This window comes from Selaginella moellendorffii, unplaced genomic scaffold, assembly GCF_000143415.4.
Source record: "Selaginella moellendorffii unplaced genomic scaffold, v1.0 SELMOscaffold_21, whole genome shotgun sequence".
In the NCBI taxonomy this organism is placed as follows: Eukaryota; Viridiplantae; Streptophyta; class Lycopodiopsida; order Selaginellales; family Selaginellaceae; genus Selaginella; species Selaginella moellendorffii.
This window is the reverse complement of record NW_003314282.1, coordinates 481,826-605,002: the sequence shown is the minus strand read 5'-3', so window position 1 is coordinate 605,002 and position 123,177 is coordinate 481,826. Positions and strand designations below refer to the sequence as shown.

The 123,177-nt window shown below is 45.7% G+C and overlaps 29 protein-coding genes across 33 annotated transcripts; 14 read left to right on the top strand and 15 right to left on the bottom strand.

Annotated features, from left to right (window-relative positions):
* Nucleotides 1-13,112: 13,112 nt before the first annotated feature.
* On the top strand, nt 13,113-15,144 carry LOC9637889 (aspartic proteinase-like protein 2). Its single transcript, XM_002973283.2, has 9 exons — nt 13,113-13,578; nt 13,633-13,762; nt 13,823-14,055; nt 14,107-14,322; nt 14,389-14,563; nt 14,619-14,689; nt 14,743-14,848; nt 14,894-14,951; nt 15,003-15,144. The coding sequence occupies exons 1-9, from the start codon at nt 13,337-13,339 to the stop codon at nt 15,083-15,085; spliced, it is 1,314 nt and encodes a 437-aa protein (XP_002973329.1). The 5' UTR covers nt 13,113-13,336; the 3' UTR covers nt 15,086-15,144.
* On the bottom strand, nt 15,144-16,242 carry LOC9641396 (probable xyloglucan endotransglucosylase/hydrolase protein 30). The gene is made up of 4 exons (XM_024678037.1): nt 16,059-16,242; nt 15,840-15,955; nt 15,576-15,784; nt 15,144-15,522 (listed from the first exon to the last, which is right to left on the bottom strand). Exons 1-4 carry the CDS (start codon nt 16,240-16,242, stop codon nt 15,144-15,146), a joined length of 888 nt encoding a protein of 295 aa, XP_024533805.1.
* A 183-nt stretch (nt 16,243-16,425) lies between these two features.
* On the bottom strand, nt 16,426-17,706 carry LOC112347330 (pentatricopeptide repeat-containing protein At4g02750-like). The gene has a single exon (XM_024678036.1). The coding sequence runs from the start codon at nt 17,704-17,706 to the stop codon at nt 16,426-16,428; it is 1,281 nt and encodes a 426-aa protein (XP_024533804.1).
* A 343-nt stretch (nt 17,707-18,049) lies between these two features.
* LOC9637888 (class V chitinase) lies at nt 18,050-19,591 on the top strand. Its single transcript, XM_002973281.2, has 2 exons — nt 18,050-19,420; nt 19,492-19,591. Exons 1-2 carry the CDS (start codon nt 18,097-18,099, stop codon nt 19,542-19,544), a joined length of 1,377 nt encoding a protein of 458 aa, XP_002973327.2. The 5' UTR covers nt 18,050-18,096; the 3' UTR covers nt 19,545-19,591.
* Nucleotides 19,416-22,033, bottom strand: LOC9637887 (pentatricopeptide repeat-containing protein At4g21300). 2 transcript variants are annotated; one of them, XM_024678150.1, is made up of 3 exons: nt 21,992-22,033; nt 21,835-21,946; nt 19,416-21,770 (listed from the first exon to the last, which is right to left on the bottom strand). In XM_024678150.1, exon 3 carries the CDS (start codon nt 21,653-21,655, stop codon nt 19,562-19,564), a length of 2,094 nt encoding a protein of 697 aa, XP_024533918.1. In that variant the 5' UTR covers nt 21,656-21,770; nt 21,835-21,946; nt 21,992-22,033; the 3' UTR covers nt 19,416-19,561. The 2 variants fall into 2 exon arrangements, with proteins under 2 accessions (XP_024533918.1, XP_024533917.1); XM_024678149.1 differs by lacking the exon at nt 21,992-22,033 and having other exon boundaries at nt 21,835-21,975.
* A 28-nt stretch (nt 22,034-22,061) lies between these two features.
* Nucleotides 22,062-24,282, bottom strand: LOC9637886 (monogalactosyldiacylglycerol synthase, chloroplastic). 2 transcript variants are annotated; one of them, XM_002973090.2, is made up of 8 exons: nt 23,627-24,282; nt 23,379-23,551; nt 23,168-23,329; nt 22,968-23,109; nt 22,689-22,913; nt 22,575-22,637; nt 22,432-22,506; nt 22,062-22,368 (listed from the first exon to the last, which is right to left on the bottom strand). In XM_002973090.2, exons 1-8 carry the CDS (start codon nt 24,218-24,220, stop codon nt 22,129-22,131), a joined length of 1,674 nt encoding a protein of 557 aa, XP_002973136.1. In that variant the 5' UTR covers nt 24,221-24,282; the 3' UTR covers nt 22,062-22,128. The 2 variants fall into 2 exon arrangements, with proteins under 2 accessions (XP_002973136.1, XP_024533920.1); XM_024678152.1 differs by having other exon boundaries at nt 22,064-22,368; nt 22,575-22,913.
* Nucleotides 24,283-24,286: 4 nt separating this feature from the next.
* Nucleotides 24,287-25,396, bottom strand: LOC9637885 (cyclin-U1-1). The gene is made up of 3 exons (XM_024678154.1): nt 25,286-25,396; nt 25,164-25,211; nt 24,287-24,627 (listed from the first exon to the last, which is right to left on the bottom strand). Exons 2-3 carry the CDS (start codon nt 25,190-25,192, stop codon nt 24,348-24,350), a joined length of 309 nt encoding a protein of 102 aa, XP_024533922.1. The 5' UTR covers nt 25,193-25,211; nt 25,286-25,396; the 3' UTR covers nt 24,287-24,347.
* A 432-nt stretch (nt 25,397-25,828) lies between these two features.
* LOC9641394 (calcium-transporting ATPase 8, plasma membrane-type) lies at nt 25,829-31,354 on the bottom strand. Its single transcript, XM_024678148.1, has 31 exons — nt 30,934-31,354; nt 30,365-30,610; nt 30,158-30,289; nt 30,010-30,099; nt 29,886-29,952; nt 29,768-29,838; nt 29,632-29,715; nt 29,494-29,571; nt 29,372-29,443; nt 29,221-29,304; nt 29,091-29,173; nt 28,944-29,034; nt 28,838-28,893; nt 28,733-28,775; nt 28,597-28,680; nt 28,415-28,549; nt 28,300-28,365; nt 28,148-28,243; nt 27,978-28,091; nt 27,694-27,921; nt 27,497-27,646; nt 27,324-27,440; nt 27,170-27,268; nt 26,983-27,120; nt 26,829-26,929; nt 26,726-26,771; nt 26,538-26,663; nt 26,377-26,484; nt 26,230-26,321; nt 26,068-26,165; nt 25,829-26,012 (listed from the first exon to the last, which is right to left on the bottom strand). Exons 1-31 carry the CDS (start codon nt 31,105-31,107, stop codon nt 25,942-25,944), a joined length of 3,240 nt encoding a protein of 1,079 aa, XP_024533916.1. The 5' UTR covers nt 31,108-31,354; the 3' UTR covers nt 25,829-25,941.
* Nucleotides 31,355-31,540: 186 nt separating this feature from the next.
* LOC9641393 (glutamyl-tRNA(Gln) amidotransferase subunit C, chloroplastic/mitochondrial) lies at nt 31,541-32,300 on the top strand. Its single transcript, XM_002973280.2, has 4 exons — nt 31,541-31,806; nt 31,886-31,926; nt 31,977-32,093; nt 32,153-32,300. The coding sequence occupies exons 1-4, from the start codon at nt 31,657-31,659 to the stop codon at nt 32,232-32,234; spliced, it is 390 nt and encodes a 129-aa protein (XP_002973326.2). The 5' UTR covers nt 31,541-31,656; the 3' UTR covers nt 32,235-32,300.
* A 94-nt stretch (nt 32,301-32,394) lies between these two features.
* On the bottom strand, nt 32,395-34,689 carry LOC112347329 (pentatricopeptide repeat-containing protein At3g09040, mitochondrial-like). Its single transcript, XM_024678035.1, has one exon. It carries the CDS (start codon nt 34,687-34,689, stop codon nt 32,395-32,397), a length of 2,295 nt encoding a protein of 764 aa, XP_024533803.1.
* Nucleotides 34,690-34,812: 123 nt separating this feature from the next.
* LOC9637809 (sedoheptulose-1,7-bisphosphatase, chloroplastic) lies at nt 34,813-36,612 on the top strand. Of its 2 annotated transcripts, none has more exons than XM_024678153.1 (8): nt 34,813-34,990; nt 35,067-35,204; nt 35,266-35,451; nt 35,517-35,598; nt 35,678-35,899; nt 35,963-36,063; nt 36,144-36,215; nt 36,295-36,612. In XM_024678153.1, exons 1-8 carry the CDS (start codon nt 34,874-34,876, stop codon nt 36,571-36,573), a joined length of 1,197 nt encoding a protein of 398 aa, XP_024533921.1. In that variant the 5' UTR covers nt 34,813-34,873; the 3' UTR covers nt 36,574-36,612. The 2 variants fall into 2 exon arrangements, with proteins under 2 accessions (XP_024533921.1, XP_002973325.2); XM_002973279.2 differs by having other exon boundaries at nt 34,878-34,994.
* On the bottom strand, nt 36,542-38,550 carry LOC9641392 (transcription factor GTE3, chloroplastic). The gene is made up of 2 exons (XM_024678151.1): nt 38,177-38,550; nt 36,542-38,125 (listed from the first exon to the last, which is right to left on the bottom strand). Exons 1-2 carry the CDS (start codon nt 38,475-38,477, stop codon nt 36,720-36,722), a joined length of 1,707 nt encoding a protein of 568 aa, XP_024533919.1. The 5' UTR covers nt 38,478-38,550; the 3' UTR covers nt 36,542-36,719.
* An 89-nt stretch (nt 38,551-38,639) lies between these two features.
* Nucleotides 38,640-39,155, top strand: LOC9637808 (acetyltransferase At1g77540). Its single transcript, XM_002973278.2, has 2 exons — nt 38,640-38,910; nt 38,973-39,155. The coding sequence occupies exons 1-2, from the start codon at nt 38,680-38,682 to the stop codon at nt 39,033-39,035; spliced, it is 294 nt and encodes a 97-aa protein (XP_002973324.2). The 5' UTR covers nt 38,640-38,679; the 3' UTR covers nt 39,036-39,155.
* A 289-nt stretch (nt 39,156-39,444) lies between these two features.
* On the bottom strand, nt 39,445-40,932 carry LOC9641391 (pentatricopeptide repeat-containing protein At1g11290, chloroplastic). Its single transcript, XM_002973086.2, has one exon. The coding sequence runs from the start codon at nt 40,930-40,932 to the stop codon at nt 39,445-39,447; it is 1,488 nt and encodes a 495-aa protein (XP_002973132.2).
* Nucleotides 40,933-41,618: 686 nt separating this feature from the next.
* On the top strand, nt 41,619-42,243 carry LOC9641390 (peptidyl-prolyl cis-trans isomerase Pin1). Its single transcript, XM_002973277.2, has 2 exons — nt 41,619-41,931; nt 41,989-42,243. Exons 1-2 carry the CDS (start codon nt 41,685-41,687, stop codon nt 42,111-42,113), a joined length of 372 nt encoding a protein of 123 aa, XP_002973323.1. The 5' UTR covers nt 41,619-41,684; the 3' UTR covers nt 42,114-42,243.
* A 6-nt stretch (nt 42,244-42,249) lies between these two features.
* Nucleotides 42,250-44,914, top strand: LOC9637807 (uncharacterized protein Cbei_0202). Of its 2 annotated transcripts, XM_024678076.1 has the most exons (13): nt 42,250-42,477; nt 42,587-42,646; nt 42,719-43,099; nt 43,154-43,225; nt 43,280-43,405; nt 43,450-43,653; nt 43,730-43,777; nt 43,836-43,967; nt 44,019-44,183; nt 44,233-44,326; nt 44,373-44,491; nt 44,565-44,609; nt 44,670-44,914. In XM_024678076.1, the coding sequence occupies exons 1-13, from the start codon at nt 42,274-42,276 to the stop codon at nt 44,853-44,855; spliced, it is 1,836 nt and encodes a 611-aa protein (XP_024533844.1). In that variant the 5' UTR covers nt 42,250-42,273; the 3' UTR covers nt 44,856-44,914. The 2 variants fall into 2 exon arrangements, with proteins under 2 accessions (XP_024533844.1, XP_024533845.1); XM_024678077.1 differs by lacking the exon at nt 42,587-42,646.
* A 355-nt stretch (nt 44,915-45,269) lies between these two features.
* Nucleotides 45,270-46,015, bottom strand: LOC9641389. The gene is made up of 2 exons (XM_024678078.1): nt 45,662-46,015; nt 45,270-45,585 (listed from the first exon to the last, which is right to left on the bottom strand). Exons 1-2 carry the CDS (start codon nt 45,836-45,838, stop codon nt 45,415-45,417), a joined length of 348 nt encoding a protein of 115 aa, XP_024533846.1. The 5' UTR covers nt 45,839-46,015; the 3' UTR covers nt 45,270-45,414.
* A 2,102-nt stretch (nt 46,016-48,117) lies between these two features.
* LOC112347328 (pentatricopeptide repeat-containing protein At4g02750-like) lies at nt 48,118-49,965 on the top strand. Its single transcript, XM_024678034.1, has one exon. It carries the CDS (start codon nt 48,118-48,120, stop codon nt 49,963-49,965), a length of 1,848 nt encoding a protein of 615 aa, XP_024533802.1.
* Nucleotides 49,966-53,701: 3,736 nt separating this feature from the next.
* Nucleotides 53,702-54,564, bottom strand: LOC9641386. The gene is made up of 2 exons (XM_002973084.2): nt 54,342-54,564; nt 53,702-54,289 (listed from the first exon to the last, which is right to left on the bottom strand). The coding sequence occupies exons 1-2, from the start codon at nt 54,562-54,564 to the stop codon at nt 53,757-53,759; spliced, it is 756 nt and encodes a 251-aa protein (XP_002973130.1). The 3' UTR covers nt 53,702-53,756.
* An 11,655-nt stretch (nt 54,565-66,219) lies between these two features.
* LOC9637803 lies at nt 66,220-66,871 on the bottom strand. The gene is made up of 2 exons (XM_002973082.2): nt 66,645-66,871; nt 66,220-66,496 (listed from the first exon to the last, which is right to left on the bottom strand). Exons 1-2 carry the CDS (start codon nt 66,825-66,827, stop codon nt 66,308-66,310), a joined length of 372 nt encoding a protein of 123 aa, XP_002973128.1. The 5' UTR covers nt 66,828-66,871; the 3' UTR covers nt 66,220-66,307.
* Nucleotides 66,872-73,170: 6,299 nt separating this feature from the next.
* LOC9637802 lies at nt 73,171-74,059 on the bottom strand. Its single transcript, XM_024678033.1, has 3 exons — nt 73,735-74,059; nt 73,412-73,682; nt 73,171-73,226 (listed from the first exon to the last, which is right to left on the bottom strand). Exons 1-3 carry the CDS (start codon nt 73,912-73,914, stop codon nt 73,171-73,173), a joined length of 507 nt encoding a protein of 168 aa, XP_024533801.1. The 5' UTR covers nt 73,915-74,059.
* Nucleotides 74,060-74,160: 101 nt separating this feature from the next.
* LOC112347326 (pentatricopeptide repeat-containing protein At4g02750-like) lies at nt 74,161-76,573 on the bottom strand. Its single transcript, XM_024678032.1, has 2 exons — nt 74,560-76,573; nt 74,161-74,408 (listed from the first exon to the last, which is right to left on the bottom strand). The coding sequence occupies exons 1-2, from the start codon at nt 76,571-76,573 to the stop codon at nt 74,161-74,163; spliced, it is 2,262 nt and encodes a 753-aa protein (XP_024533800.1).
* Nucleotides 76,574-76,660: 87 nt separating this feature from the next.
* On the top strand, nt 76,661-84,430 carry LOC9641384. Its single transcript, XM_024678031.1, has 20 exons — nt 76,661-77,344; nt 77,596-78,015; nt 78,083-78,472; nt 78,528-78,743; nt 78,798-79,511; nt 79,583-79,704; nt 79,755-79,900; nt 79,967-80,083; nt 80,138-80,320; nt 80,722-80,866; nt 80,972-81,895; nt 81,954-82,025; nt 82,085-82,174; nt 82,224-82,403; nt 82,457-82,547; nt 82,603-82,665; nt 82,721-82,787; nt 82,843-82,946; nt 83,007-83,133; nt 83,189-84,430. The coding sequence occupies exons 1-20, from the start codon at nt 77,126-77,128 to the stop codon at nt 84,403-84,405; spliced, it is 5,607 nt and encodes a 1,868-aa protein (XP_024533799.1). The 5' UTR covers nt 76,661-77,125; the 3' UTR covers nt 84,406-84,430.
* Nucleotides 84,414-86,160, top strand: LOC9641383 (guard cell S-type anion channel SLAC1). The gene is made up of 4 exons (XM_002973270.2): nt 84,414-84,813; nt 84,868-85,641; nt 85,731-85,762; nt 85,823-86,160. Exons 1-4 carry the CDS (start codon nt 84,514-84,516, stop codon nt 86,094-86,096), a joined length of 1,380 nt encoding a protein of 459 aa, XP_002973316.2. The 5' UTR covers nt 84,414-84,513; the 3' UTR covers nt 86,097-86,160.
* A 7-nt stretch (nt 86,161-86,167) lies between these two features.
* On the top strand, nt 86,168-87,316 carry LOC9641382 (cold-regulated 413 inner membrane protein 1, chloroplastic). Its single transcript, XM_002973269.2, has 6 exons — nt 86,168-86,329; nt 86,453-86,569; nt 86,623-86,718; nt 86,787-86,851; nt 86,913-86,982; nt 87,048-87,316. Exons 1-6 carry the CDS (start codon nt 86,187-86,189, stop codon nt 87,220-87,222), a joined length of 666 nt encoding a protein of 221 aa, XP_002973315.2. The 5' UTR covers nt 86,168-86,186; the 3' UTR covers nt 87,223-87,316.
* A 34-nt stretch (nt 87,317-87,350) lies between these two features.
* Nucleotides 87,351-88,179, top strand: LOC9641381. Its single transcript, XM_002973268.2, has 3 exons — nt 87,351-87,618; nt 87,672-87,845; nt 87,909-88,179. Exons 1-3 carry the CDS (start codon nt 87,379-87,381, stop codon nt 88,077-88,079), a joined length of 585 nt encoding a protein of 194 aa, XP_002973314.2. The 5' UTR covers nt 87,351-87,378; the 3' UTR covers nt 88,080-88,179.
* A 112-nt stretch (nt 88,180-88,291) lies between these two features.
* Nucleotides 88,292-89,910, top strand: LOC9637801 (ras-related protein RABA5c). The gene is made up of 2 exons (XM_002973267.2): nt 88,292-88,919; nt 89,492-89,910. Exons 1-2 carry the CDS (start codon nt 88,583-88,585, stop codon nt 89,818-89,820), a joined length of 666 nt encoding a protein of 221 aa, XP_002973313.1. The 5' UTR covers nt 88,292-88,582; the 3' UTR covers nt 89,821-89,910.
* A 341-nt stretch (nt 89,911-90,251) lies between these two features.
* Nucleotides 90,252-91,950, bottom strand: LOC9637800 (AAA-ATPase At5g17750). The gene has a single exon (XM_002973079.2). The coding sequence runs from the start codon at nt 91,944-91,946 to the stop codon at nt 90,252-90,254; it is 1,695 nt and encodes a 564-aa protein (XP_002973125.1). The 5' UTR covers nt 91,947-91,950.
* A 16,213-nt stretch (nt 91,951-108,163) lies between these two features.
* Nucleotides 108,164-108,707, top strand: LOC9637799. Its single transcript, XM_024678029.1, has 3 exons — nt 108,164-108,346; nt 108,407-108,517; nt 108,571-108,707. Exons 1-3 carry the CDS (start codon nt 108,164-108,166, stop codon nt 108,628-108,630), a joined length of 354 nt encoding a protein of 117 aa, XP_024533797.1. The 3' UTR covers nt 108,631-108,707.
* Nucleotides 108,708-123,177: the final 14,470 nt, after the last annotated feature.

The following is a 123,177-nucleotide window of genomic DNA, read 5'->3' as shown; positions in this document are numbered from 1 at the left end:
CTCCAAGACTAGGCAAACCATCCGTGAGTGGTCATCTCAGATCCACTCCTTAGCATCCTTAGGATGCCCACCGACAAGGGGAATAGCCTTCCCCAATATCCCTCTGTCAGTCCCCACTAAGTCCCTTTCTGCCCCTGGCCGTGTTTGCCAACACTGCCACTGGATCGAGGCCCACAGGCCTGACTACTAAGTCCCACTGTCCTCTGGGACTTCCTCACCACACGACTGTGTCCTTGGTCACTACCCCAGAGGACTACTCCTCTTCCTTTCCACAGTCTGGGCCTTTGGGACAACATTTCAGAACACCGTGGCCTTACGCGAGCCACCTGGGTACTCTCCCTGCCTTCCGCCCTTGGGTGCTCTAGCCATGGGCTTAGAGCGAGGTTCCGTTGAGCCACGCCTAGTATCCAAGTAGGTAGTGCCACCCACACTTGGACTGGGAGTATTGGCCAGTCGATCTCCCGGGGGAACTAGAGTCGGCTCTTGAACACTTCACCAAGCTACCCCGCTTGTCGGTCCGTGTTCACTCTAGTCTTGGACTTCCCAGTGGTCAGTTCATCACCCAACACTGGGTCTGGCCTTCCTGGGCCAAACTGGCCTTTCCTGGCCAAATTGGCTCCACTGGGCTCCAACCCCCACACTCTCCCTACTATACTTTTGGGACCCCCGGAAGCCTCCCCCCCCCCCCCCCCCCTAGGGGACGATCGCTTTGGGCTTTCACCCAACTGCCTGTATTAGTATTTGGACTCGAACTCGGACTCGGTCTCGGTCCCGGTTTCGGACTCGGACTCGGTCTCGGTCTCGGTCTCGACCTCAGTCTCGGCCTTGGTCTCGGTTCCATCTCGGACTCCATCTCGGGTCCATCTCAGACTCCATCTCAGACTCCATCTCGGGTCCATCTCGGACTCCATCTCAGGTCCATCTCGGACTCCATATCGGACTCCACTTCGGGTCCATCTCAGACTCCACCTCGGACTCCATATCGGACTCCACTTCGGGTCCATCTCGGACTCCATCTCGAACACTTCCACATGTCATGTGTTGGTCCTTTTTGGGTCCCTTTTTGGAGCCTTGCTTATTGGTTGCCTCGTGCTTGCTCCTCAAGCACTTTGTTTGGAGTTTCACTCCCACTCTCGACCTTCCAAGTTGGAGCTTTTAGTCCAAATTTGTTATGCTCTTTTGGCTTTCGCTTCGGCCACTACCACGTGGCACCCTTTCCGGCTCCACTTTGGGGCCTAGGGATTTTGTGTCTCACAATAAGTTCACCCCAACACAAATTCCCATGACCCAAAGTATGCTTAAGCATTGAACATCTTTGCCTATTTTTTTGATATCCAACACCGACATTCGCAAAAATGCACAATGAACATCCAATGCTTGATCACGAAGACCATATTATAAGTAACCAAAGAAAAAGATTTGAAAGACGATCTATAGAGTTCAAATATAAAAAGAAAAGGCCCATGAACAAAAGTGCACCCTTTTTTTAATCAGTTAAGGGTCTTAAGATATTTGGGGTTAAGTGTCCTTGGGTTTAAATAGTACTGAGCTGAGTGACCTTCTAGGAAGTCCAAAACTCAGGAGCTTACATTTGGTATCGAAGCAGTCTCAGGTCCGACTCTGTTGGTTAACTAGAGGAATTGCACCACATGTTGATTGACATCTGGAAGGTCCAGTTTGCTCTGATTAGGCTCAACCTGAGGGGTAGGGTGTCAAGAGAGCAGGGCTCTCGGAAGAGCTATGGCTCTCAATTTCCGTTTACGAAGGCATGAACTTACAGGGAAGTATGTGTAAGCCACAAATTTTTCCTTTCTAATTTGCCAGCTTACCTCGTCTATCCGTCCAACACTGCCTTGGCTTTTGCTAAGTTCCCTGGCCAAAGTTCTCGCCTATGGTACCAGCTCCTACTTGGTCCTACTTGGTTTCAGCTACTCACTGCACGAGCAACGGAGTGTTAGCCATCCATCCATAGATTCCCAAATCACTCCCAATCCCCCTCCCCGGGTTAGACTGGATTTAAGGTTCGGCTACACTCCCCGCAAGCACAAGTAGCCAAGCACACCAAGCTTCCAGGTTCCTAACATCCCTTGGTACCACAAGACTTGATCATGGGACCCTCTAAATCCCAAGTCTTGGGTGCAACACTTGCTTCGGGACGCCGGGGCGAAACATCGTGGCCTAGCGGCCTAGTATGGGTACCTCTACCCCCAAGGGAAGGTCCAAGCCCCTAGGAAGGGTGAGGACTAATGAGTTGCATGGTACTTAAGTGGGGCACCACTCCATATGAGCTGGGAGCATCGCAGTCGGTTTCCCTTTTGGGAGTGGGAGCTGCTCTTGAGCACTTCTTTGGATGGCCCCTCTGGCACCAACCGAGTCCATGCTCACTCCCACCCAAGGCCCCTCGGTCCCAATCTCAACCTCAAGTCAGTTTGGAAGCCCCACTGGAGAGTTCCTTCAAAACTAGTTCTTGGACCTTACTATCCCTACTATACTTTTGGAACCCCCTGCAGCCCCCCCCCCCGGGAGACACACGCTTTGGGCTTTCACCCTTTGACCCGTATTAGTATTAGTACTCGGACTCGGTCTCGAACTCAATCTCGGACTCGATCTCGGACCCGACTTCAGACTCGGTCTCGGACTCGATCTCGGACCCGATCTCGGACTCGACTTCGGACTCGACCTCAGACTCGGTCTCGGACCCGATTTGGATCCCGGACTCTGTCTCAAACTCTGTCTCGAACTCGGTCTCGAACTCAGTCTCCAATTCGGCCTCGGACTCAATCCCGGACTCTATCTCGAACTTGATCTTAGAGTCGGTCTTGGACTCGATCTTCGACTTGGTCCCATTCGATGAACTTTTTATCATTTTGGTCATACTTTCGGGGGTCCTTTAGCCTACGACACCTCAGCGAGTTGGTTCCTTACAGCATGGTGGATTGTAAGCAACCAAAGAGAATGATTTGAGAGATGATCTATGGGGTTCAAATATAAAGGGAAAGGGCTTATGAACAAGAGTGCACCCTCTTTTCCAATCGGTTAATGGTCTTGAGATACTTGAGGTTAAGCATCCTTAAGTTTGAATAGTATTGGATTGAGTGACCTTCTAGGAAGTCCAAAACTTAGGAGCTTACACATATCTTTGGATATCCATATTACATTAACACTCTTTTTCAACCACCTTCAAGATCCAATATAAAGCCAAAACACTAATAAAAAAAATAACATGGAAAATCAAGATTTAAGGAAAATTCCTCATCACTCGAACAACAATGCGACTTCCACTAACATAAGTGCTAGCGATATCAATGCCTTAACTACACACCTTCTCCATTCAACAATCTACTCCAAGTACTAACAGATTAACTAATGAGCTATAACAAATAAATGCTACAACCATTTTTCAACACTTTATATGAGGGTTGCAATTGATGAGATATAATAAATGCTACAACCCTTTTTCAAAACATTATATAAGCAAACCTTCAATGACACAAGTGTAAGCTCCTGAATTTGAACTTCTTGAGAGGTCACCCAACCTAGTATTATTCAAACCCAAATATGCTTAATTCCAAATATCCCAAGACCCTTAACCAATTGAAAAAAGGGGTGCACTCTTATTCATGGGCCCTTTCCCTTTATATTTGATCCCCATGGATCGTCTCTCAAGTTGTTCTTTTTGGTTGCTTACAACAAGATAGCAATTTAAACTTAGCATAATGGACCACCATTGAGAATCCAATCAAATCTACTACAATGTTACTTCGTACAAGTAGACTAACTTCACTATCAACCACTTTGGGGTTGATCATCGTTTACCCAAGCAACTTCATAAACACATTGTTCATTATCACATGGATATGATATAAAAATTACAATGTCTTGATCATCAATCAAGCAACACCACAAGCAATACCCATGTCATTATTTCAAAAGTTTATGTGAGTATCAAGTGTCAACTTGATTCAACAAAATGCAACATAAATGCCACACTCCACCAATAGAGATTTACAACACCTAACACCATTAACTTTTGTTCACAACACGGACAAACTCATGTTACTCTCTATCCGACCAAACTTAAAAATAATCCAACACCAAGCTACTCAAAGAGCAATAACAAGGTTCCTCGAAAAAAAAATTGAACATTGCAACCCAAGTCTTCAATAGCAAGCCTAGATAAAATGGTTTAGCGCTTCATCATTATCCATCCCATAACTCACCACTTGTAAAACCACCATAACCAACATGCATCAAGGTAAGGACTCCTGATTGCATACTGTAAACACGAGCAATGAGTCACATCTCATTGCAAATTATTTCTCTAAAAAGAGAAAATGATTTACATGTTTGATCCTTCGTCCTCGATGACTCTCTTTTCGGTCTCATCTTTGACTAAACTTCAAGCTTGTGTTTGCACTTTTTTTAGTCCAATCTAAAAAAAGTTTATGAGAAAGCACGGCAATGACTACTTGAACCAATAGCATAATCCCTATAGTCTTGATTGATTCACTTGTAATCATACCTAGGAAGGATCCACTAATGCCGTGCTAAATAGTTATGGACCAGCCTATTTGCCACTCATAGCAAACCCAAGGAAGGTTTACTTTCACCCACGGTACATGGAACAACTCATGGAACCATCGATAGGCTAACATTAATTCTGCCAACTCAAAGTGTAACCTCAAGTTGCTAATGTGCCTCACTCACGAGCCCAACTTCAAACTCGTGTAAAATAGTATACCTCAAATTCATCCTATAAGCCCAAGAGCAAGCTCACATCATAAAGTACAACAAGGTAACCAAATCCATACCCAAAGAACAATTGCAAAGTCTTCACACCCAAATGTATACCCACTTGGATCATCATTTTCATCTCTACGTATGCAATGAGACTAGTTGCCTAATCTCATTAAATAGTACTCGCTGATCCTTCATTTAGTGGCCCAAAGCCCTGAAACTCAAGTTCTGCACCACTGTCCATTAGACATATGGCATATGACACGTGGCACATGGAGGATTTAGGTTCCTATTATATGGTAAAATACCATAGGATAAAGGGTGAAAGCCACATGCGCTACATTTGGTATCAGAGGATACGTCATTGTAGCGCACCTGAATTTGGAGCTAAACTCCAAGCCCGTTGCGTTACGAAACGAGGGTCCGGTACAATCCCATGAGCACCAGCTCCCCGTATCCAGCACCTGCATGCAAAATGATGTCAGACAGAGTTTGGCACAATTTTAGCATACCAGTGGCCTAATGCGAGGAGGAGGGTACCCCACCGACTATAGCAGCATGGAGCTTGGGCTTAGACCCAAGCCGGACGTAGAACAAGGAGTGACACAACCTAGTAGGAGCCAAATTAATGTCTCGGGTGGTCGGACATGCATTCCAACTACTATCTCTACTATACATTTGGAACCCCCCATATCCCCCCAAACCCCCCTTTGAGGAACACACACTTTAGGCTTTCACCCCAAGCCTCCCTTAGTACCAGGAGTTAGTCTTTAGGACAAGCTCGAAACTTACTAAATATGAAATGTTTCCAGATTGCGAATTTGGACACGGAACGAACACTATTGTGTTCAAGACAATCTCTACATTCCATAGATATGCCAAATGAGTTAATCTAGACACTTTCCATAAATAGCATTTAGAACCGAAATAAGACTAACACAAACGACATGATAGTGAGGGCGTTTGGCAGACACGGTAAGCTATCATCCAGCGATATTGAGGGACTAATCTCAATACATGAGGGTTTTTGTCACTAGCAAGTGCAAGACAAAACGAGACGGGAACTCCTTACCGGGCTAAGTGTGTTTAGCTAATAGCACGTAGGAATTCCGTCCTTATGCTCGTTCGGTCTAAGTACACTCGAAATGCCCAGTTAACTCCACTAGCACAAGAAAGGCTACTAAAGGGATCCAACTGTACTGACCTTCTACTGTCATGGCAGTAAGGAAAAAGTGTCCGTAAAGACTGGCCGACAAGTATCTTTCGATACCCGAAGTCACATCCGCGATAGTCACGATGCCAAACTCCCAAGCATGGAGCTAAGGAGCATTGGCACTAGAGCACATAACGACTTTCGAGCATACAGCCCAGGAATGAAGGGACAGAAGCATAGAACGACTTGGAATAGTCCTAGAGTATCCAACATCCCAATGCCAGGACAGAGCCAAATAGAGTTTGGCACTATTTTAGCATACCGGCGACCTAACACAAGGATATAGGTACTCCACCAACTAGCATGGAATAGAACTTGGGCTTAGACCCAAGCCAAATGCAGAATAAGGACAGGCATGCAAATGAGAGCTAGACTATGCCTCAGGTTAGTTGGTCATGCCCGACCTACCCACTATCCTTACTATACATTTGGAGCCCTGTATAGCCCCTTTTGAGGAACACATGTTTTGGGCTTTCACCCCAAGCCTCCCTTAGTATCAAGAGTTAATCTTTAGAACAAACTCGAAACTTACTAAATCTGGAATGTCTCTAGATTGCGAATTTGGACACGGGACGAACACCATTGTGTTCAAGACAATCTCTACATTCCATAGATATGCCAAATGAGCTAATCTAGACACTTTCCATAAATAACATTTAGGACCGAAATGAGACTAACACAAACGGCATAATAGCGAGGGCGTTTGGCAGACACGGTAAGCTATCATCTAGCGATATTGAGGGATTAGTCTTAATACGCGAGGGTTCTTGTCACTAGCCAGTGCAAGACACAACAAGACAAGAACTCCTTACCAAGCTAAGTATACTTAGTTAATAACACGTAGGAACTTTGTCCTCATACTCGTCCAGTCAAAATACACTCAAAATGCCCAGTTAACTCCACTAGCACAAGAGGGACTGATAAAGGGTCCAGCAATACTAACCTCCTGCCGTCGTGACAATAAGGAAAGGGTGTCCATAAGGACTGGCCAATAAGTAACTTCAATACCCGAAGTCACATTCACAACAAGAACCACAAGAAAGTAGATTGGTTCTTCAATTATGAAATCCTGTAAAACTGGTTTTCAAAATGGATGGAGGGGATATTAAGATCACTCAGGATTTTATTTCTAAACTTTTCCATCTCCCTATAAAACTAAATCAATGGAATTGGATAGAAGGAATAGTCTTTCCTAATAAACTCAGACAAAGCTTTGGTCATTTAGAACAGAGGGAAAATACATGTCCTTTAGGAAAGATTCATCTTTATGCTAGATAAACCCTCATATATTTGAGTGTTTTATTTGATGGGGAAGTTCCAAAGAAAGAAATCAAAGGATACATTGGTTAGATGTTTCTTTCTTTGGAGCATGCCTTCTCTTAAAATTTTGCTAATATGGCCTACAAAAATTTTCTCTAGGCAATGCAAGATTTTGAGGAAAAGAAAAGAAAATGTGGATACTTTAAGAGTAATATCAACATTTTTCTTGCCCCATTCTATAAACTCTGCCAACAAATCACGAAGATTAATGAGTAAAGATTGCTAAGCCAACAAGGAAAACAATTTTTCACAATATATCTGCATACAAAGTTAAGAGGACAAAGCTTAGGGCTAACACAGTAAGGCAGGGTGACTTAGGTAATTTGGAGGTAGTTAAGGAGTTGTTTTTCTCTCTTGTTCTTTTCCTCTCACTCCATGCCTATGCCTTTGCTAAAATGTCTTGACACTCCAAGCTTAGCTCCAAAGCAATGTAGGGCAACTCAAACACCACCTAGGGCCGCACAAGAGCAAATGCCATCGCTGTTGCCTACTAGATCGAACACATCCTCAATTGGGCAGAGTGATTTTGTCCTCACGCCATCGCCACAAACTGTCGACTCCACTCTTGGAGTACCATTAACGCAAGATCTCTCTTAGACACCTCCATTAGCACTACAATATGTCTCCCGATTGCCTAAAGCCGAGTGTTTTGCCTATAAATCTTCATGGACAGCCAAAATGCCTAGGCAAGACAAGCATGTGAAGGAAATCTCATTCGACAATGAGGAACTTGATTATGGCCAAGTAAAGCTGTTTAGGGAGTTTGTGCTTTCTCTGCCTATGCGGAGCTGCTCGAGGGACAAATATTGATTGAGCAAGGAATTGAGCTCATGCAAAAGTGGTACCCAATGGAGCATGTTTTTCTTTTCCGCGGTCGAGTCCATTCCTTTGGACTCACCCTAGACAAAAAGGGTGAAATAATCATGATGAGCAAGAAGGATTGCATGCCTGATCAATATGTCCTCCCAAACTACACATCCAAACAAGAAGGCAACTTCAACTACTTGAAGCTTGACTATCATGCTAGGTTTAAGGTATTGTGTGCCATCATCAATGGGAGGACAATTGTGCAAAATACTAACATTAAAATAACTCAACTACTATTAAGACTGAATGGTAAATAAATATACCTCATTTTGCTTATAATGGATTTGTGGCCAAAATGAAAAATATTACCTTATAGGTGGGTAAAAGAAAGTAAGTGAAGATGGGAGTCTTCATCTTTTTGCAGCATATCTACGAGCATTACACTACTCAGAAGAATCCCTTGCCTCACCTTGCCATTGCGCCACCACCTCCAGTATCTCTTTTGAGAAAGATAGCAAGAGATATGGATATGGAGAAAAATCCTAATGACACATATTCAAGTGAGGAAAATTCTCCCTTAAATTAAAAACTCCATCTAAATCCAAAAATCCAAGCTACAAAACCTCTAGGGTTTGTTCTATAGAAATTCTACCGCAGAAAAGTTGGACACAGCAAGTACAGTGATAAAACACCATGCTTGGATCAAGAATAGAGTCGTGACTTATCTATGTTTATAGAGACAACTTTTATGCCTCTCTCCGAGCATTAGAGAAGTGATGAGTACACACATAAACAACACTAAGCAAACAATGGATGCTGAAGTTGTAGAAGAAAATCCAAAACTTAGGCCATAAAGTCCAACACACAATGTGGTTATAGATGTTGCAAAACCATTAGTTGTAGACACAATCAATAAGGTGAGTTTAGGCTAAGAAGATCACGGCCAAGAAGATCATAGCGAAGAAACTCAACAAGACAAAGAAGACAAGGCTACAAAAAAGGGTCTAAGTGAACCAGAAGAGTATGGGCTAAATTTTCTCCAATCCACTTACACATTTTACAGCAACATACCCTCAGCCAACAAGTCTAACGAGTTGAAGCAGCCATAGTAGTAGAAGATGCCGCAGCAACACTACAATATCAAGGCTAGCCACACCTTCGTACATAAGTCTGTAAGTCAGCCTAGCAAGCCAACAATCCAAAGTTTTATGGAGGAGCTCGCTTAATACATCAAGGGAGGAGGCAAGTAGCCAATTGACAAGCCGATGCAATCAGTAGAAGATGAAGAAACAACAAAATACCGCACACATGTCTTGAGCTACCTCAAGGCAATCACCAAGAAAGTGGATGGAGTTATGGGCGAGCAGAATTATCAGCGCCGCATAATCCAAGAGCTCAAGAGTGTAATCTTGGCTTCCACATTTACAAATGCAATGCGCATTAGCCACCACTACCAATGCATCACTATGCTCACAAGAGAATTAGATCATATGTCAAAAACTCGAGGATCTATACCAAAGTGTTGAGCTTGTCACTATAAAGACCAAGCTTAACAATCTAAAGCAGGATTTAGAAAATCTGACTGCTTGAGGATAAACCATAATTTTGTCGTGGGGAGTGATGAAGAGGTAAATGTTTTATTTTGTGTATCATCTCAAGCAAAACAAAAAAAGAAACCTTAGGTGAAATAGAGTTATGCCTAAGCTTAGTCATCCAAAAAAGAAAGACCTAACTTAGGTGAAAAGTAGTTAGAAACTATTATAAAATTATGTAGTATATAAGTAGCACTTAAACATGCTAAAAAATAACCCCCACTCACTATTATATGTATTTATATTAAATTAACTATCTTTTCTCCTGCTTATAATTATTTATGCAAAATAGAGTTAAGAGAGTGACATTACTCATGCCTTTAAAGTTTAAAGTTGAGTTATTTTTTATTCTCTTCTCATTCTTTTTATCTTCTTTTTTGTTTTGCAAGCAGAGGCAAAAATACAAGTATAGGCAGAAAATGCTTTACTCAGCAACCATCCCTCCTAAAATTACTGTCATAAATGCCATAAGACACTATAAATACCTTACCTTAGTTTTATATATCCAAACTTTGGGCATTCCTTGAATCAAATCTTAATTCAATCCACCTTCAAGGCCAAGATTATATGTTATGATGCATGTTGCTTTTGAGCTTATACAGAATGCAACTGTAAATCTTCTTTTTCATTCTCAATTATAACAGTAGAATCTTTTGGTTCCATACTACTTCTAATCATGGCAATATTAGTAAATGAATTATTCTATCATTAGGGTAGTCCCAAACCATACATTTACATTGTCAAGTGTTTAGCCCTGATTTTGCCACCATTTTACAAAGGGCCACCATGATAAACTCAAGCTTGGTGATAAGGCCTTTGACCTCTTCTTGCAATTATTCAACTACAACATCCTTCTGACCTATTGATTTTTATAATCTTGCTTGCTTTGGGAATCTTCAAGCTCAAGTTTGGCCACCTAAGTGACTTCTTAGGCATAAAACTCAAAAAACTTATTCTCATATATTCTCTAGATTGAATCCTTGATTTCTCCACAACTTCACATTTACCTCCTAAGGTAAATATCTTTTTCTGCAGCATTCCACACACTCCTTTTCTCAAATCCCACTTCTTGAGGCCCTCTGGCCTTATAGAAGGATGCATGGTAATCATAAAGCATGATGTGTTGGTGTGTTATAAGTGTTTAGTTTGGTTATTTCTTATATGTAGAATTTTAACGACTTTGCATGGTTGCTTGCTGCCCTTTTATCATTCTGTGTAGGTCTGGAGGCTTCAACCACTCTACCACAAACTCACTGTTAATGGCATTAGGTGAGACTGCATAATCCAAGTATAATCAACTCACTTAGTAGCTGAAAGACTAATCAATTGATCTGGGAGCCTTGATTCTGCACAGAAATAATCTTACACAAGAGAGGATGATGAAGTGCATTTGGAGGAGAAGGGACCACTTAAGGCCATTGTGTTTCCATTGGTCAGCTACAAGCCATCATAGGATGGAGGCTCCGAGGCACAATTGCCCTGAACTCCCCCACTATCACACACTTTTGCAAGAAAAAAACCAAAACACTCTTCTATTGATTAAATTTACTCAAAGGTTCTTAAGAACACTTTTAGATTCAAGATCACTATCTCATAATTATTGTGTTGCTCTGGGATGCTCTCAGAAGCTCAAAGGCACCATATTGCATGTGAATATTGTTAAACACTATTAAACACTTTAAATGTTTTAATAAGAAAGGCATAACCGTTCCCTAATTGTAAGCCTAAATTGGACTTGTAGTAGGAATATCCCAATTGATTCCCTCTCCTAAAATACACTTTTTTTTACTAATAAAGATTGGCATCCAACTAACTTATAAGTAATCTAAGACTTGAGTGTCTCTTTCTTGAGCTGGCTCATGGCTCATGGACGCAATCTCCAGCATGGTGCTGGCTTGGTTTCATCCATGCACAAGTGTTGGAGCACTGTGATCTGATCAAAACCATGCCTTTATTGATCCCAGCCGAACTCTGAACACATTTACAGGGATCTGGAAGTGAGCTGGGCCTGTAAACCTCGCCTGGTATGGTGAAAGCCGGCTGACAAGTGTGCCAGAAGCTTTTTATCCGATTGACTTGTACAAGTGCCAATCACAAGAATGACTTGGTACCTCAAGAGCTCCGGAGTACCTGGTGACTGATCGCACTTCTTCCACCTAAGTTAATATACACACTAAAAAACTTGAGAACTACATGCTTACGATGAATTCGAGCAAGTCTCCACTGTGAGAAATACTTCACATCTTCTAAAGTCACGGTTCTTGCGAGGGACTACCAGAGATAGCTCCTCGAGACCTCCTCGAAACCTCCTCGAGACCTCCTCGAATTGACTATAAAGCGTTGCCATTCCACTCTCACATAAGCAACTTTTCATGGAAGTCGCATTGTATACTCCCAATATACTGCACGAATCTGAAACTCAAAGTCGTGCCACAGCTGAAGAACCGCTCTGCTGCCGCACCATATCGTCCAACGAAAGAGATGGACTCTTCAATCTGAAGTGCCCTTGCCCAGAAGAGAGGCAGACCATGTACGTAGTCTCCGTCCCGTTTTCTTGCCAAGTTCGAACGGAAAATCGGACCTACACCGATACCTCCAAAGACGTCTAGATGTAACTCACCAACCCGTCCATCTTGAAGTGGAAAGAAGAATGCCGGAAACTGCGGGCTGGCCGACCGTGATCCGTCCACATTGCCGCTGGTGCTTTTCATATTTCAATGTTCTTTCGAAGTTCAAAAGTCAAAGAACGAACCTTGCTCTCGTAGGCCACACACTAATTAAAAGAACAAGGACTTTTGGTGGAAAGACGACTTGCTCAAGCAAAACGGACCTGTGTTTACTCTGAACAATGAAAAATCAAAAAGTCCGTTCTGCAAAAGAATTTTCTCGTTTTCAGCGAAAATATGCATCAAGAAAGAAGGGCGCATAAAGAAAGTTTTATCCAAAAACCTTTCCATTTTCTACAGCCCATGGACGTGAGACAATCATCGATCACAAACAGAACAGCACCTTACCTTCAGGCGAAATCGATGTCCGGAGGAGAATGCCCACGGCAGGAGCTCTAAGGCTTGTGGTGATGCGCAGCATTTAACTTGATGTCCAGATGCAGATGATGGTCTCACACACTGAAGGTCTGCAGTTCGAACCTTTAGAAGAAATCTTTGGTTCTTTTTCCATAGCAGGGCTCTATTGTCTCTTGCTCAAGGCTAAGATTCCATCAAATCTCTCCGAGTCAGGCTAGTCTAGTTACTGCTAGGACGTTTTCAAGGGCCCTTTTTTGTTTCACCAGATAAATTAACTATACAACAGCGCGTTTTAAGCCGGCTTGAAAAACTACTAAACTACAGGAATCTCTCCAAACTTTTCTTCTCCACGTTGAAGCCGGGCACTTTTTCGGGCGTCAGTACTGTGCTAGTGACTTAGTCAGTTGGACAAGTTCTTAATTCAGGCAGAAGCATGTCATCACATCAGCACAGCCTCAAATCTCTTCAGGCTTGGCCAATAATTACACATGTCTGCTTGCGCGTCCTGACAGGGAAGTGGAGGCTTGGTTGAAGCCTCTTCGTGAGCAGGTCGTCTCAGCGAGCCACTGTGGAAGCATGAGCTTGAAAAGCGATCACTTTCTGCAAAGTAGCCCTGCGAATTTTTGTTTGTGTTTTCTTTAGAGATGAACTCTTTCCTCAATTTGTGTTTCCTTCTCGCACTTCTGCTGGGTGCTGGAGAAGGAGCTGGAATCCTCAAGCTCCAGCACAGGTACTCTGGATTGGAAGGATCGAGCAAGCAGAATGAGAAGCTCGGCCTTGGCATGAGCAAGCACCACTTGCAACATCTTGTGGAGCACAATGACAGGCGTGGGAGATTTCTCCAAGGGATAAGCTTCCCTCTCAAAGGAAACTACTCTGATCTTGGGTAAGCTCCTCAAACTTAAATCCATTCATTCATATCTTCCTTCTCTACTGTCAGGCTCTACTACACTGAAATAGGACTTGGAAATCCAGTCCAGAAGCTTAAAGTCATTGTTGATACCGGGAGCGACATACTCTGGGTAAAGTGCTCGCCATGTCGCTCCTGTTTGTCAAAACAGGACATAATTGTAAGTTAGAAAAAGAAAGCTTTTGTTTATGCATTTTAATAATGCGTTTGAACTCATCAGCCTCCTTTGTCAATCTACAATCTCTCCGCGTCGTCAACTTCTTCCGTTTCATCGTGCTCAGATCCACTATGCACTGGGGAGCAAGCAGTCTGTTCCCGTAGTGGAAGCAACAGCGCTTGTGCCTACGGCATTTCATACCAGGACAAGTCAACTTCGATTGGTGCGTACGTGAAGGATGACATGCACTACGTCCTTCAAGGTGGAAATGCTACGACTTCACACATTTTCTTCGGGTTCGTTGCTTTTCTTTCCTTTCTCTCTTTAAGCACACAACATTTGTTCAGGTGTGCAATAAACATTACTGGAAGCTGGCCTGCGGATGGAATCATGGGATTTGGCCAGATTTCTAAGACTGTTCCCAACCAGATTGCGACCCAGAGGAACATGTCGAGAGTTTTCTCTCATTGCTTAGGGGGTGAGAAACACGGTGGTGGCATACTCGAGTTTGGCGAAGAACCAAATACAACAGAGATGGTTTTCACTCCCCTCTTAAACGTCACGTAAGATTGTATATGATCTTTTCCATCTTTGCTGATCATCTGATCCTTTCTCACTGACTCAATCAGGACTCACTACAATGTCGACTTGCTCAGCATCTCGGTCAACTCAAAAGTTCTTCCAATCGATTCAAAAGAGTTTTCGTATGTTAGTAACAGCACGAATGAGACTGGTGTTATCATTGACAGTGGCACGAGTTTTGCACTTCTCGCGACTAAAGCAAACCGAATTCTTTTCTCCGAGGTAAGTATACTAGAAGGCTATTTTATCAGAGTTTAATGAGACTTCTGCTGCGCAGATTAAGAACCTAACTACAGCAAAGCTGGGACCTAAGCTGGAAGGACTTCAATGCTTCTACCTTAAATCAGGGTAAAATGAGAATGGAAAGAACAATTAAACTCATTTGTTTCTCTCTTGTGTAGATTAACTGTGGAAACATCATTTCCAAATGTGACGCTTACTTTCAGCGGAGGATCAACAATGAAACTAAAACCAGACAATTATCTGGTGATGGTAGAGCTTAAAAAGGTTCGTTATTCTGCTAGTTAATGCCAGTTCTTAGTGATATTTTAGAAGCGCAATGGATACTGCTACGCATGGTCATCAGCTGATGGCCTGACAATATTTGGAGGTAAAGTTTTTCATATGAAACTTAATTCTGATTAGGATTGAAACTTTGCAGAGATCGTTTTAAAGGATAAGCTGGTGTTTTATGACGTTGAGAACCGAAGAATCGGCTGGAAAGGTCAAAACTGCTCGTCTTGAGAGTGGCCAATTTTATGAAATAATTTAATAAAAGTTTTACATCACATGATCTTAAAATCTATCCAGATCGACACTCGGGAAGAGCCTGTGGATACCTGGATTTATCTTCACAGTAGTCGTATATCATATAGTTAGCACGAATCCAGTGTAGCAAATGGTGTTGTGATTCACTGAGCAATGCTTGGGGAACCACGCTCGAAGCTCCAGATGGACACTCCTCAGCTAAAGTTGACGAGTGACAGTCACTGAGGATCAAGTTGGAGTACTCGGTGGCAAATGGAGCATATGAGTAGTCTACTGTAGATCTTCCACCATCTGTGGCCCATTGAGAAGCATCCCAGATTGTAGCGAAAACGTTCATTGGCTTCAGAGGATAGTCTTCTCCCAGTTCTTCCGACTTGAGAACTTCTCGAATGGGTATATCATCCACAAAGAACCTGTGAGTGATTATAAGAAAAATAACACATTTTCTTTCTCAATGAAGACTTACACGATGTGATAAGGAGTCCAAAAGATGCTGTAGTTGTGGAAGCCGGCAGTGGGATCAAACCATAGCTTGAACCTTTGCTCTCTTCCAGTGGACGTGCTGCCATTGCTGTAGATGTTTGTCTGGATGATGTATAGATCCCCAGATGCTGCTCCCAAAAATTCTAAGTCAATCTCATCGTGTGTAAAAGGGAAACTATCTTCATTCGAGACCTTTAAAGAAAGAATTTAAGCAAGCGAAAACATGAAAATTTTCTGAAAACAATACGTAGAAAGTTGATACAACTCCAGAGGAATAGTTTGCCGGAAGTTTGACGGCCGAGTTGAAGAAGCCAAACGTGTAATTGTTGTGAGACCTGATCCCGGAACCTGAGCCATGGATAAATCAGGAGAGAGAGAGAGAGAGAGAGAGAGAGAGAGAGAGAGAGAGAGAGAGGAACTTAATATGTACCTGATGTGCTGTCTAGTTTGAGTGTGACTTCCATACCGTTCTCCGAAACTTCGCTGTGATCAAATCCCCACACCACTGAAAAGTGTTGAGAGAAAGACGTGGTGTCAAACATGCTGGTAAGATTTTGATCCAAATGAAATCGCTTGGTTGGAAACTGCCGTGCATGGGAAAGGACAACACAGGAGAAGAAGAAGAAGTAGAAGAAAACCGCGATTGTCATGGTGTCTAACTTGAAGCTCCAAATGAGCTCCAAAGCTCCACTGATCGCTCCCTGCCCAAGCGATCAGTGCTAATCGATGGGTACATTTGGAGAGGAAGATAGGAAAAGAACGAGCCGTTATAAAGGAAACTGAACAACATAAAAGAAGAAAGCAAAACCTCTTCACATTCTTTGCTTTACCGGTCAAGGGGCCGCCAATGCAAAAGTTCTAGCAAGCATGGCATATGCAGCTCCACATTTTGGCTCTAGCTCCACAGCCTTATTTGCATACTCTGTGACGAAGGCAAACTTGGGATCTGGCAATCCTACCAAGCATGACCACTCCAAACCACTGGGCTCGAATGGCATATTTAACACAACATCCCATGCATCTTCCACAAATCCTCCCCTCGCCAAGAGATCAACCACGCAACAGTAATGCTGCTTTGTCGGTACCAAGCCAAAGTCGTGTTGCATGGAATGGAAACATAGCATTGCTGCCCCAATCTTTCCAGTGTGCTTCCATGCCAGAAGTCCAGAGGTAAAACAAGCCTCGTTGGGAGACAAGTAGAGCTTGAGTGTATCCAAAAGGAAAATTGCTTGTGTGGAATGCCCATATTGGGCATATGATGCCAGCATTGCATTCCAGGTCACTATATTTTTCTGAGGTATTTGGTCAAACACAACTCTTGCTTTGTCAACGTAGCTAGCTGTTCCATAGATGGCCAAGATTGTTGTCCACGAGACTAAGTCCTTGGTTAAGGCCTTTCTAAAAATGCTTATTGCTTCTTTAATGAGCCCTTCCTGGGCATATGCTGTAAGAAGAATATTTACAGAAGCTACGTCTTTTTCCATCATGTTTTGGTACACAGTGCTGACCATTTCTAAATTTCCTTGTTTTTGAAATGTCACTAGATATGCGTTATAAGCAGCTAGATCCCATACAGGCATGCTGTTAAACGTTTCTCTGGCTCTTTGAAAATACCCGAATTGGGTATACGCAGCGAGCATAGTTGTAAATGAGACCAAGGAGTGTTGTGGCATTTTATTGAAACAGAAAACCGCATCTTCAAGGCTATCCCCACATTTGACAAACGCATTTAGCATTGCATTCCAGGAAACCAAGTTGCGCTGTGGCATTTCCTGGAAGAGCTCTTGGCAGTCCAAGAGATGGCCGTGGCTGGAGTAAGCTTCAAGCATAACAGTCCACGAAATAACATTCCTCTCAGGCATTTGATCGAAGGTTTCCCTTGCGCTATCGAGATGCCCTCCCTGAGCATAGGCATATACCATGGCTGTCCAAGTCACAAGATTTGTCTGTGGGATTTTCTCAAACAGAGCTCTGGCTTGCTGGAGATGCCCTGATTGGGCATATGCGGATATGAGAGCAGTCCACAACACCAAGTTCTTTCTTGGTAAGATATCAAACAGCCTTTTAGTCTCTCTTAAGCTTTGGCGATTCTCATTTTTTGTGACGTCTAGCATGTTAGCTGTATTGTCTACCAAAGTTCTCATGGGATAAAGGAAGCAGTAAAGTAATCCATTAGACTCCTTGATAATTTGTCAACACCAAATCCAAGCTAACTCTCCAATCACTATCTCTATGGAGAAAAAAACAACACCCAAAACCAGTTGTGAGTCTTGAAGAACTGAAGACACGCTTCCGTGTTGATGATGGTGATTATCTTCGTTATGTCTTCTGGATTAAAAGCAGATTGTGTCGGATTTGCTGGCAGTCGCTCACCAATAAATCCTGGAGGAGTTTTTCAAAGCTGTTGCTTCCCTTACACATGCATCGCCCACTAGATTGAGTAGAAAAGTCTATTTGATAAATATAGTATTTAAGATCACCAAGGGCAAAGAGAAAATGAAAACATGGCAACAGTCATTCTAGTGTTGCTTCTAACATTGTCAGCAGGAAAATTCACAGTAGCTCAGGATTGTGGTGCCCAAGCATCATTTGCATCTTGTCCACCAGGCCGGTGCTGCAGCCAGTATGGCTACTGCGGCACAACGACAGCCTATTGTGGATCTGGCTGCCAGAGCCAGTGCAATCAAGAGATCTGTGGCATCCAGGCAAACTTTGCGCCTTGTTCTCCCTCTTCCTCTTGCTGCAGCCAATATGGCTTCTGCGGCACTGGATCTTCATACTGCGGCCAGGGTTGCCAGAGCGGAGCTTGCACTTCCACACCGATCACTCCGGTCAAACTTGGCTACTGGTACGTTGACTCCTCCCCGGCATCCCAAATCAACTCGTGCCTCTACACGCACTTGCTCTACGCATTCGTGGATCTAAACCCCACGACCTTCACGGTGGCTCCGTCGGCTTCCTTGGATCCCGGCAACTCCAAGATCTCGTCCTTTGCCTCCACCGTCAAGCTCAAGAATCCAAACGTCAAGACCCTCTTGTCGATCGGGGGTGGCAGCAGTGACAAGGAAGCGTTTGCTGCCATGGTGAGCTCGCCATCTTCGCGGGCCACGTTCATCAACAGCACGATTACGCTCGCCAAGACGTATGGCTTCGATGGCCTTGATCTGGACTGGGAGCATCCAAACAACGCCTCGCAGATGACCAATCTTGGGGTTCTCTTCCAAGAGTGGCGCGCCAAAGCTCCTTCGGGTATGCTCCTCGCCGCAGCTACATTCTACGCGAATCCACAGCCGGCCTGGATGGGAGGCGCAACGTACCCAGTGGCGTCCATCCAAGCAAACCTGGACTGGATCCTCGTCATGGCCTACGATTTCCACGGGCCGTCATTCGAGACCACCACCAACGTGCCCGCGCCACTGTACGACCCGTCAAACCCCACGGTCAACGGCGACTATGGCATCACCCAGTGGCTGCAGTCGCTGACCAAGTCAAAGGTGGTGTACGGAATTCCCGCCTATGGTTACAATTGGCAGCTGGTCAACGCAGCAAACCATGGGATTGGAGCGCCTTCGAATGGAGTCTCAAGCGTACTACCGGAGAACCCAACGTTTGCCCAGATTGTGAGCTTCTTGGCGTCCAGTGGTGCTACCGTGGTTCACAATGATACCACGGTTTCCACTTATGCGTACAGTGGGACTACCTGGATTGGCTACGACGATGCGTGGTCAGTGACGAGGAAGGTGAACTACTTGAAAAACAAAGGAATACGAGGATATGGGTTCTGGACGGCCCTTGGGGATGATTCTAGCGCCACTCTTGCAAATGCAGGTAAACAAACATTTCAATACTGTCATATGATGTTTCTTTCACATATTTGACTCATGGTTTGGTGTTTGCAGCTGCCAAAACGCTCGATGGAAAGTACTGTAATGGACCCCAGATATCTCGATAGATTTCTGGTAGTATGTATCAACTCTTCCCCTTAAATACAAAGATATTGTCAGCCCCTTCTTCTTGAGTAGGAGCAAACAAGTTGGAGAGGATGACATGAGCAGCACTGTTGATACTATCCAGCTCCAAAAGCCGAAACGCTGCTCGCAATCCTCTCTCCACGTCCCCGTGCAAGTTACAAGCCCCCAGCAGCGTCAGCCATCCCACGCAATCCTCCCGGGATCCACATCCACTTCTCATAAACTCCTCGGCCTCCTCCAGCCATCCAACCTTGCTCAAGAGATCCACCACGCATCCCCTATGCTCCGCCGCGGCACCAATCCCATAGTCCACCTCCATCGATCCAAACACCCGGCACCCTTCCTGGATCATCCCGGCGTGGCTGAGAGACGCTAGCACTCCCACCAAGCTCACCTCCGTGGGACTCACTCCTTGCTGCTGCATCGCCCAGAACAATCCCAGAGCCTCGTTCCAGCTGCCGTGCTGCGTGTGTCCCAGCACCAGAGCGTTCCACGCGACGGCGTCGTCGAGCTCAAACAGCCGGCTCGAGAAGAAGACGCTGCTCGCGGCCTCCAAGTTGCCACACTTGCTGTACATGTCCACCAGCGCGTTTGCGATGGATTTCTCACGCTCCAGCCCGGCCTCCACCACGCGGGCATGAACTCTCCGGGCCTCCGGGAGCGTCGAGGCTGCCGTGACACACGAGTTGATGAGCGCCAGCAGCGTGATCTTGCCCGGGGACAGTCCCTGCTGCTGCATCTCGCCAACCATCGTCACGACCAGCCGAAGATCATCACTGCAAGCCGCGAGCATGACGTTCCATGACGATTCGTCGCGAGCTGGCATCCTCCGGAAGCACTCCCAGGCGCTGGCGACGTCTCCACACCTCAGGTACATGTTGATGAGCGCGTTTCCGAGGATCACGTAGTCCCTGTCCAGCTCCTCTTCCATGATTCTCTCGTGGATCCGTCTCCCTTCCTGGAGAGCTCTCAAGCTCCCCAGCGAGTCCACAACGATGATCAAGCTGGCCTTGTTGGGACGAAATCCTTCCAGCTGCATTGCGTAGAAGAGCTCCATGGCTTTTGCAAAGTCGCCACATTGAGCGTACGCTGCAACGATAACAGTCCATAGGACCACATCTCGTCTCTCGACTCTATCAAACACCAGTTTTGCGTTTGTAGCGTCCCTGCAGTTACCAAACATCGTTATTAGTGCGGTGGCCAGAACAGTATCCAAATCCAGACCTGACTCAAGAACGTAGCCATAGATCCTCCCGGCTTCCCCGAGTGGAACCTGGATCTCCCCCGAGTTCAAAACCGTGAGGAAAGTCACCTTGTTTGGACGAATTCCTTGGAGTTGCATCAACCTGAAAGAATCCAGTGCCCCGAGCATGGCACCGCACTGGACGAAAGCAGCGATCATGGCAGTCCATGAGATGATGTCCCGCTCCGGCATGGAGCGGAAAACATCCAGCGCTCCGTCGAGACAGCCACACTTGCCATACATGTCGACGATGGCGTTTCCCAGTGCCAAGTCTTGCTCGATGCCACTCCTCAAGAACAAGCCATGCATCGCCCTGGCCTCTAGAGAGTCCTCGGCAGCAGCAACCGCGTTGAAAACCGCCAGGAACGAAACTTTGCTCGGCAAACTTCCCTCTAGCTGCATTTCCCGGAAGAGAAGCATCGCCTCTTCCCTGAAGTCATTCTCGGCGTACACCCAGAGCATGGCGTTCCACGAGACCACGTCGTGCCTCTGGATCTCCCGGAACGCGTCGCAAGCGTCCTCCATTCTCCCAAACCGGCTGTGCATGCTGACGAGCACGGTGGCGACGACGGCGTCGGAGAGAAAGCCCATCTCGAAAACGTTGGAGCGAATCTGGGCAGTGTTGGGGAGGCACGAATGCTCCACGCAAGCGTTGAGCAGCGTCACGATGGTGATCTTGTTGGGCGTCACCCCGGCCTGGAGCATTTCCTGGTAAGCCTGGATTGCTCGCTCGCAATCCCCGTTCCGGGCATATGCTGCGAGCAATCTCGTCCAAGTCACCACATCCCCGATCCTTACTCGATCGATCACCTCTCTGGCGTCGGCCAAGCTCCCACACTTGAGATACATCTGGACGAGCTGGATGCTTAGAGCCTTCTCCGTCTCGCCACCTTTTTGTTGGGCTAGCTGGTGGACGCGTTTGCCTTGGGCCAGTGCTCTCGAGTTGATGCAAGCCCACAAGAGACTGGAGAGAACACCGGTGCCAACTTTCTCAGTTTCTAGACTAGAGAGGATTTGCTTTAGAGTACCTGCGGATAGCGTCGCATCTCCCTCAACTCCCAGGTGTAACGTACAGAAGCCTCGAAAGAAACAGCGGCTTCGCCATGACATTGGAGCCACATCGCTCGCGAAAGTTTGCACCTTATGCTTAGTTAGAAACCCACGAGGGGACAACTAAAAGCCCACCTCGCGTTGAAGAACAAAAACCTCTGATCTGCTGCAATCCAAATGAGAGCAAAGACAAAAACCCGATGCAAAAAGTAGGATACCTCGACGCCTGAATTCGATTTTCGAAAATTTCCCACAGCTCAATCTCAGTCTCGCTAGAAAGCCAGCGCCTGAGGCTGTGTCAAAAGGCCCTTCTGATGAGCAAGATCGGCAAGATCATGCACAATTCTGAACACGGCATCAGGACGAGCAAGCTTCCATGCGTTCTCGGCCATTTGAGCCAGCTCTTTTCTCTTGGTTGTGAACCACTCGGCCACAGTCAGCGCAATCTCGTTTGGATTCTCGCAGTACTTGCCAACGCCGTTGTCCACCACGTATGGAACGTTGCCAACTTCCTGCAGAGAAAAGCTCCTCTTAGAAGAGAGTTCACTAACAGTTTTTAAGAACTCGACACTTACCTGGCCCGCGATGTAATCGTTGATTATCACAGGCAGACCTCGAATCATAGCTTCTGCAATTGTCCCTGGGCCGGCCTATTGATACAGACATGCGTGTCAAGAATCAAGAACTGGCGGATACGAACAGCACACAAGATACATACTTTCGTGATGATGCAATCACAAGCTCCCATCCACTCTTGCATGTTCGTTTCGAATCCTCTTATCTGCGACCACCAAATGACGTTTGAAACGACAAATGAATGAGACACGCTCACCTGAACAGGTATAGACCATTCCACAGCCTTGAGCCTGTTCGCGAGCCGTTTGTTTCGCCCGCAGATCACAATCAGCTGGCCCAAGGGCTTGCCTGAATGCGGACATTTCAAAGCGTCACCAAGTGCTCGAGCGGTCTCTTCAACGGGACCCATCCCTTCGCCACCCCCCATCAGCAGTACGGCGGAGAGATCTTCTTCCATTCCTAGTTCTCTCCGGAGCTCATCCTGCGAATTCCTCGAATTAAGTGCAAAGGAACCGGAACGAACAGCAAGACTTACCTTCGAACGGGTAGGCCTGCTAAATGAAGGCCGAACGGGTAAGCCATGCACTCTTATCTGAGATTGTTTCAAGCCAGCCTTAAGCGCTCTCTGTGCAACTTCTTTCGAAGGACAGAAGCACACAGTGGTCAGCTTGTGAAACCTGAAAGGAGCTATATTGGAGACCCGACAGTTATTTCTTATGGAGCAAGGCAACGTACCATGTAGGATGACAGGTATTCAGGTCTGTGATGACCGTGGTGAACGGAATCCTGTCGAGTAAACCTCTCGTCTTCAAGATCCGGAGAGGAATGTGCTGCATAAGCGGGTGCACGCTGACAATAACATCCGGCTTATGTTTTAAAATCCCTTTTGCCACCTCCCTGCCACGAACTAAAGCGTCAGGTCCCATGAAAACTAAAGACATACTACCGAGCAATAAATATTCCAGTTGCAGCGAAGTTCGTCTGATGGATAAGCCGCGGCCGGGTCCCATGAAACGTAAACTTCCAGAGCGTCTCGTGCTTTACCAGGAAGTTGTAAGTCCTGGGAACCTGATTAAACGGCCAAGGCGTGTGATCTTTCCACAAGTCCACGATGTTTACCTGCAGAAAGAAGAAGAGAGTGAGTAGGATCACCAGCAAGCAAGCAAGCAAGCAATCAAGCAAGCATCCACTTACAATATATTCGTCCCCGTACTCGAGCTCAAACGTAGCTTTGATGGCTTCGGCAGAAGCACGATGACCACCGCCTGTGTCGCTCATAAGGATGAGAACTCTCTTGTGCGGGTCTGGAGCGACCATTCCACTACAGGCATTGTCTTTGACGTTGGTACCACCGCAATCCCAATTCCCTGTCCCCGGCTGGACGACGCAAGCCAGTGGCAACCTGTCACAATGCCGACGTATCAAGCCATTAAACTTCTCCAAAACTCTGTGCTGGAGCTCCTTGTTGATGCCACCCGTCCATTTGCTAACGCTAAGAACCGCCACAAATCTTCCAATGTCACTGCCATCGACGGATTTCTTCGTGCCACTGACCCGGACGCTCGATCTGGAGCTTATTTCGAGCGATTCCTCCCTGCCGCCACACCGAACACCCGGCCTGGAGCTGGATTCATCCTTGCCGACGCCGCTGCTGGCCAGGAAAGTGAAATTTGCGGTGTTGCCGAGCGAGAGAGACGCTCCCAGCGACTCGAATCCCTGCGGCCGGGCGGCCGGCACGGAATTTCGCAGCAGAGAGCGCTGCGATCTCTCCTTGCGTAGGAGATTCATAGCTGCTATCGATCAGAGAGCCGCATTACATACCTCGCCAAGGCCGGCGTCGCCTAGAACCCTAAATATCCAATCCAATCCATGGCATTGCATTTCAAAAGATAACAAATTTTACTTGCTCTGTTTTCTAGGGCTTCCATTGGAACAAGGAGAAGACTAGCGGCGGCTTGGGATTGGATCGCGGCGATTCGAACGCCGGGAAGCCTGATCGGTGATGATGGTGATGATGATCGGGCCTGGCGCTGGGGAGGCGCGCCTCGCGATCGAGATAGCTGCAGTAGCTCTCGAATTCCTGGACCGTGACGGTCAGCCGGAAATCCAGCCGGAAGAGGAATTCCAGCTCCAGCTTGTTCACCTCGCTGGTGCTGATCCCCCCGACGCGCGCGAAGAATGCGTTGTTGAAGTGCCTGTGAGGAGAGAAAGATCGATCAAATCGTCACACACAGAGAGAGAAGGATGTCAAGAAAGAACTAGAGAGATCGATCGAGAGAGAAGAAGGGATGAAATATCGGAAATGTGAAGAGATTTCAAAGAAAGAACATGGAAAAATCACAAAGAGAAGAAATTGTCGGTGTTTCTCACCCGGATCTAGATCTGGATCGATTCCATTCCTTCTCAATATTTCGTCCCTCGGCTCGAGGAGGATGAAACTTTGAAACATCAAGTGAAGTGACAAAACATTGAGTAGGAATGGAATCGATTCGATCATCAAACGAAGTGACAAAACATTGAGCAGGAGTGGAATCAATTCGATCATCAAACGAAGTGACAAAACATTGAGCAGGAGTGGAATCGATTCGACCATCAAACGAAGTGACAAAAGATTGAGCAGGAATGGAATCGAATCGATCGATATTTGGGAAATTTCAAGAAGAATAGGAAGGGATTGAGAGATGGAGAGAGAGAGAGAGAGAGAGAGAGAGAGAGAGAGATCTTTTCTTACACGTCATCGAGGATCTTGGAGGCGGTCATGACGCTGGTAACGAGCAACCTGTGAACATTCAAAGGCGTTATGGGCAGATCCGGGTGCTTGTGAGAGAGGCGATCAATGTACACATAACCTACAACGAAGCACGCCGGGGAGCAATTCGTGTATTTGAAGATCCTTTCCAGATACTTCTCGATGCTAATGCTGGGCGCCTTGAGCCCGCTAAAGATCCTCCCCGGCGACGAACAACTCCTGGCAGAAAAAACACTCTTGGCGCCCCTCGCCGTGGCGATGCCGAGGTACTTCCCGCTGCTGGAGCCGCGATTGCTACTGCCTCTCATGTACTGCTCGTTCCTAGCTATCAGCCGCTCTAGAACAGACGCGAGCAACGCGAGGATCCGCGGGACTTCGTCATCCCCCGGCGCTACTGCTGATCCTAGCGACGAATCTAATCCTCCTAGACCCGATCTCTGGCTGCTGCTAATGCTCGTTGTGGATTCCTCCTCGTCGTCGCTGGTGTCGCTGCAATCCGGTGCCATGGATCGATCGTCCGTCTTCCAGCGGGCAATCAAAGCGCCGTGCCTTCCTTTAGATGCCAAGTTCTTTCTAGGAGTATATGCTCGTGGCAGGGTGGCCGTTGGATCGCGTGCCACGTGGACACTAGGAAACCACAACAAACAGGATAAGAAGATACTCGTGCTTAAACTAGAATATGTTTTCTTCACAGCTTACCCTTTAGTGGAACAACAAAATTTAAGAACGAAAGAGATAAAAAGCAGTGGAATGGATCGTGTCATACTTCGTTGGAAGCATTTCTCTCGACTAGCTCGTGTCCATCCTCTTGATCGTGGGGCTTCTTCGATCCTGGTGAAGAAAACGAAGCTAAAAAACTTGGGAGATTCCACAAAACGTTTTCTACCTTTACTGGACCGCGCTCGCTTCTTCTTAACCTTGTGTGTTGTGATGATCGGCTTCTTCGGTACTGGAATGAGCTTCCCGAAAAATCCAACCACAAGACTGAAAGCAGCAGCAGCAGATTAAGACGAGTTAAACAAATCGAATGCGACCAGTGGAGCTGTACCTCAGAAAGCCGACGACGATCGAGAGCACCCAATGGTTCCAGCCCAAGCGCGTTGTCTTAAAAAACTTTCCCAGGAAGAAGACTATAATAACCTGCCAGCACAAAAGAGATGAGAGTTTTCTGCAAGGAATAGTCTTGTCAACACACCTGGAGCACAGCAGTCACGGACACAACCCCACAGAACAACGGGTTTCTGAAAAAGCCAGAGAAAACATTGAGCTTGTCTGGCTTGCGCGAATTGACCTCGTTGAAAAGCTGCAAAGAAAGGATAACGACATGAATGACCATAGCAAAAACGAGATACTTACTTGGCATAAAACAAACGAGTTGAAGATGATGGTATTTAGTTTGCGGTTGCCGTCTGGTCCATGGAGTTTTAAGATTTTCAAACCGCCGAAAAACAACGTGAAAAGAACAGATAATTGGTAAATCGCCTGTCATTTACATGAGAGTTGAGCAAATTAAAGCTGTACCAGAGCAAAAGAGGACGGAATACCTGTACGAAAATATTTCTCCACATTATATTCGTGACAAGGGGCTCCCTGAAACAAAACAAATGCACGCATTAAGAACTCGAGTAGAAGACACCCGTGTCTAACCTGCGTCCCACGGGCGGCCTATCCATTAAGTCGTCTGTAGGTGGCTCAGTGGCTAAAGCGAGCGCTCCCAAAGTATCCATAATAAGATTTACCCAAAGCAGCTGTAGAAAACGACTTATAAACTGAACAGATGAAACGAGAGATACCGACTCACCTGCACAGCAGTAAGAGGAACCTGGCTCGACTTTGCTGCGGCCACGACGTTGAGAACCAGCGCAACTACATTTACAGTCAGCTGGAACTGGATAAACTTCTGAATATTGGCATACACGGACCGACCCCAGCGTACAACCTGCAAGAATTTCGATCCTTCAGACTCGCACCAAAAGCTGTTATCTTACCTTGACAACAGATGCAAAGTTGTCATCCAGAATTATAATGTCTGAGCTTTCTTTGGCCACCTCGGTCCCTTGGATGCCCATTGAAAGACCGATATCAGCCTGATAACAGTTTATCATCAGAAAATGCGTCTACGATGATTACCGCCAAACCCACCTCGTGCAACGCTGGAGCGTCATTTGTCCCGTCTCCTGTGACTGCAACAACGTCGTTCATGCTGCGAAGGGTTTTCACAAGTAGCAGCTTATCCATTGGTGACGACCTCGCCATTACCTGAAAGAAACAAGAGAGTAAATCTACCGAGATTGCAGGGAAACATGGAGACGTACTTCAAGCTTAGGTACAAGTTCCAGCCTCTCCTCATCAGTATAACTGCGGAAGTCTTTCCCTTCGACTACCAGACCACCAGGAGACAATATACCGCACTCTTGAGCAATTGCTCTTGCAGTCAGCGGGTTGTCACCAGTAACCATGCGAACCTGCCAAACAAACTCGTTCAAAGTTTCCACAAATCAAAGATTTGTACCTTTACTCCAGCCTTCTGACACAGGCGCACAGCACCATCAACACCAGGCCTACATGGATCTTTTATACCCATGATACCAAGTAGAACAAGATCGTCTTCAGGAATTTTCCAGCTCTCCCACTCGGATTCATCTGGTATTTGGTTGGCAGAGATGGGTCGATAAGCAAGAGCAACACAACGCAAGCTCCTCGAAGCCATGTCTCCGATTGCATTTTGTATCTCCACTTTCTGCATAGGAAGGCTCCCCATCAAAGGCACAAACAATAAAAATTCAGAACACGGACCTTTGTTTCTGACAATTGGTTCTCCGACCCGTCACTACCCATCCACTTGGTGCAAAGGTCCAATATAATTTCAGCGGCTCCTTTCCAGTGAACATAGGCATTTCCATCTTTACGCTGTAAACCAAGAACATATAAACGTCAGACCGTGTAGAAATGATCATCGAAAGTACCTTGAATGCAACACCAGCGCGCTTCTTCGTCGAATTGAACGTTTCCACATGCATTACAGTATTTGAAGACCTCACTTCCTCAAAATTCATGCCAGCCTATCAAAAATATACATGTCAGGGAACGGTAAGGACGACGTAAAAGCTTCACATACTTTTAATCCCCAGCCAAGAATGGCCTTTTCGGTTGGACTACCTGTGACTTCCGGATCGCCTCCATCCTATAACGACATTTCAACATCCCAATACAACAAGAAAATAGCTAAATACCTTTGGAACAAAAACGCTCCCGCTGGAGTTTTCAGCAATGCCTTCTATAATGCACTTTGATATCTCTCCGCCGACAGAATTCGCTGCTTCTGCTTCCAAAGACCCTCCACCAATCCAAGTTTGGACAACAGTCATCTGCAAGGTAAGTCAACACCATAACTTTCCCGTCATAACAATCATACCTGGTTCAAGGTCAGGGTTCCGGTCTTATCACTGCAGATAGTCGTTGCAGATCCCATTGTTTCGCAGGCAGCCAAATGACGGACCTGTAACAAAAATGAATCAAAACCATACTTACAAAACACTTAGGGGACTTACCAGGGACTTATCAGCCATCATTTTCTTCATAGAGTAAGCAAGGCTAGAGAGTAAAAATAAAGGAAACGTAAGTAAGATAGACACAAACATGAGATCAGTACATACGTTAGTGTTACTGCAAGCGGCAATCCTTCTGGAACAGCAACCACAACGATGGTAACCTGTAAACACATAAAAGCTGTGAGAGTTTCAAGCTCTAGTTTAAACATACCGCAATAGAAAGAATGTCCACAATGTTCCTGAAGACAACTTTTGACCTCCTATCTGGACCAGCGGCCCGCCGGAAGTCCGTCACAAAATACCTGTAGAACACCGTAATAAGCAACTTCTCTCCAGTCTGAACATTTGAGAGTCTTACCGTACAAACAGCATGACAAAAACCAACACTGCCACCGAGAGACCAATTTTACCAACAAATGTTGCAATACCATTGAGGCGAACCTAAATCATGAGTATTAGCATTAGCGCTACATTAAAGAATAGCAAACCTGTAAAGGCGTTTCTTCGCTGGAGTCATCGTCAAGTGTTGCCATTACTTGACCCCACTCGGTATTGATTCCCACACCAGTTATCTGTAGAAAGAACAACAAAATGTGTAAAGCATATTTGTGTAGATTGAAGAACGGGAAATGAGATTACCAGCATAGAACCATAACCGTCGACCACTTTGCAGCCGGAATGCAGGAAGGGACTTTTTCCATCTACATGAACCTGGCAAATACAATGTCTCAAGTGTAAGAAGCAAGAAACTTTTGTATTACCGGTTCGCTTTCACCAGTCATACTCGACTCGTCGATCGACAGAGAGTGACCAGAAACAAGGACCCCATCCGCCGGCACCTAAAGTATCTTTAGTAAAGAGGAGCTTTAAGGAAAGTTAAAAGTAAAAAAGTACCGCACCTGATCTCCAATATTTAGAGGTACAATGTCACCGACCACCAAGTCGAAAATGGAAGTCGTAAACCTTCTTCCCCCTCTAACAACCTGTGATTTAACTGCGTAAGCGGACAGAACAAAAAAAGAAACAGGTGTTCACCTGAATTTGTATGTTCCTTTTTTCCTGACTCAGACTCCGAAACTGAAGCGATTGTCGGTAGTCGCTAAATGCTGAGATAGGACACGAGTCAGAACGAGATGAAGTAACACGCTCATACCTGTAACAAAGATGACGACCAGAACAGCAAAGCCAATACTTGCCCCGTCGTACCATCCTTCTTTCACCTACAAGCAAAAGGTCAATACAGCCTTCGACGAAAATGTTCGCGCTAGAAAATGTACATCACTGCTCATTTCTGCCGCGAGTGATGCCACAGCGCAAGCCATCAAAATTATAAGTGTGGTATCTTGAGCAGCCTCCCACACAAAGACCTTTAGGAAAAGCAAAACAGAAAGTATCAGAACCAGCAGTTCAAATCTTTGGCAATACCCAGAATGATTTCCCAGCCTTGGTCGGATAGCTGTTGGCACCAAAAGCCTCGCGCCGATGCTGGACACTCTCCTCATCGGGTTCAATGCCTTTTTCCAAATTGACGTGCAAAGCCGTTCCAAGCCCAGTAATCTGGTTATTCAAGACAAAAATACGAGGACATCTTTTCAATGACATACCAACAAAAAAACAAAACAGAAAACTTACACCGCCGAGAGCCTGAAGTCCATCGTTATCTCTGTCTTGCACGAGCTGCACAAGCTTCTCGGGTCCAACTCCATAACCTTTGGGAGGAGGATGATCTACTTTTGTAGCTGCGTCCTTGAATTTCTGGACAGCCCTCAGTGCGTGCGTGCCAATCCGGAAGCGATTCACGGACGGTAGCTGCTCCTGGCGCTTCAAATCCAATGTATACCGAAACCGTCTCGAAGCATTGAGCACCAAAGTCGCTTTCTACAGGAAAAAAAAAAAAAGTATCACGAGTCAAGCGCTTGCAAGTTACGTCTAGGAAAGAGGCAAGAAATGAAAATGGTGTAAGACCAGCAAGAACAAAAAGAGCAGCAGCATGTCACTTTCCTGAAGCAACGTGTGATCGACCCGGAAGACAAAGCGTTCCACCAGGAAAGAAAGGAAAGAGGCAGGAACCCAAAGCCCAAGAAAATTTCATCTCCCACTTCCCACCAAACACAACGGGAAGACCAAACGTTCCAAAATATTTCGAAAACCAGCTAAGAAAACTAGAAATCTCACTCGATCCATCCATCCATAGGACTTACCCTCCAGCGCTTGAGAGCCTCCAGCGATGGCTTCTTGTGAGGGATGTTGAAGACATCACCGTCGTCGTCAGAGTCGTCCTCCTCCTCCACTTCGGGATCCCCCAAATCCACATTCTTGTTGCTCTCCTCCAGGCGCTGCGAGCGCAGCGGTGACCGGGGATGGAACAAGCTCATCGCCGCTCACAATCTCTTCTCTCCGTGCCCTAGGGAAAATCTGCTGGAAGAGAGACAAGAACTTAGCTAGGGTTTAGCTTCCAAAATCAGCCCTATAAACCCGCTATGCGTTGTCAAGTTCTCACACTTCTATGAGTTCTCGCTGGCTCGCGAGAGACGATTAGAAAACTCCCAAAACCAAAGGTATTGGGCGATTATCTTGGCAGAGCCAAGGAAATCCTCGAAGTACCGCAAAGTATCATCACCGATAAAGCTAGTGCTGCGACAAGAAAGCTTATTTATAAGAACCTCAAGAGAGAAGAGCCCCAGAAACTAACAAGTGCTCAAACACGTCGGCAATGCGTGGCGGTCTCGCCCAATAACACGTCTTGAGCTTTTTCCACCTCTTTTCCTTGCCAAATAATTCGCCAACACTGCGATACCTCGTATTGTACTGTCAAGGTTCGATGATAAAGCAAAGCTTACATCGATGGCAACCGATGATAGATCAAAGCTTTTGAGATGTGAGACGTGGCACGATTTGGAGCGTCGGACTTGTTCTTCGCGGCTATGGCGAGCAGCGCGACGAGTTTCACTTGGGGCGGAAGTTTTGTGAGGATTGGAGCTCGCAAATCTCGTCGTGGAGTTCTTGGGTGCGTCAAGCCTCCCAATGTAGGCGAGCTTTGCGAGAAGGCGCGGCTATCGCTCACTCCCGACGAGGTAAATCCACAGCTTGGCTATGGAGTTTTTGGTTTTTTTTTTTTCCAGCTTTTCCAGCTCGTGAGATTTTCAATGGCAGGCTGCTGAGATCGGGCCCCAGATTTCGAGGGTCGTGGGCTGGTAATCACTGAGAACTTCTTTGCTCTTGACAAGTGTTTGTACGATCAAAGGTTTGGCCAGCTCCAGGAGGTTGAGCTTGACAATGTGGATCCCGCGATCCGGGTTGGTCATGAGGTGGAAAGCCAACGGGGCTTGAGGAGAGACGAGCATTTGGATTTCACGGAGAAGTGATCATCCATTTTCTTTGATGAGAATTGAGTAAAAAAATCGATCTTTGCTTGAACAGGGACTCGATGGTTGCTTCGGTTGGCGAGAAAGAAGGCGTGTTTATTAAAGTTCCAAAGATCCTCAATGAGCAAAGTGACTAGCCTAGCACTAGAATAGTGATCATGGATTGTGTAAGTTCCCAGTAAAAAGAAAGTTGATTCAATCCAGGATCACAGCTTTCCATGTAAGAAACTTTTTTTGATCCATCTCAGCGTCACAATTTTCCATCGGAAAAAAAAAAAACTTTGTTTGTGCTCAGAACTAGTTCATGTTTGCATTCGCGTAGATTTCCTCCTCCTGGGACTGATCCAGCCACTTTGACACGGCTGCCAGCATTGTCTTCCCAGTGATCCCATCCGGAGGAACCGGCATTCGCTCCAGCAGCTCCACGGCCTCCTCCACTCGGTTGCTCCTCCCGAGCATGTCCACCACGCACTGGTAGTGCTTGATCCCCGCCTGGATCCCATGCTCTGCCACCATCGCCTCGAAGCACTGCCTCCCTCGATCGATCAGTCCCAAGTGGCTACAAGCCGTGAGCACCGCCAGGAAGATCACTTCATTCGGAGCACCACCCTCGCGTTCCATCCTCTCGAGCAGGCCGAAGACCCGGAGCTTGCCGTGATCGCAGGAGCGACTGAAGCCAGCCATGAGAGCCCCCCACGAAACAGTCGTCGGCGTTTGCATCGCATCGAACACCATCTCCGCGTCCACCATGCTGCCACACTTGCCGTAGGCGTCCACCAAGCTCGCCTCCACAAAGTGTGGAGCGTCCGTGTCGAGTAGCCCGCGCTTGCAAATCTCGGCGTGGATGAAGCGAGCACTCGGCAGCCAAGCGAGCTCTCCGCACGCCGCCAGAGCCGCGAGGAAAGTCCGAGAGTTCGGCTGGCACGTAATCGTCATCTCCTGGAAGAGCTCGAGAGCGAGACGAGCTTGGTTGGCTTGGACGTAGCCCTGGATCAATGCCGTCCACGACGTAACGTTGCGATGGCTCATGAGCTCGAACACTTTCCAAGCGTCGGACATGCTGCCACACCTCGAGTACATGTCGACCAAGCTGTTCTCGACGTGGAGTTCTGTGTCCATGCTTAGCTTCGCAGCTCGGGAATGGATCTCTTGTCCATTCTTCAAGCTTCTCGGCTTAATCACCTCGCCTTCTATCTCCGGAACTTCTTTCTCGGCTTGAGCAGCACAGGCCGTGAGCACCGCCACAAAAGTTCTCGAGTCTGGACTTGGCACCCTTTCGAAGAGGAGTAGAGCCTCGCCCTCGCAGCCGTGTGCTTCGGCGTAGCCTTGTATCAGGATGTTCCACGAGACCACGCTGTGGCAAGGCATTCGCTCGAACACCGCTCGAGCGTCTCCCATGCTTCCACAACTCGCGTAGACGTCGACTAGCGAGTTTGCCACGAAGATGTCCACACAGCGTGACTCCATGGCGTAAAAGTGAACGTCCTTTGTCTTCTCCAAGCACTTGTTCTTGAGAGGCTTCTCGTCGATCACGATCACTTCTTCCGTCGCTACGAGTTTGGCACAGGCCATCAACACCGCCAGGAAAGTCCGGGCATTTGGAGCATAGCCTTCGATCTTCATGGCTTCGAAAGTTCGCAGAGCCGCCTCGGAGCTGCCACTCTCGGCCTCCGCCTGGATCATAGTTGTCCATGAAACAACGTTGTGGCACGGCATTCTCTGGAAGACCTCGCGAGCATTTCCCATGCTCCCACACTTGGCATAGGCTCCAACCAGCGCATTGTCCACGTACATATCTATTCCTCCGGCCGTCGAAGCTGCTAGCGAGTGGATGCTCATCACCTCTTCCAAGTTCTTCTCAGAGCCCAACGATGAACAGGCCATGAGAACCGCAGCAAAAGTTCTCGCGTCTGGAACACACCCTTCTTCTTTCATCTGAGCAAAGAGCTCAAGCGCAAGCCCAGCTTCGCCATTGTCGAGGTAGCCAAGTATCAAAGCGTTCCAGGAAACAGCGCTGTGTGCTTCCATGCGACTGAAAACCATCTTCGCGTCGACCAAGCTTCCACACTTGGCATACATCCCGATCAGTGTGTTCCTCACGAAGATGTCCTCGTCAAACATCCTTTTGCAAGCCACTGAGTGTAGATCCATTCCCTGCTCCAAGCTCGCGAGCTTCACAAGCTTTTCCCCGACTAAAATCCCTTCCTCCTTCACAGCAAGACCAGAACAAGCTGCCAACGCAGCCACAAAAGTTCTAGCCTCCGGATGAACCCCTCTCTTCTCCATGCTGCGAAAGATTTCCAGCGCCAGAGCTTCTTCCCCGTTTCCCGCGTATCCCAGGATCAAATTCGTCCAAGAAACGACGTGATGGCACGGCAATCGCTCGAACACCGCGCGAGCGTCCGCGACGCTGCCGCATCTGGCGTACATGCTGATGAGCGTGTTGGCGACCCTGATATCGAGCAAATGCCGCGCATTGGTGATCACTTCCCAATGGATTTCCCTGCCGCGCCATATATCCCCATAGCTCACGCATACCTTGAGTGCCGAGATTATGCCGGATTGCTCCAAGCTCGAGCAGCGCCATCGCATTCTTCTTCCATCCCATTAGTGGAAAAACCCTAGCAACTGCCACGTCACCAAAACCCTTGCCCGCGTGGCAGATTTTTATCGCTTTTAGCCAACGGGACATTTGCTGACGTGGCTCTCTTATTGAGCCACGGTCATTCTATCCATCCAATCGAGCAAGCGAGCGGTGGAGGATCCTTGATCGGCAATGGCGACGATCGTTGGAGCGACGAGCGCAGCAAGAATGGCGACCATGGCAGCGGCCCAGCAGCAAAATGGGGTCAATCCAGCGCTCCTCTTTGCGATTTCCAATTCATCCAAGCTCGTAGGTACACTGATCACTCGTCCCACAGATTCGGTGAGGTCCCGACCATCCAATCGTGGAATCCTTGCGCTTGCAGGGCGCGTCGTCCAGCGGATTCATGTCTGGCGGGAGCTCCATTGCGAATTTCCACGCGACGCTGTCGTCTAGATCGTCGAGCAGCAGCGGCAGAGGAGTGAGAATGGGAGCTCCTCGCGCGGAGCTGGGCGATTCCCTGGTAAGAAGTCGAAAGATCCCCTCTCCCTAGCTCCAATGCGAACGAATTCGTGATCGCCCAGGAGGAATTCCTGGCCACATCCACCAAAGACAAGAGCCTCGCGAGGCTGCTCACTTGCATGGGAGAGGCCATCCGTACGATCTCGTTCAAGGTGAAGACCGCATCGTGCGGTGCCACGGCGTGCGTCAACACATTCGGCGACGAGCAGCTGGCCGTCGATCTCCTCGCCAACAAGCTCCTCTTCGAGGTAGGCCTCTCGTACGGACAGACAATGCCGAAAAGATTCTCAAAGATCCCCCCTCGTGAATCCAGGCCTTGAGGTTCTCCCACGTTTGCAAGTACGCTTGCTCCGAGGAAGATCCTGAGCTCCTCGATATGGGAGGACCCGTGGAAGGTATTTTAGATCTTTCCGACGACTTTGATAGAGGATTTCTCTCCAAACTTTCGGGTGATCTATATCTGTGATCTTCCAGGAGGATTTAGCGTCGCATTCGATCCACTCGATGGATCCAGCATTGTTGACACGAACTTCACCGTGGGAACCATCTTTGGAGTTTGGCCGGGCGATAAACTCACCGGGGTCACCGGGAACGATCAAGTCGCGGCCGCCATGGGAATCTACGGCCCTCGCACCACCTACGTCATGGCAATCAAGGGCCATCCGGGCACCCACGAGTTCCTCCTCTTGGACGATGGTAGCAAAACTTCCACCACCTTTTTTAAATTAGAACTTTTCTTTACATTCATCCCAATATCAGGGAAGTGGCAACACGTCAAGGAGACAACCTCCATTGGCGAAGGGAAACTCTTCTCGCCAGGAAACCTTCGAGCAACCTTTGACAATCCACAGTACGAAAAGGTACGGCAGAGAACTCTTCCTCGTACGAAAGAGAGAACTTAAAACTTCTCATCGTTTGTTTGTTGGTGTGTTCTTCTCAGCTCATCAATTACTACGTCACGGAGAGATACACGCTGCGGTACACAGGAGGAATGGTGCCGGACGTAAACCAGGTAGCTTTTCATCGTTCTCGAGCTTGATTTGATCGATCGATACGAGAGCTCTTGTTTCTTCTTCGTCTGTCTGTCACAGATCATCGTCAAGGAGAAAGGAGTCTTCACCAACGTTACCTCACCCAGTACCAAGGCCAAGCTCCGGCTGCTCTTCGAGGTAGCGCCGCTCGGCCTCCTCATCGAAAACGCCGGAGGATTCAGCAGCGATGGCCACCAATCAGTCCTCGACAAGCTCGTTGTCAACACCGACGACAGGACACAGGTCGCCTACGGTTCCAAGGCCGAGATCATCCGCTTCGAAGAGACCCTCTACGGATCCTCCCGGCTAGCAAAAGTTGCCGCCGCCAAACTTGCCTAGCCGCATTTCCAGAGAACTCAATGAAGACTTATTCTCCCAGTGTGCTTGCTTGCTTGCTTGCTTCTAGTGTACACTTCCATCCGTCCAATCCATTCTTGGGCCTTGTTTTGCTCCTGGCCTCCAACCTTGGATCGAGATCGAGCTTACTAGCCTTTGTCTTTGTCCGACCCTGCCTCGGCCTCCCCTTCCGAGTCAAGCTCCGAATCCGACGAGGACCCGGACGACTCGGAGCTGGAGGAGCTTGTTCCCGTTTCGGAGTCCGAGTCACTGGACGTTTCCTTATCTCCTCCACCATCGGTCTTCTTTTCTCCGGCTTCTTCGCCCTCCTCGCCACCATTCTCGCGCTCTGGAGAATCCAGGCCAACGATGTCGATGTTGTCGCTGTTGTCCATGAGCATCCGCTGTTGACCATCACTCAGGGAGTCCTCGGCCGTGAGCGAGCTCTTCGACTTGGCCAGCACCTTGTTCTTGCTCTTCTGCCAGTTCATCGCCAGCCGATAGAGATTGAACAACGTGTTCTTGTCTAGCTTGTCCAGGTCCAGCTCCACTTCCGGGGCACCGACCAATTCCGGATGCTTCTCCCCGACTATCTCAATCACCTTCCTCATCCTGTCCTCCGGAAACGAATCCACGAGCTCCGAGAGCTTGGCCTTCTCTTTCGCGCTGAGGAGCCGGCAGCCACCGTAAGCCAGACTGTTGGCTTGCCGTCCCAGTCGGGGGTTCGTCCCCATGAGCTTCACCTTCTTAGCCTTCGGCGCAGGAAATTCGAGATCCCTCGCTCGAGACACAGGAGTAGCAACCTGTTCTTTCACTTCCAGAACCTCGGGTTGCTTCACGTCGATTACTTCCACCACCGGAGCCACGACGGGTTTCTGCTCGACCATCTCGATCTTCTGCCGCGGCGGCGGGGGAGCAACCTCCACAAGCGGCCTGATCTTACTTTTGGCCGCCGGCTTGGGTGGCCGGTTGTAAAGCCGCTCCACCGCCTTAAAAGCCGTCTCAAACTTTTGCCGCATTTTCAGAGCGAGCTTGTGATACATAGAACCCGCCGCGTTGAACCGGATGGCGTTGTCAAAAGTGAGCCTCACATCACGGGCAAAACCTTTGGGACTCGAGTAGTACTTGCTTTGCACCCGGCTCTTGACGGTCCCCAGATCCATGGGCTTCTCAATCACCTTGGTGTAATCCACGAGCTCCGGCCACAGCGACTGGACGGGCTGGCAAAACACCCAACCCTCCTTGCTGTAGTTGCGAAGATCCTCCAGGACGCGGAGAGCCTTGTCCCAGGCGTCTTTGTGTAGCTCGTAGTCGTCCCTGCGCTGGGAGCTCGTCTCTTCGCTCGAGTGGAGAGTGGACATGGTGTGATTGGATCCGTTGTCGGCGGCATCACCCCCGACTCGCCGGCTCAAGCTCCCCTCGCTCACCGGATCCTCCTCCTCCGAGAGCTTGGGTTTCTTGGCCATGGCCGGCCCAGCAGCCTCCCCTTCTCCTCTCTTGTGCCCGGCCGCTCGGATGTCCGAGCTGCTCGATGCAACGGTCATTCGAGCCCCAACTGCACTACGCTCCTTGGTAAAAGCTACATCACTGGGAGGCACGCCCTTACCTGTGTCCTCGCCTCCGTGAGACGAAGATTGCCTCTCGCCGGAGCCCTCATCCCAGGGATGCTGCTCCTCCGCCTGCTGCCCTTGCTGCTGGGGCCGCTCCTCCGCCACAATCTCCTCCTGCTGGCTTCGGCTGCTGCCGCTGCTGTTGCGCGCCGCCGCCAGATCTTCCAGCCGCGCGATTCGAGCTATCAGCTGCTCGATTGTCGCAAGATCTGCCTCCAGCTGCTGCTTCTTCTCCGGCCTCACGGCGGCCGCGGTGCCGTTGGCGGTCGCCGCCGTGAGCTGCGAGGACGGACTCATCGATCCCGATCAAACCCTAGCTCGCAGAACGTCGAGAGCTCATCTCCTAAGCCGCCGCCGCCGCCACCGCCGCCCTCATATCTCTCACTCGCAAGACTCAAAATATCACGAAACCCTAACAATTAAGTAGTCGTAGGCAATGGGCCGGGAATATGCGTCCCCGCTGGCGCATATTCCTTTTCTAGGGCTCTAGGTGGGCGCTATGGCGGTGGTGTGGGACGAGGCGGCCCTGCGCTTCCGGACGCCCGATGGCGCCGCGTACCTCAGCTACAGCAAGAAGAAGGATGGATCGGCGGATCTGATCGATCTGGAGCACACCTATGTCCCACCGAGCAAGCGCGGGCAGGGGATCGCGGCGCAGCTGTGCGAGGCCGCGTTTGATTGTGCCAGGAAGCAGGGATTTCGAGTCATTCCGACTTGTAGCTACATTTCGGTGAGATTGTCCTGGGGTTCTTTCTTTTCGTAGCTTAATCGATCGACTCTCTCTCACCCCAGGAAACGTTTCTGCCGCGAAATCCTCAGTGGAGTGATGTAGTGTTCCAGCAGTCGACGATGTAAAGGAGATCGGTCGAGATCACGAAGATCTTCGACTGCCTAACGTAAAAGGAAAGAAGGAATCGCTGTATGTTTTTTTATTAACTTGTGGATATCAACTGGATTGGTCGTTAAGCGGGGAAAGAGGAATTCTCGATCGATCGTGTTAAAGTAAGATTCCATCGTTTATCTTCTCTTGTGAATGACTGATAGATTGTTGTTCGAGAAGGAAGATCATTGTTCTTCCCACGCAAAGAATGATCTTTTAATCGGTAAACTACATTTTGTTCTTCTCCTTATATGCCACTGACGTGGAGTTTTTCATGTCTGACAGACACTATACAATAGCTTGTGAGCGAACAAACGTAAGAGTTCTGGGATTTTTTTCTTTGCCTGACCTGACCAGTCTCTTCTCTTTTTTTATCAGACAAACTTACGTCGTCGCTAGAACAGCATAGGTGGATTGCCGGTTGGACAATGCGACATACGCAGCTGGGTTGCTAGGATCAAGCTCCAAGACTTCCTTGGCAGCGCAGCCACTTAGCTCCAAATCCCCTTGGACTCTGGAAGCACACATCAGCGACATCCACTGGATGACTCGAGCTTGCTCCCGCGGCATCCTCCCAATGAAGTCGTGCGCATCGGCCAGCCTTCCAACTCGAGCAAAGAGATCAATGACACAGCCTGTGAGCTCCGGGGTGAGCACCTGAAGGCTGTGATCGATGGTCATCGACAGGAAGCACTGGATTCCCGCGTCCAAAAGTCCGGCATGGCTGCACAGGGAGAGCAAGCTGACGAAGGTGACGTCGTTGGGACCCATGCCTTGGTGCTGCAACTCTTGGAAGAGGTCGAGAGCTCGGGTGGTATGGCCGTGCTGCGCATAGACGGACATCATCGCGTTCCAGCAAACGATGTCCCGCTCGACGACGTTGGTGAAGACGGTGTATGCTTCGGCCATAGCTCCGGTGTTGCCGAGAAGATTTATCAACGCGGTGGCTACGACAGCGTTGCCTTGCAAGAGACCGCTCTCAAGAGCCTGTGCGTGGAAGCCTCTGGCGGTGGAAGCCGCGGAGGAGTCGTCGAGAGCAGTGGCGGCCGAATCGAGAGCAGCAGTGAAGGCAACTTTGTCCGGTTTCACTCCCTCCTGCTGCATCCGCTGGAAGAGTTGGATGGCTTGCCGGTGGAGTCCTTGCTGCGACAATGCGATGATCATCGCTCCCCACACCGAGGCCTCGGTCTGACGCTGCTGCTGCTGGAACATCTGCGACGCTGCTTCCAAGCTCCCACACTTGGCGTACATATGGATGAGAGCGTTGAAGAGCACAGGATCCACAGCGACGCCACAGTCGGGGACGAGTGAGTGGAGGAACTTCCCGTGCTCGAGCAGTGCCGGCTTGTTGCAAGCGTTGAGCAGCGTCACGATGGTGATACAGTCCGGCTTGGTGGCACCGTCTTGCAGCATCTCCCACAGGATCTCAAAGGCTTTGACAAGCTGCTGCTGCTCCTCGGCAGCATACCCGGCGATGATGGTGTTCCAGGAGATCACGTCCCGCTGCCGCTCCATCTCGTCGAAGACTCTCTTCCCGGCTCGCAGCTCGCCACACTTGATATACATGCTCATCAGCGCGTTTCCCATGCTGGTCTCGAGCCGAGAGGATTGCCGGCGGTGGTGGTGGTGGCGATGGATCCAGATCCCGACTGGTAACCACGCAGGGGAAGAACAGGCAGTCAAGACGGTGATGAAAGTTACTCGGTTGGGCCTCACGCCGTGGAGCTGCATCGTCCGAAAGTGGTGGAGAGAAGCGCTCGTCTCGCCGCGCTGGGCGTAAATTCCGATCATGGTCGTCCAGAGAACCACATCTCCACCGCCGGAGGAGGAAGATCCAACGAGCTTGGCAAAGATGGCGGCGGCCGCGCTCATATGCCCAAGGTGGGCATACAGGTTGACGAGCCCGGTTCCAACGATCAAGTCGAGCTCCAGTCCATCCCGGCGGATCCGATCGTGGAAGAACTCCACGGAGCTGGCGCTGGAGCTGGAGCGAAGATCTTGGCTGGCGATGATGCTACTGAGGAGGAGCGTGTAAGTGACAGCGTCTGGGGCGATGCCGTGGAGCTCCATGGCGTGGAAGAGATGAAGAGCTTCCCGGGGATGCCCGTGCTGGGCATAGGCGGTGATCATCGCGTTCCAGGAGATCACGTCGCCGCGGTGCTTGAGAGCCTCAAAGACGCCGCGGCCCTCGTCGAGGCGGCCATTCTTGCAGTACATGTCTGCGGCGGCGTTGGCGAGCGGGAGGTCGAGGTCGCGATCCGTGGCGGCGATGTGGAGGAGGAGGAGGCGGTGGATCGCGCGGCCGTGATCCAGGCCGCCCGGCTTGGCGCACAGGTTGAGCAGTGTGAGGAAGGTCACCTTGTCGGGCTTGATCCCGCAGTGCTGCATTTGCTGGAAGCGCGTGATCCCGGCGCTTGGCGAGATCGTCGCGGCGGCGGCGATCTTCCTGGTCCAGCTGACCACGGCATCGTGCTCCTCCTCGATCGATCGCCATGGCGAAATATCGCTCGAAATATCGCTCCTCGAGGTACTAGGAGCAGTGGCACTAAGAATCATCGTTGTGTTCTTGGCGCTAGGGTTTTCATTCGTGCCTGTGGCTGTGTGATCGATCGCGAGGCGCAGGGATGGAGCGCGATGGCGGTAGCGGCGGCAAGGTCCGCGCGAGCCACTTGCTGGTGAAGCATCAGGGATCGCGGCGCCCGGCGTCGTGGCGCGATCCCGAGGGCCTGGTGATCCAGAACACGACGCACGAGCAGGCGGTCGCCAAGCTCGAGCACATCCGCGACGAAATTCTCAGCGGCCGCGCCAAATTCAGCGATCTTGCGACGCAGCTCTCGGATTGCTCGTCGGCCAAGCGTGGCGGCGATCTCGGTTAGCGCTTTTTACCTCATTGTTCTTCGTGATACAATGGTTTCTTCTCGATTCCAGGATGGTTTGGTCGAGGGCAGATGCAAAAATCTTTCGAGGAGGCCACGTATAGTCTCAAGGTGGGAGAATTGAGCGGCATTGTCGACTCTGACAGTGGAGCTCACATTATCCTTAGAACAGGCTAGGGTGGGCTCATATCCTTTTAAGCTGCCTGGCATGGTATGGTGTGTGTGCCTGGTTCCTATGTATTGTCTATGCTGCAGCGTTGCCTTGGCTGTGGTCTTCTCGCATCAATGAAATCCTTGGAAAATACTATCCTGGTGTTGGGTCTGTAGATAGAATCCTATGGTGCTGCTCTTGGGTGTTTCTTGCTCCTTGCAACAGCACACTTTTCTCTCGAGTGTGGTTACAGGCAGCGTGAAGAACTCCAAGCTTGGGGTCTGGAGGTTTTCCAGATTGGAGGTGGCTGTGGAGAATGATCCCGGGAAGGACTGCTATGATATTTCTCCAGGCCTTCTTCAAGTTCTTAGCAAACGCATTGGTTGCAAGGTAACTGCTGATTTTTTTTCTCCTTTTCATATTCTTTCCTTCTTTCTCTCTGCTGATCTTTTCTTTTCATATTTTTTTTTTTTTTGTTTGTGATTGATTACATTGTCAGTCAGCCCATTTGTCTCGGGATGCACTGTCAGTAGTGCGCAAGTCTTTCGACGCACGCAGGGTGATTGTTTATTCTAGCTTTATTCAAGCTTTTTGCCTAATGTTTACCTTTTGGATTTGCTGTTATCTGCAGGAGCCAAGATTTGTGTACACTGTGGACTTGAATGTCACCAGATTGGTGTCCGAGCAGCCTAGAAGCTGGAGTTTCCTGTCAAGGATGAAGCAGGATCCCGGTGTCGTCGAGTTTCTCAAACGTGGAGCAGCTGCAATGGACTTGGTGGAGATGGCTCAACTTGGTGGGAAAGGTTTTCCATCTCACCACAGCTCCAAAACAAGAGTTTTGGTCGTTGGAAGTGGACCAGCCGGTCTTTTTGCGGCACTGGCACTGGCTGAAATGGGAGTGCAAGTGACATTGGTGGAGAGAGGTTATCCGGTGGAGACCCGAGGCCGGCACATTGGAAGCCTCATGGTGAGGCGCATTTTAAAGGAAGACAGCAATTTTTGCTACGGAGAGGTATAAATCATATTTATCGTGGTTTCTTGATGATGGACGCAGTATAAACTTTAGGGAGGCGCAGGTACGTGGAGTGATGGAAAGCTTACAACAAGGATTGGAAAAAACAGTGAAGACGTTCAGACGGTAGTGACTATTTCTCTTTCTCCCTTCTTCCTTTCTTATTCATGGACATGACAGGTGCTCAAAACACTTGTTCGCTTTGGAGCATCAGATGGTATACTCGTTGAAGGAAAACCACACATCGGAACTGATAAGCTTGTCCACATTCTCCGTGGCCTTCGTAATCACTTGAAGACACTGGGGGTAAGCTTGGTTCATTGTATGCGTCTTTTATCACATCAATGCAGGTTGAGCTAATGTTTGGAACTAGAATGGAAGATATTGTGATACGAAATGGTCGGGTGAGTGGTATACAAGTCACCGACTTGGAGAAAACTACGACGGCAACTCTTAGTTGCGATGCTCTTGTTCTTGCTGTCGGCCATTCCGCCCGGAACACGTATGAGATGCTATTATCTCATGGCGTGTTGCTGTCTGCCAAAGATTTTGCTGTAAGCCGCGTGTTTCTTACAATCCTTTTTTATTTTTGTCTCGATGCGATTGACGCAGTGGTTTTTTATGTAACAGGTTGGTTTGCGTGTTGAACATCCCCAGGAGCTGGTAAACCAAATGCGGGTAAAGAAAACAATAACATGAGCCATTTACTTTCTAAACAAAACAACCTTTATCACAGTATCGTGCATGGGCATCTCAAGTTCAAAGTGGCAAAGGAAAAGTCCCTGTGGCCGACTACAAGGTTGCTGCTTCGATAAATTCCGACGAGCTCCGCTCGTGCTACTCTTTTTGCATGTGTCCCGGTGGCCAGGTTGAGCTTTGATTTTCCATGCTTTCTCTTCTCACCTTTTGTTCTCTCCAGATCGTTCCAACTAGCACGGACCCGCTGCATCTTTGTATTAACGGGATGTCCTTCTCGAAACGTGCATCCAAGTGGGCAAATGCCGCTCTCGTCGTCAACGTAACGTCAAAAGATGTGGAGCCTTTCAGGGACGGGCATGGGTCTCTTGCTGGTGTTGCATTTCAGGTAGCGTGACATTACCTATAAGGCTTTGTATCTAGATTCCAAACCGCAGAGAGCGATAGAGAGGGATGCAGCACTCCTAGGAGGTGGAGATTTTGTTGTGCCTGCTCAGACATTGAAAGATTTCCTGGATGATAAGATTGCAGGTACTAAAACTACAACAAGCGTTACTTTTACATCTATTCTTTGCAGGCAACGAGCTTCCAACATCCAGCTATAGACTAGGCGTTCGAGAAGCTCCCCTCCACGAGCTGCTCCCTGGATATTTGACAGCGGTTTTAAAGAACGCGACTGAAAAGTTCAACCAGCAGGTTCTTCGCTACATTTCTCCGCTTGGTTGGTCTTTCGAGTTTTGGTACTGACACGAGTCTACGACTCTTGCAGCTGCATGGCTTTATCGACAGCCGGGCGCTTCTTCATGGAGTGGAGGTAAGTAGCTTTTCTTTGAAAACGCACGTCCTCGAAAGTAATAATACTTTGTTATTGCAGACAAGGACGAGCTCGCCCGTAAGGATAGAGCGACATGCAGAGACTTGCGAGAGCGTCTCTATACAAGGGTTGTATCCAGTTGGTGAAGGCGCTGGCTATGCCGGTGGGATTGTGAGTGCCGCTGTTGATGGCATGAAAGCCGGCCTTTCGCTCGGACGGCGCCTACTGGAGACAACGGTCGGGTAGTGTACCAAGGTTAGTCACGAAATACCAGAATTTTCAGCTCTTCTAGCAGGCTTTTGCAAGGTTTCCGCTTCTGCCATGGCTTTTTGTGGATTTGTGTCTTTTCATCTTTCTGACTTTTTAGATCGTCCCATGTGGCATGGGCCTGCTGCGCCTTTGTATGGAAATCTTTCTGGAAACGCGCATTCAAGCCACGCACGGACACGGTGGTGGTCAGGACAGACTTTTCTTCTCTACAGTTTGAACAAACAGGTGTGTATTCTACTACGGTTTGTAGTTCTTAGAAACTAACTTTGAGTCTTACAGTTGGATTTAACCAGTCGCACTTGGAGCGCTTGGAGCGCAGGTAAGTAGCTAGTCTGGCGAGTCTTCGATGGCGCACTAACTTATATTACTGTAGAGGAAGACGAAATGGAATGCGAAGAAAACAGAACATGAATGTATGATACTGTAAGTCGGGCATGGCCGACAGCCAACGAGTGATAGACTGGGTGCTGTCAGAGCAAAGGCAACTTTGTACACAGCGTAAGGTGAGGCAGAGAGGACATCATCCATTTAAAAATCAATCGACTCGGCTTGTGTCACTGTTAGTGCTGCTGCTGGTTTCATCCTTGGAGGACTTGACAACCAGCGCAATGAACGCACCCACTAGAGCGAGAACAACGCCAGTAATGATCAGTGGCTTCTTCAGCTTGTCAGCGGAGGGGGGTTCTTTGGCAGCAGGTTCTTTATCCTGGAAGATCAAGGGGACAGAGGAATCGATCACTTTCCTAACCAAGAACAGGGAAGGAAAACCATCCAGAACTAACCTCCGGCAACGAGGATTCGTAGCTGGGACCTTTCGACGACACTCGCTCGTAAGCTCCCGGATCTCCAGTCTTCCTCTTGGCTATGTCGGAGGCAAGGCTATCACTATCCTCGACTTTGGCTGGCTTCTTGGCAGCGGCAGCATAGGATTGACGCTCCTCACCTCCGGCGGAAGACATAGCTTGCTACACAGAAAAAAAAATCGAAACTCGCCTTGAAGAGGTAAATTTCTCCACGCTCGACGCTCCCTTGATCTTCCTTCTTCGTCTCTCTCGCGCGCGCGCGCTACTTACACTTGATGATGTTCCTCCCAGGTATGGAGAAGAGATAGCGATGAAGAAAACGAAGAGAAGGCAGCTATGGTGGCGCCTGTGCATGCGCGGCACGTGTTGATGCTACGTGGCCACTTGCAAAACGCTTTCCACTAATCCAGTGTCAATGCTAATCCACGTTTGTTTTGTGAGGTGGTCCCGTACAGCGTGCTTCTGTTAGAACCGTACGAGATTGTCACTCAATCTATCACGTTCCAAACCTTGGAGCTGTCCAAACAATTTTAAGACCCACTAGCCTCCACCACCAACGAACTATAATGGCTGGATGGGAATCGCATACTTGCAAGATTTTAACATTATTACCACCACCACCTTTAAGATTACCACCACCACCTTATCACATTTTTCTTACCTTTCTCACCTATCATAGTAGTGGTGGTTGCAACAGAAGTAAGGAACAATGCAAGCAAACAAACGCAACGAAACGAAGGCAAACTTTTCACCCCTGAAACTTTCAACTTTTTTTATTTCGCTCCAGCCAGAGTAACTTTGGGGAGAAGCTCCCATGCCTGGCGATCCAACGGCTGGGATCCACTGGAGCGTGTTTGTTGGGAAGTGGGTCCGTTTGTACACACCACATTGTGGCCAGAGGGCGTGGTTTTGTTGTTCGAGAAGACCTTTCCCTTCTTCTTCTTTTTTTTCTTCTTCTTCCTCCTTGGCGAGAACCAAAAGCGAGAGACAAACAAGAAAAGGAGCGACTGAGAGAGATCGATCTTGGCGAGTCTTGGTTGAGTGGTCCACTCCTTCTACGCATCCATCCATTCCAATCGATCCAAGCTTGAAGCTTACGAGCTTTGATTCTATGTAGATCGCTTTGGAAGCGAACAAGTAGTGGTCTTTGGAACAAACTCTCCCAGATCCTTGAAAAGCGGCGGTATCTCTAAGGTGTGAACTCGATTTCTCAAGCAGGGTGGTGGTCTTGGCGAGCGATCGATCGCTCGATAGGATAGACAGGGATAGGCACACAATGCAGCCAAAAATCTCGATCTGGTTCGTGTTTCCAGCGGCGGTGGCGCTGCTCTTGTGCTCTAGCTCCACTCTGGTGGCCGCTGGGGACGATGGCGGCGGCGATAACGATCAAGCGGCGCCGCCGGACGCCAAGGGGCTGCGAAAGGTGATGGTTTCCAGCAGCCTGGCCATCTCCAAGCTGCGAGTCACAGTGAAGAAATACCAGCGCGACGACCACCTCAGCGATTCCAAGACCCAAGCGCTCCTCTCGGATTGCATGGATCTCACGGAGGACTCCAAGGAGGTGCTGGACGATTCCATGACCATTCTCGTCAAGCTCCACGGCGCCAAGAACAAGAGCGGCAATGAGAGTAGCAGCGGAAGCGGCGGCGGCGCGGAGGAGGAGGAGATGGAGCTACTGCGCACGAATCTCAGCGCGGCGCTCACCGACATCACGACGTGCACGGATGGATTGCACGACGAGATCACCGACGAGTCGGCGCAGACCAAGAAGGCGGTGGTGCGCATCGATCGCCAGGCCGCCAAGGTGTCGGAGCTGCTGTCCAAGGCGCTCAATCTCACCGCCTCGATCGAGGCCAAGAACTGATCCATCCAATCCAATCTCAAATGCATTGGCGAGTGGGAAGATCATCGTTCTTGGATAGGAAACTTAGATGAATACAAAGAAGTTATAGTCTATGTGTGGTGTGAATGGAAAGAATCGAGGATTGTGGCAAAGAATAAAAAACGAGCGATCCACTCCAGTAAGACGATAGTTTTTGGACAAGATCACCAACTCCAACTCAAAGTGTGATTTGAATTTGTAAGGTCAAGTCATGAAAATTTTCTTTCTCTTTCAAGCTCGAGTGTGTGATATGACTGGTTTGTTTACTCTCAGTGTCAGTCCTGGAAGAACCCTAAACCAAGGAATGCCAGGCAAGCCTACGTCTTTAGCTACGTACAGGCCTGCCTGGAAGACTCTCTATCCTCAAGATTTTCTTTCTGGCCTTCTTTGTTTTTTACTTCTTTTCGAGGTGCTGATCTATCAATCCATCCATCGATTGATCGATCGATCTCACATGCTTTGTAGAGTTTTCTTCTCTGCGGGTGTCTTTGCCTGTTTGGATCGATCGAAAGCAACACAACCTTTTCTATTTTAAAAGATTTCACAAAGTCATATGATCAAAACCGACCCAACGTGGAGTAGCGGCATTTGCGAATTCCACCGGCAAATCGCCACCAACCTTTCGGAAAATAATCTCGTGGCGTTGACGGCTCAGATCGCGAGCCATGGCAGGAGAGGCAGAGTTGACCAAGCCAAGCTCGTGTTTGACTCCATGCCGAAACGGAATGTGGTTTCATGGACGGCCATGATAACCGCATATGCCCATAGCGGGCATTTAGATAAGGCAGAAGAGATGTATCACAGGATTCCGGAACGTAATCTCGTGTGTTGGAATGTTATGATCACTGCCTACTCTCAATTCGGTTCATTGGAATCTGCTCAAATGGTGTTTGATAAAATGGACGAGCGAGATATAGTGTCCTGGACGGCAATGGTGACGGCATATGCCCGTTTTGGGCATGTTGACATGGCGAGAACATCGTTTGATTGCGGCATGCCGGAACATAACTCTTATTCTTGGAATGCTCTTCTCCAGACCTATGCGCATCTCGGAATGGTGGTAGAGATGGAATCGCTGTTTGACGAAATGCCGTGGGAAAGTAAAGACCTCATCTCTTGGAACTCTATCCTTCTCGGTTTCTCGCAAGTCGTCGATGCTGCTCGGGCACAAGAGGTCTTTAAGAAAATGCCACTTTGGAACGTAAAGTCGTGGAACATTCTTCTTTCTGCTTATGCCCATGATTTGCATGAATTTCAGAAGACTCGAGCAGTGATGCCAGAATGGGATATTGTAACTTGGAATTCTACTCTATCAACCTACATTTGCCAAGGTAAACTTGAAATTTGTGAGAGTGTGTTTGACTTTATGGTGGAAAAGGACATTGTTTCGTGGGTGACAATGGTAGCAGGATACGCTCAGATTGGGCATTTCGATCAGGTGAAATTTCTTCTAAACAGGATGCCAGTTTGGAACTTGGCTGCCTGGAATTCGATCATTCAGGCTTATGGCGAAGCTGGCGAGATGGAAGAAGCTGAAAAAGCATTTCGATCTCTGCCATTTGCGAACATGATCTCATGGACGGCACTTCTCGCAGGATTAAGAGACAACGACCTTATTGAGCAGGCCAAAGATTTGTTTTACCAGAGAATGCCTAGGCACAATGTGGTCTCCTCGACGGTGGCTCTAACTTTTCTCCCGAGAGAGTCGGCTCGAGAGTTACTCAACTCCATGCCGGAAAAGAATGCTTTCTCGTATGGAGCAGTGCTACAGGGACTTATAGCACAAAATGCTACTCTGGAAGAGATCAAGTGTGCCTTTGATTCCACACGGCCACCTTTCAAGACCATCTTTCTGTGGAACATGTTGCTTGGAGCTTATGCAAATGCTGGAAAGGTTGAAGATGCAAGAGCTATCCTATACTTTCAAATGCCTGACCAAGATATCATCTCTTGGAACACTGTCTTGTCCGGTTTTGGCAGGCTCGGGGATGTTGAATTTGCTCGAGAGATCTTTCAGACAATGCCTGGGAAAGATATTGCCTCCTGGAATGCACTACTCTCAGCCTACTCTTACAATGGATTTTTCCAGCATGCAATAGAGGTATTCTTAACCATGCCCGAGAAGAATTTGGCGTCGTGGAACGCACTTGTGTGTGCTTGCTCCCGAGTTCCAGATTTTGCATCTCTTTGTGCTGAAATCTTCCGGGAGCTATTGATATATGGTTTCGATCCTGATGCTGCAACTTTTACTGGGTTTTTCACTTCGTGCAGTCACTTGGGAACTCTAAATTTTGCCATGAGGAAGTTTGTCTCAAATAGCATTGACTTTCCATCATTTTGCAACAACGAGCATTATCATAGGATTATGGCTGACATGTTATCTCGGGCTGCTATAAAATAACAATTTATAAAACCAGATTTTTCTAACTAATATATCATAAAACAGAAAAATATTCCAGGCGTTTTAGCGACTTCATCCTCACCTGCGTTACTGTATGTGCCGATTCACCTATTGATTCGTAAATCTGCTCGAGCCCCAAGCTGGATCTGGGGCAGAAAATCCAGCAGCCTGTAGGTGAGAATAAATAGACAAACCGTATGAAGATAGGTGGGGACTCGTGCGAGAATAAATAGACAAACCGTATGAAGATAGTGTGTTACCATTGGTCTGGTCAAGTCAAGTTTGTGATGTCAACTTATCGAGCAGATCAAGCACAATTAAGAATTTCCTATTTCTGGAAGTAAACTAGTTTCATAACTTGTTACTATTTTTACTCTGGGAACTTTTTCTATCATTGTGAAGCAGAATTCACCAAGTGTTGGATTGTTCACCCACCAATAGGGAACGTGAGCTGGGTTTTTTAGAACTTTGATGCCCACCGATGAAAGATGAAGATCATCAAGCTAAGCAAGTAGTAAAGGTAATAAAATCAATGTATGTCATAGAAGACAATTGCCATTTGCTGCCTTAACACTCTTGGATCCAGCTCTACATATTTGCATTTGCGGGCATGGAATGGGAATCCGTATCAAGGTCTATCAAACTCTCCTTGAGGAGTGCCCTCTACGCGGCTGTTAAGAAGAGGCAAGGAAAGCTGCTTATTGATAAATATATTAAGTTCGTTTTTTCTTTCATGCAGCTCACAGCGTCCCAGATCAAAGAGGAAATGAAGAAAATACTGGTATGACCATAAGCATCGAACACAACGAAGAAGTAACGATGTTTAAAACTAGAGCAGGAGCCCGACTGTTTGATTGATGCTTTTGGTTTTTTCTACGTGCAGAGCGCACCATGGATTCGGGTGGGTTGGAGAATGCGTATTGAATGCGTGAGTTGCTATTTCTTTAACCTTTTGTTTTACTCTAACCATTATGGATCCAGGAAAACAGCCATCATCAATCTGGACCTCCTCCTGATAAGCCTAGCCAAGAGCAACATGATCCACAAGAGGTCCCCGCTTCTGCTCGCCGGTGAAGAAGATGTCTGGCAGAAGATGTAAAAGAACAAGTTGTCTCCTCAGCATCCTTGCAATGGCTGTACGAGGTGTGCCTCAACTCTTATTTAATGTTTTAAAACTCGTATGCCTTGCGATATGCAGGAAAGATTGCATGAAGGTGGATAAACAACTCTCGCTCAACTCTTTCATAAAACTACCGCTAAGAAGACCGATGCCTGCCGAGCTGGGGAAAATGGTGCATATTCTGCTCCTAAATGCATTACAGGTGACGAGCTTGTACAACCTACTCATCAACTGGATCTACGATAAACATAAAATTCTTCTGGCGGCCATACAACTATAAACCTGGGAAGTACCTGACGAGTTTTTTTTGCCAGGATCTCACACGAGAATGGTAAAAAGGAAAAAGAAGATGTGAGGAGGACGAGGACGGGAGGGTAGAGGTGACACTTTGAAATTGAGAAATGAGGCGAATGAGGACGAGGACGAGGGAAACTAGAAAGAACCCGAGAAAACAAAAAAGCCCGAACAGTGAGGGAATTTTTGGGAAAAAAAAACAAAAAGCTTCGATGAAGTGGATGAAGATGAAATAGAAACCACGCGGTTTTGGTAAGTTGACCATGAGCTTTTTCGATAGCCTCAGCCGGTGGAGAGAAGACAAAGAACCTCTCCAGCCAGTCTTCCTTGAACCTTCTCGAGAGCGCATGGAACCGGTGAAGATTACTTCTTGCACCTTCCTTGCGTTTAGAATCTTGAGAGGAAGAAACGACTCTGCGAAACCAACGCTCAGATCTCTTGGCAGGGCGTCCTTTTGGTCGCAATGCAATCTAGTGGCAGTCTAGTGGTAGTGGAACAACTGGACACAGGAAACAGGAGATGAACAGGGATATATAAAGCAGCCAAACCATTCCAGGGGCCAGCCATGTCGGCCAACTGTATTCTTCACCGGGAGAATTGACCCTCTGGATGATCAGTCGCCACCGCAATCTTTTCGTTTTCTAAAACGTTTGTGACGTGAACTTGCTGGGCCAATGCTGAGAATGAGAAGAAAGCTCGACTTGTTACTCAGTCGGGACTGGACAGTAGCACATTCTTCTTCTTTATCTCATATTTTTCTCGAAACTTATTCATCACAGGCTTGGTTGGTAAAATAACTTGAAGATTTTTTCTCAAGTAAGAAAGACCAAAGGTTTCTCATGGCTTATGTGCAGATTGTAGATCAACCAAACTAGCTACTCATGGAGACAGTGGCCCTTCGCTCGCAGCAAGCGTATGTTTGATTTCTTACTTTAGAATGGAATGGAGTTATTCTTACCTTGCAGCTTCAGCTGCCAAATCCCGCCAGGATCGACCAATTCATTTAAAAACATGTTTTCTCTTGTGGTGGAGAAGTCTGGAGAGTTCTCCTTGCGAATTTACTCTTACAATCTTCTCTTTTCTGTAGAAGCATGGCGTGAATGAGACAGAGTGGCGCGGAAGTGGCGGTCTCGCTCAACAATGTTGCAGTAATTTTGTGACCCATATCCTTCAACAGTGGGCAATCAGGTGTCGAGTAAAGTTCCAAGTCTACTGGACTTCAAGGTTGCCGGAAGAAGCAGTATCTCTTCTTGCTGGCCAACGCGCTGGACGAGGAGCATTTGCAGGAGCGTTTTACGACGAGCGTAACAAGGCATGGAAAAATTCCCAGAGCTGCCGGCACGAGAGAAAAACCACAAAAAGGGGGGGGGGGGGGGGAAACGAAACAAAAGAGCCGACTACATCTCCACTGACCCCGTCTGGATCACATAACTTCTTCCTGTTAGGTTTACTTTCGCTCTCATTGATGGATTCATGGATCGATCGCGGGTGACCTTGTCGGAATCGAGGACCGCGGAAGGCGCATCGCGCTTCGTCGCGTAGTGCCGTGGTGATCCTGGCCTCGACGAAGATCTCCACCTGGCTCGCCAGGTTTCCCTCAGCGCTCACGGCAGCTCTCTCGCAAGAAGCCGAAGGCCAGTCCAGATCACGAGATCCCGTGATCCATACTCCAGGGCATCGGGGAGTCGATGGTTCCGATGATCACCTCGTTCCACTGCGGCCGGTGGTGTTATCAAGATGCCCTGCTTGGGCATATCCTGCGCCCATGGTGTTCCATGCGTTTCGTATAGTGGCCCGGTAAAATATTTCCCGTGCATGTGTGCACGGCATCTCTGTGTGTAACCTTCCACGTCGCGGCTCTTTATAAAGTTTCCAAAACAAAATAGATGCCCTCTCTGGGCATATGCTGAGACCACGACATCATGTTGAGTTCCGGGTATAATCGAAGCAGGTCACTCAATATGCCCAGCCGAGCCCAGCACCGAGTAGGATGCGCTGGCCATTGGCGAGATCCCTCGACGTGCAGGATTCCTTACCCAGCGATTTTCATCATGGAGTAGCTTCCCAGACACTTTCTGCTCATCACATTCTTGCCGCACCAAAGCCACCTCGCGAATCATGGAGGAGAGTCCCTGCTTTTCACCGTACTAAGGATTTGGAGCGGCAGGATGGTGGTATCATCATCATGTAGTTACTTTTAAAACAGAATGAAAGAGAAAAAGCGAAACAATGTGAATCACACACCGGTGACCATGCCGATGCTTGCATGTGCGAGCTTAAAAACTGGCTGCAATTGCGGAACCGAGGTGAGAGCTCACAACGTTTTTTTACATTCATGAGAATTCAAAATATTAAAGTTCAGGCACACACAAGCCAATTACACCAACGGACTAACTTTCCTGAGGCTCTTCAAATTTTCTGGTAGAGTCTTCCCTGTGGCCTCCGCAAACACCCTCAAAGCTTCAATGGCCTTCTCTTGTCGAATAGCAAGCAGCTGGTCCATATCCATTGTTGCTAAAGCATTATAACCATCTAGAATTTCTAGTGGGGACTCCAACAAGTAGAAATGAACCAGCATCGCATAGACAATAGCAGCGGTCGATCCCACAAGTGCAAAGGCTTGAACTTGCCATCCAACTGGTGGAGCAACGATGGCAGCCACAATACAGGCCATGTAAGCCATATACCTCATGAAACCGACCATTATGAACACAACCAAACCGCCGCCGTCGTTCCAATCATCAGGCAAAGGTATTGCTGCTGGAGTGAAAAGTCCACAGTATAATATCACCACCAGCAGAAGCACCACCCACTGATTCGTGATCAATGCGGAAAAAATACCACTGATGCCCCCAACAAGAAAACCGTATGTGATAATTTTCTTTCGACCAAATTGAAAAAGCATAAATCCTGCATGGAGCTCTTGTTATCTCCAGAAAAAAAGAAGGAAAAGAAAGCTGACCTGACAAGATCCAGGCCGCAAAGTAACCTGCTACAGTTAACAGAGGGGATAGCTGAGGGGGCCAACGTATGGTAGCCATATAAAACCCATATGCAGTGAAGCCATGACAGATGAGATTCATCAAGAACTGGCGCCACATAATCCAGTGGCGACTAAGGTTCCAGCTCTTGTAGATATCAGCAAGATCATACTCGCCATTTGGGTTCAACAATCCCTGCTCCATAGGGTAACCTACCAATTCCTCTTTCCTTAAATAGGAAAGCATAGTCCTTAATTTGTAAACCTCCAGGGTAAAGTCCAACTTCAAGTTTGATGGCCTAGTTGAAGCTCTTCCTGCTGGAAGCAAGCTGGCCAACGTGCTAGGAGCATTTGCAAGATTATGGCGAGTGTAACAAGGAGCAAGATATATGTCTAGTTATTAGAGCTATATGTCTAGTTGTTCCTAAAGCTGCCTTTTATCTCCACTGGATCAAGTAAGTTCTTCCCCTCCTTTTTAAGTAGTAGTCATTGTTCACAATAGGGATTAGGTATGTTTTATTAGTACAACTAATGCATCAGTACTATCATGGCAATTATTACCCCCTAGAAATAAAATATAAAAAATAATTGCAAATGAACCATATTTAAAATGATATATTTTGCTAGAACCAAAGTGCAATCAAAATAACTAAGATATGTATGAAGTATTGTACTAATATATATCAAGTACTTTCCTATTTAAAAGATTCTCTTTTCTGGGGCTCTAGCTTTTCCAATTGGTCAGTAGTGTGTATGAATGCTCTACAAGAGGAAATATATATGCATGGATGTCTAATATATATAATTACACTCATGCCCCCTTTAGAGATGTCAATATCCTTATCCACTCATATTATAGTCCTACGGTAGATAACTATGTTATACTATATGTAATATACCTTATCTCTCTCCCCTTTAAGCTAATGGGGAAAGGGGCAATTGTTTGATGAGAGAACCTTTAATAAATATTTATCTTCATTTATTCCCTAATGTTTAAATGACAATATATCTAAATCTCATTATGAGATACAAATCCCTAAGCCGCAAAGTGAAGCCAAAAGGAGTGGCTGAAGCGGAAGCCAAACGAGCGTAACACATTTAGACTAAAAGCTCCGACTTGAAAGTCAAGAGTGGAACTCTTAACGAAAGGCTCAAGGAATGAGTATGAAACAAGCAATAAGTAATGACAAACACATGACATATAAAAGTGTCAAGATGGAATCCAAGATGGATTCGAGAAGGAGTCCAAAATGGAGTCCGAGATGGAGTCCGAGATGAAGTCCAAGATGAACCCAAGATAAAAATTAATATTGGGACTGGGACTGAGACTGGGACCGAAATCGAGATCGAAATCGAAATCGAGACCGAGTCCGAGTTTAAGTTTAAGTCTAAGTTCGAGTCCGAATACTAATACAAGTTGTGGGATGAAAGCCCAAAATGATTGTCCCCAAGAGGGTGCTGCAAGAGGTTCCAAAAATATAGTAAAGAAAGTGTAGGACTTCAATGGAACTAATTTAGCCAAGAAAGGCCAGTGTGACCTAAAAAGGCTATACCTATGTGTTAAGTGATGATATAACCATTGAGAAGTCCAAAGTTAAAGTGAATATGGATAGACAAATGGGGTAGTTTGGTGAAGTGTTCAAAAGTTGGCTTTATCTCCCCTGGGACATCAAATGGTTGATACTCCCAATTTAAGTGTGTGTGGCATTACCTACTTGGATACTTAGCATAACTCATTAGAACCTTGCTCTAGCATAGCTAGGGCACCTAAAGGTGGAAGTTGGGGAGACTACTCACGAGGCTCGCATAGAGCTGCAGTGTTTCAAAATGTTATCCCAGAGTCTTAGACTGAGGAAAAAAAGAGGAGCAATCCTCTTGTATAGTGACTAATGATGTAGTCATGTGGTAAAGAAGTCCTAGAGGTCAATGGAACATAGTGGTTGGGCCTTTAAGCCCTAACTCAGTAGTAGTGTAAGCAACCAGGGTTAAGGGCCGTAGTAGGGCTTTGCTTTTTGGAAGGACAACTGTGGACGGAAAGGGATTTAGTGGGGACTGAAAAAAGGATATTGGGAAAGGTTATTCCCCATATCTGTAAACATCTTAAGGATGCTAAAGAGTGGATCTAAGATGATCACTTATAGATAAATAGCCCAACTTTTGAGAGACAAGACTATAATGCAGGTGGTGTTGGATCACCAGTGCAACAAAGGTGAATAGACATGACTTTAGCGTAATAGGTTGATATGTTAATGGTACCTTTGGGTGTTGGTCATGGGATCAAACATGTAGGTCTACATTGCTAAACTAAGTGTAAAGGTTAAGTGGCATAAGTGTTATTTTCGGGGCTAGCAAATCCCCAAGCCCAGAATAGGAGTCTTATTCTAAAGGTCTCACTCACATAGGACTCATAATAAGTTATGAGTGAAACTCCTCCAAGTGGTCAGAAGTGTGGTTAAGTGACTAAAGTAGACCTTTGGGTGTTGGTCATGGGATCAAACATGTAAGCTGTCGAATTTGGTATACATTGTTGAACTAAGTGTAAAGGTTAAATGGCATAGGTGCTATTTTCAGGGATAGCAAGTCCCCAAGCCCAGAATAGGAGTCCTATTCTAAAAGTCTCACTCACATAGGACTCAGAATAGGTTGTGAGTGAGATTCCTCCAAGTGGTCAAAAGTGTGGTTAAGTGACTAAAGTAGAATGGAAACTTTAGTCGCTTACACTCATCCCATGATCACATGCACTACATTTAAGTCAAGAATAAGCTAAATAGTAAGGGCTCAAGCTAAGATGGGGAAGGGAAAGGAAGAAAGGAAGTTTCTTTTTTTTTCATGATAATGTATTTCAATGGTTTTCCAATATAAAAGATATTAAGAGTGGTCACAGGGAGTGAATAAATGCCGGTTCTTCCCCCTCCAAAAGAAGTTGCTTGAATGTCTGTGGAGCAAAGCCAAGCATATTAGTGACGGCATAAAGATTTCAAACAGAACAATGTCATTGCAAGAGCGATGTTGATTGAGCAAGTGCGTTTAGAGGATATTTTAAAGGTGAAAAATTCTCAAATAACAGCTGTGACATAGAACACTCTCCAACAGTTCTACTGTAAGAAATCTTGGGCTATATTTATGAGCATCTTCCATCAGATGGTGAACTACCACCAAAGTCCACATAAGAAGGCTCATAATTATATAGATCAGATGACAACTCTTGGGGATAAGCTGTAGAATATGAGATCAACATTTTCCAATGTGACTAGAGCTTTTATAATACTCAGACTAAATAAGAAGTACCATAAGCCAAGATGGAGCTCTAGAAAAATTGTCTTTGTCCAAGATTAGATCAAGTGATCGCTAACATCCACCACTATGCTAGGTTGAACAAGACAAGGATGCTAGAGAGAAGGATAAGGAAACGTGGCAATGGCACCTCAGGAGATTGGAAGAAATTCTTTCAAGTGACAGAAATTTTTGAGTGAGCACAACTCAGTAGAACAAGTGCGACAGAAGTATAAGAGTGTTTGTTGTAGCAAATGCTGTGGTTTCAGGCACTATGCAATAGATTGTCCCAATCAAAAGGGTCTCAAACAAAAGGGGCCAATTGCAAATTTAGCAACACATGAGGAAAAGGATGATCTTAATAGTACTCATTTTTTCAAGGACTCATCTTTTGTATTTGCAGATTATATTCAAAATGGGAAATGTTAGAGTATGAGTTGGCTGATAGAGTGCAATGCATCACATGACTTCAAATAAGAGGTTCTTCAAACAAATAAGCTATAGTAAATTTGATATGGCAATTAGCATAGCAAGTGGTGAGGCTTTACAAATAATTGCATATGGCATAATTTATTTTTCATATCTTCAACTTGAGGTTTCTAATGTTCTATATGTGCTGAAGCTAGTGAGACACCTTTTGTCTGTCTCAAAACTCACAAAGCAAGGAGTGTACACATTCTTTCATCACACTACAATAGACTTCATTCTTCATCAAACATGAATTGTTTAGACAATAACCTTGAATAGCCTTTATTTCCTTTCACTAGACAATCCAAGTGTGTATTTTATCTTCTTTTCTAAAAACTCATCTTTACAGTTATGGCATCCTTGGCAAGGCTATACAAGCTTTCGACCGAATGAAGGAAATCCCTAAGCTAGCATTTGGAGTGCTAGATTTAAAGAACACAAGTTTGGACACATATGAGGTATGTCTTCAAGCTAAGATGAAAAGAAACCACTTCCAAAGAAAGCATCTACTCAAGGTAAAAATATTTTAGACTTAGTTCATGTTGACATTTGGAGAGTGTCACTAGTAAAGTCACTCAATAGTGCTTATTATTTCCTACTAATTATGGACAATTTAAGTCATTACACAATTGTTTATTTCTTAAGATAGAAATCTGTGGCACCTTGTAAGTTCCTAGAATGGATTCAAGTGTCAGAAATAAATGTGGGATGACAATCCACACACTTAGAGTTGATAGAGGATAGAACTTCTCTCATGAGAATTTTAAACAATCCTTGCATCATGTGGTACCTTCCTCCAAATCTCTACACCATATAAACATAGTTAAAATGGGTTGTGGAGTAAAAAATGTTAACATTCCTTAATGTAGCCAAATTGATGCTCAAAACATCCAATGTCATCTGGGGCTAAGATTGCAACACGTCATCCTATTCTAATTGGGGATGCTAATTCAATCATGTTCTAATGTTCTTTTGGGTTGAGGTTGTGAATATTATGGTTCATGTGCAAAATACAATGGTTTCAAACTTGTTCAAATTTCATATAGTGCTTTCTCCAGTACTGCTTTTGTAGGAACAATATTTACTTGTGTTTGGGTGTGTAGGATATGCATACATTTCAATTGAGGAAAGATGAAATAAATGGGAAGATTATTCAATGAGATGTATGATGTTTGGCTTATCGGGTTTGGATTTTTAGTCAGAAGAAGGTGTTGGTTACTATTTTCTTTCTAGAAGATGTACCAATGTACTCTACCTTGTCAATCAGTAATAAGAAAGACACTAGATATTTTATACATTTGGTTCTAATCAGTGCACATGGAAATAACAATGATGAGGAAGTGGTATCAACTCCAAAAGACTTCTTTAGTGGAACCACACCACCTCTTGAACCACCACTTGAGGACCCACTACTACCTCAAAAAGTTTTTGCTCCATCTATGGATGATAATGGCTCTAAACTCTTAAAATGAGGTACTTTACTTCAGAATTCTAATGTGTTGGATATTGTTCATGCAAATCTAGAGAGTAGTGGTTTATCAAAGTGAGAGAATGGTGAATCTTTGGATGTTTTAAACACTAGTTCACTACCAAGACATTCTTTTAAACCTTGGAAACCTACATTCTACATTATTATGCACAAGCCACACAAGTCATTCACAAGCCAACAAACTTAGATGCAGCTCTTTTTGGATTGCAATGTTTTCATTTGTGAGAAGCAATAGAAGACAAATATCATGCTTAATTGGAAAATGGTTCCTAGACAGTCATTTCACCACAGGAGGTTCCTTGCAAAGCTTCAATCATACAGTGTAAATGGGTTTCACAAGATAAAATACAAGGAGACAGGTGAGATTGATCAGTACAAAGCAAGGTTAGTCACAAAAGTATACACATAGCAAGCCAGAATCAATTATAGTGAGATTTCTTCACCTGTAGTTAAGATGGTTTTTATTCGTTTTGTTCTTGCAATCGCTAATCATTTAGATCTTGAGGTTGAGCAGATGGACATCAAAAATGCATTTCTCAATGGCGAGTTAAAGGAATTGGTGTATATACAACAACTTCCAAGTTTTGAGATCCAAGGGAATTTGTAAACTCCAACGATCCATTTATAGATTAAAATAGTCACCAAGGATCTAGTATAATACTTTGCACAAGTTTTTTCTAACTCTTAGTTTCTCTCATGTAGAAGCATATTGGAATTTATATTATTATTTTCGTGATGGCTTGCTTATTCTCATGTGTGTTTATATTGATGATCTCATCATGGTTTAAAGAACAACTCTCCAAACAACTTCAAATGATAAATTGTCATGAATGTAACTTCGGGTATCGAAAAATACTTGTCAGCTAGTCCTTACGGACACTCCTTCCTTATTGCCATGATGGCAGAAGGTTGGTACAATTGGATCCCTTTGGTAGCCCTTTTTGTGCTAGTAGAGTTAATTGGGCATTTCGAGTGTATTTAGACTGGACGAGCATAAGGACGGAATTCCTATGTACTATTAGCTAAAAGTTCCCATTTTGTTATGTATTACACTAGTTAGTGACAAAAACCCTCGTGTATTGAGATTAGTCCTTTAATATCGTTGGATGATAGTTTACCATGTCTACCAAACACCCTCACTATCATGCCCTTTATGTTAGTCTTATTTCGGTCCCAAATGCTATTTATGGAAAGTGTTTAGCTTCACTCATTTGGCATAATTACGGAATGTAAAGATTGTTCTGAACACAATAGTGTTCGTCTCGTGTCTAAATTCACAATCTAGGGACATTCCATATTTAGTAAGTTTCGAGCTTATCCCAGAGACTAACTCTTGGTATTAAAGGAGGCTTGGGGTGAAAGCCCAAAGCATGTATTCCTCAAGGCGGGGGGGTGTTATAGGGGGTTCCAAATATATAGTAAGGATAGTGGTTAGAATGCATGTACAACCATTTGAGACATTAGTTTGGCTCCTGCTAGGTTGTGTCGCTCCTTGTTTTGTGTCCAGCTTAGGTCTAAGCCCAAGCTCCATACTGCTTTAATCAATAGGGTACCTTCATCTTTGCGTTAGGTCACCGATATGCCAAAATTGTGCTAGACACCATCTGACACCATTTTACATGCAGGTGCTAGATATGGGGAGTTGGTGTTTGTGGGATTGTACCGGACCTTCGTTTCGTAGCATAATGGGCTTAGAGTTCAGCTTTAAATTCAAGTGCACTACACAGATCTTGGTAAAATTTCCTTTTTTTTGGGCTTATAAATTGTGTGTGATAGGAAAAATCCAACTCCAACACTCCAATTTAACAAACTCTCCAAAGCAGATCAACCACATTCCAAGGGGGAGAAGAAGGAGATGGCTAAGCTATATCAAAACATGGTTGGAGCATTGATGTATTTAACCACATCAAACAGACTAGACATAGCTGCAGCTGTTTCTAGAGCATGCCAATTCATGCAAAATCCCAGAAAGAGACATTGGTATGTAGTGGAGTGGATTTTTAGTTATGTATGGTAAACTTCATCACTTTATCTCAAATACAAAGGGATGGCAGGAGGAGAAATTGGATCAAGTGCACTTATACCATATGGAATGGTAGATGCTGATCTTTGGCAATCTGGATGATAGGAGATCAACAACTAGGTACATGTTCAAATTCTCTAATACAGTTGTATCATGGTGTAGCCAGAAATAAAGGATGGTGGCATTGTCTATTTGTGAAGCAGAGTATAATGTTGTTATGGAAGCTTTCTGGATTTGATATCTGCTCCATGATAAGTTTTGAGATGCAAGTACCTCTGAATATCTATAATGACAACACAACATCCATTGTGAACGTAGTGCATCATAGGAGAAACAAACACTTTGAGATGTTTCATTACTTTATCAAGGAGCGGATCAAGAGAGAAAAAGTTAGGTTGAGATACATCCCTACAATGAAGATGATTGCAGATCTATTCACAAAGACTATGATTGAAGTTTGACAGTTTAAATGACTATGACAACAACTCAGACTGGTCTCCTAAGGGGAGCAGCAATCTGATTAAAAGACATTAGATCAAGGGGGAGTGTTGGAACCAAGAAGAGATCATGCAATCAAAGGAACTAGGATGTGTATATAAATCAAGAAGTGTTGTACCAAAATATATCAAGTACTTCTCCTTTATACCTATTTCATCGTACTTATGAAGCAGCTTCTACCAAGGAGATCTTGGACACAAAATAGAGCAGCTCCACAATTGCCTGACAATAGTGGTTAACAGGGGGAGCAGCTACGTTGTCTCCTTGTCTCACCTGCATTGACTTGCATTGACTCCGTCGCCTCTTTCACCGCTCGACATCAATCCATGTCAAAAATCAATTGATGAATCCATAGTTCACAAAGAAGTGCTAAACTTAATTTAAGAGATTGCAAAAAAGTGTGGAACAGCTCACAGCTTTTCTATTCACGAGCTCAAACACACACAAGCCAACTACACGGACAAACTGTTGGTGTTTCCGCAAACTGTCCTGATGCTCTTCAAATTTTCTGGTAGAGTCTTCCCTGTGGCCTCCGCAAACTCCCTCAAAGCTTCAATAGCCTTTTCTTGTCGAATAGCAAGCCGCTGGTCCATATCCATTTCCACTAAACCATCACAACCAGGGTCTAAAATTTCTAGTGGTGACTGCAACATGTAGAAATGAACCAACATTGCATAAACAATAGCAGCGCTTGATCCCACAAGTGCAACGGCTGGAACTTGCCATCCGACTGGTGGAGCAACGGTGGCAGCCCAAATACAAGCCATGTAAGCCATATACCTCATGAAACTAACCATTATGAACATAGCCAAACTGCTGCCGTCAATCCAATCATCAGGCAAAGATATTGTTGCAGGACTGAGAAATCCACAGAATAATATCACCACCAGCAGAAACACCAGCCACTGATTCGTGATCATTGCGGAAAAAATACCGCTAATGCCCCCAATAAGAAAGCCGTATGTGATCATTTTCTTTCGACCATAGTGAGACAGCATAATTCCTGCAGGAGCCCTTGTTAGTCTCTAGGAAAAAAATAAGAAAACAAAACTGACCTGTTGAGATCATGGACACGAAGAATCCTAAGCATCCTAGCATTGCAGATACCTGACGGGATAGCTGAGGTGGCCAATGTATGGTAAGCATATAACACCCATATCCAGTGAAGGCATTACAGAAGAAATTCATCAAGAACTGGCGCCACATAATCCAGTTGCGACCAAGATTCCAGGCCTTGTAGATATCGGCAAGATCATACTCACCATTTGGGCTCAACAATCCCTGCTCCATAACTTTCCCTAAATAGAAAAAGGCTAGTTCACGCATATCCTTTTCTAGCACAAGAAAGCCTTAAAATTGGATGCTTAGCTTGTCACAATCCCGATCGACGGCCCATTTGTAAGAAGCTTGTCGAGAAATACTCCAAATCCAGGGCAACTGCGTGCGTGAGAAATCATCCACATGCATTGCGTGGAGTGGAACTCGATCGAGAAACAAGTTTCCACAAGGAGCGCAGGATGATCATGCCCCTGAAAAGAGTTTGCGCTCCGGAAGGTGATAAAGCGTGTTGCTGATCTCCACCATTTGTCGAACACCCACCATTTCCTTCCACGGCGCTGCACAATCAAGTAGAGAGAGCGGCAGATGCTAAGCTAAGAATATGCTAAAAAAACCGGAACAAAAAGAAATGGCACCTGAAGAATCCCTGTTTTTCAATACTACTACGCTAAGAATTTGGAGCTGGGCAAACCTTGTCTCCCCGACGCGCCCTGGTCCGTCCGGCGAAATTTGCCACTTATTCTCTCTTTCTAACTCGTGTCTTGACGGAAAGTTTTGCGAACAGCTTAGAGTTCTCGACTGGCCGCAGCAAAGAAATGTGGCAATAGGAACATCATATTATCAGCATGTCCAGAGACTGGGTATCTAGATCGAGCCGTCCAAGTCTTTGCTCTGATGTTGATGCGCGACCTCGTGCTGGGAATATGATGCTCACAGCTTTTGGGTGCGTTGAAGAGATCTGTCTTGCCTGGGCACTATGCCGAATTGGAATACTCTGTCTTAGAACCTCATTCTTGCCGCGTTTTCCGAGCTTGGCCATCTTGAGGCGGTCACGATGCAATGCTATGCAATGCCTCTGTGATGATTGTGACAGTGATCCAAGAGTTTGCTGATGGTCAAGGATCGATCATCTATCCCCTGCTTGTGGGGACTCGGTGACGAGGCCATATGATGAGCCCAACTCAATTTCCCGTCCCACTAGAATGGAAGGAAAAGGAGCCATTTTACCTTGTGCTACACCTGTGGTTGTTCTTTGGAATGTTGGCTAGGCTGCCTGATCATAACAAGCAACAATAAAATGACTAAGAACGTCCAAAAAGAGATTCTCAACCCATGAGAAAGAAAACATCTTCGATCCTTCCTTGCATCCATCAGTTTGATGCTCTAAGATGGGCACTGCGAGACTATCAAAACGGCATATAAATAGATAGATAAATAAGTCAAACAAACTGTTCTTGTTTCCACAAGCTTCCATGAGGCTTTCCTGAAGCCTCCACAAACTCCCTCAAAGCTTCACTGGCCTTCTCTTGTCGGAGAGCAAGACACTGGTCCATATTCATTCCTATTAAACCATCACAGTAATGTAGAAATGAACAAGCATGAACAATATAAGGATATTCTGTAACTATATAGGAGTCTCTTTAAGCTGCAACTCCACGGGCATCTTGTCTTTTTCCACCAGCGCCTTTTTACCCTGATCATCCTGTGTTCTGCTGCTGCTCCCTAGTATACATGGTATATAGACAAACATCCTCCACTTTTGAGTCAACAATTACATCTTTTGATGCAATGTTCTCCCCACTTTTGCACATATTAAGGGGTTTGTTGTAGTGGCCTTAAAGTAGCAATAGACAATCATTCCTTTCACATTGAAAACATTTGTTCTTTTTGGTGCCATGTTTTGTTCTATCAATTTTTTAAATGCTGTAATCCATGATTTAAAATTTTGAGCAAATAAAATTTTTATAAGGTTTTTTTTCTATTTTTTTCATTTTTACTTTTTTTAAAAATCCTTTTATAACGTTCTTTTGTGACAATTTATTTATTTATTTATTTTTTTTGGTTTATAAAGTTAAAGCTTCACAAACTAATTTTTTTTATATGATTGGTATCTTATAAGTTGTTGTATAAATAAAATATTTATCAATATATTGTTTCTAAGTTTTAAATTATAATTTTTAAGTTCTTCCAGTTTTGATGGTTCATAGGAAATTTAATAAGTATATATGCATTAAAAGAAAATATATTAAAATTTAAATATTTAATATTGTCACTTCCAAGAAATGTCCTTCAATATAAGTGTTTAAGATAGCACTTTTGTATGAATTGGTAAATCTTCTTTCTTTTTTTTTATCTTCTTTTTTATTTGTCAGGTTTTTTACCTTATTGCATACTTTTTCCATTGGAACAAATTTAGACACATCTAATTTCTTAAATATTAATTTTTAATTTTTAATTAAAAATATTTAAAATATCATATTTAAGTTTTAATATATTTTCCTTAAATATAAAGATTTCCCTTCTATAGTAGAACTTGAAAATTATGATTTAAAATTTAGAACTTATATATAATACACAGATATTAATCACACAAACAAATTTAACTTGTGAAACTTTAAATATATAAACCTAAAAATAAAAAATATAAACAAATATATAAATAGATTGTCACATAAGAATATTCTAAAAGTATTTTTTAAGTAAAAAAGAAACAGTAATCATTATAAAGATTATTGAAATTTATTTTGTCCTTTAATTTTTTTAACATCTATTTAGAGCACTCTAATTTTTTCAAAATAACATTTCCTTTTATCTGTTTACCCTGCTTACATATCCTGATTGTCCTTTATGATACAACATTGTTTCCGATTCCCCAGCAGATGAGTCAGTGGCGAGCTCTCTTGCTCCACTTGTTGCCGTGCCAGAGCGCTAATTACCGTGTGTAGTCGTTTACCTCGCCACCTCGGAGGATTCGCGGCCTGGGCGTTGTTGGTCTCGGCCCAGTGATCAGTCCGCGAATTTATCATAGTGTCAGCCAAATATGCTTGAGATGAACAAACCGCTGAACCATCTTCGTTTCTCAACCAAATAAACAAATTTTCTGTTTTTATGTAGTACGGGAGTAGAGTAGAAGGCTTGTCACCGGGCCCGGAAGAGGTCCTCGTCTTGGACGTCCACCGAGGGGAGCTTGCCCTGCAGCGCATCCATCCATTTGGTACCCCTGTTCTTGATGAGTAGCCATCGCAGCAGCCGCTCGTCGTTGTTCAAGTACTGGAGCTGCTCGTTGAAGGCGGTGGCTGCCATGACCGTCATTTGCATGAGGTGCCCCTGGTTCATCAAGCACGAAACAAGGCCCAAACATGAAAAACGTTATAGAAAAAGAAGGCATTGAAAACACGATGAAAGAACTCGAAGAGAAGAGAACGAAATCCCCGGAAACGAAGCGAAAGAGGAGGGGAGAAGCAAAAATGCTGACCTCGTAGTGACGCCCATCGCGCTTCTTGATGTCGTATGCCAGGAACTGGCGGCCGAAGTACTTGACGTTGGTGACGACGCCCTTTTGCTGGTATACCTTGTGCCCAATGCGCACCAGAATGTCGGTCATCACCTTCCTCTCCACCAGCGGCTTGAAGATCACGAACACATCATACAGAGGCATCGATCCAGGCGAAGAAGGGCGAAGGAAGATGGGGAAAACCCTAAAACCCCTAAGCCCTAAGATGCGTGCGAATATGCCACTCGTTTTAAAATTTGAGCTGGTCGAGTTGGCATCGTAGAGAGGAAATTGAGGATCTTCCTCAGCTCTTGAAGCTCATCCCGAGCTCCTCGGACTCGGGCTGCCGACCTCGTCTTTTTGAGCACCAGCGCCAAGTTCTCTTCTCCGCCTCCCACTGCCGCTCCCTCTCCTCCTCACCCGCCGCCACGAGTGTGAGTTCTCCACCCATTCTCTCCTCAGGAGCCCCCTCGTCCTCTTGGGATTGCGCTCGAAGACGTCGTGGACGTCTCCTCCGGTGGCTACTCCGCCGAGTTCTTCGATCTAGCTCGTCTGGTTCTTTGGCGGGAGCAACACTATGTTGGCGGGGTTGGCGCGATCACTGGATTTGACCAGCTTGCGGCTCTTGAAGATCTCGACGCGGACCGTGATCATCTTGGAGGAGGAGTTCTCCTTTTGGAAGACGAGCACGTCTCCCTTGACGAGTTCGTGATGGACGCAGAAGGCCCGGCACCAATCAGTGGCTGGATCGTCCAGTTCCATCTCATCCTCCACTGATGACTACTCCGGTCGCGGACGATCACCTCGGCTCTCCCGTGCGGCATCATCTTCTTGCAGTAGTTCGAAGGAAGAGTCTGCAGAAAGTTCTTTGTGAAGATATCAAAGGGAAAAAAGACAAAGATGGCGAAGCATAAACCTCGAGCTTGTTCTTCGCTTACCATAACGTATGTGCCGCTCACACAGCACTGGTTCAAGACTTTAATGGTGCTGCGACTCTTCCTTGCGAGACGTTGCTGGTACTCCTGCGCGGCTTGGAGCGCTTCGTGCGAACTGGGCAGCTCCTCGCGATCCCGCCGCTGCCGCTGCCGATTGGAGGGGATGTAACTCGGCACAGGACTGTCTCCCTCGCAAGAACCTGCGAAGATACGCTCGAACAAATCTAAGAAACGAAGAGAGAGAAAAATAGCGATAAGGAAAGCTCTGACCAGATGGATAAGCTTCTTCGCCGCCGCTCGACTCCATAGCTGCGCTCTCGCTCTTCTTCTTGCTTGCTGAAGGAAAAACCTCGCTGAGAGAGCGTCCGGTCTACTAGTACGTCCCAATGATGAATTATCCTGCGCCGTCGGTTGGAGCCAACAGCATTCACGTACGAGGAAAGAAAATGCTCGTATCTTTCCAGTAGCCGTCGCTTTCCATTTCGTGATCTTTGCTCCATTCTAGAGGCAACCTTGGAGACTTGCTTGAATGGCTTTGCACCTGGAAATATTAAAAAAAGTCCACAGCATCAATCAAAACGTCACCACCTTCCAGATATCGAGTGTGTTCTTCGTTTCTATAGATGATACTACGCGAAAACACCTTCCACAGTGATACGATGTCCGAGAGGCCTGACTGGTTAGAAGTCGAGGATAATGCTTATGCATCAAGAGTCCCACCAGGTAGAGGTCCGACCTCGTCGTGTACCTGTACGAGGGAATTCCCCCGTTGCCTTCTGCGCAGAGAATTCCCTCGTCCCAGCATTTTCCATCCCCGCTGTGCACACGCCTTTAGATCAACCAATACGTACTTTCTTCGCTCGTAGTCATACAAGACATTAGCTGGTCGAATGAAGCCTGCACAGCCACATAAAATGGACTCCCAAAGATGGACGAGCCCATGTAAGGCCTTTAAAGCCTTGCGAATGCCAAGCACCATCTAGCTCGTCTTCGGAAACAGGCTCTCGCACGGCAAGAAGAGGAACAGTCATAACCATGTATGCTCGAGGTCGCTCCTGATCTTTCTTCGTTTCTTGGCGGAGGAATCACGGTCAGCAGTCGATGACACCGAGGTTGAATTCAGAACTTTGTTGCCCGATGAAGTATCTTCATCGGTATAGACTTTGCCATGACTTGCGTTCAATTTCCCGTCTCATCTGGTAGCCTAAAATGTGTTCAAGCTTGTCTTCCACCGCTCTTAACCTGTCATCCACGTTATTTATCCTCTCTTCCACAATTCCCTAATCTCTGTCCTAATCTCTCTTCCATATCTAGCAATTGAGTGCCCTCCAAGGTCACTGGAGCACTTCTACACATTTTCTTTGCACCAATAATACGGCATACCCTGGCAGCTAACAATTCCTTCGCTCGTAACATAAGCTAGGGCTTATTAGCTAAAGGAAGATCCAAATGACTCACGGCCATATTCCGCGAGGAACGCCACTAAAGCTCATAGAACTTGGAAAGATCTCTTCATTGCCATGTACACAATCACATTTGCACTTCGTATGTGAAGTACAAACAACAAAGTTTTTGCTCCTTGGTAGTTTGTTCACAAGTTTTGTTTTGTGATACATGATTGTTCTCATCCCTCCAGGGGATGATTCGACGATCAGTGGCGAGCTCTTTTGCTCGGCGGCCCGGCTTGTTGATGCTGAAGCGCCAGTTGCCTTGTGAAGTAGTTCACCTCCTTAGCCAGTTGCCTCCTGTTCTCTTCCTCCTCTTGCTGGAGCGCCACGGCCACCATCCGCGTGATCCGGTCGGCATGGGGAGGATCCAACGCCATCTCGTCCTCCATGTAATGGCAGTCCGGTCTCAGCGCCCTCTTGTTGTTGGTCTCGGCCCAGTGACCATAGTCCGCAAAGTTGAAGCTATCGTATTGTTTCACCCGGAAGCAGAGAGTTGATGCCATCAACAAGCTCAGTGAAAGATGGGAAAAATCCAGGGACAAAGCGAGTGAAAATCCGCTTCCAATCGCTTCGAAACTCTGGTTGAATCCACGAATTTCTGGCTCAGCACAAATCTAAAAATATTTCAGTAAGTTGCTGAAAACCTTTTTTTTATCTTAAGGAATGGTGAAAGAATATTTGGCGAAAAAGTAGTATGTCCATTTTTTTTGTATAGAGATGAAAAGAAGGAGAGCAGACCGGATATGGTGGTAGTGGACGTTGAGCGGTATGTTCAGCTAAAGCGCATGATCAACGACTTGGCGATCGAGGATTTAATCTCCTCGTCATCCGTCAAGCATCATGCGTCCAATCTCGTCCTCTCAGTCCAAGTCGTCCAGCAAGAGTTTCTTCCACCATCTGGGACGCTTTGCATGTATAGCCCCTGGTAATTAATCGGCTGGAGAAAGCTCCCACAAAAATTTGCCTCGCATTCCTCAAAATCGGGGAGAAGTTGACGAGATTGAGCACTCCGCAAGAAAGGAGAATTTCTTCGGTCGGAGCTGGATAGCTTTGGGATTTGGGAAGGTTAGGAACACAACAGGGCCATTCTTGGATTTGTTCCAAGAGCCTCTTAAGTGTCACAAGGAAAACAAGTTCAAGAGGGAATTTGCAAGGTCTCGCAAGATCGACAGTAAGTTGGTTTTCTTCCTCAAATTATTTTTTCAGTGTTATGTTGCAGGTGAAGTTCGCTGCATGCCTCATTTTGCAAACTTTGTCGTGCATCGTCATGGATTCTCAATTGACCAAATGAGTGATTCCTCCACTGGAGGATGAAGAGAAGCGTTTTATGTTTGAGGTCAGGATTGGAATCGCTCCTCCTTTTTTTGATGAGAAACTAATGTAGCATCCTCACAACAAAGCGCAAGTGTTTTGGTTTCCAGGCATTGCTTCTTTGTTAATCGCCGAAGTTGTTTTCCAGGCTAGAATTGGTCAAGGAAGTCAGAGTAGAGAATCGAAGCAACTTTACAAGTGGAGTAGTGTTGATGCTGCCGATCATACTCAATCCAGTCCAAGTAAGAAAATGGATTTGCTGCTTGTGTTTTAACTTCTAACTTCGAACAGGTGGAGCTTACGAGTTACTTATGTTTTTGTCTCTTCGGCAATCTTCTAAACATTGGAAAGGTCTTCTTTTTCATTCTTTATCAAACATTTTACCTTCTTGTATATTTTTTGTTTCTCTTCTCAAGTGAAAAGTGATGTTTCTATTTAAAGTATCTAAATTTGGTTATATTTAAATATCATCCCATGATCATATATACTACAATAGTGATCTCAAGCATAAAAGAGCTAGAAGAGGATATATTTATGATTGTAGATGGTTGGTGTTCTCAATATGCCTAGGCACTAGAGGAGTATGGAAGCCCAATCCAAAAGCTTTAGAGCATATAAGAATTTATAACACTACTATATGGAGCATTTACAAGTGGCTATGAATTAGCATCCTTGCTGCTAGAAAGGCTTGGGAGCTGCCATGTGGGCACATTGGACAAGGTTAAAAAAGCAGGGCCTAATCATGCTCTGCTATGTGGATCAATCTGGACTTTGGACCATCCTAGATGGTACAAGATGGGGAAGAGTCAAGTATGAATGAGGTGGTATCTTTCTTTGCTTCCTCTTTCATTGCAAACAGGATGTTGAATTGATGGCTGATTGATGGGAGATTCTTAATATACACCTCATCCTCAATAACTACTAGATCAAAAAGATTTGAGCTTGTTCTGCTGTCTCTAGGGATTGTTAGACTCCCATTTCGTGATCGTCCACATCCTAGTTAGCATCAGTGCATCTAAAATACTAGACAAAGGTTGTGGCAAGTTCCGTGGGGTTCTCCTTAAACAGTTGACAAATCAATAGAAGACACTACCATACTAAAGTCATCACTGTATTGTTGTGGCAAAGGTGGTGAGGTAGATTTACTTGGTTTTCTAATACCTAAGAGTCTTAGAGTCTGTGTCTGAATGGTAGAGAAGCCAAGTGCAGCCCATGGTCTAGTCCACATGAAAGAAATCGACAATATTACACTCACCACCTTGATTTCTTGGAGCAACTAACATCTTTGATAAGAGAACTATGGAGGTGACCACCACTTGAGATGAAGATTGAAGCTAGAGATCAGCTATATGCATTGAGTCATTTTGTGAATGTTGTTGATGTCAACTCACCCTTGTGTTGTTGTGCAAGTAACAGTTAAGTGGCACAATTGTCCTAGGATGTATTAGAGTCCTTCAAGGTTCTAGAGCCAAGGTGTTGATAATCCATCACAAGAAAATCCATTGTGGAAATCATGTCATGCACCAAGTTCTCAAAGCTGTGGCAAATGCCTGTGGGAACCATGCCCTCAAAATCAAGCTTTTTGGGCAGTGAAAGACAAGATTAAAGAGGATGAAATAATTTGCCTTTGCCTGTTGAAGACAATTGTTTACCCAAACTATTAATTGTCCCATTCACAAAGCTCTAGGTCAAAGCCTTTTTGATCCTCACTTGTCAAGCTCCAGGCCTCTTGGTGCTTGTCAAGTTGAGTGATTGCAGAAGAAGTCTATTGAGAATTAGTCATTGAAGTTTATAGGGCATTCTAAGTAACATTCCTTTATAAGCAGAAAATATGACAATCAAAGGAGTAAAATAAAAATGATTCCTTAGGTTAAATATATGAGTTTTTTTTGGAACCTTTGTTACTTGAGCTGTAGAAGTTCCTTAGCTAAAGAATAGACTCTGTTGATTTTAAGAAAATAAAATTGAAAAGGAAAGGGCTTTTGAACCAAGACTATCACCCCCTTACTCTTTTCTTTCTTTTCCACCAGTGTCTTCAAATTCTATAGCTCATGTGGGTGTTTTTATATTGTGGGAGCTACTCATGCAACTTTTGACTCTCTTCTTCATAAGAAACACATGCTAATCTATGTTATAATTTGCGATGTATGAGGTGAAGAATTTGACAATAGATGTTTACTTTGAGTTTATAAAAGTTTATAAATTTCAAACATCTTTAATTTTATAATAAAAATAAGATTAATCTAAATGCCTAGTAGTATACTAGAACTAAAAAATAACTAATTAACATCCCAACTGTAAAATGTAAAGATGTGAAAATGTAATTACAATGTTTTGGTGAGTTTATTGCCATAAAATAATATATTCACTTTCATTTTTACAAACCAGTGCTGGTACTATTTTTATTTGAATTAATTTAATAGGTTGTTCCCTTGAATATCCATACAAGTGAAATTTATATTTTTCCTTGTTGCTGTGGCTTTCACAACAGCAACTGTGGCACAAAAATATTTGGATAGAAGGTTATATGCTCCATCTGGATATATAATAGTCAACTCATTGGCTAAAGATATATCTTTAGCCAAGTCCTTTTGTCTATAATAAAAGTTAATAAGTTATAAAAACAAAATAAGAAAAATGATAACTTACAATGAATGATGAGAATAAAGAGCTAAGTAATCATCAATTTCTACAAAATTTGCCACTATAAAAACAAAATAAAATTATACTTCAAACAAACAGAACTCACTTGGAAAAGACGATCTGTATGGTAGAGAAAACACCACAGCTAACCCTGATGCTACTTTTCATGCATCATGTACACAATTTGCATCTAAAAGATTCAAAGACTGAAGCTTTGTTAAAGTTCCCTGCAAAATTTAACCGATCACCAAACAATCAAAAACAACTAACAGCCTACCATAACATCAGCGCTAAAAGCTGGATCTTTTTGAAGTTTTTGAAGCTCCGACGACAGCCTGCTTAAGCTAACGAGATAATGCTCTAAAGAGAAGAAGAAAGGAAAAAAGAATAAAGAGCATTAGAAACAACTCACCTAGAAACATGCAAATGGATGCATGGGTAGCCCAAATAATTAAGTCATTCGCAGTTGGACAGATATTGGAAGTAAACTCTTTGTCTCCACATCGAACACTTTGCACCTTGGGTGCCACCTTATTTTCTTTGTTTACGTGAACACAAGGAGAAGTAATAAAAAGCATAACACTTACCAAGTCCACATTTGCAGTTACAACAGCTTGGATAGAGCTTTGAACAACTTGGTTAGAGCTTGGAACAGCTTGGTGGATGGTGTCGCTGGAACCAATCTGTAAGTGAGTTAAATTAGCCATTGCTAGAAAACAGTGAAGGTCGCCATACCTGGGAATGGGCATCACTAGGTTCTGCCTTGAGCAGCACTATCTCCAATGTGCCACCAAAGTCTATTATATCGCATTCGGCAGCATCCTTGGCGACCATCCCCTGGACACCAAGCGTGTCCCAGAGATCATCGTCAAAGATTGTGTTAGCAGAGACTTTGAGGAAAAGCCTGCCGCTCATCAAGTCGCGTAGAGTATCTTGGAGAAAGAAGAGCCCTTCCTGTTGGTGCCAACGCCAGTCCTCGTAGCTGACAATCCACTCAAGCGCGTTGTACTTATAAAATCAATATGAGCTTCCCTTTTCGGCGGAATACTCACAGCACTCATTCACTGTTCATGTACATTCATGTTATTTTACTCGATCAAGGTAATGTACCTGTCTTGTTACACTTGAAATCTATGTAGTCTACGAATAAAAATAGCATCCTCAGGAGAATAAATCCTGAGCATGTCTGTAAAAAGCTTGAGCTTCGTGCCTACAATCTCGATTAAGTCTAATGAAAAGCTGTACCGCTTCCTGGAAAGGTATAAGTGTGCTTATCCAAATTGCAGCATGCCCTTCCTGACTCCACAGTGAAGTATGGAGTAATTCCTTCTTGGATGCTTGAGCGTTGGCACTTTGCGCATTCACCAACAAAATTTGCAACATCCCTTCACAGTTGCGGCCTCGAAAACCTGGTCTCTCCTTCCGTCCAAGTTCCAAAATGGTTAGACACATAGATGGGATTGAAGAATCTTGAGCGTGGGATTTCTTCATTTCAGCTCCGCTTCAATAGCGTGAAACTCGAAAGATGATAGAAAGATCTCCCTCTTCCTGGCATTGCACCTGAGTCCCTTTTGAGTTGGCCCCTGTTCCTGGAACTCAATCCCCAATTTTCATCAATGCTTCGAAGCATTCGTGCCCGCAGCAGGATCGTCCACTCAGATCTACTCGGGATGAAGGGCATGTCAGCAATGAGATTGGCCGCATCTTCCAAGTAGCCGCCACGAGCAAGAAGATCAACGAGGCAGCCATAGTGGCTCTTGGTTGGAGAAATACCAAAATCTAGTATCATGGAGACAAAAACCGATTTCCCGCAAGAAAGTTTTCCTGAAAAGGTGCTCGCCACAAGGAGAGAGACAAAGCACGACTCATCCGGGGTGATATCGTCCATGACCATCGCCGAGAACATAGCAAATGCCTCATCTGGATGCCCAAACTGGGCAAATGCTGTTATTCCAATTGTCCACGACACGTGATTTCTCTCCGGAATATGATTGAGCAAACGGCTAGAACACTCAAGCTTGGCATTCCGTGCGTACGATAAAAGCATTCCATTCCATGTATCGAGGTTTTGTTCTGGAATGTGCCTGAAAATCTGCTGGGCAATTTCCAGATTCCGGGCTTCGGCATATGCCATAAGAAGCGTAATCCAAGAGGCAGCGTTGTATTCCGGCATCTCGTCAAAGATGCGTTGGCACTCTAAAATGTCGTAACGATGAGCGGCCAGGATCGCGTTCCAGACCAGAAGGTCTCTGGCCTTAAGATTCTGGAATAGAATTCTAGCATTGTCAAGTTGCCCGTTCTGGGCATATGCAGTGAGCATGGCAGTTGATGCCGCGAGGTCTATTTCCGGTATATTCTCAAGAATCTTCTCTGCCACGTGGACATGGCCGCTCTGGGCATTCGCCGCAAGCAATGTCGTGTAGCAGGCAAGGCTCTTGAGAGGAATGGCGGAGAATATTCGAGACGCCTCGGAAAGATTCCCTCTAAGAACACACGCTTTGAGCATCGCGTTCCAGGAGGTGAGATCGTGGGCGGGCATTCGATGGAAGAAAAACTCCCGAATCTCCGCGATTGTGAAGGAATCGAGCACCGCGAGCACCGAGAGCATGATGTTCCAGGAGGAGAGGTCGCGCTGGGGCATTCGATCGAAGATCTGGCGGGCGAAATGGGGCTGGGCGCTGCGCAGGCACGCAGTGATGAGCGCGTTCCAGCACACGATCGAGGGCTCCTGTGGGATGCGATCGAAGCAGCGGAATGCCGCTGTGAGGGCGCCGCGATTGGCGAGGGAAGTTAGGAGGATCGTCCAGGAGATGAGGTTGTGCTGCGGCATTCGATCGAAGAGGAGCTCGGGATCATCCCCATCTCTTCCAAAATTCCGAGAGTTGGCATTTGCCGAGAGGAGAGAGTTCCAAGAAACTATGTCCCTCTGTGGCATTCGATCGAAAACCTCTCTAGCTTTGGCGAGATCTTCCTCCCGGGCATAGATCGAGAGAAGTGAGTTCCAGAGATAGAGACCCTCTATCGGAACTCGATCCAGCAAGCGCTGGATCGCGTCGAAATGCCGCAACTGGGCATAGAGATTGATCATCACTGTCATGGACACGAGATCCCACTCCGGCATGCCGCGATGGAAAAATTCCCCTGCTTGGATTGATCGCGAAGCTCGCGCATAGCCATCCAGCATCGCGCCACACGACGCAAGATCCCGGACGGGCATTGAATCGAAGAGCTCCTCCGCTGCGAGGATCTCCCCCGCGCGCGCGAGCGCCGCGATCATCGCATTCGTGGACGCGAGGTCGTGGAGCGGCATCCGATCGAAGAGCGCCGAGGCGTGGTCGAGCAGGCCACGCCGCGAGTACGCCGCCATCGCTGTCGTCCACGACACGATATCCCGCTGCGGCATTTCCCGGAAGATCTTTGCCGTAGCTCCCAGATCGCCGGAGCGAGCGTGGGCAGCGAGGATCGCATTCCAGGCCACTAGATCGCGCTCCGCCATGGAATCGAAGAGCTTGGCCGCGTCCTCCACTCGCCCATCTCGCGCGAGCGCGGCGATGGCCTTGGTCAATGCGATCATGGGCGACGGAATATCCCACCAGGGGACGGAATATCCCAGCCTTACGCCCGTCACGATCACATGGTATTTAAGGACGGAGAAACGATGAGAGAGACGAGGGAAGAAGACAAGGACGGAGAAAGAGTCGATTAGGGCAATCCGGGAAATGGCGATGGCGAGGTGAGCTCGCGGCGGGGCAAGGCGCTGGCGCCTTGGCGAGTTTTCTAGACAAGAAATTCTTGGGGTTTTAGGGTCGCCGGATCGATCGATTCCAGCGGTGGAGTAGACGCTAGGTCTCAAATTCTGGCACGGCTCCTGGCTGTGTCTAGCTTGAGTGCGCGCAAGGGTTTCGGTGGTGGCCACAGCTTTTTGCTCGGGCTAGCTTGCGAGGCGGGACTTTTTTCGAGCTGGGCTGTGAATACAAGCGAGGGACAGGATAGAGGAATTTGGTGAGGAGCGCGCGTAGAAAAAATCATTCATTGGGGAATTTGCTGGGTGGGATTGATATAGCGAGGCCTCTTTTTTTGGTTCTTAGTGTGAATTATGGACGCATAGCGGCAATCCAAGTGGGTTATGCAAGAAGAGGAGATATTCGAGGGGATGAGAAACGATGCCAGCTCGAGAAGCCCCCGCTTTGGGGTAGCACGGAATGGTAGCAGCAAATTCACTTGGAGAGCGATCTCCAGCTACCTGCGTAGCGTTTCTGCTGGGAATATCGCTGCTACTGTACGCACCGCGAGCTCTTCGGTAACTTCTACAGCCTCTCACGAGGAGGACAAGCATCGAGAACAGGTACTTTGATTTTTCTTTTTGATCTTGCGATTCATTTTTTGCTTTTGTTCCAAAGTGAATTGTTTCTCTGGTCTTATGCTTTGTTTGGGGCTCGTGAAAAGATCATATCTTCTCAAGGGGATTGCCTTTGACACGTGGGTTTACGCTTGCATTTACGTCCTTGTTTTCTTGTTCTTGCAGATAGAGTTTGCTGTCATGCTCTTCTTTTTCCTGCGTTATTTTACTTACGTTTCTTTGGAATCTTGCTGCAGGTGCAATGGGCCTCGCTGGACACTCTGGAAGTTGGCCCCGGCCTGTTTCGTCATGTGTTGTTACTCACGTATCTTCACGGTTTTCAAGTCTGGGACCTGGAAGATGCCGGCAGCGTAAGAGACATCGTATCAAAACGCGATGGACGTGCTGCATTCCTGCGGCTCAAGCCATTAACCGAAAGTCAAGCTGGAGAACTCAAGGATGTGGAGCCTCTACTGCTGGTTGTTACGGGGGACTACGCTAGAGGGAACTCTGGCTCCAACGGAACAGTGAGGGCCGTGCACCCGCATTTCGTTCCAACCGTAGTTCGCTTCTATTCTTTGAGGACGCACAACTACGTCAAGGAGCTGCGCTTCCGGACTGGTATTTATGCTGTTCGGTGCAGCCGACGCCTGATTGCCGTTGCTCTCGCCAACCAGGTACGCAACCTGGCTTTGTTAGCTTTCCTTTTCTCTTACAGTGCCGTGCTTTTACTTTGTCTTCCAGATCTATGGCTACGACGCCGACACCCTTCAGACTATTGTCAGTGTGTTGACTTATAGTATGCCTAGTGCTGGGCTGGGAGCAGCCAATGCTGGATATGGAGCCTTGGCACTCGGTCCCAGGTGGATGGCTTACCCAGCCAACCAACCGTTTATGTCCTCTGTTGGTCGCGTTTCACCGCAACACCTGATATCTCCGGGGATCAGCCCGTCTACGTCACCTGCGAGTGGTGGCCTGGTTGCTCACTATGCTATGGAGTCGAGCAAGCAGTTGGCAGCGGGGATCATGACACTTGGTGATATGGGATACAAGACTTTGTCCAAGTACTGCTCCGACTTGTTGCCGGAGGGTGCAAGTAATGGAGCTAGTACTGAAACCGAGTACGCGGGAACTGTAAGTTTTCTGCCTTTCCTCTTTCCTTGGGCTGATGGTTATAAGTTTTTAACAGGTGATTGTGCGGGATTACGTAGAGAATAAAATCATCGCGCAATTCCGTGCGCATTCCAGCCCGATATCTGCACTTTGTTTCGATCCGAGTGGAACGCTTCTCGTTACGGCGTCCGTGTACGGCCACAACCTGAATGTGTTCCGCCTGACTCCGACAGCAGATGCAAAGGCCTCGCACGTGCACCTTTACAAGCTCTGTAGAGGCGTTACAAATGCGGTAAGGTTCTACCTTTACTGAAACGAAACATTTTTCTTACGAGCAGCATCTCAGGTTATCCAAGACATCAGTTTCAGCCACGACAGTCATTGGATTTCGGTAAGCACTTCCAGGGGCACGAGTCATCTGTTCGCTATTTCACCCTTCGGTGGAGGTGTCGGGCCTCAGACCCATGGCGCCTGCTCGGTGGATCCTTTCACCGGGCCCATGGTGGTTCCTACACCGGCCTATCCTTGGTGGACTAGCAACGGCCCGCTTCGTGCTTCTCAACAGGCTCTACCGCCGCCGCCGCCCGCAATCACTCTATCCGTGGTAAGCAGGATAAAGAATGGACTGGGGTGGCGAGGGACCGGACGGCCTAATGGCTCCAGTGCAAGTAGCGGGGCTGTGGCAGCCGGGTTTCACGACGGTGACTGTGGAAGCTCGGAAGGCGGGAACTGTAGCCTGAGGGATAAACTGTGGGTGCTTTGTCCGTCCGGCTACCTTACGAAATACTTGCTGAGACCATGCACAGGAGGGGAGGGTGGATACAGTACAGAAGGATCGAGCAGTCCGGGGCAGTCTCAGGATTTGAGGCTAATCGTGGAGCCGTCTGAGAAGTGGGATATCTGTCGGCGAAAAGATTGGCTCGAGCGCGAGGCCAGCTACCCGGACGAGCAGTCTCTGAAAACTGAGATGAAAGTGGAGGAGCTACAACGCTGGTACATGTCCAACGCCGAAGTACAGATTAGCCAAGCACGGCCGCTCCCGATTTGGGCCAAGCCTAATGTAAACTCTCGTTACAAGCAACTCTCTCGTGTTTTCGTTTTCTCCAGCTTACTAACGGTTTGGCTTTTCAGGTGTACTTCCATGCACTACTGGTGAAGGACAATCAGGAGCTCGAAATAGAAAAGATGCCGCACCAGGTGATTGAGATCCGAAGAAAGGACTTGAAACCTCTGGTGGACAGGCTCCAGCAAAGGTATGTTTTTACTTTCTGGAGAATGGCTAACTTTTCCTTCGTGCTCACAGAGACGGAATTGCGGTCCCGAAATACCGTTTGCATAACAACTTGGAGACGCAAATCCAGCGATCAAGTAGTGGAAGTAGCTTTGGATCCGAAGGCCCTTTAGTTGACTCGTCCTGTGGATCTAATGGCTTCCACCATAACTATCAAGGTTTGTGTCGAGTTTCTTGGTTTTTTTTACCGTAGCAAGCCTTTTTGATGTTTGCTTGCACCGCAGGATCTGATGTGTATATTACGGCGGCATCTCCAGGAGGGATGCTGCAGAACGATTTATTCAGCGCGAACTGCTTGCATGCTAATCACGTCTTAGCTGCGGTTCCAAACCCGACAACAGGTCAGTCATCTCAAGTTTGTCACTGAGCGACAACTTTGGAGAGTTTTGTTCCAGCTCCGACCGAGGAAGCGATTGCTGCAGCGTCGATGGCCAACGAGTTGCAGGATCCCGGCCCAGCTCTGGAACCCGAGCCTGCTGCGGCGGTGGACTGTGAAGCAGGGAATGCCGAGAACGAGGCGCAGCAGAGTCACGGCGCAGAGAGCTGGGAAGGAGCAATGTTCCCCTTCTGTGAAGAAGGTACTCAAACTTAGTTTTTCTTTCGTTTTCTCTAGTGTTTGCTGATAATCTCTTGTTTCCAGACTAGGCTTACGTCGTTGGAGTGGAAGGAATAATGGAAGAAGATGATGGAAGTATTCTAGCAGTCTTGTTTTGTGGAGTGCGATGGACGCTATGTGACCGACGATGTAAGCCAAAGTTTTTGAGCGTGCTTACTTTGACTGCAGATTTAACACCCAAGTTCCAGGCTGAGAAAAAGAACAAAAAAATTCGAAAACAGAGAAAAAAAACCAACGAAATTACCATTGGATTCCAACGAAGAAAAACGAGCCAAAAAAAAAAAAAAAAAGAATAAACCGGCTGGAAATGCTTGTATGTAGTTACCTCCAAGCCCTCTTGATTTTTTACAGCGTTGTAAATACTCTTGTACAGAGATAAAGAAAAGAAGTTTTTACCTTTTTACCACTGTTTGTGTGCCATTTGTACCTTATCCCCCACCAAAACCCTCCATTTTTTTTGGCTATCTAGGGTTCTTCGTTGGAGCGCTCGGCGGTTCTTCTTCGCGAGGTAAATGTAGAAGCGAATGCGCTGCGCGATTCGAGATTGGCGCTCAATCTGAGCTGCGCTGCTGCATTCTTCGATGTTTCTCCACTCAGAATTTCGTGCCTACAGTGCTGTTGGAGCCATGGCGAAGACGGAGGAGACAACGAAGGCCGAGACAGCCGCGGTGGAGAAGAAGAACGAGCCGGAGATGATGCGCTATGAGGACTATCGCGGCAATGTGCAAGTGTTTCCCAAGCCTCCGGAGCCAAACATTGTGGATTTGATAGACCAGGAGACGTGGGGGACGGACGAGGAGGAAATTCTTCCCGAGGAAGAGGAGGAGTCGGAGGAGGAAGTGGAATTTCGATTCGTTCCTCCGCCTAGGCGTCGAGCCCCGCAGCTGGAAGAGCCAAAGGAGCCTGACGAGGATTCGGAGAAGAAGAAGCTGAGAGAGCAGGAGATTATGGAGCTGTCACGGGAACAAGATCGTCGTATTGCCGAGGAACGCCAGCGGAAAAAGCTCGAGAGAGTGAAGAAGAAGGAGGAGATTATCAAGGACAGGCTCAAGAACGAGTATGAGGCGACTTGGAACTTCCCGGTGGATTTGGAAGGGTGGACGGAAGAGGACCTTGGAGAAGAATGGGTGGATCCTCCTCTCGATGCCACTGGCAGTGGATATGATCCAATGTTTGCGCCACCTCCTCCCGACGAAGATCTGGACAAAGTTATCGCACAGCAAACGAAGAGAAGCCGCAAGCAGAAGAAGGAGTTTAAGAAGTATATGGACAAGCTCAAGGAAGAAAGGATGAAGATGCTCAAGAACCCGCCGGATAGATATGATCCAAAGCTCTTTGAGCACAGGAAGAAGCAGAAAACGCCGCTGACCGAGGATGGATATCCAGCACGGCCATACTACGTGCCTTATCGCCTGCCTTATCCTTCCATACCAAAGATCCATGCCGAGGTTGAGAATGCGTTCGATGTGGTGGAAGAGCTGGAAAAGATCGAGGAGTTCTTACGGTGGGGGAGTTATATCTTCCCTGATGGATCGAGGTTTGTTCTTTTTCCTTTTCTATTTGTTGTTTATACCTCTTTCTGTCGGTTTTCTCAGCTACGAAGGAACCATTTGGGACGACCTTGCTCATGGAAAGGGAGTCTACACATCCATGTTTGAGGACGTACAGTTAAGCCATTTCATCTGACATTTCTGTGCATATGAGATTGACAAGTTTGGATGCGCAGATATGAAGGTATGTGGCGGCGAAACATGATGGAAGGACACGGGGTGCTTCATGTTCATATTCCAGTATATCAGCCGCCGCCGGACTCCAAGTAAGTCTGTGCTTGTGTCGTGAAGTTGTTACTCCGTTCTGTTTTGCAGGCTCGAGAAAGAAATGAGAGATCAAGGCTGGATTATCAAAGCTGACTACATGCCTCCGGAAGAACGTGAATGGCTAAAGAAAGACATTGAAGATACACTGGAGAAGCCGAACGTAACCATGAAAGCGTCCGAGTTGTACGAGAACGATCCATACTGGATTGAGCTGTATGGAGAATTGCCGTAAGTTACTTTTCTTGTTTTATTTCATTTTACGGATATTGCGAAATTTGCAGAGAAAAGGGTCGATATAAATATTCTGGACAGTGGAAGCATAATCGTATGCACGGATGTGGCGTGCTTGATGTGAACACGCGCCTGATTTACGTAAGAGTTCTTTCTTACACCAACAGATGTGTCAAACTTGGCTTATATTGTTCAGGGAAAGTTCTATTTTGGAGAGCTCTTAGGAGATCCCGGCGAATGTACTTTGGAGGCTTGCGCTGTGAGTACTATGCTACAGACATTCGCATTATTAATTTTACTTGATCGTCGTGTAGATCCACTCTGGTTTAGCCCAAGTGGCTGCAGCCAAAGCGAAGATGTTCACTAAAAAACCGGATGGAAGTACGTACATTTTTAACTACTTTACGGTGGAAGCTCAAGCATAAAAAACTTGCAGTGGTGCGGGAGATGGACGGTCCTTTCAATGATCCTCAGCATCCTTACTTTTACGAAGATGAAGATGTTTGGATGGCTCCAGGCTGGGTCAATGCCTATTACGAGGTCGGCCTCAGCGTCATTTTGAAGTTGTAATGTATGTCTTCTCTTTTCTGTGAGATGCAGGTTCCCGATCCATGGAAGATTTACGTTGAGGAGGTGGATAAAGAACAGCAAATGTGGCTTAACTCGTTCATCAAATCACCGCTAAGAATACCAATGCCTGCCGAGCTGGAATACATGTGGGAAAATGGTACATTTGCTCATTCTACACTTGGGTTGCTCTGAAGTGATGAATATTGTTACAGGTGACGAGTTTATAGTGTTAACCAACGAGCCTTCCTCTTACGGATGGCTTGACGAGGAGAACGTGCTGAAGTCTCATCCAAATTTCGAGGGAGAAATCCTCTATCATGTTCCGACCGGTCGATTGATCAACTGGATCTACGATAAAGATGGAAACATAAAGTTCTTCTGGCAGCCATACAAAGAAGACGGATCTATAAAGCCGGAGGAAGCTGTGTTTCTACCTGATGGTTGGGACGAGTTTTTCTCGGACGAGCCAATGGAGGATCCAGATGAACTGAAGGATCCACAAGATCTGACGCGAGAGGAGAGGCTGAAAAAGTACAAGGAAGAAGACGAGCAGATGGAACGGGAATGGCAAAAGGAGAAAGAAGAAATGGAGCGGAGGTGGCGTGAGGAGGACGAGGAACGGAAAGAGGAAATGAAGCTGAGAGCTGAAATTGAAGATGAGGCAATTGAAGAGGAGCTCCGACAGCTGGACGAGATTGAACAGGCGATGGACGAAGCAGACAGATTGCGCAAAGAAGCTAAAACGAAGGGACCCGAGAAGATGGAAAAGCCGGAACAGCCAACGGAGAAAACTGTGGTAGAGGAAGATGAGGAAGAAGAAGAAGAGCCTTCAACTCTTGACAAAGCGGTGGAACAGGATGAGGTTGAGCCTGAAGAGGACACCAAGAGAAGTTTTGGAAAAACAGCTGACGACGAAGACGAACCTCGAAGCTTCGGTAAAGTGGATGAAGATGAAGATGGCGAAGAAGAGGGAGAAGAGGATAAGAAACCTCGCGGTTTTGGTAAGGTGGCGATGCTAGAAGAGGACAGCAACAGGCCGGACGAGAAAATCTCGGATAGAACCTCAAAGTCAGCGTTTCCTACGGCATTTGCGGCGATCACAATGTCACCATGGCTCCGAGCTTTTACTTTCCCGATGCTCAGGAGGCATCAACAGCAGAAACAAGCCTCAGGTGGTGGAGAGAAGACGAAGAACTTCCCAAGCCAGCCTTCTTCGGACCTGTCTTTTCCAGAGCGCATGGAACCCGTGAAGATACCTTGTGCCACGAAAAAGTCCTTCGTCACGCTTAGAACGACGAGGAGTTGCAATAGCTCGGTAGTTCTTCTCGAGAGGCGGAAGAACACGACTCTGCAAAACCAACGCTCGAGAAAGAGTTACTCGTGGAAGATCTCCGAGCAGGACGTTTTCTCGATCGCGATTCCAGTCTAGTGGCAGTGGAAGAAATGGAAACAGGAAACAGGAGATGAACAGGAATACAGGAGCAGGCAAACCATTGGAGGGGTCAGCCACGTCGACTAACTGTCCGTTTTCACATGAATGCGGGCGATTCTTAGGGTCATGGGGAGGAGTGATCCTCTGGACGAGTCGCCGGAAAAGCAACCCGAGGCCGGTTCCAGTCAAGTTGATCGAGTTTCACAGTCGCCACCGCAATCGCCACCCACGTCGACGAGCTACAACTTGTTCAAGACAAGGTCGTCCAAGAGCCTAGAGAAGCAAATCCCGTGGCTCTCCAAGCAGAACGGCGATGCGCCTCCACCAAAGTTTGAGACCGACGAGGAGCTCCCGGCGGGGAGGTTCTTCGATGCGTTGCAGGGCCCCGAGCTCGAAGTTCTCAAGGTAAGCTTTTTCCGCGAGCTCGATGATCTAGAGAGGTAACCTTTTCCACTCCAGGATTCCGAGGATTTGCTGTTGCCACTGGATCAAAAGTGGCCTTTTCTACTTCGCGTACCAGCCAATGTATTCGGAGTAAGCATCGGACTCTCAGCGCAGTCTCTTCTCTGGGCCGAGATCCACGACGCGTCATCGCTGAGCTACTTGAAACACGTCCCCAAAGGAGTGCTTTTCGCGCTGTGGTCGATCGGGGTGTTCGTCCACACCGTCCTCTTCTCGGCCTACGCATTGAAGTGCGTCTTCTACTTCGAAGCCGTGCGCCGGGAGTTTCATCATCCAGTGAGAGTCAACTATTTCTTCGCTCCCTGGGTGGCGGCCATGCTGCTGGCGCTGAGTACCCCGAAAGACATCGCCAAGCGGCTCCATCCGTGGCTGCTCGGCGTCTTCATGGGGCCGGTGTTTGCTCTCGAGGTGAAGATCTACGGGCAGTGGCTGTTTGGAGGCGAGAGAAGGCTGTCCAAGGTCGCAAACCCGACCACTCACCTGGCGCTCACGGGCAACTTCGTCGGATCGTTGCTTTCTCACGTCGTTGGGTGGAAGGAGTTTGCGATCTTCCTCTTCGCGGTCGGCTTGGCACACTACGTGGTTCTCTTCGTCACGCTCTACCAGAGGCTGCCGACAAACGAGACGCTCCCGAAGGAGCTCCACCCCGTGTTTTTCCTCTTCATCGCTGCTCCAAGCATCGCTAGCGAGGCCTGGGAGATGCTCGCTGGAAGTTTTGACTACCCGGCCAGGCTCATACACTTCGTGGGACTCTTTCTCTTCATCTCACTGGTAAGCTTGCTTTTCTTTCTTCTAGCTAGAATTTCTTTTCTCCAGCCGGAAACTAATCGTATCGTTTTTCGCTTTTCATCTTCGAGCAGATTGTCCGGTTGAATTTTTTTCGCGGCTTCAGGTACTCGTCAAAATCGATTTTTTCTTTCTCCTCGCATGGTTTCTCTAACTTGGCTTCCAGGTTCTCGATCGCGTGGTGGGCTTACACATTCCCAGTGGCAGCAATCGCGATGACCGCGAATCGCTACGGCCTGGTAGTCTCCTCGTGGCTCACCGATGCAATGACAAGCTTCTTCATCTTTCTGTCCGTGGCGATCGTCGCTTGCGTGCTCGTCCTCTCGATCCTCCACGCCGTGCTGTGGGGGACGCTCCTCCCCAACGATATGGCGATCGCCATCACCACGCACAAGAAGAAAAAATCGCACTCGCAGCGCGTCGTCAAGCACCAGGTCTGAGCGAAACGCGAGAGGAAGAAGAAGATGAATTTTTGAGAGAAATTTTAAAAACTTTAGGCTCGCATATCAAGCTAGGCTAGGGTTTTGAGAATGGCGATGGCGATGCCACTGGCGCTTGCGTCGATGGCGATCCCGAGTGGATCGCCGCGGATGGATCTTGTCTGCCATCACCAGCAGCTGGGATTGCCGGCGCCGCGCGGGCGATCGTTATTTTCCTCCTCGTCGACCATCGGGTAAGTCCGACGCGTCCCTCGCTTGGATTGGCTCTTGGATCGGTTACATTTTTCCCCCTTGACAGTTGGAGAACGTTCCCGATTTGAACAGTCGTTCTCTCTGTTTTTTTTTTGTCTCGCCAGGAAGAAAATTCCACTGGCATTTTCATCGAGAATGATGAAGAGGGGATGTAAAACTGGAGCTTTCTCTGCGCAGTGCTCGGGCGAGACGCTACGATGGGTCTCGACAGTGTCTGCTGTGTAAGAATTCTCTTTGCGATGAAAACTTTGGTCTTGATTTCTTTTTCTTCCAGGGCTCTTCTCCTTGTTAAGAACACTGGAGTTCGAAAATCGCTGCTCGTTCCACTCTTGGCATTGCAAATGCCTCAAAATGTTATCAACTGGATGAAGTAAGTTTCTGCTTTCACTGGTTTTTTCTTCTTCTGCCTGTGTGTTGATATTGATCTTGGTCTTGCAGGGGTGAATATGGATTGTGGTCAGCATTTCTAGCGCTTACTGTCCGGCTTTTCTACACCATACCAGGTTCGTTGATAGCCTCGAGTTTTTCTTCTCTCGTTGGTGTAACCATGGTAGTATTTAACAGGAGAGCTTGAGCTTCCTTTGGTTCTTCTCTTGCTCGTCATTACAGCTCCATACCAAGTGATGCAGCAAAGGTATAGTTTCTCACTCTTTCTTTCAAGAAAGTGATGCCTAACTTTGCTTGCTCCGTGTATGATAGAGGGACTCAAGCGGGACTGATCATATGGGCCACACTATCATCCTACTTGGGATTCCAACACATCTCTCGAGCTGGAGGGATCGGCCGTGCGTTCCACCAGCGAGTCCTCGTCCCGACCGTGGCCTCCATCTTTCTGGTGGCGGTTCCGGTCGTGCTTCTCTACCAGGGCCTCTGACAGCAACGCGTGTAGTACGTATGTGTGTATTCGTTACTGTACAGCTTCGTTTTGTATCATTGACTAACAATAACGAGTTTGTTTTTAAGAGAAAGATCACTGTTAAGGGAGCTGGGGCGGTGGGATACTTGTTAGAAGAGAACTTTAGTCCAGGGAATGGCGGTGGTGGCCATGGCTTGTTCGCAAGCTCTAAGTTTTGGGTCGACAATTCAGCCGCAGAGAAGAACGGGGGCAGGCCTTTGTGTGTCCAAAACGAGAAGGCCAAGAAGGATATGCAGCGCTGTGATGAACAAGGAGAAGGAAACGAAGCAGTCGGTGGAAACAGATGCTGTGAACAAAGACGACGGTGTCGAAGAAGTGACGAGGAAATTTGGATTGGAAGCTGGTCTGTGGAAGGTAACTCTCGCTCTCCCTTTTTCCTTTCTCAGAAAAAAAATCTCGTCTTGCAGATTTTTTCTTCCAAGAAGAACGAGAGCGGCGAGAAGAAAGTCCAAGCCAAAGAGCTACTCGCTAGATACGGTGGCGCGTATCTAGTCACTTCCATCTCTCTCTCGGCGGTCTCGTTCGCGCTGTGCTACCTTCTCATCAACGCGGGAGTGGACGTTCCATCGCTGCTTGCAAAGGTAAGCGAGCAATCAAATTCTTTGTGTTCTTCACTCACGAAGTTCCATCGCGAATCCAACCAGGTGGGAATCCAGAGCAACGAAACTGGCGAGAAAGTTGGAACTCTGGCGCTCGCGTACGCCGCACACAAAGCTGCTTCGCCAATTCGATTCCCTCCAACAGTGGCATTGACGCCAATCGTCGCGAGCTGGTTTGGAAAGAAGAACAAACAGGAGGGAGGAGGAAAGAGCTGAGAGATATTCCGTCGGCTACTTAGGATATTCTGCCAGGCCACTAGCAAAGCACATTCCGTTAATGGATTTTAGGGCGCGAGGAATCTTCCCCTACTTTAAAGTGTGGCCGTCGATGAGCGTGGCACAAGCAACGGTGGCGATGGGACCACACGCATCCAGCGTGTCCACGACGTGACGTCTCCGCAAGGGAGGGATCGGTGGATCAATTCGATCCATTTTTTTTGCAGAGAGTGATGAGCGGTCGTAGGGTTTGCAGTTAGCTCAGGCGCTGTTCTCGCGTCATTGATGTGATTTATCTGCCGCAGTCGTACAGATTCTCTTTCCATGCGATCATCGTCGCCATAGGTTTGATCCGAGCAGCCGCGGCGCTAGATCGCGCTCAAAATCCGGTTTCCTGGTACTGCATTGCCAAGATTTCGCAGATTTCTTCCACTAGGAAGCGAAATTTCGGGAGATTCTTGGCCGCCTAGCTAGCTAGGGTCGAAAGAAAGCACGATCGATCGATGGGGTACCAGGAGGAGGAGGCCGGCGAGGATTACATCTTCAAGGTAGTGCTCATCGGCGATTCGGCGGTGGGCAAGTCGAATTTGCTGACGAGGTATGCTCGCAACGAGTTCAATCAGAACTCCAAGGCCACGATTGGGGTGGAATTCCAGACGCAGAGCATGAGGATCAATGGCAAGGAGGTCAAGGCGCAGGTGTGGGACACGGCTGGGCAGGAGAGGTTCCGGGCTGTGACATCGGCCTATTACAGGGGCGCGCTTGGAGCCCTCGTTGTCTACGATATCACCAGGAAGCAAACCTTTGAGAACATCTCCAAATGGCTCGATGAGCTGCGAAGTAAGTTCTACTCTACTCTCCTCGGAATTCTTTGTGCTTTGCTTTCTTTTTTCTTGCTTGCATTGTCCTAGACTTGGTTTGCATCGGTTTGCACTGAGATTTCTTCTTTCCATTGTCATGTTTACATTGTTCTTGACTTCGTGGCAGATTCACGGCCTAGATGGTGATAGAACTCATTCTTTTCTTTGTTGGTGTTCTTCGCGACGTTGTTTTGTATCTATCGATGCACAGTCTAGTTGATATTGATTTGCTACTTGAAATTCTAGAGGCCTCTCTGTTTGCATTAGTAGCCTGGTTTGCATCGCTTTGTTTTTTTTTCTCTCTTTGTCGATTTTGTTCACGTCGTCATGTTTACATTGTTCTTGATGCACGGCCTAGATGGTGGTAGAAATCATTCTTTTCTTGGTGTTCTTCGCGACGTGGTTTGCTGCCTTTTCATCAATGCACAGTCTAGTTGACACTCCCTTGATGCGTGAAATCCACTTTGGTTTAGAGGCCTCTCTGTTTCCACTAGTGCTTGAGCTTGATTGCCTTGGGCTTTTGATTGCTCTAACCCAGCTTCGCTTCCATAGCTTACGGAGGATCGAGCGTGGTGACAATGCTGGTAGGCAACAAGTGCGATCTCACAAACATCCGCGAGGTATCCGTCGAGGAGGGCAAGGAGCTGGCCGAGTCGGAGAACCTCTTCTTCATGGAGACGTCGGCGCTGGCGTCCACAAACGTGAAGACGGCGTTCCAGAACGTTGTCCGCGAGATCTTCGACGCCAAGAGCCGGAGGATCGTCCCGGACGACTACGACAAAGACGACCGCGTCCCTCGCGGCCAGAAGCTCGGATTGAACGGGGCCGGCGATGGAAAATCACCCCAGGACGATGCAACTCGGCGATTTTCGTGCTGCTAAGTTCCATCCCTCCATAGCCAAGCGTTAACGACTTCTCCTTAAGGATTTGTTTAGAAATAATTAATTAACATTCTGGACCGTTGAGATGCGGAGATGCGATCTGGGCCGTTGGTTGCGTGTGAAAATGCGGCTGGGTCTAGGGTTTTGAGAGAGCTATGGTAGAATTGCTTGCTTGGCTTGTGCACAATTAAGCCGGTGTGGCGAGAGCCTTTTGGGCTGTGATTTTCACACGGTTGTGTGCACATAGAGTGACAAAGATTCCAAGGAGGTGCTGTCTGCCGGCTTTACTTGGCTCACGGGCCATGATAAGTGCGGCCTGGTCTCCTCTACATAGACACAACTAGATCAAAAAGCTTCTACTAGATTTGGATTCAAAGGAAACATCGCTTTACTAGCAGCATGGTATCAATCGAAAACCTGGAGAGGGGAATCTAAGCGGAGAGAGTTTTCTTTTCTGCACTGGGTTTCGATTTGCAGAATGGGGAGCTTGCGTCCAAGTTGTCCATGGTCACGCCGTAATGCTTGTCCACGTTGTAGCAGCGGTAAAACTTCGCTCGCGCCTCCTCCGGGGACACGGACGCCGCCGATGCCGCCGCCCCAAATGCAGCACTGGGCGCGCTTGCTGGAGCTCCTCCTCCGCCAAAAATCGCCGCCGCCGTCCCAAGTGCAGCACTGGGCGTCGACGACGCCGCCCTCGCTGGAAACGAGCCTCCGGAGGACGTGTTCTTTGCTGGAGCTTGAGTCGATACCTCCTCGAAAGGACACGATGGTGTGAAGAAGGCCCAGGACGGCGCTTGAGCTCCGCCAATACACGGACTGAATGTGTGCTCGAAAGGTGCCGCTGGTTCGAAGAAGGGCGATTGTGGCGGTGGTGTTGGTGCTGGTGCGAAGAATATTGGTGCTGGCGCGAAGGGCGATTGTGGCGGTGGTGTTGGTGCTGGTGCGAAGAATATTGGTGCTGGCGCGAAGGGCGATTGTGCTAGTGCGAAGGGCGATTGTGACGGTGGTGCTGCTGCTGCTGCGAAGGGCGATGGAGAGGCCGGCGACGTTTTCGTTTTCTTGCTCTTGAGATGCTCCGCCACCATTTCAAGCACATCTTCCGGATAGGAGCCGCTGCTCGTCCCCAGCACCAGCGCCAGGAGCTCGCCGACGTCGACCTCCTCCTTCCGATCCATCATCAGCCCCTTGATCTCGCCCAGGAGCCTGTGATCCTCCACGCCCAAGTGGAGCTTCACTGTCGACTTGAGCATCTGGAAGCCGCTGGTGTCCATGGCCACGTAGAAATCGATCCGGCCCTGGCAGCCCGGGAAGACGGTGTCCGGCTTGGCTTCGTCCGACACGAACACGAAGATCCTCTCGTCCGGAGCCCACAGTCCATCGCTCGCGTCCAAAACATCCGCCATCTTCACCTTGATGACCGACTGGTTATCGATCCCATGCACACAGATCACTGCCCTCCTCCCAGTTTTCATCAAGATCTCCTTGAGTTGCGCCTTGGTCGCCACCAACCCAGTGTCGAGATCATAAACATCGTAGCCGAGCTTGTTGGCTATGGCGGCAACGAGCTGCTCTTTCCCACTCGCCTGGCGGCCATGGACGAGGTAGCTCCTCTTCCACGCCTTCCCAATCCTCTTGTAGTAGTCCTGAGCTCCCACAAACGCCTCCAGATCCTTGACCAGCTCCTCCTTGAGCTCGGCATCCATGGAGCTATCCAGCGTCTCCAAGCTCGCGGGATGATCGAATTCGCAGCTCGCCCAGCTCATCTCGTGCATACCAGGTGGCCTCACGGTGAAAAGGCGGCGGCGCTTGGAGGCGGCGGTGATGTGAGAAAAGTAGGCCTGGATCACGTCGTTGGAGCAGTGCGGCGGGAACGCCGCCATGACATAGGGCGATTCATCAGTGGCCACGCCCGCGCTCCACTCGAAATCCAGGCCCTGGAACTTGTCACGCACGGGAAAGCCCGGCTGGAGCCCCAAGATGAGGGGCGTGTTGTCGTCGATCAAGCTCGCCCTGAAGAGCGCCGGCTGCTCCGGATTGACTGCGAGAGAGGAGAGGTAGCTGTTGACGTAATTATAGAGCGCGCCGCCATCGTTCTCGTACACCACCACGGACCTATTAATCGCCATACTTCTCAAGAACCCTAAACTTCAAACTATACGTGGCATATCCGCGTGGCACAGCCGCCACTTCCGCAGTGAACGCCACATCAGCCCGCCATCTGTGGCAATCTCAACCTGAAAAACAAGGAATCTAGGCCTGGCAAGATAGAGAGGTACCAGCATCCCAGAGACTGAAAGGTATCTCCATGGACAGCTTTTATTCCACACTACTCTTGATGAGAAGGTCCTGGCCATCATCCGAGAATGCCATGTAGAGTGATCTGGGTCGGCTGGTGTGGAGTGGTACCTTGGATATCACGCGCCTAATGGGTGACCTGATCGTGCTCAAGCTCAGCTTGGGAAGACTGGAGAAACAAGTGTGAGTCCAAGCATTTTGATGTCTACAAACTTGTGCATCGAATGCCTAGGTGAAATACTGGAGAAGCTTTGCGGAGCGCAAGAAGGGGAGCCTTGACTTTTAAGAATCAATAAAGCGCAAGGACGTAGCTATTTAGTTTTGAGACCTAGAAAGGTGGATAATCACCTCTCTTGTTGTCACGGAGATGTTGTGTTATGCTGTGGAACAAATAAAAGATTAGTTCGACACTGTCCATGACTATAACAAAAATCACAACAGCTGTCCTCTTGCTCATCTGTCCGCAGACTTGGTTTGCATTGCTTTGTTTTGTTTTTTTTTTTTAAATAGGACAAAATTGCCACACTACTTGAAAACCAAAATCCGGTAGGTTCGTTATTTTACACATACACATATCTTGCCACATTTACAACACTACCATGACTGTCTTGAGCCTTTGTACTCCTCTACAAATGCATGCTCAAGAACGTCAAGTGGCAAGTGGCTATGTAATCATTACCTGTAAACGTTCACAAGAATGAGATAGAGTTTGAGTCTCTCGATCATATCAACTATAGCATACCATAAATTTAACATTATAAACTATATAATCCATTGGTTCTATTTGTGGTTCTCTGTTCTCTCTTGGCTTTTTAAACAAATAGTGAATATAGCTGAAAGGCACACGATTTTTTTTAAAATTACAATTATATTATTTTTCTGTTGCTCTTTCTATATATTTTTTCACTGTTAAGAATTCATTGTGATAACAAATGCCAATAGAAAATTGTTTCCAATGCAAGAGTGCTTCGTACTTGAATCTCATGAACGAGGAACAACCTTTTGAATACTATTGTGAAATGTGTGCTAAGATATCTCCGAATGCAATTTCATTGTTAATTTGCTATCTATCTATGGGCATAACAAAATAAGTGAGGCAGAATTGGTGTTGTTTCTGTTATTAGGTTTGTAAAGCTACAAATGTTAAAGGTTATTGTAAAGTGAGGCAAGTGCCTCTTTTTTTTACCAATTCTAAACATTGAATTTTAAAGTTGCAGATCATAAAAACTAACTATCATGAATATGAAAATATGCCTTGCAAAGTTTTAAGAAGATCAAATGATTTATTATGATCTTCTTTATTTTAGGGTTTTTAGTATAAGTGGTGCATACCTGATGGCATCAAGCTGGTGCTTGAGAATTCAAAAGATAAAATCATGATTGGCAACTTATCTCTATTCACCCATTTTTCTTTCTTTTCCTAAAACAACTAAACCCTATCTCTTTCTTAGGGTCATTCCACAGGATTGCGATGGCAAGTGCCCAAGAGGGACTGATTATGATACCTTCAAGCAATGTAGGTGGGTATTTAGTGCTGCTACTAGGATAGTGTAAGTGACTAATTTTTCCATTCTACTTTAGTCACTTAACCACACCTTCGACCACTTTTAGAAGTCTCACTCACAACCTCCATAAGTCCTATTTTGGACTTGGGCTTGCTAGCCCCAAGAATGGCATCTCCACCACTCAACCTTTGCACTTAGTCCAAGTGCTCCACGTGTCCAATCCCATGACCGACACCCCAAGGTACCACTAACACATCAGCCCGTTACGCTAAGGCCATGCCCATTCACCTTAGTCACACTAGTGGTCTGACACCACCTACACCATAGTCCCGTCTCTCAAAGACTAGGCCACCCGTCCATGAGTGATTATCCCAGATCCACTCCTTAACATCCTTAAGATGCCTATAGACATGGGGAATGGCCTTCCCCAATATTTCCTTTCTGGTCCCCACCAAGTCCCTTTCTGTCCTTAGCCGTGTTCGCCAACACTGCCACTAGATCAGGGCCCACAGGCCCGACCACTAAGTCCCATGGTCCTCTGGGACTTCCTCACCGCACGACTGTATCCTTAATCATTACACCAGAGGACTACTCCTCTTCCTTTCCACAGTCTGAGCCTTTGGGACAACATTTCGGAACATCGTGGCCTTATGCAAGCCTCGTGGGTACTCTCCCCGCCTTCCACATTTGGGTGCTCTAGCCATGGGCTTAGAGCGAGGTTCCGTTGAGTCACACCAGGTATCCAAGTAGGTAGTGCCACCCACACTTAGATTGGGAGCATCGGCTAGTCGATCTCCCGAGGGAACTAAAGCCGGCTCTTGAACATTTCACCAAGCTACCTTGCTTGTCGGTCCGTATTCACTCTAGTCTTGGACTTCCCAGTGGTTAGTTCATCACCCAACACTGGGTCTGGCCTTCCTGGGCCAAACTGGCCTTTCCTGGCCAAATTGGCTCCACTGCAGTCCTCCCCTTTACTATACTTTTGGAGCTCACCAAACCCCCCAGGGTCTGGGAGACAAACGCTTTGGGCTTTCACCCTCTTAGACTCAAACTCGGACTCGGACTCGGACTCGGTCCCGGTCCCGGTCCCAGTCTCGGTCTCGGTCTCGGTCTCGGTCTCGGTCTCGGTCTTGGTCTCGGTCCCGGTCTCAGTCCCGGTCTCGGTCTCGACCTCGGACTCCATCTCGGGTCCTTCTCGGACTCCATCTTGGATTCCATCTCGGATCCATCTCGGACTCCATCTCGGACTCTATCTCGGTCCATCTCAGACTCCATCTCGGGTCCATCTCAAACTCCATCTCAGGTCCATCTCGGACTCCATCTTAGACTCCACCTCGGACTCCAACTCAGGTCCATCTCGGACTCCATCTCGGACTCCACCTCGAACTCCAACTCGGGTCCATCTCGGACTCCAACTTGGGTCCATCTCGGACTCCATCTCGGGTCCATCTTGGACTCTTCCACGTGTCATGTGTTGGTCCTTTTTGGGTCCCTTTTTGGAGCCTCGTTTATTGCTCGCTTCGTGCTCATTCCTCGAGCCCTTCGTTGGGAGTTCTACTCCCGCTCTTGACCTTTCAAGTTGGAGCTTTTGGCCCAAACGTGTTACACTCGTTTGGCTTTTGCTTCAGCCACTACCACGTGGCACCCTTCCGGCTCCACTTTGGGGCCTAAGGATTTTGTGTCTCACAACTCTACCACCCATAGACGAAGTTCGATGTCTTCATTGAACGATAAACCCTTTTATAAAGTAACACCTGCATGTATTACCATTTCCATCCTTAACACCCAGCCAATATTTGTCTATAGTTTGACACTGAAGGCTCACCATGCCTTATTTATCCTCGAAGGAGCATAGTTTCTCCAACATAAAGACTCCTTCGATCATCTGGGGTGGTTTGCTCCCTTTTATTGGTTCAGTTCTTGTTAAACCCATTAGAGACTCCCTCTCTAACTCAATTCCACTACTCATTCTCGAGTAGTCTCAGGTTCCATTGACATAACCTTGCATTTTGGAACTTTTAATTTTGACTTCTCAAAGTCAATTTCCTAGGTGTCTCCGACACCTTACGTTGCACATGGTGCAACTCCATTTCCCTATTCTAGGAAGTTCTTTACTTGAGGATACCATCATCCTCTCTCCGATATCGTGCCACCTTTGACACTAAGTTTCAGTTATCATAATTGGTGCTAGGGTTGCCCACGGCCCTATTATTTAGCTACTTTACCGCTCCCCCTTTTGGAGCATCCACTTTCGCCAAATCGGAGCGGTTGGGAATCCACCCTTGAGGAAACATTGCCTTTCCCACAATCCGTTAGCACCCAACACATTAGTGTTCTCAGCCTAACTTTGCCATTTGGATTCTTTCCCAGGATTCCCATGGCTCTTTTTTTAGCCACTAGTCTTTTGCTCCTATCCATTGATTGTTGCACTGAGCAACATAGGATCACTACCTCCATTCTCAAGGTATCCTTTTGGTTCCATGGCAAAGGCTCTACTTTGGTAAGTCTAGCGAGTGCTCACCTTAGTAGGTCTCTTTAGCAATTTCTGCTTCGGGCTTTGTCCACGGCCCAACTTTGCGACCCTTCCATGGGTCTCTCCCCGAGACTACTTTCTTGGACTTACTTACTATACCGTCGTATTGGCATAATTGATTTCCCTTTAGGTGTCCTTCTCACTTGGTCACCTCGACCAAGTCACACCATTATCAATAGTTCAAATCAACACTTTGAACTGGGAATCATATTCCTTAACCCAAATAAAGACCTTGTCTTTGTTTAGCCACAAGATCAACTGATGATCTCATCTTGACTCCTTAACAGGTCTACCAATAGGAACTAAGTCTTTCAGACCCTTTTAAATTGTTAACTATGACCCCGGGGGCATCCCCCACACTTGGCGGTGCACCCAAGCCAGTCTTTCCGGCCAAGGATGACTGGGTGTCCCCATCTCATTCACCACGTCCTTGGTGCCTTTTGCACCAAAGTGTTCAAGTTAGATATGCCGAGCTTTCACTCTAAGCAATCTAACCGTGCATCACGACTCCGAGACATCCCTCGCTTGGCAGTGTGCCCAAACCAGTCTCCTCACTAAGAGTCCATGACCACCGAAAAATGAGTGTCCTCATATTCCAAACCATCACCATGCCCTAGTGATTTGGGACTCGAACCCAAGCACTAGAGGGTTGGGACTTGAACCCAACTTCCGTATATGCATCTACGGATGGCATCACACTGGATGCCTGGCGTGACTCCCCACACCGGTGCACCAACATGGACTCCTCCATGCTCGGCTCCCTGGGCCACCCCTTTGAAATTGGCTCCTTCAACTAGGGTATTCGTTCCCCCCGACTTGCCAATCTCACTTAACAAGTCATTTGGCCACCGTAACATGGTTCATGCATAAGCGTGAAAGTCCTTAACTATTGACTTTCATTCAAAGCCCTCTTTTTGAACACTCGGGAACTACTTCCCCAATCTTGATAGCCTCGCCTCATGGCAAGATTCAAGACCACGCTTCTGCTGTGCCACTCTGATTTCGCGTGTTCTATGAACCATTTACACTTGGCTGACTAGGTACTTATCTACCTAGGGGAACGTTTAAGGAACTTTGTTCCTTGGCTTGCTAAGGCTTCTCCTTTCGCAAGCTTTCCAATTACCATATAGTCTAACATGGACAATCCCATGCTTTAGACTCTCCATGGCATCCCAGTCGCTAATAACAACATGCTTGAGCACCCACTTGATTCTCCACTCCCAACTTGCATAACCACCCTTGGTTATGCCTATCAATTCCTATGGTTCGGTTCTATCCCTATACTACTTGCCTTTTGGCCTCATATATTTCCTTCAGTTATTCTCTTCCAGACTAGGAAGATAGCTTTACACTTTTTACCATGCCTTGGCAAGTATTCATAGGGATGAACCTACCCAACAGCCTAGGGAGTGGTTCCTCAATCCAGGTTTGCTCACCTTGTAATCCCACACACTGGGATCACCATTACTACTTATGGGCCTTTATATGCCCATCACTAGCCTTGCCAAAATCCCTCTTTGGCTTTGTCCAATTTAAGTAGATAGACTTCTCCTGTCTCCACAACCTTGGACATTTAGATAGCATTTCCTATCTTTCATTCGCTAGGAACTTTGTCCCTTGGGCATTATCCATTGCCCTCATGACACCAAATACCCCCTTCTAGTGTTCTAGAGTGTTTGGGTGTCCCAATGATGGCTTCTCTAACAATGAGCATTCCCTTTTCGACATTGACTTACTATGTCACAACATAAGCAATTTATCCCTTATAAGGGTGTATCGAACTTCTTTATGCCATTAAGAAGTCTTGGGTAGCTACCTTTTACTCGTTTAACCAATTATCTTGCACCTTTTGCTTAATTGCCCCATAGTTATTAAGTCTTACAACTCATTGTTAGTGCTTCCACACCTCCATCATTATTTGGGTCACTACACTCTAACCGCATGCCTTCCAGCTTAGGCTATGCTATTCCCATTTTCATTGGGATTCCTTTGGAAGGGGTTCTCATGAACCCGCTAACTTGACCTCAAGGCAACACACTTTGGCATCTTTGGTGTCTCCACACCATCGGCTCCACAAGCCTACCTTTATGAAACCTTTTACTTGTGTCCAAGTCTTTTTGCCAAGACCAATATGGTTGTCTCTTATGCCAATCATCCATTAGCACTACACCATAGAGTTCATGCACAACTTTGCGTCAAAGTTGTTTTCTTCCGGGAAACTCGTTCCCACGACTTTAGCATGGCACATTCTGCCACTTATGAGATACCCACTATTCTCATACTTGGACCTTACGATCCTCCCTGTCCTTCGTGGGGCACCATACACCTCAGTCCAAATGCTTTCCTCAAGCCCTTAGGATTATTCCTTGACTCTATTAGAGTCATTCAACCTTTTGGACTTTATTAATCCAACGACTTATAAAGTCTTACTTTTGAGGAGCTAACTCACTGGAATACAACTTCTTGTATTTATGTCCTACTCACAAGGACCATCTTTTGCAAGTGTTACTCCTGATTCATTCTCTAGAGGCAACTTTTCGCCCCTTAGGACCACTTGTCCATGTAATGAGAATACCAACTCATCCTCAAAATACACCCCTAACTCCTTGGGTTGTTCCAGCATTTATTAGAGGTAGCTCCGGCTACCATTTCAAGGACTTGTGTCCTTTTCTGTATTTGACCTCCCGCGGTCATTACTTCTGGTCTCAAATTCATGAGCACCAGCCTCAACTTCTTGAGGGTAATCTTGTGACTCCTTTATCGTTTTGGAGTCTTTATTTTCCCTGTGATCCCAACTATAGTTGTTTACCACAACTACATTAGCCAATTTGCTTAGTCAAATGCTCATCTGGATCACATCCTCAACTCAATGAGGAAAACCTTGCACTATTCCCAAGATCCCAAAGTCGTTCCATCATTGGCCCTTTTCTATCCACCACCTTGCATATAAGTTCACACGTGAACTATAGTGGAGAGCCATGTCTTCCCGACTTGCTACTCTTCAAGGACAAGCCCACTTTTAGGACCTTTCGATGCCAACACTAGTGGTGATATACTTCAGCACCCATAAAAGTCGGACTAAGGAACAGCTCTGATACCAAATTGTAAGCGACTAATTTTTCCATTCTACTTTAGTCACTTAATTACACCTCCGACCACTTGGAGAAGTCTCACTCACAACCTCCATAAGTCCTATTTTGGACTTGGGCTTGCTAGCCCCAAGAATGGCATCTCCGCCACTCAACCTTTGCACTTAGTCCAAGTGCTCCACGTGTCCGATCCCATGACCGACACCCCAAGGTACCACCGACACATCAGCCCGTTACACTAAGGCCATGCCCATTCACCTTAGTCACACTGGTGGTCTGACACCACCTGCACCACAGTCCCGTCTCTCAAAGACTGGGCCATCTGTCTATGAGTGATCATCCTAGATCCACTCCTTAGCATCCTTAGGATGCCCATAGACATGGGGAATGGCCTTCCCCAATATCTCCTTTCTGGTCCCCACCAAATCCCTTTCTGTCCTTGATAGTGTTCGCCAACACTGCCACTAGATCAGGGCCCACAGGCCTAACCACTAAGTCCCATGGTCCTTTGGGACTTCCTCACCGCACGACTGTATCCTTGGTCACTACACCAGAGGACTACTCCTTTTCTTTTCCACAGTTTGGGCCTTTGGGACAACATTTCGGAACACCGTGGCTTTACGCAAGCCTCGTGGGTACTCTCCCTGTCTTCCGCCTTTGGGTGCTCTAGCCATGGGCTTAGAGCGAGGTTCCGTTGAGCCACACCAGGTATCCAAGTAGGTAGTGCCACCCACACTTGGACTGGGAGCATCGGCCAGTCGATCTCTCGGGGGAACTAGAGTCGGCTCTTGAACACTTCACCAAGCTACCCCGCTTGTCGGCTGTATTCACTCTAGTCTTGGACTTCCTAGTGATCAGTTCATCACCCAACACTGGGTCTGGCTTTCCTGGGCCAAACTGGCCTTTCCTGGCCAAATTGGCTCCACTGCAGTCCTCCCCCTTATTATACTTTTGGAGCTCACCAAACCCCCTAGGGTCTGCGAGACGAACACTTTGGGCTTTCACCCTCTCAGACTCGAACTCGGACTCGGACTCAGACTCGGATTCGGACTCAGACTCAGACTCAGACTTGGACTCGGGCTCAGGCTTGGTCTCGGCCTCGGCCTCGGGCTCAGTCTCGGTCCCGGTCCCGGTCTCGGTCTTAGTCTCGGTCTTGGTCCCGGTCTTAGTCCCGGTCTCGGTCTCGACCTCGGACTCCATCTCGGGTCCTTCTCGGACTCTATCTCGGATTCCATCTCGGGTCCATCTCGGACTCCATCTCGGGTCCATCTCGGACTCCATCTCGGGTCCATCTCGGACTCCATCTCAGGTCCATCTCGGACTCCATCTTGGGTCCATCTCAGACTCCATCTTAGACTCCACCTCGAATTCCAACTCAGGTCCATCTAGGACTTCAACTTGGGTCCATCTCGGACTCCATCTCGAGTCCATCTTGGACTCTTCCACGTGTCATGTATTGGTCCTTTTTGTGTCCCTTTTTGGAGCCTCGCTTATTGCTCACTTCATGCTCATTCCTCGAGCCCTTTGTTGGGAGTTCCACTCCCGCTCTCGACCTTTCAAGTCGGAGCTTTTGGCCCAAACGTGTTACACTCGTTTGGCTTTTGCTTCAGCCACTACCATGTGGCACCCTTCCGGCTCCACTTTGGAGCCTAAGGATTTTGTGTCTCACAGATAGAGACACAACCATTGTTTAGGGTTATTTCTGTTTGTCCGGTGCCTCTGCCTGTTTATCCCGTTCATCTAGCTCTTCCACTTGTCTATTTTTGAACCACCAAAATAAGTGGTTGCAATGGTGAGACCACAATTATATGTTTGGGATTTTTAAAGTTTGTATATTACTTGTATACGTAAGTTTATCTTACAGTTTGTTTATTTTTTGTTGCATTTATAGTTTTTACAGTATAGATAATTTCTAAGTAGAAGTTAAACTCATTTAAGATCTTGATGACAACATGCTTAACACATATTACATAGTTGATGGTTAATTATCAAATAAAGAGTTATATAAAATAATTAAATAGGAAAAAGAAAGAAAATATAAGTAAGTTTATAAATAATAGTGTTATTCACATTTGCAGCAAAAGATATTTACAAACATTTTTATATTTTGTAGCAATTTGTTTTTTTGTTGTAAACAACTATAAAACCAAAAAGATGTCTTATAAATATTATTTATTTTAGTTGTAGACAACAATATCATTTATGAACTTACTAATATTCTTTTTTTATATTAAATTATTTTATATTATTTTATTTAATGATTAATTATCATGTGGGTGGACTTTCGAGCACTTTATCAGTTGGCTCTTCCACCTGTTTATTTTGAACCACTAGAACAAGTATGACAATGGTAAAAGCATAGTTATGTGTTTGGGATTTTTAAAGTTTGTATATTGCTTGTATGCATTAGTTTTTTTTTTAAAATTTTATTTCTTTGTTGCATTTATAGATTTTAAAATATAAATAATTTCTAAGTAGAAGTCAAACACATTTAGAATCTTGATGACAAAATGCCTAACTACTTGACTATACATTACATAGTTGATAGCTAATCATCAAACAAAGTGAAGTTAAATTATATAAAATAATTTAATAGGAAAAAAAATACAAATAAGTTTATAAATGGTAGTGTTGTTTACATTTATAATAAAGGATATTTTAAAATAGTTTTTTGTTTTATAGTAATTTGTCTCTTTGTTGTAAACAACCATAAGAAAAAACATTCTTGTAAATGTTATTTATTTTAGTTGTGGACAACAATATCATTTATGGACTTACTATTTTTTTATGTTAAATTATTTTATATTATATTATTTAATGATTAATCATCAATTATGTAATGTGGGTTGTATATAGTTGGATTGCTAAGCACTTTATTATTAAAATTTTAAATGTGTTTGTTTTTTGTTGAAATTTTTTTACATTGTTAAGTTTATAAATATAACTTTATAATTAACATTTGCCACCACTATTTACTATGTTTTACTAATTTATTGTCTTTTTTGGTTTGACGAGATGGAATATCTAGGAAGTATTTAACCTTTTAACTAAATTAGCATTTTCATTACTGTGTGCTACTCTTTTATTTTTAAATTGGCTTCTCTTCTCTTTATGGGAAGTTTTTGTGAGAAAAAGAAAAGAAAATACAAGTAATTTTATAAATGGTAATGTTGTTTACATTTATAATAAAGGATATTTTAAAATATTGTTTTGTTTTATAGTAATTTTTCTCTTTCTTGTAAACAATTATAAGAAAAAAAAATTCTTGTAAATATTATTTATTTTAGTTGTGAACAACAATATCATTTATGGACTTACTAATTTTTTTCATGTTAAATTATTTTATTTAATGTTTTTAATCATCAATTATGTAATGTGGGTTGTATATAGTTGGATTGCTGAGCACTTTATTATTGAAATTTTAAATGTGTTTGATTTTTAGTTGGAAATTTTTTATATTGTTAAGTTTATAAATATAACTTTATAATTAACATTTGCCACTACTACTTACTATTTTTTATTAATTTATTGGCTTTTTTGGTTTGACAAGATGGAGTATCTAAAAAGCTTTTAACCTCTTAACTAAATTAGCATTTTCATTACTGTGTGCTACTTATTAATTTAAATTGGCTTCTCTTTTCTTTATAGGAAGTGCTTGTGAGGTTTTAAAATGTTTATTGTATCTAAATATCCCTTCCTAAAATGAAAAAAAATTGTTAAATTATAAAAAAATTATAAAATCATATAACATATAATTTAACATAAAACTGGATTTATCCTTGAAAAGAATAATGAAAGTGATTACAATTGAATAAATTTATGAAACAAAAAAATATATACCTTAGAAGGCCCATTTTTTTCAATAGAGTTCATTTAAAAAATTTCATTATTATCCTCATAGGATTATTTGGGGCACCAATAATACTTCCAATGTTATAACTTCTTCTATTTTCTTTTTTCCATAGTTTTTTTTCATTCTTAAAGAAAACCAATACCATTAAAGAGTAACTTCAATGCATGCAAAAAAAAGAAATAAAGTTAAAAAGGCAGAAAAAATAATAAAATAGAGTAGGAAAAAAAATTAAAATTAAAGAGAGTGTCGATAGATTTCCCCTTTACAAATAGTCATTATAGTAAGAATTACTACAAAATGTATAGATGAGAAAGAAACTCAATGTCTCCACCCTTTATTGCTAAACTTCAGCATGTTTAAAAGATTGAATTCCTTTATTTATTGAGGCAATGCTTATATGTATATCTTTATGCTTACTAAAAAATGAATTCAATCTTATTTTACTAATTTGAGTGTTCTTCACTCTTTCTTCCATTATTTTTCTCTAAATTCCTTTTTTTGCATAAGCTTTTTAGAATTTTATTTTTTAGGAAACAAAGAAAGCAAAAGAATAAAATAACCTACATTGTTATAATTGTTACTTTTAATTTCTTGCTATATTCAATACCTCTTTCAAATTCAAACATTTTAATATATTTTGGCACTTATTAATTTGGATGTATGATTCAATTATTGCAATCCAAAAAGCAACAATATTGTGAATGATACTTTTGTATACTCTTAGTTGTATGTTACATTTGTCCATTTATATATTACAATTTTAACATTTTTTTCTTTCAAGAAGAAGTATGTGGTCACATTCAATTAGGAAGCCTATTATTCAGTGATAAAATGGAATTTGAGACAATACAAATAACTACTAAAAGTAAAAATATAACCACCAACGTGTGTTTATACAAAACAGTCAATGGATATTAAGAGAAATAGTAATTGTTATTTTGTGTTTTATCTCAATTGATTCACCATATAGTGTTCTATCACTATAAAACAAAGTTTGATACCATTATATTTTAAACAATTTCGTGAGTAAATTATAGATTTTATTAAAGTTTTATTGGGTGTTTGATACATAATGAGTTTTTTCATTGTCTTCTATTAAAAAAAATTTAATATAGTAAATGATATTTTGGAAAGAATTGTACATCTATAATACCACCCTTTTGAGTCATATCAATTCTATTTTCTCTTCATTAAGCTTTTTATGAATCTTAATTAATCTTTTCAACAATTTGTTAGCTATAAAATTATTTTTTTGGCAACATAGTTTGAAAGAGACACCACATCCATAATGTGAAGCAGTAAAATTAATCCTTAATTATTTTTTACACCTCTCATTTGGTGGGTAAATAATCATTGAACTCTTTCAGAAAAGTTTTTGCTATTACAACTGCTAGTGCTGGAAAAATAGCCCTTATGTTTTGTGATAATTTATAATTATTTATATGTTACTTGGTGATATAGTGTTCTTTGGATGTATTTTTTAAAATTGATAATTCTTCTTCTTGTATTTTCAGATTGTATTTGAAATTTCATCTTTATCTTTGATTTCATAAATATACTTGTATGGGGACAATTGAGAACATCCAAATAACACATTTAAAAATCAATTGAATAAGACCTTTATATTTTCTATAGAAATAGTCATATATAGTGTTTCTTAACTTCTTTTAATGAGATTAACTTAGTTCTAAAATTGATTCTTTAAAACTATTTATTGTTTGCATCCATTACTCTTCTCCCATTTCCTTAAACAAAATATCTAATTTTTGGTGAAACATAGAAGCATCTTTTCAAATCTTGGACATAAAAAAACTTGATTATATCATTATGTTTTTTTCAACAAAAACAAATGAACAGTTTGAGCTTGTTCTAATAGAAGAATCAATAAATAATTCTATTCATTTACATGTGATTGAGATAAGATAAGCATATGCAGTTAGCAAGTGTTGATAGTGATAAGAAATTTTAGCCCATCAAGGATTTTGTTATTTCAATAGATGATTTTTGACACTGCTCTTTGTGCAAGGTGGTTCTTTGTTCCTTGGAAGTTCTTTCCAGCTGGAAGAGAGTTGGAGGCCTTGAGAGCCATGAGGAAGGTCCTCGCATTTGGGCGGCAGCTCAAGCGCTAGCATTTTATGTCCAGGGGTGAGACTGCATTGAGCCTTTTCTAGCCATGCAGCATGGAAGCAAACCCAGAGTTGTTTGCAAAGCATGATCCAGATGGAAGTGAATTCAAGGTAGGCGAGAGACCACCATCTAGAAGAAGAAGACCTAAAACTCCTATGATCTCATGTAGATCATACAATCGATCTCGTTAAGTTCTCCTTCCATTTGCTTGCTATCGTAGCCAAAATCCAGAATTGAATTGCCTTTCCGGTGAACAACCTCACTTGAGCAATCGTGGTTGTGATGCTACTCCCATTACGTATCCGCTTTGTCCAGCCTTGCCCATGCACGCTTCGTCTGCTTTTGTCTCCCGAGGATCGTCCGCTTTCCCGAAGGCTCATTCTCATGGGGCTATTGTATTTCTAAACACAGGCATTAAAAAAAATAAACAAGAGTGAGACGTTGAAGTCAGGACCACGCTTTGACGGGCTGACGGTCAACGGTAAGGACACTCAATGGCTGCCTGGCGGGATCTAGGCCGGCGCTGGAGGAGATTCGCGCAGCGGCGCGGCTACTCCGAGTTGGAGATCGGGGTCGCTGCTCCAGCCTCGTCTGCCACTGTGCCGCGCGATGGATCGGCAATGGTGGAAGAGCCGCGCAGCCCTGGCCAGGCGACCATCACCAATCGCAGCTGCATTGAGCTGCTTTGGAGCTTGGGCATCAGCAGTGCCGGCATCGTCATTGTCGACCAGAGGCCAGTGGAGTGGCGATGAAGCCTTTCCTGGTAGTGATGAAGGGGCATCCAGCCACAGGGGTCTAACGCTCGCCGAATCCATGGCCAAATCCTACTAGCGCAAGCTTCCATACAGGTGAGCTATTCTTTCAGCACTAGATTTTCTACATCTTTTGTTTTCTGAATTTTTACCACAACTATGTTCATGATTCTCGGGAGGAGGCAACCATCAAATCCCACAATTTGGGACTGAGCCACGGTGGAAGCGTACACAAGGTCGTGGCTGGCTTTCCCAGTACACTCAATTGTGGGCGATCTGAGCTCATCAAACAAGAATGTGGAACCCAGGTACGGACATGCCGATAGTATGACAGATTCTCCTGTTGCGGGCAGCCATGTCATGGCGCTTGTTAACTTCTTTGCTGCGGCAAGACTGATCCGGCTGGGAGTCTTAAACGCACCCTAAACTTTGCCAGCTGCGAGATGGAGAGAGGGAATTCCAATCCATTGTATTGAAAAACAGGCACGTTTCTCTCCAGCTGTCTCAACAGAGCATGCTTCAATCGCCAATGCTTGCACTATCTTTCGGCCTGAAGCTGAGGATCATCCATGGATCAGCTGTAGATTCAGGGGTTGCACACAATCGAGATGTGTGAGGCGACGGCGTGGGCTAAGATATTCCTCGACCTCTTCTTTAGAGTAGAGATCTTCCTGCATTTCAGGCACGGCGCCAACATCTAAGAGCTGTAAGTTCATAGCCGATTCTTCCTTCAGGGAAATCTCTAAGCTAAAGAAGCTTCTGACTTTCTAAGATCTTTTCATGAGAAGTCTAGCATCGCAAGCTTCGATCGCATGCTAGAGGATGTTGTCGGCGACATGGAGGTGGATATCAACAGTGACGTGGACATCGTGGATGCTACCGCGAGCAATGCAGCCCGGCACAGAGGGGTTTGAGCGAACTGTACTCAATTTTCCTGAGGCTCTTCATATTTTCTGCTAGTCTTCCCTGTGGCCTCCGCATAGAAATGAAACAGCATCGCACAGACAATAGCAGCCGCAAGTGCAACAGCTTGAACTTGCCATCCAACCGGTGGAGCAAGGGCAGCCATGTCGAATCATAAACAGCTAGTTATTGACTCAACAGAACTACTGCTTCTTACCAACTGGGAATCATCGCTCATCTGGTGAGGACACTCTCCAGGTGATCCAACAGCTCCTTGGCTTGCCACTGGCTTGCCGCGGTCCAAAAGTCAGGGCCGTTAGAGCCGCCACAAAACTGGTCCTCCAAAAATTCAGTTCTCTTGGGACTGTAATCGAAACTATGAACATCGGAAAAAAAAAACAGAATCACGCTTACATGCTGCTCTCTCCTCTCGAGAATCATGAACATGGAAAACAAAAGAAAGAGGAAAGAGCTACATGCCAGGCAACGATCACTATCGAGCTTGACCTGCGTCGACTTCCCTGTGGGGCCGCTAACGCAACCTGCTATACAGGTAAAACTCCTGAGTGCCGATCCAAACAAAAAGAGTAAACCCCACTTTCTTGGTTTTAGGGTTCTTGCATTGTGCGTGGATCGATGGCAAGCAATGGTGGAGGAGGAGGCGACGCAGGTGAGACACTGGAGACAATGCAGCTGCTCCCCCCGCCGGCCATTACTGTCGCGTCGTCTGGTGAGCTAGGCATTACTCCTGCCAATCGTGGCCCTGCTCTCTGTCCAGGGTCGCACTGGCAAAAGCTGATGCTAGCGGCAGCAATTGCCATGACAGTGCTGATGCACTTGGTCCCACAGCTGTCCCATGACGTTGACAAGACATCCTTAGCTTCTACTGTGAACAATGCATTGCTCTACGGACTCATAGGTGATGTTTCCTTCATCAGTATACACATTGACTTTGATTTTTTGTTTTGTGTTTTATAAGTAGTCATAAACTGTTTGACATGGATGGTATAGAGGCAAGCCGATGAGAAGTTTCTTGTCGATCAGTGAACGTTTTTGGGTTTGGCATGGAACTTGTCTACATTGTGTACGTGTAAACAAACCATGTCAAACCCAAAAGCGTTCACTACTTCGACAAGAAACTTCTCATTGGCTCGCCCATGTACCATCCATGTCAAGTAGTTTATGGCTGTTTATAAAACACAAAACAAAAAATCAAAGTTAATGTGTATACTAACGAAGGAAGCATCACCTGCAAGTCTGTAGAGCAGTGCATTGTTCACAACGAAATGACAAAGGCACTTCACTGGCCAACAGGCATAGCTGCTGTGTACTACATTATGCTTGTCTATGGCGTGTTGTACCACCGTTGGTTCGACAAGACACAGGGTCTGCAACTGCTTCTCACTCTGGACTGCATTGGCATTGCCACCACACTTGCTGCCACTGGATTACCTTGCCTCATCCGTTTGGTATGTACTTCCAGAATTCGTTTGCGCTCTTAGAGTTTTCTAATTTTTCCTTTTGCATAGTTTCGTCATCCAGATGCGCCTCCTGCGAGCATCCTCGTGGCTCTAGTGGCCTGTGTGTGCAATCTGCTCTGGGCAACCTTCTCTTTCCTGGCTGGGAACTACACGATGATGGTAAAGTTTTCTTTGCATTTCTCTCCATTAAGCTAATACATTTTTTATTGCAGATTGCTACGAGTGCCGCGGTTTGCTTTGGAGGGCTTCTTGCTCTCCTTTCATGGTTCTGAGTACTTCCACCACTCTTTTTTGGCTCCACACGAGATGGAGAGTCTTTTTCCCTCTTGAGTTTTGTTTTTTTATCTCTATGTTTAGTAGAGAGTCAGCACGACAATAAAATCTGTTCGATACACAGTACTTTCTCCTATTCTCTAAATCTATGCAGAAATGGAGATAGATCTCGACGGGGTTTTCCTGCAATAAACCGAGAACATGAATCACATCTAAAAGGAAAAGCATGCACCTACCAAATCTCTCAGGCGTTCCGAGATTGGGAGCTCTTGGCCTGTCCTTTTCCTAAAATAATAAACCAAATCGACATTTCGTACAGTCAACAAACACGCCTTCCTTGTTCTATTACCCTTTACGCGGTAAACAAAGAAAAGCTGCTTACTAGTAAATATATTTATATTAAGTTTGTTTTCTTCTCATGCACCTCACAGCATCCCAGATCAAAGAGGAAATGGAAAACTGGTGCTGCATCGAAGTAACGATGTTCAAAACTAGAGCAGCAGCAGAACTGGGCAGAGCTCACCATGGATTCGGGTGGGTTGGTATTTCTTCAAACTTTGGTTCCCATTCTAACCATCCCATATAACACTTCAGGGTTTGCTAAGCAATCAAATGTATCTGCTCTCAAGTATTTGGTCAGGCACCTATGTGCATGGAGTACGTGTAAGTTATAACTTTGCTTTGCAAGACTGACAGGGAGACATGGAAGTTTGAGGGAGATCACACTTGCAGGCTAATGAAGAGGCTGGACCAAGCTTGTCTCTTGTTTACATGCTGCTGAGGTTAGCTGCTCTGTAGATTAACTCCACGTTGTCTAAAATATTTTCTAAATTCTCTAGGGCGAGCAAAACTGTGCATGCTCCCAGTGCATCTGTCAAATGGCCTTGAGGAGAAAGCGGGTTCATGCCCTCTTATGATGACATAGATGCAAGAGGCAAGTTCGCTCTTCCTACAGTGACAAACCTCGTCCTCTATCAGAAGATGTCTTAGTGATTTATTGTCATGGAAACAGGTTTGTCCGAAGGATTCTTTCCTCCATTTCTTTATTCGTTGGCTGTGGCGCTGATTCCAGGCAACACTTGAGCTTTTGAATTTGGAGCACAGTAAACTTGTTCGTTCCAGTATTAAGTAACACAAATAATTAGATTAAAAAATATTATAGGCTAGATCTTCTTGGATATTCTACGTATGTTTTAAAGCATATTCTTAGTACCACAATACTACAAGGTGCTTACCACATTTTTTTTTCCTCAAGGAGTGCTTTTTCACCCTGATCTAATTATCACGTATTGTTGGTTGGGATTGTGGAAGCAACCGAAGTGAGGAGAAGCACCATAACTCATTTTAGCATGTTTTATGGAGTTTATATGGACAGTTTTCATCACACCAACATGTAGATTAAAAGAAATTCCTTTCCACTATGTTCATAAATATTTTAAACTAATCCACCAGATTGGGACCATCAACAAAGGCTCTTATTTCCTTGAAATTTTCAAGCTTTTTTTCCGCATGATAGGGATTGTTAAAGGTGGCTGGTATTGAGGCATTATTAAAGCTATACGTTAGACCTGGAATGCTTACAGTGTCCAATCGAACTTCAGCTTCATAAATGTACATAGTAGATTTCCTTGCAAAAGTTTTCAACATATTTTCTCTTTCAGGTATGGGATAGTAAGAGGATTTGACAAGGTTCCCTCACACTAACCAGAAATGATCTCTCAACTCCCTAGAGTTGCGTGCCATGCAACTAATTGTAGATTACATCGTGACCTTGGCAAACGAGTGCAGAGAGAGAAAAGAAGCCCTTGTCAAAACACTTAGCATTTGCTAGGTAATTTCTAGTCTATTGTGATATTTATTATGGTTTACCTTTTTCACTTGTTTTACCAAGAAAAGCTCAAAGATTTTATCTTGTCATGGGTGGAGAAAGCTCTAAGATTAATGGTGTTTTTGTGTATGTTTTTAGACATTCTTAATGCTTGTTATGATTTGGCGACAGCCAATATTTGATCAAAGCCAACACTTCTATGGCATTGTCAGCTGCACAAGCCAAAGCCCAGATGATTGATCCCTGATCACCAGCAAATCACTGTCACAATCATCACAGAGACTAACAGCATTGCATCATGACCACCTCAAGATGGTCAAGCTTGACAACTGTGGCAAGGATGAGATTCTAGGACAGGGGATTCTAATTCGATATACCCTCGTGGAGCCCCAGGCAAGACTAGTTTCTTCAATGCACACAAAAGCTGTAAGAAGGTCAGAGAAAGACTTGGACCACTCCTGCTGGAGAACACTGGTTTAAATTTAAATCCTGGAACTGCGGTTGAGTTGACACACTCATTCTCCTCAAAGTTCTTGCCTCGCGGCTGCCAAATTTTAAACAGGACTCAACAGAACTACCAACTGGAAATCATTGCTCATCTGGTGAGGACACAATAGCTCCTTGGCTTGCCACAATCCCACACGCGAGCACTCATGGCTTGCTGCCCAGTGCCACACACGGAGCACTCTTCTTGAACTCGATAGTATGAGATTTGGCCTTGGCTTTTTTTTCCTGTAATTTATTGTTGAGTAGCCACCAAAAACTGAAACAAACCAGCCGAAACAACCGTCATCACTACCAGGAAAGGCTTCATCGCCACTCCACTGGCCTCTGGTCGACAATGACGATGCCGGCGACTGCTGATGCCCAAGCTCCAAAGTAGCTCAATGCAGATGCGATTGGTGATGGTCGCCTGGCTAGGGCCGCGATGGATCGGCTCTTCCACCATTGCCGATCCATCGCGCGGCACAGTGGCAGACGAGGCTGGAGCAGCAACCCCGATCGCCAACTCGGAGTAGCCGGGGCCGCTGCGCGAATCTCCTCCAGCGCCGGCCTAAACATCCCGCCAGGCAGCCATTCGCGTATTGAGTGTCCTTACCGTTGCCCGTCAGCCCGTCAAAGCCATCGCCACGTGGTCCTCACGTCATGTTGTTTATTTTTTTTAATGCCTGTGTTTAGAAATACAATAGCCCCATGAGAATGAGCCTTCGGGAAAGCGGACGATCCTCGGGAGACAAAAGCAGACGAAGCGTGCATGGTCAAGGCTGGACAAAGCGGATACGTAATGGGAGTAGCATCACAACCACGATTGCTCAAGTGCACCGGAAAGGCAATTCAAACAGGTGCCTTACTTTCTGGATTTTGGCTACGATAGCAAGCAAATGGAAGGAGAACTTAACGAGATAGATTGTATGATCTACATGAGATCATACTTGCTTGCCTGCAGGAGTTTTAGGTCTTCTTCTTCTAGATGGTGGTCTTTCGCCTACCTTGAATTCACTTCCATCATCTGGATCATGCTTTGCAAACAACTTTGGGTTTGCTTCCATGCTGCATGGCTAGAAAAGGCTCAATGCAGTCTCACCCCTGGACATAAAATTGACAGGCACGAAAACAATGGGATCCGTTTCTTTTCACTCGCTTGCTTCTGCCATGCACAACTTTGGATATGAGACTAGAGCTACGTACCTTCTCTTCGCCCGTGCCCGCAAAGCTCTGGAATGTCCCTGCATCGCTGATCTCCGTGAAGGCCCCTGCGGAAAGCAATTTAGCGAGGCTTTCGTGTGCTACTTTCAGAGTCGGAGGCCATATTCCTCAACCTCTTCTTTAGAGTAGAGATCTTCCTGCATTTCAGGCACGGCGCCAACATCTAAGAGCTGTAAGTTCATAGCCGATTCTTCCTTCAGGGAAATCTCTAAGCTAAAGAAGCTTCTGACTTTCTAAGATCTTTTCATGAGAAGTCTAGCATTGCAAGCTTCGATCGCATGCTAGAGGATGTTGTCGGCAACATGGAGGTGGATATCAACAGTGACGTGGACATCGTGGATGCTACCGCGAGCAATGCAGCCCGGCACAGAGGGGTTTGAGCGAACTGTCCTCAATTTTCCTGAGGCTCTTCAAATTTTCTGCTAGTCTTCCCTGTGGCCTCCGCAAACTCCCTCAAAGCTTCAATGGCCATCTCTTGTCCTATAATTCCTCTTAAACCATTGCAACCACCTAGAACTTGCCATCCAACCGGTGGAGCAAGGGCAGCCATGCCGAATCATAAACAGTTAGTTATTGACTCAACAGAACTACTGCTTCTTACCAACTGGGAATCATCGCTCATCTGGTGAGGACACTCTCCAGGTGATCCAACAGCTCCTTGGCTTGCCACAATCCGAAGGACACAGTGCCACAAGCTAGCGCTCATGGCTTGCCGTGGTCCAATAGTCAGGGCTGTTAGAATTCAGTTCTCTTGGGACTGTAATCAAAACTATGAACATCGGAAAAAAAACGAAAAATGAATCATGCTTACAGCTTGTAACTCTGTGCTAAACTCTCCTCTCGAGAATTGTGGTTTCTCGGTGGAAAACAAAAGAAAGAGGAAAGAGCTACACGTGGTGACACGAACACGCCCCCAGCCGTGTTAACAAGGGCCGTGTTCATTGACTCGGTCAATGCTCCAAAACACGGCTCCAAACACGGTTCAAATACCGTGTGACCACGCCGTGTTCTAAAACAATAGCTCACGTGGTTCACATGAGCGTTTTGCGCTTTGATGTTTTCTTGTCTTGCGATCAATCAAAAATTCCTACGATCAATCAAAAGGTTTTTCCAGCGATCTATGGCAATTTTCTTGGGTTGGGAATGCCCTCTCTAGGATTCTAGCGCTGGAGTGGGAGGAATGGCGCTCAGCCACGCCTAATTTCGCTGCAAAAAATTCCTAATCATTGTCTCCAAGTTTGTAGATTTTCTCTCCCAAATTTTCTCCTTGGATTGCTTCTACCATAATTCTTAGCTGCTTGGCATGCATCTTTGTAGATTGCTGTGATTCTTAGTTGCTTGGCATTGCGATTGTGTTATTGACGGTGTGATTCTAAAATTTTGAGTTTTTCAAAAATTTTTTAGGCGCAGGGCGTGACCGATTGTGGATTGGAACAGGAGCACCTTTAAGGGATTTTAGAGGCTGAGCAATTGTGGATTGGAGCAGCAGCAGGGTGTGGGATTTTAAAGGTTGGACTGAGTGATTGTGGATTGGAGTAGAAGCAGGTGCAGGATTTTAGAGGTTAAGCTGAGTGATGGCATCTGGGAGCTAGAGTAGAAGGACTTCAACAGGGTGACATCCATCATCCGTTTTGTGGGAAGAAGTGATCCTTGGTGATCAAACAAACTGCCGTAGTGGGCATCGACGCTGGTCTTGCAAGTGGTGTTCGTTGAGAGACAAAGTTTCAGGTGTGGATCGTGTGAGGGGACATCTCACAGGGGAAGCTGGTCATGAAATCTTAAGTTGTGATGTCATCTCAGCAGAGAAGAGACAACAGCTTAGGGAGATGGCTAAAACCATCGACGACCAGGTTTTGGCTGGAAAACACCAAAGCAAGAAACGAGCAATTTCTACACGTGTCAAAGGCATCCAAAGCACTGAAGGAGAGAGTTTTGTTGCTTCCCAGAGTTCTACACCAGGTGGCAATTCTATAGAAGGAATTTCTAGGTTTTTTTCACAACGACAGCAGGGAATTCGGGATTCTTTTGATCCAAAAAGGAAGGAAGTAGTGGATATGGCTATAGGACAATTTTTCTAGAACGAGCACATACCATTTGTGAAAGCTCATTCTCACCATTTCAAAGAGATGGTGCAGCAGATTGCAAGGCATGGAATTCCCTATGATCTTCCAACAGAGACAGCATTGCGAGAGCAATTGTTGCAAGTGGAGAAAGCCAATCTTGAAGTTCAACTTGCCAAGGTGAAGGCACGTTGGAAGAATTGTGGGGTTACTCTTGTTGCTGATGCATGGAATGACACAAGAAATCGACATAAATCGACATATCATGGGGCTTGTTGCATACAGCAGAGGACAGTCGACTTTTCTCGAGGCCATTGATATATCTTCTAGTGGGAAGATGGCTAATAACGTTTTTGCGACATGGGAGCGAGGTATCGAGATTGTTGGAGAGGAGAATGTTGTTCTTATTGTCATGGATGGTGAGGCTTCAAACAAGGCTGCTGCTAGGCTTCTAGAGGCGAGGAAGCCAAGGATTATGTGGGCTCCATGCTTAGTTCATTGTTTGAACAACATTCTCAAGGATTTCGCAAAACTACCATGAATGGTTGGGCTGCTAGACAAGGGAAAGACTCTGGTTGGCTTCCTCCGGAACCATTCGCATCTAGTAGCGATTTTGGCATCCTTCTCTTCACGACAAGTGTTGAAGTTCAGCGAAACATGATTCGCCTTCAACTTTCTTATGATGGAGAGATTGGTGGAGTTGAGGCCAAAGCTACAACAAATGTTTGTGAGTGACGCTTACAATGCAAGGTTAGAGTCAAGGACAGATTCTGGGATAGCATGCCGAGGAATTGTGTTCAACGATACATACTGGAATGAGGTTAACCACATGCTGGGTGTTTCAAGGAGGGTGATGTATTTGCTACGGATGGTTGACGGAGACGTGCCTGTGATTGGGATGGTCTATGAGGGGATGGATCAGATGAGCGAGAACATCCGTCAACAAGAGGAGAACAATCTTAGGTATGAGGAGCTAAACCAACTGATTTCAAACAGGTGGTGGGCTTATCATAGCACCTTTCACTCCGTGGCATACATGCTTGATCCAGAGTTTCAAGGGCGAGGACAGGAAAAATCCAGGGAAGTTTCCAAAGATTGGAACATGTACTTGGAGATTCAGTTCCCTGACTATCAGCAAAGGTCAACTATAAAAAATCAGCTTTGCCAATACAGGAACTTGGAGGGTAGTTTTGGCACCGGGGACTCTCAGATGGATTGTACAACAAAGGGTTCTGTGTAGTGGTGGGAGGACAATGGCTACTCAGGTCCAGATTTGTAGAGGTTGGCAATTCGAGTGCTTAGTCAGGCAAGTTCTTCCTCATCTGTGGAGCAATTATTCAGCATTTTTGGGCACATCACTTCAAAGAAAAGAAATTGCTTAGCAGTGAGCTGGATTGCAGACTTGGTATTTGTGGCCAGTAATACCAAGTTGATAGGGAGCCACACTTCCTATGACAAGTTTGTGGGATTGAGCTAGACAGGAAGTATTCCTCAAATTACTGATGCTGATATTGAAGCTATGGAAGAAGAGGACGAAGACAATCCTGCTAATGAAGATGAGATGGAGTGATAAGTAGAATATTCTAGAGAATATTCATGTTTTCACCCGTGTTTATCCGTGTTCATTTCCGTGTTCCGTGTTTGTGTTCAAAAAATTGAATGCCATGTTCATGTTCGTGTTCGTGTTTTGACGTCGACTTCCCCGTGGGGCTTCATCGCCGCGCTAACGCAACCTGCTATACAGGTAAAACTCCTGGCTTCTTCCACCAGTGGAGCGAATTCTCAGAATTCACAATTCTTTTCTGAGACTCAGCAAGCCGCTTGTCCATATCCATTTCTCCCAACCTATTACAACTACCATATAGCATTTCGAGTGGCGACTGCAACATGTAGAAATGAATCAACATCCCGTGGACAATTGCAGCGATCGATCCCACAAGTAGAAGGGCTTGTCTATGCCATCCCAGCGGTGGAGCAACGGTGCCCAAAACACTGGCAGCCATGTAACTCAAACCCCTTGTCATGTACACCACTATGAACTTGAACAAGGGCCCGTCATACCATCTGTCAGGAGCTGGTTGTAATACCGGAGTGAAAAATCCACAGCATGATTGGAACACACACCACTGAGAAAACTGCTGGTGCCTCCAACAAGAAAACCAGATGCATTACTTTTCTTTCGACCCAAAAGCGCAACGAAAAATACTGCATGGACGCACTTGTCAGTCTCAGAGAGAGAAAGCAGTGAAACACTTACGTGCTACGAAGACGGGAACCAAAGCAGAAGCTCCACTTCCTTCGGGGAACTGACAAGATTCATCAAGAACTGGCGCCGTATAATCCAGTGCCCACTGAGGTCCAACTCTCATAGATATCAGCAAGATCATACTCACCATTTCTCAACAATCCCTGGGTAACCTAGATTGTCCTCTTTCTGTAGCTCATCCGACGGCTATTAGAAAAGGAGATTTCTTGCGGTGTGGCGGGAACCTTTTGGGCTGTGATTTTCACACACATAGAGTGAGGAGGTGCTGTCTGCCGGCTTTACTTGGCACGGGCCATGATAAGTGCGGCTTGGTCAGACACAACTAGATCAAAAAGCTTCTACTAGAGCATGATATCAATCTAAAACTGGGGGAGTTTTCTTTTCTGCACTGGGTTTTGATTTGCAGAATGGGGAGTTTACGTCCAAGTTGTCCATGGTCACGCCGTAATGCTTGTCCAAGTTGTAGCAGTGTTAAAACTTCGCTCGCGCCTCCTCTGGGGACACCTCCGCTGCCGACGCTGCCGCCCCAAATGCAGCACTGGGCGTGCTTGCTGGAGCTCCTCCTCCGCCAAAAATCGCCGCCGCCATTCCCAAATGTGCTCGCTGGACTTTACGTCCAAGTTGTCCATGGTCACGCTGTAATGCTTGTCCAAGTTGTAGCAGCGTTAAAACTTCGCTCGCGCCTCCTCCGGGGACACCTCCGCCGCCGACGCTGCCGCCCCAAATGCAGCACTGGGCGTGCTTGCTGGAGCTCCTCCTCCGCCAAAAATCACCGCCGCCATCCCAAATGTGCTCGCTGGAGTTCCTCCGCCAAACCAGCCTCCGGAGGACGTGTTCTTTGCTGGAGCTTGACTCGATACCTGCTCGAAAGTACACGATGGTGTGAAGAAGGCCCTGGACCACGCTTGAGCTCCACCAAAACACGGGCCAAATGTGTGCTCGAAAGTGCTGCTGGTCAGAAGGGTGATTGTGGGTGGTGCAAATGGTTGTGGCGGTGGTGTTGCAAAGGGGGATGGAGAGGCCGGCGACGTTTTCGTTTTCTTGCTCTTGAGATGCTCCGCCACCTTTTCAAGCACCACGTCCGGATTGGAGCCGCTGTTCGTCGCACCAGGAGCTCACCAACGTCGACCTCCTCCTTCCGATCATCATCAGCGCCTTGATCTCGCCCAGTAGCCTGTGATCCTCCACGCTCAAGTGGAGCTTCACTGTCGACTTGAGCATCTGGAAGTCGCTGGTGTCCATGGCCACCGATCCAGCCCCGGCAGCCGGGAAGACAGTGTCCTGCTTGGCTCCGTCCGACACGAACACGAAGATCCTCTCGTCCGGAGCCCACAGCCCATCGCTCACGTTCCGCCATCTTCACCTTCATGGCCGACTGGCTATCGATCCCATGCACACCCTCCTGGTTTTCACCAAGATCTCCTTGAGTTGTGCTTTGTTCGCCACCGAGCCAGTGTCGAGATCGTAAACATCGTAGCCGAGCTTGTTGGCTATGGACCAGCTGCTCTTTCCCACTCGCCTGGCGGCCATGGACGAGGTAGCTCCTCTTCCACGCCTTCCCAATCCTCTTGTAGTAGTCCTGAGCTCCCACAAACGCCTCCAAATCCTTGACCAGCTCCTGCTTGAGCTCGGCATCCATGGACCAATCCAGCGTCTCCAAGCTCGCGGGATGATCGAATTCGCAGCTCCCCCAGCTCATCTCAGGTGGCCTCACTGTGAAAAGGCGGCGGCGCTTGGAGGCAGTGCGGTGATGTGAGAAAAGTAGACCTGGATCATGTCGTTGGAGTAGAGCGACGGGAACGCCACCATGACATAGTGCGATTCATCAGTGGCCACGCCCGCGCTCCACTCGAAATCCAACTTGTCACGCACGGGAAAGCCCGGCTGGATCTTGTCGTCGATCACCCTGAAGAGCACCGGCTGCTCCGGATTGACTGCGAGAGAGGAGAGTAGCTGTTGACGTAATTATAGAGCGCGCCGCCATCGCTATTAATCGCCATACCTCTCAAGAACCCTAAACTTCAAATTATACGTGGCATATCCGCGTGGCAGACTGTAGCCGCCACTTCCGCATTGAACGCCACATCAGCCCGCCATCTGTGCCATCCTCTATCCATACAAAAGCTATATTCCTCTAAATTCTGGCAATCTCAACCTGAAAAACAAGGAATCTAGGCCTGGCAAAATAGAGAGCTACCACAATCCCAGAGACTCAAAGGTATCCCCATGGACAGCTTTTATTCCACACTCCACCACACTCTTGATGAGAAGGTCCTGGCCATCGTCCGAGAATGCAATGTAGAGTGATCTGGGTCAGCTGGCGTGGAGTGGTAGCATGGATATCACGCGCCTAATGGGTGACCTGATCGTGCTCAAGCTCAGCTTGGGAAGACCGGAGAAACAAGTGTGAGTCCAAGCATTTTGATGTCTACAAATTTTTGTGCAACTTTTGTGCATCGAATAAAGAATCTGCTTGATATGGGTGAAATACTGGAGAAGCTTTGCAGAGCGCAAGACGAAGTAAATTTTTTTAAAAATAAGACAAAATTGCCACACTACTTGAAAACCAAAGTCTGGTAGGTTTGTTATTTTACACAGACATATCTTGCCACATTTATAATACTGCCATGACAGTCTTGAGCCTTTACAAATGCATGCTCAAGAACGTTAAATGGCAATTGGCTATATAATCATTACTTGTAAGCATTCATAGATAGAGTTTGAGCCTCTTGATCATATCAACTGTACCATACTATAAATTTAACATCATAAATGATATGATCGATTGGTTCTGTTCGTGTTTTTCTGTTCTCTCTTGGCTTTTTAAACAAATAGTGAATATAGCTGAAAGGCACACAATTTTTTTTTTAAAAAAAGACTATTATATTATTTTATGGTTGCTCTTTCTATATCTTTTTTCACCATTAAGAATTCATTGTGATGGATAGATGCTAACAGCAAATTGTTTCCAATACAAGAGTTTCATACTTGAATCTCATGAATGAGAAATATCCTTTTGAATGCTATTGTGAAATATGTGCTAAGATATCGCTGAATGCAGTTACGTAATTAATTTGCAAGTAGACATAAGCAATTTATGGGCATAACAAAATGAGTGAGGTAGAATTGGTGTTGTTTCTGTTATTAGGTGATATCTCCAAATGCAGTTACATAGTTAATTTGCAGGTAGAAGTAAGTAAGCCTATTTATTTATAGGCATAACAAAATTTGTAATATTACAAATGTTAAAGGTTATTGTAAATCAAGGCAAATACCTCTCTTTTTTCTTACCAAATATAAATGTTCAATATTTTTAAAGTTTCAGGATCATAAAATCTAACTGTCATGATACTTCTTATATATGAAAATATGTGTTACAAAGTTTTAAGAAGTTCAAATGATTTATTATGATCTTTATATATTTGGTAACTCCTTTATTTTAGGGTTTTTAGTATAAGTGAAGCTGCAAAAGATGAGATCATCTTATATATGGCAAAAATAGCACTAAAGCCAAGTTCAGTGTATTGGTAAAGTTATTGTCATTGACAATATAAACTTTTGGAAGTAATTACATTGTTTTGGGTATCATGTGCTATCAATTTATGGGGGATTTGTTTGAATTTTTATTTCAAGCTAAAGGATGCAAGTAGCATGGCAAGGCATAATTTTATTTATTTAATTTTATAAATTTGAAAATATTTCAATTAACTTTTTTATCTCTGATCATTACAAATATAGACATTTTAGAAGATCACACTTGGAAGGAAACTCCAATGAGAATCAAGAAAAATGATGTTGTAATTGTACTTTTATAGCATTTTATTATCTTTTTCAATCTCTTTCTTTTGATATTAGGTCGTTTTACTTGTCCTTACAAGGGAAAAAGTGAGAATTAAAACATTCAAAAGGTAAACATTTATTTCTTGGTTTCATACATGATGTAATTTAGGTTTTGGAATGTAGATGTGAGAGTTTGAAACATACAGTTATAATAGGAGACTATTATATTAAGAATATTTGTGATTGATTATATATGTGGTCTTTTATTAAATATGTCTTTCACGAAGAAAATCTTACATTATTTACAGTAAAGTAATCTAGCTATGTCATCTCGTTTGATATAGTTAATTCTCAAGGCTTTGAAATTTATTTTATTGGCTTCAATGACTTTGCAAGGAACTTTTCCAACAATATTGAAGAAGGATATATTTATAAAATCACTAGCAATAGTGGAATTGGTCCTTCAAGTAAAGTCTAGACACTTTTTAATTTAGAAATAGAGCAGAACTTCTATTACAATTGAAGAAAATACAAATATTCTAAAGCTCAAGATGTATTTAGAATTTCCCGCAACTCATTTGTCGACTTGGTAGGTGTTATTCTTCATATAAGTGTTGTTATTGTAATTTGCATGATAGAGAAGTTCTCAACAAAAGAATGATATTGTCTCTTGGAGACGAATTTTGTTTTTGTTTGGACATCTGTCTATAGGAATCTAATGCAAAAAAATTTCTAGATACTATATAAAAACTTTTTGATAGTATGTATTAAGGGTGGATGACTAATTGATTTCAATGGAAAGCCTATTGTCAACTAGAGGGATTTCAACTATTATGGTTGATCTAGATTTGGAAGTTGTTCGACATTTGCATATATGGGTATAAAGTCATTTAGATAGCATGAACTTTATTAATCTTTCAAGCGCTAGCACAAGTATTTTTGTGATTGAAACAAAAACTGTGGTTGATTTAGTGTCTAGTGCAATCTTAAGTGACAACTCTGATAATTTCAAGGCTACAACAACAATTAAAGACATACGTGCTAATAATTTTCAATACCTTGCATATTTGAATATGGTGAACAAGTGGTAGGAAATATTCTCACATATATAAGTTTTGGATTTGCAACTATTGTGACTATGAGTCCAAAAATGTTGAATTCAAATATGCACTACATCTATGAATCAAAGACAACTCTGGCCATGTATGGGCAATAGCTTTTCATGATGCAAAATTGTTTATATTCAAAGTATGTTTCAAAATGAATAACTTCCATAATAGTGATAGGCTAAAAGTGCATATTATCAGACTTGATGCATAAGGTTTTGTTTTAAAAAAAAATTATCTATGGCTTTACTTTTTATTTTTAAAGCCCTCTAAAGCTCATATATGTACAAGATCAATAAATATTTGTTATGTGTTTAGTGTTTATATTCATGATTGTGAAGAAATAATATAGTTTTCTTTACATATAAATCAAATAATAACTGATTTGATTTATATTCATCCATCATATGATTGGGGTTGTAAATGAAAGGAATGCACATAAACAAGGAGTTGATAGATATTCTAAATCTAAATTTCACACGTGTTCACTTAATTTACTTGTATATTTTTTATATTTGACATTAATTTAATGATATTACATTTATGAGTTAGTCATTGTACGTTATAAAACTAGTGACTTTTCATTAAGTACAGTTTGTGTTACTAATAGATGAATCAATGGCAGTTGCAAAAAAGTTTTTTACTCATTTTTTCGTTTTGCTTTTACACAAACATAGCTTTTGTGAAAAAATATTTATTTTTTATTGAGTCACGGTATTGTTTACATGATTGCAATGTTTTTACTTTTTTTCTTCTTACCCTCTTAAAATTTTTATATGGCAACATGGTTAGAAATGTGAAGATCAGGATGATCAAAATGTTGCATTTCTATGGTAGTGAGGATTAACTTTTAGAGCTTGATAGTGATGTGTGTACTTTGAAATTCAAGATCAAGTGTTGCCACAATGTTGTATACAAAGGAAGGGTGCCAATGCTAATTTGCTTTGGAAAAGAAGATGATGTATGCTCATATCTAAATTATTAGAGTGACACCATCCAACCAGCTCTGTAGCAAGCTAGCATTAGATGATAAGAGTGAATCATATGTATTTTTGTTCATCATGTAAAATAGGAAAGCTATTTATATTCCACACTTTTGACAATCTATACATATATACAAATAATACTATAAGTTATAAGTTAAGATATTAATGACTTATTCTATTATATCTTAATATCATAATAATCATGATTCTAAAACAAAAGCTCTATAGAGCATATTATAATATATTTAATATTTTATTAATATATATTCATTAAATTATAATAACCTGATACTATATTTATATATTTTTAAATTTTATATTATTAAGATTATATTGTGATGTCACTCATAATATAAATGTATTTTCATATCATATATTCTAAAGCATGTTATTTTAAAAATAGTCAATCATCTTAGCATAGATCCTTTATAATTGTTGCTGAAAATTTCTTGATCATCCTCAAATGTGAATTTGTAAGTATCACCAATCTTTGGTATGTTTTTTAAAAATCTCTGCCAGTCATCATTTGTTTCAAATGTGCTGTCTCTTTCCTCATCATTCTTGAGATGGAAAATAGATTCATTTACTACATCACAAAGACTTATATATTTGCAAACTACCTTAACAAAACATAACCACATAGCTATTTTTACCCATTTGGAATCCCTTAATGAGCACCAAAAACTATAAAACCATTATAGGGTATTTTTTTCAAGAAGTTCTCCTTACTGATATCCATAAAACTCAACAAAAGTGAAGCGGTCGCTAAATAAATTCAGATATCTTTAAAAACCCTATAAATGACTTAAATGC

What these genes read in the sequence shown, in the direction of transcription:
- LOC9637802 (XM_024678033.1), bottom strand. Translation starts at nt 73,914, where the DNA reads ATGAGCGGCAGGCTTTTCCTCAAAGTCTCTGCTAACACAATCTTTGAC. An exon ending in CTAGTGATGCCCATTCCCAG is followed by an intron (nt 73,683 to 73,734) that starts GTATGGCGACCT and finishes ACTCACTTACAG; the next exon opens with ATTGGTTCCAGCGACACCAT. An exon ending in ATCCATTTGCATGTTTCTAG is followed by an intron (nt 73,227 to 73,411) that starts GTGAGTTGTTTC and finishes TAAATTTTGCAG; the next exon opens with GGAACTTTAACAAAGCTTCA.
- LOC9637885 (XM_024678154.1), bottom strand. Translation starts at nt 25,192, where the DNA reads ATGACCGCCTCCAAGATCCTCGATGACGT. An exon ending in TCCAAGATCCTCGATGACGT is followed by an intron (nt 24,628 to 25,163) that starts GTAAGAAAAGAT and finishes CTCTCCTCACAG; the next exon opens with GCACTTCAACAACGCATTCT.
- LOC9641394 (XM_024678148.1), bottom strand. Translation starts at nt 31,107, where the DNA reads ATGAGCTTGTTCCATCCCCGGTCACCGCTGCGCTCGCAGCGCCTGGAG. An exon ending in ACGCTCCAGCGTTGCACGAG is followed by an intron (nt 27,269 to 27,323) that starts GTGGGTTTGGCG and finishes AACTGTTATCAG; the next exon opens with GCTGATATCGGTCTTTCAAT. An exon ending in TTCCTCTTACTGCTGTGCAG is followed by an intron (nt 26,930 to 26,982) that starts GTGAGTCGGTAT and finishes CGTTTTCTACAG; the next exon opens with CTGCTTTGGGTAAATCTTAT.
- LOC9641391 (XM_002973086.2), bottom strand. Translation starts at nt 40,932, where the DNA reads ATGAGCGCGGCCGCCGCCATCTTTGCCAAGCTCGTTGGATCTTCCTCC.
- LOC9641396 (XM_024678037.1), bottom strand. Translation starts at nt 16,242, where the DNA reads ATGACAATCGCGGTTTTCTTCTACTTCTTCTTCTTCTCCTGTGTTGTC. An exon ending in CAGCGAAGTTTCGGAGAACG is followed by an intron (nt 15,956 to 16,058) that starts GTATGGAAGTCA and finishes CTCTCTCCTGAT; the next exon opens with TTATCCATGGCTCAGGTTCC. An exon ending in TGGACTCCTTATCACATCGT is followed by an intron (nt 15,523 to 15,575) that starts GTAAGTCTTCAT and finishes AATCACTCACAG; the next exon opens with GTTCTTTGTGGATGATATAC.
- LOC9641383 (XM_002973270.2), top strand. Translation starts at nt 84,514, where the DNA reads ATGCGGGCGATTCTTAGGGTCATGGGGAGGAGTGATCCTCTGGACGAG. An exon ending in CCGAGCTCGAAGTTCTCAAG is followed by an intron (nt 84,814 to 84,867) that starts GTAAGCTTTTTC and finishes TTTCCACTCCAG; the next exon opens with GATTCCGAGGATTTGCTGTT. An exon ending in AATTTTTTTCGCGGCTTCAG is followed by an intron (nt 85,763 to 85,822) that starts GTACTCGTCAAA and finishes CTTGGCTTCCAG; the next exon opens with GTTCTCGATCGCGTGGTGGG.
- LOC9637799 (XM_024678029.1), top strand. Translation starts at nt 108,164, where the DNA reads ATGACAAAGGCACTTCACTGGCCAACAGGCATAGCTGCTGTGTACTAC. An exon ending in TACCTTGCCTCATCCGTTTG is followed by an intron (nt 108,347 to 108,406) that starts GTATGTACTTCC and finishes CCTTTTGCATAG; the next exon opens with TTTCGTCATCCAGATGCGCC. An exon ending in CTGGGAACTACACGATGATG is followed by an intron (nt 108,518 to 108,570) that starts GTAAAGTTTTCT and finishes TTTTTATTGCAG; the next exon opens with ATTGCTACGAGTGCCGCGGT.
- LOC9637801 (XM_002973267.2), top strand. Translation starts at nt 88,583, where the DNA reads ATGGGGTACCAGGAGGAGGAGGCCGGCGAGGATTACATCTTCAAGGTA. An exon ending in ATGGCTCGATGAGCTGCGAA is followed by an intron (nt 88,920 to 89,491) that starts GTAAGTTCTACT and finishes TCGCTTCCATAG; the next exon opens with CTTACGGAGGATCGAGCGTG.
- LOC112347328 (XM_024678034.1), top strand. Translation starts at nt 48,118, where the DNA reads ATGATCAAAACCGACCCAACGTGGAGTAGCGGCATTTGCGAATTCCAC.
- LOC9641393 (XM_002973280.2), top strand. Translation starts at nt 31,657, where the DNA reads ATGGCGAGCAGCGCGACGAGTTTCACTTGGGGCGGAAGTTTTGTGAGG. An exon ending in TATCGCTCACTCCCGACGAG is followed by an intron (nt 31,807 to 31,885) that starts GTAAATCCACAG and finishes TTTCAATGGCAG; the next exon opens with GCTGCTGAGATCGGGCCCCA. An exon ending in CATTTGGATTTCACGGAGAA is followed by an intron (nt 32,094 to 32,152) that starts GTGATCATCCAT and finishes TTGCTTGAACAG; the next exon opens with GGACTCGATGGTTGCTTCGG.
- LOC9641386 (XM_002973084.2), bottom strand. Translation starts at nt 54,564, where the DNA reads ATGGAGCAGGGATTGTTGAACCCAAATGGCGAGTATGATCTTGCTGAT. An exon ending in TGCGGCCTGGATCTTGTCAG is followed by an intron (nt 54,290 to 54,341) that starts GTCAGCTTTCTT and finishes AGCTCCATGCAG; the next exon opens with GATTTATGCTTTTTCAATTT.
- LOC9641382 (XM_002973269.2), top strand. Translation starts at nt 86,187, where the DNA reads ATGGCGATGGCGATGCCACTGGCGCTTGCGTCGATGGCGATCCCGAGT. An exon ending in TCCTCCTCGTCGACCATCGG is followed by an intron (nt 86,330 to 86,452) that starts GTAAGTCCGACG and finishes TTGTCTCGCCAG; the next exon opens with GAAGAAAATTCCACTGGCAT. An exon ending in TACCAAGTGATGCAGCAAAG is followed by an intron (nt 86,983 to 87,047) that starts GTATAGTTTCTC and finishes CGTGTATGATAG; the next exon opens with AGGGACTCAAGCGGGACTGA.
- LOC9637886 (XM_024678152.1), bottom strand. Translation starts at nt 24,220, where the DNA reads ATGAATCTCCTACGCAAGGAGAGATCGCAGCGCTCTCTGCTGCGAAAT. An exon ending in ACTGGAATATTTATTGCTCG is followed by an intron (nt 23,330 to 23,378) that starts GTAGTATGTCTT and finishes AGTTCGTGGCAG; the next exon opens with GGAGGTGGCAAAAGGGATTT. An exon ending in GTGATTGCATCATCACGAAA is followed by an intron (nt 22,507 to 22,574) that starts GTATGTATCTTG and finishes CTGTATCAATAG; the next exon opens with GCCGGCCCAGGGACAATTGC.
- LOC9641381 (XM_002973268.2), top strand. Translation starts at nt 87,379, where the DNA reads ATGGCGGTGGTGGCCATGGCTTGTTCGCAAGCTCTAAGTTTTGGGTCG. An exon ending in TGGAAGCTGGTCTGTGGAAG is followed by an intron (nt 87,619 to 87,671) that starts GTAACTCTCGCT and finishes CTCGTCTTGCAG; the next exon opens with ATTTTTTCTTCCAAGAAGAA. An exon ending in TTCCATCGCTGCTTGCAAAG is followed by an intron (nt 87,846 to 87,908) that starts GTAAGCGAGCAA and finishes GAATCCAACCAG; the next exon opens with GTGGGAATCCAGAGCAACGA.
- LOC9641390 (XM_002973277.2), top strand. Translation starts at nt 41,685, where the DNA reads ATGGAGCGCGATGGCGGTAGCGGCGGCAAGGTCCGCGCGAGCCACTTG. An exon ending in CAAGCGTGGCGGCGATCTCG is followed by an intron (nt 41,932 to 41,988) that starts GTTAGCGCTTTT and finishes TCTCGATTCCAG; the next exon opens with GATGGTTTGGTCGAGGGCAG.
- LOC112347326 (XM_024678032.1), bottom strand. Translation starts at nt 76,573, where the DNA reads ATGATCGCATTGACCAAGGCCATCGCCGCGCTCGCGCGAGATGGGCGA. An exon ending in CCAACTCAAAAGGGACTCAG is followed by an intron (nt 74,409 to 74,559) that starts GTGCAATGCCAG and finishes AGGAGAGACCAG; the next exon opens with GTTTTCGAGGCCGCAACTGT.
- LOC9637808 (XM_002973278.2), top strand. Translation starts at nt 38,680, where the DNA reads ATGGCGGTGGTGTGGGACGAGGCGGCCCTGCGCTTCCGGACGCCCGAT. An exon ending in CGACTTGTAGCTACATTTCG is followed by an intron (nt 38,911 to 38,972) that starts GTGAGATTGTCC and finishes CTCTCACCCCAG; the next exon opens with GAAACGTTTCTGCCGCGAAA.
- LOC9637803 (XM_002973082.2), bottom strand. Translation starts at nt 66,827, where the DNA reads ATGCCTCTGTATGATGTGTTCGTGATCTTCAAGCCGCTGGTGGAGAGG. An exon ending in GCGATGGGCGTCACTACGAG is followed by an intron (nt 66,497 to 66,644) that starts GTCAGCATTTTT and finishes TTGATGAACCAG; the next exon opens with GGGCACCTCATGCAAATGAC.
- LOC9641392 (XM_024678151.1), bottom strand. Translation starts at nt 38,477, where the DNA reads ATGAGTCCGTCCTCGCAGCTCACGGCGGCGACCGCCAACGGCACCGCG. An exon ending in TCACGGAGGCGAGGACACAG is followed by an intron (nt 38,126 to 38,176) that starts GTAAGGGCGTGC and finishes AGCGTAGTGCAG; the next exon opens with TTGGGGCTCGAATGACCGTT.
- LOC9641389 (XM_024678078.1), bottom strand. Translation starts at nt 45,838, where the DNA reads ATGTCTTCCGCCGGAGGTGAGGAGCGTCAATCCTATGCTGCCGCTGCC. An exon ending in ACGAATCCTCGTTGCCGGAG is followed by an intron (nt 45,586 to 45,661) that starts GTTAGTTCTGGA and finishes TTGATCTTCCAG; the next exon opens with GATAAAGAACCTGCTGCCAA.
- LOC9637887 (XM_024678150.1), bottom strand. Translation starts at nt 21,655, where the DNA reads ATGTATCTCAAGTGTGGGAGCTTGGCCGACGCCAGAGAGGTGATCGAT.
- LOC9637807 (XM_024678076.1), top strand. Translation starts at nt 42,274, where the DNA reads ATGGTGCTGCTCTTGGGTGTTTCTTGCTCCTTGCAACAGCACACTTTT. An exon ending in TTGCTGGTGTTGCATTTCAG is followed by an intron (nt 44,184 to 44,232) that starts GTAGCGTGACAT and finishes TCCAAACCGCAG; the next exon opens with AGAGCGATAGAGAGGGATGC. An exon ending in CCTGGATGATAAGATTGCAG is followed by an intron (nt 44,327 to 44,372) that starts GTACTAAAACTA and finishes TATTCTTTGCAG; the next exon opens with GCAACGAGCTTCCAACATCC.
- LOC9637809 (XM_024678153.1), top strand. Translation starts at nt 34,874, where the DNA reads ATGGCGACGATCGTTGGAGCGACGAGCGCAGCAAGAATGGCGACCATG. An exon ending in GTTCCTCCTCTTGGACGATG is followed by an intron (nt 35,900 to 35,962) that starts GTAGCAAAACTT and finishes TCCCAATATCAG; the next exon opens with GGAAGTGGCAACACGTCAAG. An exon ending in ACAATCCACAGTACGAAAAG is followed by an intron (nt 36,064 to 36,143) that starts GTACGGCAGAGA and finishes TGTTCTTCTCAG; the next exon opens with CTCATCAATTACTACGTCAC.
- LOC9637889 (XM_002973283.2), top strand. Translation starts at nt 13,337, where the DNA reads ATGAACTCTTTCCTCAATTTGTGTTTCCTTCTCGCACTTCTGCTGGGT. An exon ending in ACTTCACACATTTTCTTCGG is followed by an intron (nt 14,056 to 14,106) that starts GTTCGTTGCTTT and finishes ACATTTGTTCAG; the next exon opens with GTGTGCAATAAACATTACTG. An exon ending in TGATGGTAGAGCTTAAAAAG is followed by an intron (nt 14,849 to 14,893) that starts GTTCGTTATTCT and finishes GTGATATTTTAG; the next exon opens with AAGCGCAATGGATACTGCTA.
- LOC112347330 (XM_024678036.1), bottom strand. Translation starts at nt 17,706, where the DNA reads ATGCTAGACGTCACAAAAAATGAGAATCGCCAAAGCTTAAGAGAGACT.
- LOC112347329 (XM_024678035.1), bottom strand. Translation starts at nt 34,689, where the DNA reads ATGCGATGGCGCTGCTCGAGCTTGGAGCAATCCGGCATAATCTCGGCA.
- LOC9637800 (XM_002973079.2), bottom strand. Translation starts at nt 91,946, where the DNA reads ATGGCGATTAATAGGTCCGTGGTGGTGTACGAGAACGATGGCGGCGCG.
- LOC9641384 (XM_024678031.1), top strand. Translation starts at nt 77,126, where the DNA reads ATGCAAGAAGAGGAGATATTCGAGGGGATGAGAAACGATGCCAGCTCG. An exon ending in GTGGACAGGCTCCAGCAAAG is followed by an intron (nt 79,705 to 79,754) that starts GTATGTTTTTAC and finishes TCGTGCTCACAG; the next exon opens with AGACGGAATTGCGGTCCCGA. An exon ending in GAGCTGTATGGAGAATTGCC is followed by an intron (nt 82,404 to 82,456) that starts GTAAGTTACTTT and finishes CGAAATTTGCAG; the next exon opens with AGAAAAGGGTCGATATAAAT.
- LOC9637888 (XM_002973281.2), top strand. Translation starts at nt 18,097, where the DNA reads ATGGCAACAGTCATTCTAGTGTTGCTTCTAACATTGTCAGCAGGAAAA. An exon ending in CGCCACTCTTGCAAATGCAG is followed by an intron (nt 19,421 to 19,491) that starts GTAAACAAACAT and finishes TGGTGTTTGCAG; the next exon opens with CTGCCAAAACGCTCGATGGA.